The sequence below is a fragment of the Macrosteles quadrilineatus genome, unplaced genomic scaffold, assembly GCF_028750875.1.
Source record: "Macrosteles quadrilineatus isolate MER2022 unplaced genomic scaffold, UCM_ALF_1.0 Scaffold_1__1_contigs__length_201487025, whole genome shotgun sequence".
Classification (NCBI taxonomy): domain Eukaryota; kingdom Metazoa; phylum Arthropoda; class Insecta; order Hemiptera; family Cicadellidae; genus Macrosteles; species Macrosteles quadrilineatus.
Window position 1 is genome coordinate 60,288,391 of NW_026542594.1, and position 102,709 is coordinate 60,391,099.

Here is a 102,709-nt window from a genome sequence, read left to right on the forward strand (position 1 = left end):
CTGTTTTCCCTGGGCGTCATAATGGGAGTCCTTGAGTGTTAGGCAGATTCGTTTTACAGTCTGGTAGTTGAATCCGTCGGTATTTTCAACAGGGTTTCCCATATTTATTAATCTTTTACTTCTAAGATTATAGGAGTGTCTATCACCTGGTATTATTCTTTTATCGACATATTCCTTCGAAGCCGCGTCATTACCGTTTTTGGGTTTACCTATATTGGTTAGGGTTTTACTCTGTAGATCGTAGTTCCCCTCGGCTGTAAGGACATATCCCTCGCCTTTGGGTCCTTTAATAGGATCCTTACCCGATTTGCTACTACGTCCAAACTTATCGATGGTCATTATATTAATGATTTGAACCTAGAGTTTCCACCACCTCTTATATACCCAGCTTCACGTAGCTCTTCTATGACACTGATGATCTCATTGGAATGTACTCTGTTTCCTGTCTCTGTAGACATGATTATATGCCCGAGTCGGTTTACAAGCTCGTTTACATCATCCCAATAGATAATGTCTCGAGAATGTATGTTTTTCCATAGCAAGCCTCTCCCCTGTGTAGCCTTTAATGGCTGTATGATTTTAAGATATTTACGACCTTTGCTCGCTTTAACTCGACCTGTAGGTTCATAGTTCTCTCTATGTGCGTTTGTAGCGTACAATATACTTTTGTATGTATTCAAATCGTTTTGCGTGTAAGTACCTTTATCGGGCAATCGTTTAAATAATAGTTCGTAAAGACCTTCGGACGCTCCATAGTTGACACCGCCGATACGTATATTACCTTTATCGTCAAAGTCCAAGTTTTCACTACCAACCATTAACACGCTGCCATCTTCATAACGTGGGCCGAATGTGTAGTCTATCACCTTTTTATTACCACCCATATCCTTAATGAACCATGTCATATATTGTCGTGTCACTGGGTTGTCAAAGTATTCGTCGACAAATTGAGTAGTAGATGCTAAATTAGTAGGTGTTGATACAAGTTCGGTAAATTCCGATCCTTTAGGCGTAGCCCTCATAGGGGTAGCTGGTGGCTCAACTACCCTCATAGGGGTAGATGAAGCTGGTGGCTCCTCATTTTCTGAATCTGTTTCATAGTCCATAGGCTCTTCCTTTACTTCACTTTTAATTATTGGCTGCGGGGTAGTTTTCCTTAATTCCTGTATAATAGGTCTGTACTGTTTCTCCAGCTGTAAATCCGTATCATCTGAACCCTCTTTGAAAATTTTGTACTTGCGTTTAATAGCCTTTCTAAGCTCAATAAGTCGAGCAGTAAGCTGTTTATCCTTGGAACTCATGTTTGCGAATGAAGTATGACGGCTTGTATGTGTAGTTTTATGGGTTTCAAATTGTCAAAAAAAAAACACTGCACGCCTTTTATCATTTTTCAAATACCATGTCCACGGTTATAGCTCTGTTACAAAACTGTCGAGTCCTACCCTATATCTTCCATTATTAAGGTCCGATGTTTTATCAATAACCAGGAAGCCAAAGTTATCTTTCCATGAAACTGCACAGATTTCCTTAAACTTGTCAAAGGACATATCGGTTGTCACGTGATCATTATATACATGTCTCAGGTTCCTTTCGTCTTGTTAAAATAGTATGAGAAAGTTACAGTTATCTCTAATTAACTGTTTTGGAATACTACTGTAGGTTTGTCCCAAGTAGAATATATCTAGATTTTTATGTCTACCCATGGCAAAGTAACTTCTAATCATATTGTGCTTCTCACAGCTTATATCGTCAAATATAATTATAGAGTTTTTCCTCGTGTCGTTAGGATTTATGACCATCGTGTTATCATCAAACTCGCGATAACCTATTTCTTTGGGCAACACTTGTTTGAGCAGCTTGTATTTGTCTTGATATAAAGACTTTGAAAAAACATAAATGTTTTCAAATCTTAAACCGTTTGAATCAAAAATCATATTAAATAGTACGTTGGTTTTACCACAGGAACTAGGCCCACAAATTACAGGCCGGATAGAGCATGGTAATAATCGGCCATTTTTATAATTTTTATCTGACCCCGTGCCACTAAAGATATCGAAGTTTGTGACGGGGAACTGTACATCATGCTGTACTAATCTCATCGTTAATGAATTACACGTGTAAGCGGAAGTGCTTTTATATAGCAGATACTAATCGTGATTACAACGCGAGTTTCTTTTATACTTTAGATAGCGAATACTTATAACACAGCGATTTTGTTTTTATACTTTAGATAGCGAATACTTATTACTCAACGGAATTATTTTCATATAATGACTACTTGGTAATATCGGTATAGTTTATCCAGCTATTATGTGATTCATCAAAACCTTTCCACTTGACTAGTAATTTAGATCCCTTACGTTGCAAAACCTTCTCAACCATAAACACATCACCGGTTTTAGACTTGCTAATTTCCTCCGCATAAAAACCGCCTTTAAGGATTTCCCCTGTTGAGTCTTCTAATATATACGTGACGGGTCTTGTAGGTTTGATTGCGTGTACTTTAAAGACTCCATTAGTCCAGTTGGGTAAGTACCCTTTTTTGAATGTCCTTCTAGCTTTACTGATTCTAACATTATCTCCCAATTGGAATTTAATTTTACCTTTAGGGGTTTTTAGTTTGTTTAGCCCTTTTAGTATCATCTTAACATGTTTTTGTTTAACATCTTTAGGTTTCATACCGATAGTCCTATGTTTACTGTTGTTATATGACTTTACAATACTCGGCAAGATACTTAACCACTCGTAGCTTCCGCGGGCAGTGAATAACTTATACATTTTATTCTTAATCGTTTTATTATACCTCTCACATATTGACGCTTTCATTTCTGAGAACGTATGATAATGATTTATGTTATGCTCTTTCATCAATCTATTAATGTGAATATTAAAAAACTCTTTCCCTTGATCGGTTTGAAAATTTTTCATTTTATATTTAACTAGTATAGGTTCAAGTGAGTAGTTATGAAAGGAGATGGTTTTATGGAGAATTGAAATGAAATTGAAAATTTTCATGTATGTGTGATTGGAGGGGTACATGTGATTGAAAGTTGAGGGGTGGGGTTTTGTTATTGTAAAAGAATGAGAGAATGAAAGAGAAAGAGAGAATGGATGATGATGAGGGTAATGAAAGAGAAAGGGATAGAGAATGTTTGGGGTTGTGAGTGAGTGAGAGAGAGAGTGAAAGAGAAAATGGGGGAGGAAGAGGGGTATTGAAAAGAGAGAGAGAGAATGTGAGATGGGAGTGAGAGAGAGAGAGAGAGTGAGAGAGAAAATGGGGTAGGAAGAGGGGTATTGAGAGAGTGAGAGAGAGGGGAGATAGAGGAGTGATAATGAGTGAGAGAGAGAGAGTGAGAGAGAGAGGGTGATGATGGAGAGTGTTTATGATGACGTCATTGTGTTATGTGTGTGTGTGTGTGTGTGTGTGTGTGTGTGTGTGTGTGTATTGGTGTGTGTTTATTTTTTATTACTGCTTTATTCTGTATTATTTGGTATCGTTTATTATCAATTACTCTGTTATAGGTGTTGTACATTTTAATGGACAGTAGTATGTTTTTATAGTTTGTAAAATTAAAAGATTTGGGTAAATTCTTTAGTCGTGGTATGGTATCTTTCAATGTCCTGTACCCGTATGTTTTACTTCTTACTGTAACGAATTCTAGAATGGGATTATTAGGAGATGTATCTTTGAATTTACCTAAGAGAGTATTAGAAATGAAATGTTAAATAAAAAAGAGTAACATTAAATTACCTAAGGCAAGAGAAATCCACTCTCTGCATTCCTCTCTCCATACTTCGCTTCTGTACTTAGGAAAACTTAGCTTTATATGAAGGCTATATATTTTTTTTTGATTACAATAATGTCAGTTGACAAGTTATAATTAAAAAAAAAAACTATATTAACTGCGAGTTAGTTATAATTCCTATAGATTAAAAGTAATAAAATATTTTTATTGAAGATCAGAATTATTGGTTAATTTGTATTATGAATGAATAATATGAAAATAATATTAGCTGTTGACAAGTAATTATATATAAACATTTTAATGTTATATCATAATTATAATAATATTATAAATGTTAAAGTTTGTGTGTTTGTTTACTTGTATATTTGAAGTTCAATTACACATTAACTATTTGTTGGATTGGGTTGAAATTTAGTATGATAATAGCTCTACATTCCCAATTAACATATAGATATATTATTTTTTCAAAAATCCTTTTGAGCTCAACCCTAGTGGCTCTGAAGTTTTCCATGTTAACCCTATGAGTTTTTATATTTAAAAAGAATTAAAGCATTTAAACGAAACAAGTTAGTTCTATGATATTCAATAGCATAAAAAAAGTTATAAGATTTATCAACTGGGTGCAACCCTATTAATTATCTTTTGTATTTACCACAACAACTAATTTGAACCAAGTAGTAACAAAAAGCTGTGATATATAAAGAAAACTTTACTTTTTTATTGTTTAGGTGTAGTAGTAGAACATTATAACTATGGTATATGTGTTATACTATGGTATATTGTAAAATAATCAAATTTTTTAAACAAATTCTTCTCCAATTGCAAACACAAAGCACAGGGATAACTGTAATAAACATTTTATACTAAAACCAACCCTATACAAAGGACAGGTACTCAGCTAGTTTTAATTATAAATCTATGATTATTTTATTATAGACTAATATATTAGAACCTAATGGTACATCCAGAGTGCATACTGAATTGGATTTGGTTTCTCTTCTTTTTCTTCTTCTTATAGTTTGAACAATAAGAAGAGGAACTAAATTTAATTTAGTTTTTCAGCAGCAGGAATAGCACTTGCATTTAAATAGAAGTAGCTGTAGTAACTAATTTTAATATAAATCTATGATTTTTTATTCTAGACTAATATATTGGAGCTTAATGGTACATCTAGAGTGTATACTGAATTGAATTTAGATCCTTCTTTTTCTACTTCATTTTATAGTTTGAAGTACAGAAGAAAAATTTAAATCTGATTTAGTTTTTCAGCAGTAGGAATGGCATTTGTATTCAAATAGAAATGGTTATAGTGGCTACTTTTGTTATAAATCTATGTTATTTTTAAATTCTAGACTAATATATTAGAGCATAATGAGATATCCAGAGTATATACTGAATTGAATTTAGATTCTTCTCCTACTTCAAGTTCTTCTTATAGTTTGTTGTAGAAGAAGAATTTAAATCTGATTTGGTTTTCAGCAGTAGGAATGGTACATGCATTTAAATAAAAGTGGCTGTAGTAGCAACTTTTATTATAACTCCATGATTTTTTGATACTAGACTAGTTTATTGGAGCTTAATGGTACATCTAAAGTGCACACTGATTAGGATTTAGTTGTTTCTTCTTATGCTCTTATTTTATACTAGAAGCATTAGAAGAAAAATCTAAATCTTATCAGATTTTCAGCAACAGAAATAGCACTTGCATTCATCAAGATTTTCAGCAGTAGAAATGGCACTTGCATTCATCAAGATTTTCGGCAACAGGAATGGCAATTGTATTTATAAGATTTTTAGTAGCAGGAATAGAACTTATATTTAAATGAAAGTTGTTGTAGTGGTTACTAGTTTCTGAGCCAGTGTGTAGTCATCTACTTACTGGAATGAATTCTTCATCATGTCAGATTTTGATTTATTTTTTGTTAGTAGACATACTATTTGGTTAAATAAATTTGATTTTTATAGTAAAATATTTAATTTTGTTCATCCTTAGACTTACTTTTGAATTTATACTAAACACTCTCCATGAAAATTGTTTTGTGTGTGTAGGTTATACCAGTTTACTACAATAAAATGTCCAAGTTTAATAATAAGTTTTGGTGGTTTTAGGCTCCATTCAACACAATATAATTCAACTGAAAAAATATTAACTAGTTAATTGGTTGTTTTTTAAACCAGTTTAGTCAAATAAAAAACTGAGTTGATTCTAATACAACAACTGGTGGTATTCGATTAAGATATTGTTTTTAGTAATTTTAGTCATTACAATAAATTTCTTTGTGAACTTTTGTGGTTGATTCCTATTGTTATCATTTACATTAATATTTTATACTTTGGTAAAAAACATAATAGAATGAAAATTTTACAATTCATTTTTAAATTTATAGTTTATTACATGACTAACAAGTTTTAAATTATTCAGTAGACCTAATGTATTAAAGTTAGTAAATCAAATATTGAAAACCATTTTATAGAAGTTGAATCAGCTGCTAAATGTAGACTTGTTACTCTAAAAGCTGGTAATCCAAATGGTTTCGTTTGTATCAAAACTTATATGGAGTGGTTGAGAGATAATGTAATTTATCAACTAAAACATTACCAACAAATACATGGAAGTATAAAATATAACATGTTGTTAGAATGTAAGTTTTCAAAATCTGAAGATGAGTTACAAACAAAAAGTTTTAAAACTCAAAACATAACAGTTTTTAATTTAACTGATTTAAATCAACAATATACAGGTAATATAGAAAAGTTATTACTGGAAAAATCTAATTTAGAAATGCGTGGATCAGGTTGGGCAATTTACACGATAGTCAAACTTGAACTTCGCATAAACAGATATGAACCAGTTTGGGGATCATCACACTGTTACAGAAGAATCAAACTACCCTCTTTCATAAATGGTAAAAAATCTCTTGTAAACCCCTTTCGTACAAGTAGTATGAAAACTAAATGTTGTAGTAATAACAACATATGTTTCAAAATAGCTATAATGGGTAAACTATTAGCAGATGCTAAAAAAGATTACCATAACATTTTAAATTACTTTAAATATGTATCTATAAGTAATCGTTATAACTGGTGTATTTCCTTTCCTGTTAAACTTGACGAGATACAAGTATTTGAAACCATAAACAATATATCAATTAACGTCTACACACTAGACAGTAAGAATAAAAAAATAATTCCCCTTAAAGTGACACCACAAAGAAAACATGATCATCGAGATATACTATTGTACAGTAACCATTACATGTGGATAAGAAATTTTGAAGCATTCATAGGTAAACAATTAGTAAAAACATCATCTAGACTGTACATTTGTAGACAGTGTTTCAAACATTTCTATAAGAAACTCCATCTTCTGAATCATGAAACCGTCTGTGCAACAACTCCCTCAGATCCAATTGTCACACTACCAAAAACTGGTACTAAACTGTTCTTTAAAAATTACCACAAACAGTTGAAGATACCCTTTGTCATTTACTGTGACATAAAAAGTAAGTTAGTCAAAGAGGATACCTGTGAACCAAATCCAAATATATCATTCACTCATCGTATAGGTACATACTCAATAGAAAGTCTCACATACAATATCATAGATGAATCAAGTAAAATAATACGTACACTTACCTTTCCAGACATATCCACATTTATGATATCATTAGAAAGTGAATGTGAATCAATAGGAAGGATATATAAAAGAAATATCCCTCCTAACTGTTATCCTCCCAAACCACAAATCAATGACACCTGTCACATATGTGGTCATATTCTTGACGACGACTACGTCCTTGACCATAATCATGTAAATGGACAAGTAAGAGGTTATGCCCATTCAACATGTAACTTTAACTATCGTCTACCACATTTTGTTCCTATAATAATTAAGGATTTCGGAATAGAACTGTTAAACTACTTCACCAGTGTCAATGCAAACATAAAATTCATCCCATTCAAGGGACAGATAGAGAAGTTCTTGTGCATATCAAAAAGAATCAAGAACACGACAATGAAGTTTTTAGATTTCTTCCAATTCATCCCCGATGATATACCATTCCATCAACTAGAATCTATACGATCAATCTGTATAGAGAACTATAACCTCGACATATTCCACTACCTGACAATAGGTTCTTACTGTTTCGACGTCATGCTCAAAGTCACTAAAGTCCAAATAGAACTTTTAAACGACATAGACATGTACAACATGATAATGAAAGGAATAAGAGGTGGATATACATCTGCAATTAAAAGCTATGCAAAATCAAATCACCACACTCTTCCAAACTATAATGCCTCAGAACCAGATTCATTTATATACTTTTACGATATAATAGGTCTATACGCCACTATAATGTCAACAGAACCACTTCCACTTGACAATTTCAAATGGATTTCACCATCAACATTTGACCTATACAACATCAATAATAATAATGGTACAGGTTACATTCTAGAAGTAGATTTAAAATACCCTTTCAATACCGATCACATAGACTATCCACTATGCCCTTACCACGATGAAAGTACAGGAGGTAGGACATTAATATCTTCTTTCAAAGATAGAAAGCATTATGTGATCCATTACAAGACCTTAGAACAAGCTCTGTCAATGGGCATGATACTAGAGAAAGTCCATAGAGTCATTTCATTTAACCAATCATGTTGGTTAAAACCCTACATAGACATAAACACCCAATTACGAACAACCTACTCACACGACAAAACCCTCTCAAATTTCTTTAAACTGCAATCAAACTTAATCTATGGCAAGTCAATAGAAAAAGTAACTGAAAACCTAAACAAATACTTCCTGTACAACAACACTAAGAAACTCATGTACTTAATAAAACAACCCACGTTCATAGACAGACTAATTCTAAATGAAAACAATTATATAATATTCATGAAAAAGAAAAGGGTCCAGTGCAAGAAACCCATACCTGTAGGATTTTCAATACTAGATCTAAGTAAGAGATACATGTACCACATGTATTACAATAACTTGAAAAAGTACTTCCCACCGTTCAATTTAATATACACAGACAACGATTCATTTGCAATACAAGTATTCACTACTGATACTACTTCATTTACAAAAGATCAACATTTCATTTCTAATACTCTCTTAGGTAAATTCAAAGATACATCTCCTAATAATCCCATTCTAGAATTCGTTACAGTAAGAAGTAAAACATACGGGTACAGGACATTGAAAGATACCATACCACGACTAAAGAATTTACCCAAATCTTTTAATTTTACAAACTATAAAAACATACTACTGTCCATTAAAATGTACAACACCTATAACAGAGTAATTGATAATAAACGATACCAAATAATACAGAATAAAGCAGTAATAAAAAATAAACACACACCAATACACACACACACACACACACACACACACACACACACACATAACACAATGACGTCATCATAAACACTCTCCATCATCACCCTCTCTCTCTCACTCTCTCTCTCTCACTCATTATCACTCCTCTATCTCCCCTCTCTCTCACTCTCTCTCACTCTCTCAATACCCCTCTTCCTACCCCATTTTCTCTCTCACTCTCTCTCTCTCTCTCTCACTCCCATCTCACATTCTCTCTCTCTCTTTTCAATACCCCTCTTCCTCCCCCATTTTCTCTTTCACTCTCTCTCTCACTCACTCACAACCCCAAACATTCTCTATCCCTTTCTCTTTCATTACCCTCATCATCATCCATTCTCTCTTTCTCTTTCATTCTCTCATTCTTTTACAATAACAAAACCCCACCCCTCAACTTTCAATCACATGTACCCCTCCAATCACACATACATGAAAATTTTCAATTTCATTTCAATTCTCCATAAAACCATCTCCTTTCATAACTACTCAAGTGCTTTGGCAACTTCGGGGCCTGACTTGTCCTTTAAAGGTATAGCAAAACCTAATTTAGAGAAACAATTTATTATTGTCATTATGTAACGGTACCCTTTGTTTAACTTTGCATACGGTTGCATCTCTACTATATCGGCTTGGTACAAATAATTTATTCCCTTAAGAGTTACATTACGTCTGGTATAGTTCTTTCTCGCGGGTTTGTGTAGTTCATCCGCTATGCCTTCCATTGTGGAAATGATTTATCTTAACACCGGTTACGTCTAATATAGCTTTGCTTGGATAGGGTTTGAGACTATCCCCTCATTAAGTGAGGCCAGGTTAAGCGTTTATAGCCAGTCCAGATTACCTGGTAGTCGCTATAAACGCCCTCTCCCTTACTTTTACAAAGCTTTTTTTTGTCAAGTCTATGGATTTAGTTATGTAATCCTGCCAAAAGTTGCCATCCATGGTTTACAGACCTTTTAGTCAGCCATGCCAGTGACCTTTATTTGCAGCCTGCAGTGACCGATGAATCTCAAGGATTTAGCTCATTTTTCCTACAAGGTCTTACTCAATCAGCCTTAGTAGGTGGCGACCATATGGTGACCGAGTACCTTGAGATTACATCATTCTTACTAGGACTTACTATATTGCGGCCTTGGTAAGTGGCGACTGCAGCTGAGCTACAAGGAGTAGTCCAGGTTCTTTCCAATCTGAACGCCTCAATGTAGACTCACATTTACACAAGTACAAGGAGTAGCACAGGTTATTTCCAATCTGAACTGCTCAATGTACACACACTCACACTTTGGTCGGGTTACATAAGTATTTATCTATAGACTTGATTTTTATTAGGAGAGTTATTTACATTAATATACAGTGAAAGATTACAAAGTTATTTACAATGAAAAGTTAAAATAATATATACAAATCTATTTACAATTAGTCTCTTTTGAACTTTACCGTATCCAAAAGGTAGAGTGTCGTACTCTCCTTCAAACTTTCTCTTAGGCCCCGTGATTTTAAACACTTTGCTCTCAGTGATGGTAACGATGTCTCTATCTCTAGTTCTTCTGATTCTGTTCTCTTCAATTTCAATTGACTGTTTTACTTCACTTAGGACCATTTCTCTCAGTTTTTCAAAGTTTACTACTTTTGATGTTTTAAAGTTGAGGGTGAGGCCCTTGATTTTACATACAGGGATCAATTTCTGTTGATTGGTTGACCAGACAAGGTACGCGTAAGTTTTAGGCCCCCCAGAGACAAGTTCAGTGATGTAAGAGCCGGGTCCGTAATCTGTCAATTCGTCAGTCATTTCACCGAGGTAATCTCCCGTAGGAACTCTGTACAGGCCTTGGCGGTGATAGAAAATGACGCTGTCTGTGTCATAATATAATACTTGAACTCCTAGGGCCTCAAGATGTTCGTAGAGTTTGAGTCTCGCCTGTGATGTGGTGTAGGCCGCGATACAAACGTTTACGTTGCTTAGAGGTTCTCCTACTTCCTCAATATATTCCTAACAGACGACCACAACCTCGTCATTAACAGTCTGGATTCTATTTACTTTAGTTTCAGGACTTGATAGCATTAAGAAAAGTGTTTTAGGGTCTCTAACGATTGAAGCTTTAGTCTGGTTTTCTCGTTGGCCAAATTTTCCCCAGAAACTGTTGAGCATTAGCTTAGCCAATGACCTCAAGCCACCATTTTTGATAATTTTGTCTTTTTCTAGTTGGACACCCTCTTTTTTTAAATAATCGTTAATGTACTTGTTTTTGTCCTCATCAGTTTCACACCAACTAGGGAACCCAGATGCTTCCTGTTTCATTTTTAAAAATTTATTTATCAAGTCGGGGAATAGTCCTCCTTTCTCATATGTGGCCATCTCATATTCCCACAACTCGTACATGTCAAGCACAACATAACCCTTTTCTACAGCCTTCCTGATCTCATCCATTGTCCAAGTCCCAACAAGTGCCCTATTATCACTGTCGTGATTACACTCTCCCTGGTACATCATCTCCCCACACATTCTACACAACACAAACATCAATTTGTCGTTCATTTTTGTTGGGAGTACAAGGTGATAGAGATCGCGAGGTGGTAGGACTTTACATTTTAACAACCCCTCTACTTCCATACCTCTCTCACGACACTCCCTATCTCCTACATAGATAGTTGGATGACCTACAGGGTACTTCCCATATTTACAAACGTACGGATACAGGGAGCAAACGTCGACGTATTGGATAGTTTCCCCCTCAACACATTTGTGGTAGGTTTTAGCGTTTCCTGTCCTACCTCCAAAGAATGCATTACGAGGTTCAAGGGGAAGATTGTTCAAGATGGGCAGACTGTCCAGATGATTAAGTTTTTGATTCTTTTTAAGCTTTCGGAAATCGCATTCCCACATCTCTACCAATGCGTGTTCAGTAAACTTTGCGTTTTTGGCTTTAGTTCGCTCGTAGCGAAGATGTAAGCTATCGGAGGGATCCTCCTTCAAAGGGGCATGACGGTCGTAAGGAAAACATTTGGGACAGCCGTGCCAGTAACACCCTTGAAATTCATAGATGTTTCTACCATCAAAACCGTCTACTTTCAGCCCATTAACCTTGACTTCTTTGCCTCGACCTGCGTGGTCAATCCTAATACCGTTTGTTTCCTCGACCCAAGAAAGCCATTGGAGTGCTATGGCCGATTGGTTGTCTGATAATCTATAACCGTTCTTAGGGATGATACCGATAGTGTTAGGTTTCAGGAAGTTACGGCGGAAGGCTAGATTGCAGGCACTAGCGATGGTAACAGCCTCGAGAAACGGGTCAACTTTACACTCTTGCAGAAATATTGCGCGGAACTTTAGACAGGCTTGGGCCAAGATATCGACATCTGACATACAGTAAGCTAGGATCTCGTTTTTGAAGTTGAACTCATACATGTTTGCAACCTGCTCACTATACCATTTGTCAAAGTCATTGTGGGATTTTTCAAACATAGATTCGGGACAGTAGTACTCTTTGGGTGGCATAGGACCCACGTAGTTTTGGTTTGCAAGAGTGTTGAAGAGATGGGGAAAGTAGCCTTTCTTTTTCTCTGGAGGTAAGTCGAAGGCTTTAGGCAGAGCGGATAGAGCCATGGGGAAGTAACTTAACGAGTCCACAAACCTCACATTGTCAATTTCCATCAAGATAATCTTAGTTCCCCGCATTACAAGTTCCGGTGTGAATTTAGTTTCTTCCAACAAGTACTTTAGCAGAAATTGAAAGTCAAAACCCTGCCCATTGTGTGCGATTACACAGACATTTTTAAACTGTTTCCTCACTGACATTACATAGTCCATAAACTGTTTAATAGGGTCAGAGTCAAACACCCGTGTACGATTTTTACACGCAATACAATATTTCGCCTCGATACACTGATAACAAAACTGTTGAGAGAGACACACAGGTTTACTTTATGTACTTTACTTTCTGGGTCAGAGGGTGGGGATTCATCCTGGCGAGTTTCCAAGTCAAAGAAAATAAAAAGGTAGTCTTTAGATTTAGATTTAGGTCTGCCCTCGTTGTCAGGCCTCGCAGTAGAACACACAAGCAAAAGCGGCTGTCAAACTAGTAATTACATTGTAGTGCCGGTTATGAAACAACAAGTTAATTTTGAACTTGGGGTTCTCTACATTTCCCTCAAAGTATACATCGCGGCCTTTAGTGTTGTAGTTGTACACAGTGATTTTGTACTCTTTAAGCAAGTCCTGAAAATTTTCAAGTTCGGCAATGCCTGCACCACCCTCGGGCATCTCAACTCTTGCTCGACGAACAAGTTCTTGAGCCCTAACAGTCTGTCTTTTTGCCCTATCTTGTCTCACAGCTTTGTATTCTGGGTCTTTAGTTACATTAGCTACAGCTACCACCAAGGCACGAGGAAGACACAAATTATCTTTATTGTTAATCACTACGATTCCTGTTCTAGCCTTGCATTCTTCATCAAAGGTATTATACAGACCAGGTCTAACCCTACCTTTACCTTTACCTACAGGAAGATTAACTCGGGTACATTCGACTTGAAATGTGTCTGTGGACTTGATAGACTCAGCATTTGATTGTACAATTCCTCCAAAGATTTGTCACAAGACATCATCGTTAACTTCATTTGCCGGGCGAAAATCAATAAACCCCGGCTCTTTACTTTTCAGGTTAAGTGAACGCAAAGTGAAACCCAATTGATCGCCCTCCTGACAAACTTCTTTCATCTCATTTACAATTTGACCAAACCCTTGTCTTAGCCAATCAATCTCACTAGTTTCAGGCGGGGGGTTAGAAAACTTGAAAACAGTGTTAATACCGTGAATTCTGAATTTCTTAACATAATTTTCATGTTTATCTAATACATTTACGGGGACAGCTACTTGAACAGAATCATCAACTATATTTACAGGTTCGTTACCGTCAATAGGTTCAACTACTTGAGCAGCTAAGTTACTTACGTCCATCTTCGCCAATCGCTGAGAGCAAAGTAGATGAGAGAGGCACAGAGCAGTATATATACGGTAGGGAAGGGGGTGGGGTAACCACAAAGGATAGTTTTCAAGCTATAACATGCTTACTAAGCAGGAAGTGATATCAATTATAATTTCGTATACTAAGTAGTTTTCATGTTGTAACATGCTTATTACACCGGAAGTGATGCCAATTATTAATTATTTCCTGTACTAGTTGTGATTAATGTCTTTTTCCAGACACTAATTATAGTTATTATCTGTTTCAGATGATGCAATACCATACAGGATGTAGATAAGGTATGAGACAGGCTGTAAATAATGTAAGTAAAAGCAATTTTATCTTTCAACGTTGTTTCCTTATTAATACACAAATTTTATCATTTGGTGGGGAGCGGTCTGATGGGTGGAACAGCCGGCGGAAAAGCAGATGACAACGTACACAATACGTAAAGTGAGGTCATGGTGGGAAAGCAGATGACATAAAAGTGAGGTTATGTCATTTAGCAAGAGTTGGCGGGAAAAGTATACACTACGTAGTGTGAGGCCATGGCGGGAAGGATTTCACCTTGAAATTATGTTTAACAGCTGCGTATGTGGTCGCATGATCGGTTGGTAACACAATTAAGGTTGTTGAACAGTTGACGACTACAATATATGTTACAACTGCTTCCGTGGCTGGATAGCTAAGGCAATAATCCATCACCTTGGAGGTCCGGGGTCGATACCCGTTTAAGGCATTCATTTTTATCCTATGATTAGTTTAGTATGTTAAATACCTACATATAATTACGAAAAATTTCCTTAACTACCCCTAACAGCTAAGAGTTATGTTTACAACCCCCTATAGATTAAACTACCACTCTAGGGGTGGTTTTGGGCCCGATCACCGCCCCTCCTACTGACGCAAAATTCTACAAAACGACAGTACAAGGACGTGAGACCGAGGAAGCTCAGTCCCTGTTCGGGCGCCAGAGATGTGACGCAAAATTCTAGGGGGGAATAAACTAGTATTCACCTAAGTCAGGCTAGGCCTACCCCTAGAACCAGCCACACTCAAATTTCTTCCCCGGAGCGCTCAGAAGGAGCCGAGAAAAATCCAGGGGTCGATACGAAGTTGTCACGGCTTTGACTGATCAACTTATTTAAATTTAAACGAAGGCTCAGAGCTCAGGAAATGTTCAGGAAATCCTGCAGACGCTCAGTTGGAGCTATATATCATCCTTACATTCGTTAAAGTGTTTTGTTAAATTTTGCCTAATCTTTGGAATGACTCTGTAGGGCCGACGAGTATTCAATCTTAAGCCAATGTGATATAAATACTCGTATTAAACTGTAAACTATCTGGCTAAGGACGTTGGTAAATAATATAATATCAAATAAAAGGTAAAAAGCAATTCCTACAGAGTCGTCGGGCCTAATTAATATGATCCAATGAAGAATTTATTGTGGGATGATTTAAAATAGATTTAATATTAATATTCGTGACTGTTTGATTGTTCAAATCAGCCTACTCCCAAGACTAGGTTCTCTCGCCCACCAAAGACGGGGTTTAGAACGCAGACGACAAGTCTCGGGGCATTAAAACGGCGAACTAATTAGAATAAACGTACGTAATAATCATTCGTAGAAATCGTAATTTTGAAACTAATTGGTTTAAATCAAACCAAACTATAATCACCGCTAGTCACTGGCAATCAGGAACTGGCGGGTCAAGACTCGAGTTAGCGGAAACTAAGTTATTAAAATTTAGTTATTTAATATCGAATTTTGGAACTAAAATAGTCGTAAAACGAGAATGCGTGCGTTAAACGTAGAAATGGTCTAACTATTAGAATAGCTAACCTTCGTAATATCGGCGATCGGCGGGAATGCGTAAGTAGTCTTGTAACGACGAAGTTACTTCGAAGACGGCGTACGAACGAATAATCCTGTCTTTCTTGGAGTAAAATCCTTCGTTCCTGCCCGCTCGAGGCTTACGCGCTCAAGCGGCGAACTCAAGTACTACTAGACAACAGCTGATCGCAAATTCACTTGTTGAGCTGGTCTCTAGTTTCGTCTGTCGTCTGTCAACAAATAAACACCAGTTTGGGGTTATGTCGTCGGCTGCGTTAAATATCTGTAAAATCGGCCGGTTTAACTTTATTATGTGAATCGAAGTGCTATTATGAATATATATGTAGTTGTGGATGTGTTTATGTGTACTTCACTGTGAATAAAAATAGGCCTACGTTCTTTGGCCCATAGCCCAAGCTATGGCCAACACATAGGCCTAGGAGTAGGCTATTGTGGTTAAAAATCGGGTAAGTTCTGGTGTTCATTTATTCGTAGAACGTTTTTACCCCCCTTAAAATTTGGTACTTTACAGATTAATACCTAGATAACATTGCCCGTGTGCCCCCTCCCCTATTCCAATACGGCATCATAACATCATAGTAACTTCAACGCGTCTCTTTGTTCTTACACTTGCATTGAAATCACGTGATTCGCCGTTAGATAAGCCTAAAAAGCCGAAAAGAACTAAGGAAACTGTTACAAATTTCCCTAAATACAAAAGCAAAAAATGTTACACTTGATTTAGGGACGGGGACACGCTAAATTTCTATGATTAAAAATCAATAGCTCCAGTATTGTTCATGATTTTTATATATGTTTTGGACTCAAACTAATCAGTAACGTACAGGCTTTAATTTTATTTATTGATAGTTTGAATCAGTTAAGCTCAAGATACTGTGTTACTCAATCAGAAATCATAAATTTGAATTTTTTGGATTAGTATATTTCATTACTAGGACCGAAAGTGGCATTTTCCACAGGGAACCCCAATTTCACGTGCGAAGCGAAGCCGAGTATGTGAGAGCTAGTTTCACGTACGAGGCGGAGCCAAGGACGGGAATAATGGAGCAAGTGCCGGATAATTACTTTCGGTACGACCAGTCTTATCTTATATAAATCGATAAGTATATGAGACTGGGACGGGTGGCGTCGTCCTGTAATCCAGCTACTAGGAGGTCACGAATTGTGGATACTTATAGGGATGCACTGTGGATGCGATGCTCCCTGGTGTGGATTAACGTCCGCACTAGTGAGTACTACACGACTATCCGCAGTCCAGTACTATCCTAATAATTAGACCAATTCGTTAATTACGAGGAAAAAATGTCGTTCGGATTCCACAATAAACTGTCTCTTCCCTTAGTTACCATTAGCTGTATGGGCTATTAATTAACAGCTGTGTTTAAGGAACATGTCGGCCTTAGTCACTAACAAGACTACAAGATCGCGCCACTCATCCTACACTCATCCTTCACTCATATTTGGGTTAAAATACGCACATAGTGGCGTCCCCATCTTAAATAATTTATAATTGATAATTAATTGATTGATAATTGATATGAACGATACTTTTCATTACGACGCAAAATACAAAAACTCAGTAATAATACAACTTTTTTATTTGTCAATTCATTTGATTGAACATCAATATAAAATAAAATCTTCTAAAAGAAAACCTACGTATATTTCTCAATAAATTTTGTTTAAACATGAAACTAAAAGAATAAAATATCTTTTACCTACAGTCACCCGACAAAGTTGGCTTCCTTGTACTGTTTATAGTACAGAAAGCTGCTAATTGCTGCATATTTATACTTTGCCGTACGGTATACTTTGTCGTACGGTTTATACTTTGCCGCACATCAGGATTCCAACGAAACAACACAAAACAGCGTGGTTCTATTACGCACGTAATCCGTGTACGCTTGGAAATAGGTTGGCAACACTTAAAGATAATAATACTATGAGCAGCTGATTGACTATTATAACTACGATTTAACCTGTCATTTCGTGTTTATAGTTTCGGTATTTCTGGACTTTCTGGACTTTTCTTTTAAACGTTTTTAAAACATTCCTACGATCTTAATAATCAAGAAAATACCTTTAAAGCATTTTTTTTAGGCGCGGAAACCACTTCAAATTACAAGAACATACGGAACTATATTCTCAAAACGCGGAGCACATTTCTTGCCGAGGAAAAATAGCGGAGTGATACGGACCGCGGGTACTACTTTCTCTAGGGCACCATTTGTGTTGCCAGCTGAACCTAAAAACGTGTTGTATAGTGTTTGAAAGACTAATTATTTATATGCTTTATAGTGACTGTAGGAAAAATATAATGTGTAACACGAGTGAAAAAGGCCTTTGCTGCACTCGAGATCATTCCGCACTCGCCTGCGGCTCGTGCGTAAACATTGCTCTCGTGTGCAGCAAAGTGCCACTTTCACCACTAGTTACACAAATAACTATTACGAATGCATACAGCTGATTCAAATCATTAAATTAAATCATAACAAAACACTAGCGCGCGTAGAGAATAAATGGAGAACTAGTTGAGAGCGAGGGAAAGTAAGTTTAGAGTGAGGGAAAATCAGCTGATCGATTTTCCCTCGCCCTAAATTAGAGCTTGGGAAACGACTACTTTCATTGATGTCAGCTGTTATCGAAAATAGCTACTTTCGTTACGGAGTGATGAAAAATATATTTATTTTAAAGCTGCTGATCAGCATGGGTCCTCTCCTACACGTTAAATGCATAAAAAACATAAGATTAAATTTAAAAACATGAGTGTGTATGCTAAATTAAGTTGATTAATCATTAGCATTGATAACAGTTTTATAATTAATTTAAAAAGTGGCAATAACAAACCGTATTTAGTAGATTTAAGAATTAATATAATCTAAAAAAGAGTTATTTTTAATATAAAACATATACAATAACCTCCGCAATTTAATGCAGATTACAACTGTGTAAACAAATTGACAATCGAGCCACTATGAACAGAGATATAGCGTATTTTGTGAGCGCAAACGCGGAAACGCTATAAGACGTAATGAGTAAGAGAGAGACAGTATAACAACCTTACGTGGTGGAGGGACCGGCGGACCGAACGCCTTGATACGTGTGTTTCTCTGAGCTGAGCAGTACAGCGCGCGATCCAGCACCTAGGTGGCGTCCCCATCTCAATGATTGATAATTTATTGATAAACAACCCTGATTCAACGTTGCCAATTCTACCAGGCCGCGGCCTGGAGTTAAAGGTGGCTGTGATTATGCTATGCCACATTTAACATTTCATAAAGGTTGCCACAAATTCCTGAGTATAAGCTATGGCAATATAAGATGAAATCCCACGGATATGATTCAGGTATATTCAGGCATAGTAGACTTAACCAACAACAGTTTTCCATCGATATCTATTACTTCAATCGATAATCGATGCAGTTTTCTCAGGTTATTGGCGTTATTGTATTCGACCACACTCGACTTACCCTAATAAACAAAGCTAGAGAGAGACTAGAGAGTAAAGTGAGCTCAAGTTCAGTTCAGTTCATTGCATGCATGGGTCCTAAAGTAAGACAGACAGCAATTTGGCGTTCAGGAGAAAAATATAAGCCGGGAGTGCGGGAACCGGGAAGATCATTTCGTAATTTACTTTTACTTTACTTTTACCATTTATTATTACTTCGACTTCGATTTCGATGGTTTTCCAGCCAATCCAGCCTTCATTGCTTCATTCTCATCTCATTCCTTCACTTTCATACACAACACAATTACACATTTCATTTGACAGGCATTCCGTTGTCTCGTCAAACAAAATTAATTTTCTTTCTTTGTATTTTGCATTATAGTGACAGGATAGGAGGTTTGTCAAATTAATTGTTAAAGATTGGTATGTTATTAATATTTTACATCCTTCCAAAAATAATTGAACTAAACAGTCAACACTCAACAGTCCCTCCCTGTGCTTGTTTGTGCTAGTTGGTCCTGCCCTGTGGTACAGTAACTTACCTGTCACCTTTGCGGATTTGAAAGGTGTAAGTAAGTAACTTAAGTCTTAGTCTTCGTAGTTCTTTAATTGCAAGTCTTAACTTAAGTTTTTTTTTTTTTTTTTTAAATAAGGCCTATTTGCTAAGAATATTCTTGATTTTCTGGTTTTCACATACGCAGAGGATACGCATCCGGTAACCGGAGGCGTCTGGCAGTTACTGTCATAACGCAACCTAACCAACCAAACTTGTTGATCATGAAAAAATCGAATGAAGGTTAAATTCTGTTCATAAAATAAAATTATAAATGCCAAAAATTCTAACAAAAGATGTACAGTTAAGAAGAAATGTCATGTAAAGCAAAATCTTTGACAAAAAGTTAAAGTTACCCAGGGATTCGAACCCAGGACCTCTTGCATACTAGCCGAGCACTATCCACTACACCATGCATGAACATCGATGGCTATATAACGTATCGTTGTTGTAATGGCGTTCCGGGCCCCCACAACCCGGTGACGTCACTACCGGATGCCTAATCCACGTCTGGTTACCGGACGTGTATCATCTATGTTTCACATATGCCTTGGCCTTAGGGAAGTTTTAACAGTCTTCTTGTGGATTTCTTAGCCTATGTTGGGAATAAATTAACCTATGTAGGCTACTGTATGTCGCACGATAAGACTTATGTAGGTCCGGGACTGACAGTGAGTCTTGTTTTCGTTTTTATATCCTTAGATGCCAATAACACCATCCATTCAAATTCATATGGACAGTCTACCATAACTTAATATCCAAAGTTAGTTAACTTATGTAGGCTAGGGTAGGCCTATATCTTAAAGCTAATAATATCCTTGAGAAAACCGTAAGCCGCACACCTATCAACCACATAAGATAAATGACAACACTTACACTTACAGGTAGCCTAACTTGAATCACAGGTCTTATAGGTAATATATTATATTACCCCGAAAGTAAGTTAGGATTTTACCGAACGAGTAACTTATGGTTGTTCCCGGGTGAGACAAAGTCGAGTGCGGGACTACGGTTAGGCCTACCATACAAGTATGGTAGGCGTAATCATATTTTGGACGAGTTAGGTAACTTATGATAGTTATCGCCATACCACTCTAAACTGACCTAGGCTAACAATAAAAAAACAAACTTAAGAATCGGTTATATATTCCCACCGACAAAAGGACTTGACAATCACTAGGCCTACGCATAACTTCTAAGTTAAGAGAAGCTATTTTTTTGTTTATTTATTCGTTGACTTATTGCCGATAATTATAATCAGCTGGTGTCCAGTATAAATTGATTACAGTTATAGTAGTACGCAGTGCTTGATTGGTAAAAAATGAGGTTCGGTTCTGGAACTGTAATCTATTTAAAAATGTAATCACATCTCTTTCGGAAAGGTAAAAATATTGTCACAAATCTGTGACAATATTTCCACCTCATTCCCCCACAAATCAAGCACTGGTGGTACCTACGTAATGAAACTCCATTTGATTAATCAGGCGGCAAACAGCTGTTTTCCGTAGGCCTACTAATTTCATGCGTGGTGACTCTATTAAAACAGTGTAAGTTAGTGAGGCAAAAAATATAGTTTTTCAATAAGCCGTCTCCTAAGGGCACGGACCTCAATTAAAGGGGTGTATTTAATCACATTTAAAATATTGAAGATGCATCAGCTGTCGCATTTGTTTTATTTAGTTTGTGTAGGTAGGCCTATTGTTTACTTTTTCCCTGAGTTAATCTTTTGATTCTCTTAGGCCTATAGATTGTTTACATCATGACAAAGTTATTGACTTAGTTTAGGTTTACACAATAGATTTTCATTAAAATAAGCAATAAATCTACAATAATAATCTGTCTACAATTGAGATTTGCCTGTATAGTATAATTCATGATAAGTGTGTGTATAAACTGTGTTTTTAAAGTATGTTTGGTTAAACAAATTGTTCTTTTAAGAATATCTTGCCCCGTTGCGTAGCACGGGCAGAACAACTAGGCTAGTTTAAATATATCCATGTGTCAGCTCAATAACTTGATTGAAAAATCATCCGATCTTTATGAAATTTGGTACAAATATATAAACTTACGTTTTAGAAAAAGTTTACGAACTAGCTTGATTAGAACAGGTGTTTTGGGGGGATTTTAAGAATCAAATTTGGTTTCTACTGACACCCTGCAGCTTATTGGACAGTTTTCTAGAGACCTAACACACCAATCTTCATTTGCTTCACCAACCAAAAGATTGGTATGCCAACATTGAACGTTCTGACATTATTAAATAAATTTTCCATACTTATCCTTTAAATATAAATTTCACTGCATTAACTGTAAACAAGTAAACAAAGAAACAAATACAGATAGTTTGTTTTGAAACAGCAGTTAAGTTAAAATAACATTCATTTGGAAAAAGAACTTGTCACCTGTAGAAGGAATTCAAAAGTAAACACACTAGAAAGCTAGTGACGTAATCTTTTTATTTACCCATGTACTGTTATCCGTGATAAATACCCACCCTCATTGAATCTATATCCATCCTAATTTCCCATATTAATTTATTCAAACTATAGTCTAAGATCAGGGCCTGATTACCCATTAGGCTAATTAGGCTGGAGCCTAGGGCGCCAGTCAGCCAAGTGTTTTAGGGGGGGGGGGCGCCAGACAGCTAAGTTGGGACCGGGGGCGTGAAAAATGTTTTATTCCAAAAAAGGATTCGCGCAGATAGGGAATGAGGCGGGGAAGGGTGGTTCAGCAGATTTTCATAATCATCTATATATTTAATACGCGACATGAAACTTTGTGAACAATAAGGCTTTTTTGTTTTAAGATTTAACCCCACATATTATATACCAAAATGTTCGTCTATGTGTGTAGATGTGCAAACTGGCTTTAGATTTTCGAAATATATCTTTTGAAGGGCGTGGGCTACCCTCAAAGTTCCTTCCATAAGGATAACATTGTGATTGATTTGAATGTTATTATATTCTGAAACATATGTCAATAAATTAGTAAAAGAAATCCCAGCTGTTTTGTTTGGTTTTGAAATGAAACAGTTTGCATGTTTTTAAAAAATAATTAGAAACCCGGCAAAGAAATGTTACCTATAGGACACGACGGGAGAAAAGTTTTACATTTTATTTTAGTTTAAACATGCCAAATACCCGACGATAAAGAAATATTGCCGGTCAGACACGGCAAGTCAACATACGGCAAGCAATGCAAAACGTAATGAGCCCAGACGAGGAGCTGGAACAGTTAGTGGCAACGTGTACTTACAAAATTACACTGACAAATACAAGAACTCATCAGCAGCATTCACTCGGCGAGATGGCATTAAAATGTCAAAAATGTGGTGTGCTACATTTGAAAGAAGAACAAAGAGGACAAGGCGAAGGATTTTCATCATGCTGCAATAAAGGAAAAGTGAATCTACCACCATACCGAGAAAGCTATTATATCCAGAGCCTACCAAATGGAGCAAATCATTTGATCAGAAACTACAAAGAGAACATAAGATTGTACAACTCTGCGCTCGCAATGGTCAGCACTCGAGCTAAAATTGAAGAACATAACGGTGGAGGGCCTTTCATTTATAAGGTGCACGACACAATTCATCACTCTATTGGCACCTTTCAACTGTCAGAAGGGGAGCATCCCACATATGCCAAAATTTATATCTACGACGTCAAAACCGCTGTTCGAGAAAGAATGCTAAACAAAGCTAATGGCTCTTGCAGCACTGAACTCATGCACATTTTGACTAAACATTTGGTTGATATTAATCCATTCGCGCAAGTTTTCAGCATGATAAGCTCCGTCCTGCAAAATACTCCTACTGAACAGCAAAAAGAACTTAGAATGTATCAGTTTATAGCCAACGATCGAGCTCAAGACCAACGCCGATACAACGACGTAACTTCTACGTTGCTACAATATATCCTAATTTATTCGTGCGAATTCGCACGGGTTCACCTAGTTATATTTATAGTAATAATTGAATGTAAAAACATTTTACGATACTTTTTGTTGCAGATAAATATAGATAAATGATGTAAAACTAAGTAATTCTATCTAAAGACCCTAATAAAATTGTATTAGGCCTAGGTGATTAACAGAGTTGACAGACATCCCTGTAGACCAATGCAGAGAATTCAGGACCTTCAAATAGACCGTTGCGAAGATATAAGCTTTTTAATAACATTGGAACACCGAAGCAAATATGCGACGTCAGTCTATTTTAATGTGATCAGCTGTTGTATAATACGACAGCAGTCTATGGGTAGAAACCGGTCGTCGCATATATGAGTCGCTGGTCCAAAGGAATGAAAAATTTAGTATTATAGCCGTAGCGAACGTGTTAAAAATGTTAATATTCTGGATAACTTGCAACCCCCAAACTCAACAACCTCTGGGTCTAAAAATTGTCAAGTCAGTGAGGTTTTACTGTACAGTATATTCATATTTATATATTACATTTTATGATTTTTTTCATAGCACATTATTTAAATCTGTTTGAGTGCAATTTAAAGCTGGTGTATTATTGTATTAAGTGTCCAAAAATCAATAATGTATGATTTATGAAGCAAAACACAATAGTCTAGTAGGTTTTGTTGTGGCTCTCCTAAGTTAACACTGTCAATCAAACAACGTCATTCAATGGCGGAGAACTAGGTAGGCCTATCAAGAATGGTATTAAGCTTGATTATTCAATTTCCTACCTATTTTTATGAGTCTAAGAATGATCTAAGTTTACTAATTTCATTATATCTTTTCATTTTGTACAACTGTAATATATTTGTTTCAGCATAATGGAGAGTGATATGACAATTTTTAAAGACTTAAAAGGATTATCTTCTGAAATAGAAAGCAATTTAAAGATTTTAGAATTTGAAGTCAGTGATGCAACAAAGTTACTCTATGATTCGGATAACAAACTACAGTCAGACTCCAAAGGCATCGTTGTTCTGCAAGAAATTTTGAAACAACATACAAAAATATGTGTAAGTTAATTTTACCATGACATTTTTCAATCAATTGTCAAACACTTTTTAAATCTGCTAAACCATTAGTAGGAAATTAGTTAGTAAGCCTATCTGCCAAATAATATTTTAGACTTACACATTTTTCAAATTTATGTTAGAGAAAAGTTTGTCATCTGATGAGTCAGTTGATCATTTCCTTTTAGCGAATTTCCCATATAGGGAATAAGCTATTACCATAGTACTCATGGTAAGACCTGGACCCGGGACCGATTTACTTTTTCGTTTTGAGGTTCCTAAAGGCCAAAAAAACCATGCGTTCAAATTCATATACATATATATATACAGGGTGGGGCAATGAAATCGCCCCAATTTATAAGTAGTACAAACTCAATAATATTCCCCCTATGGATATAAATAGCACATCAAAACACAGCTTATCTTTTGCCATTTAAACTCAACAAAGTCATTTTTCAATTTCTTAAAAACAAAATCCTGCAAGTGACATCCTTGTCCTACTTGACATTCATTTTTAGTCACTTGAAAACTCCATTAAATACTCCTCCAGCATTTCTTCTGGAATCACTTTAGTTTTGGACAATTCTTAGCTTCGGTTCAAGTAAATCTGTGGGGTGACTTTGAAAAACCTCGAACATCAAGTAGGTAGCTTATTAAAATAACCCCCCCCCCCCCAAAGAAAAAGGAGCCAACGTAAAGCTTTCAACAACAAAAGCTTCCTGGCAAATCTCTTTGGACTTTGAGTTACTGCGACTCACACTCTTTCCATGTTTGCTGGTGTACAAAAAGTTTCGCGGCAACCACTGATTAAACGTTTAAACGTTTATCCTAAATAATTTTACCCAGTTCACCATGGTTTTCCAATCTGGAACAGCGCCATTTTGACCAAGGATGGAATTTGGTCCAAACAATCTCTGGGTTTTTGCACAAGAATCACTATTTTAACATGTTGACTGCGGCCTACTGCTTTAGCAGTAGCGCGGCACTGACACTGCTCGCAGCCTACTGCTATATCAGTAGTGTGATGGCCTGCCAAACATTGTGTCAGTATGAGCCCAGCACACGGCCGAGAATGTTGTGATTGTTGCCAGGCTGTAGCTTAGAATGCGAGCTTTATTTTGGTGTAGGTTGGTATTAAACATTCCTGTAAAATCCCGTCTGGCAATGCTTTTGTCCTGTTTTCGGGGATTTTCTCTATTTGAGCCATATTACAAAGACTCTGGTTATTGATCCTGGCAGTGCTGCTCCCTTTGGGTGTTTCAGTGAACTAAGTCTACTTTCGGGTAACGCAGAACATATCACCACTGCTCTTTTGTGATTCCAGGGTGTCTACCAACCGGGAAATCCGGGAAAACCGGGAATTGTACTTAAATTTTTACTGGCCATGAAATGTACGGGAATTGTCCTTAAATGCCAGACAATGTCCTTAAATTTTTAATGGGCCATAATTTTATTGATCACTAGTTGGTTAGGAGCACATAAAAGGTTTATCAGATGTTTGTTTACATTTTCATAATTTATTACTAGAGTAATTATGCAATAAAAATCTCATTAACAATCTCAAACCCATTAATATTTTATCACGACAATCAAGTGTCGAGTCAAGTACTTCCAAGAACTGTTGACTCAGCAGCTAGCTCATAAAAGTTGTATCACTTTTATTCCCTTACAACTTCTTTTAGCGAATTTCCCTTTAGGGAAGTAGCTATTACCGTAGGTCTCATGGTAAGACTTAGGCCCGGGACCGGTTTACTTTTTCATTTTGATGTCCCCAGAGGCCAAAAACACCATTCGTTAAAATTTTTATATATGTATATACAGGGTGGGGCAGAGTGGACTCCCTAGTTTCAATCAGTCGCTGAAGAGCGTGCGCGCGAGTTAGCGGAGTGGGAGAGGTTTCATGTGGTGGGGGGAAAGATGCCATTGTTAGTAGTCACCATGCCATAAACTGGCGAGCATCATGGTTTTGTAGTCAAAACGTTCTTTAAAAATAAGGATAGTGTGGTGGCGACCCAGCGTGCATTTCGTAGACGGTTTGGTTTGAATTGTCATGATAGTGTTCCCAATGCTAAAACCTTAAGGAAATGGATTACAAGTGTACGGGCGACCGAATCTGCAACTGAGGTTTACAAAGTTCGACCAAGGACCTTGGAAGCCCTTAAGGAAGCAATTGTTGATGTTATCACTGGAATAATGCCAGATATGCTGCGTAGAGTTTTTGAAAACTTCATTGAACGGCTGAATATGTGCATCCCTCGTCAAGGTCTTCACCTGGACGATATCATTTTTAAAACTTAATGAAAAATAAATGGCATTGTATTTAGATTTCAGAAATAAAAAGCTTTTGTAATAATCTTGTATGGTTTTTATACAGTTAACCGATCAAATCAGGGAGTCCACTCTGCCCCACCCTATATATATAGATATATATATATATATATATATATGTGTCCGTGAACACGATAACTTGAGTAATTTTTATCCGATTTTGATGAAATTTGGTTTAAAGGTGTAAGGCGGGATTAACTTGAATGAGTTCGCGAGCCAGCATGATCGGACCATGGGAACAGGGTTTTATGGGGTAAAAATTGGTTTTTCTCACTTTTGACCCTCAAAACACAAAATTTCCCAATTTTTCTCTAAACCTTCTTAAAGAGCTTAAAAAAACAAACAATTCAGTATATCAAAGTGTTTTTGTACGGTTATTGGTTACGGAGAAAACTAAAAAAATTGTAAATTTAAAATTCCCATGTTATTCTTATGGAGAATATTGTAAAATGTTGTAGTTTGCTTGTTTATGGATATCTTTTAATCAAACTTGGCAAATATATTCATTTTCTACTAAGCAATAATTATTTTACTTAAAATACACACTTTATTAGTTTCCTTGTAGCAGCAAACCTAGGTACCCGTTAAACCTAATGTTATCTACAATCAATTCAGCCAAATGGAAATTCGCTTAGACGGCAGGTTTGCTGCGGCGGGGGTATTTTTTATTACTAGGGTAATTATTATTAGATCCCAAACCTATTTTATCGTGAAAATAATAGCTTTATAATGGCTGTTAAATTTCACTTCTTACTTACTTTCGGCTTGAAGATTCAATTTGCCGCGGCCAGTGCCTAGTGCCATAAAACTGTTTATGGTTTCATATTAAACATGTAAATAATCTACAGTCTTATTTTGTAAGTTAACCACTTTTTTATGGACATTTTATCTTTCAATTGACAAAACCACAAGCATTGTTGTTTGCATTAATGTTTTATCACTATGTAGGGCTGCTTGGTTTCAAATTATGTCATTGCATTTTCTGTATCTTTGTCTTATGTTGTTGGCTATTCAGGTTTCAATGTTTTTTGTTTCCCATATATTTATTTATTGAGTTGTATGCTTTAAGCAATCAAAATCTTATGTGAACTAGAATGATGATAGTAACTTTGCTGCTATTATAACCTCATTGTTTGTTACTCAGTTTATATAGGCCCTCCTAAATAATTAGGTTTAGGCCTGGGTATTTTGATTCTTGAAAGAGCTGTAAAATATATTAAGAAAATGTAATTGAGTAAACAACTAATGATTGCTATGTGTCGATATTAACTTTACAAATGAAAGTACAATAATCTTACTCTGTGCTTATTGCTTATTAATAGCCGCTTACCATACCTTGATTTTGTATTAAGAATTGAGTTACAATATGCATTAAAGATTTTTTTTCAAAAGTAGTCGAGAACCTAACGTTGTGCCAGGGCGAATCATGACAAATTAATCCGCCTGGATCGGATAAGCTATGTTATGAAGTTTACTTGACGGATGGAGATATTTGTCGCTATCGCAGGAGACAATGATTGCGTTTCTCTGTTACACTATAAAAGCTTTACCTAAAGTATAGGTAGGCCTATGTTTGTTTACTTTCAATAAATTTCTATTTTGTAATTTTTAACTCTTATCTATTATTATTTACTTTTCTCTCTGGTACAACTACAGTGAATAACAAGATTAATACAGTTTGACAAATCAGGAAAATTATTCGGTAGGCCTAATGACACCGACAAAGGTTACGGCAAAGTGTCCTTAAATGTACGGGAATTGTCCATGAATTTTTTATCCAGAATGTAGTAGACACCCTGGATTCGTTTTACTGAGATATTTCAATGCCAATAGCGATCGCTGATTCAGTAGCGCGCCGGGGCTCCGTCCGCAGTTTAGGAAGCGCCATTGTAAAGGTTTTCAGTAGTAAACAAGTTAAAAATAGATTTCCACATCAAAATCTCGATCAGTGTTAATAGTAAATAGGAATGAATGAATGAATGAATGAATGAATGAATTCTTTATTATTTCAATACAGAACATCAGATTGAATGGTACAAAAAAACGATTTATGAAATATGAATCCCCAAATGGGCTATATGCCTGTGGTTGGGGATTAAGTCAATCATCCGCACAAAAAAACAATAATTTAGGCTACATTCAAAAAGGAAAAAATATATATATATATTGTACACAGAATTTGTATACAAGAAAAGGATAAATAAGAAAAAACTAGTTTACAAGATAAAAATATACAAAACGATACAGTGTATGAAAAATTAATGCACGCATATATCACACGTTCAGTTTGCACGTTAAAAATGTAGGAAATTATCCCATTAGAAATACACATAATTAGAATTGCCCGAGACTTGGCACATGCATTCCACACACAATGCCCTTACACATTCACACAGACCACTCATACCTCACAAACTCACAAAGAACCTACACTCACCACAAACATACATTCACAGCCACTACCTTCCATAGTACCCGCCCCGGGACCCACAGGCAGCTGGTAGCTCTTATTAAAAAAAACGTCACTGCACTGTCCCTGTGGTCCAGCCTAGCGGGGTACCCATGGCACACCCACCCCCCCCCCCACACACACACACACGCACACACACACAAAACACACAACATACACGCACGCAACGGCATAGATTACTGCAGTTGTTCATGAAATGATAGTAGTATCTATATGTACATGGAGGTGAAATAGTTTCTTATTCTATGACGGCCAACTTCTAGTAGCCATTTGTCAATAATTTTTTTGTATGTACGTAGACTGCAAGGAGGGGGATTTTACAATTAGTGGAAGTTGGGAATAAATTATGTTTGCAAGATAAAAAGACGAAGTGCTGTTTATTGACTTCGTTAATCTAGGGGGAAAATACATTCATTTCTTACTAAACTGCAGTATTAACATTTTACAACAAAACCACTTTTTTTACCCTCCCTGTTGCAGCAAACCTAAATATTCGTTAAACTAATTCTATTTAAATAGGGAACACATGTGATATTTATAAGGAGACACTTAAGTGTAAATCCAATCAGGCAAATGGAAATTCGCTAAGTCTGCAGGTTTGCTGCGGTGGGGGTATTTGTATGTATTTTGAAGAGTCTTCTGAATCTTTCTATTTTGTAGATCTTACGAAGTAGATTAAGTATACTGAATGTTAACTCTTTCATTAATGACGTGTTGACTTAAATTTAGTAATTTTATGCATTCGTTTTGATCTTAAGTTTTGTTCATAGCACTGTATTTGACAATTTCACCTGTTACGTCAGCTTTGCTGAATTTTATGTAACGTAATGTGAAAATAAATGATTAGTCCAAGCAAACTACAAAAACAGACACAGGGATCGTTAAAAAAATTTCAACTTTTAGTATGTCACTCTGCACACCCAACACTACAAAATAAAACCATAAAACGTTTACTTGCAATTTGTTTAAGGTTATATCCTATATTTCTCTGACTAGATTGACTATTGTCTATTGGTTGTATGCCTGAGGGTTAAGGAGAAAATTCTTATGTAGAATAATAAACTATTGAAGTTTGCTTGTTTATGGATGTAAATTCATTTTTGTTGTTTTTGCCTCTTGATCACAATATATATACTAGAGGTTAAAATACCTTATAATCCGTCAGTGTGATAAAAAAGTCACCGATGAAAGGCGACCGGTTTCAACCCATCAAAGGGGTCATCATCAGGCGTTGAATGGACACATAATTACTCCAAAGAGGTTGTCATAAAGTCAATAAATACAAAACGAAGAACAGTTAAAACACTAAACACATTTTTACAAAAACACGTGTGGCCACAAATTGACTGCGCGGCGGACGGTATGTGCACATTGAGTTACCTCCTTTGATGGGTTATGTCACCCCCTTTGATGGGTTGAAACCGGTCGCCTTTCATCGGTGACTTTTTGATCACACTGACGGATTATAAGGTATTTTAACCTCTTGTAATAATGGATATATATTGATTGAATTTGGTAAATCTATTCATTTCATACTAAGCTGGCAACATTTCAATAAAAAGACACACCTTATTACATAATTACCTTTCCTGTAGTAGCAAATACAAGTAGGCATACTCATTAAAATTAATGTTATTTAAATAGAAAATTAATCTAAAATTTTTAAGAGAATATTTTTGTGGAAATCTAGCCAAGTAAATGTAAATTCGCTTAGTCTGCAGGTTTACTGCGGTGTGTGAATAAGAATAAGAATGTATTGTTAACTTTGTGTAAGTACGTTAGTACGTTGTGTACATGGCCATATTTAGGAAAAAGCTGCACTTTTTTATTGGAATGTGTCACGTTCTGTGGTCATAGCTGATGCAATGGCGTACCCAGGATCAAAACTAGGGGGGGGGGGGGGGCAAGAGTGTACTTGAAACAGGGGTCGCTAGAGGTGGCCCACCGGGGGGGCTTGGGGGGTACGGAAAACCCCCCAGTTTGGAGGGAAAATTTTAAAAACAATATGCTGAAATTAGCGTTTTTACGCTATTTTGAGACATTAATATAACAAACCTAGCTCGATAATCCAGTGTTTATAAATTCTTAGTTTATAAAGTGGCTTTATGTCCGTCAATGGGGTCAGGTCAGGTTGCTTAGCTTTACAATACACAAAAAATAGGTTTATATTAATTCATTATACTACACAAAGTTGTTAGTTTATATATATTGCAAGAAACTGGTCTGTTTACAGTATTACTACTTTTTGATTTTTTTTTATTCAAGAAATAACTCAGAAACTAATGAAATTTGATAACATGTGTCAAAAAATGTCATAACAAATCTGTAAACTATCTTACTCATATTTTCACATACTAATAACATTTTTCTTGGATCTCAATTTTTTTATACCTTATCTGGCTTCTAGGGAGGGGGGCAGCCCTTTCTGGGTACGCCCATGATAAGATAAGATAAGATCTTTATTTCCATTAGATATTCTTTTGAATACATTGGATATGTCAGGTTACAATATATAATCTATACAATAATAAATTGAACAAAGGGCTTACCCATCTTACACAAAATCATTGCAAGTCAATTTTTTTGTCAAATATTCATCAATTGAGTAGAATGTATTTGCAAGTAAGAACCTAATTACAACAGTTTTAAATTTAATAATGTTCATGTCCCTAATAGCAAGGGGTAGCTTATTAAATAACCTTATGGATAGTACAGATGGCTTTTTCATTGATTTACTTAATCTAACATAAGGCAATTGTAAGTCATGTCTTATTCTAGTGTTGTAAGAGTGCACGTCATTATTATGCACCAAATCTGGTTGATATTTAATGAATAGCAAGTTTTGCAGAATAAAGAGTTAAAATTTTAATGAACAAACCATGGTTTACCGTGAGTTTTATAATGAACTCCTGCAATGATTCGAACGGCACGTTTTTGTAGGATAAAAACATCTTTTGATGCTGAGGCACTGCCCCAGACAATCAAACCATAGGTAATCTTAGCATGAAATAAACCAAAGTAAGCTGTTCCAACTACATTTTGCGAGACAACACCACAGAGTCTTCTTAGAGCAAAAATGTCACAAGCCAATCTCATGCACAGTTCCGATGAGTGATCCAACCAAGAAAGAGTAGGATCCAGCCGGACACCAAGGAACTTGGCCGAAATGCCCCCCTCCGCCTTGGTAAGATCCCTCAGGCCAAAAAACATAGTGGTGGTTTTTTCTCTATTCAAAATTAAATTGTTGGCATCCAGCCAGCCACTAACCTTATTTAAATTTTCCTGAATGTCAACTTCAGCCAATTCTTTGATTTTGTTTCTAGCGATCAATGTAGTGTCGTCTGCGTACATGAAAACTCCAGATGACACATTAACTTCTAGATCAATAATTAATACTAAAAAAAGCAGGGGCCCCAGTACGGAGCCCTGCTGCACGCCCTGTGTAACATTTAACATCTTTGAACATTTACCATTGGCAAAAACATATTGGCTTCTATTCTCTAAATAACTTTAAAAAAATGACAACTTCCTGCCTCTAACATTATAAAAACTGAGCTTATCTAACAAGTAGTTGTGGCTGACTCTGTCGAAAGCCTTGCTGAGGTCGCAAAATGCGGCCCCAGCAAGCTCTCTCGACTCAAAAGAGTCCATAATTTCCTCAACCAGATCTGTCAAGGCTATAATTGTCGAAACACCCTTCCTGTAACCATACTGCCTTGTGCTTAGAATGTTGTGCATGTTAAAATAATCTATAAGCTGTTTACTTACAACAAGTTCAATTATTTTTGAAAATACAGGTACTATAGCAATTGGACGGTAGCTATTTACATCTTGCTTGGTACCTTTGTTTTTATAAATAGGATGTACCTTACTGATTTTCAACACACTTGGGAAAGTCCCTTCATACAAGCACTGATTAACCATGGTGACAAGAATATCCATAAAATAGGTTGCAGTTTCTTTGACAAGGTTATTAGAGAAACCAAAATAATCTTTACTAGTTTTACAAGACAAGGAAGACACAATTTTAGACATATCAGCAACATTAATACATTTAAACTTAAAACTATTAGAAACATCTGCCACAAAACTATGATTCTTTAATAATGACATTGAGTTAGGTACTGAAGCTTCAGCAGTAAAAGATTCAACATGAGCATCCGAGCCTGTCTCATGTTTATGGCCCTTTTCACTTAAATTACTAAAAAAAAAATCATTGAAATGATCAGGTGATATAACTACTTCATCTTTACTTACACTAGGCTTAGTCGTTTCCTTTACGACTTGCCACATACACTTGACAGTATTTTTTGAATTAATTATTAAATTATCATTTAATTTTTTCTTTGCCGATTTAATCTTGGATCTATATTCCTTTTTTAACTCTCTATAGGCATTTTTAATTCTATCATTTGAGCCTACAGTGTTACACAATGAATAAAGAAAATCTAACATATTTTTAATTAAAGCTAACTCGTTTGTGAACCAACCTTTAGTTTCATTAACATTCAAATCAAGTCTAGGCTTAAATTTCTTAAGAGGGAAACATATCTTAAAGTGATGTACTAGAGTATCTAGAAAGGCCTTGAAGTTCTCATCAATATCACTGTGAGGAAGTTCAAGCTCCCAGTCAATTTTGCTTATCATAACCTTGAAAATGCGGATGTTGTCTTCACTTATGTGATGATACAAAAGTTGTGGTTTATTTGACTCGCAACTCTTAAATTTCTCCCCATGGATGCAAAATTCTAATGTTTGTCCTAGATGGTCACTGAGATGCAGATTTATAACTCCAGTGCTAAAAACGGAGGTGCCAAACACCAAAATGTTGTCCAAACAATTGTTTTCACGAGTAGGCTGATTTACAGTAACTTCAAATCCATACATTGAGCACAAATTTAGAAACTGATTTGTTGTATTGTCGGGAATGTTGATTTTAATATTAAAATCCCCCAAACAATGGAAACTAGACCTAATTTGTCTAAGAACTCAAAAACCAAAGTGAGAGTGTCAAAAAAGATATCTACGTCAGCACTCGGAGGTCTGTAGAGCAAAACCAAAGCCAAATTATTATTTATCTGTAAGCCTATCAGTTCACACATAAAAGGTTGAGAAAGTTTAGAACATTTGTCAATTACCTTAAAGTTGATATTGTTCTTCAAATAAATGGCTAGCCCACCATGCTTGCGTGGACCCCGGCACTGACTAGCTGCCAACTGAAAACTAGTTATGGAGAAGTATTGCAGTTTTTCCGAAGTTTGCCAATGTTTGGAGATGGCAATAAAGTCTGTACCCAATACTGACACAACCCGTACTAATTCCTGCAGCTTTGGATAATCAATATTTGCAATATTTTGATGTAGCAATTTAAGCTTAACTAGGCCTAGGCCTTGGTCACAATATTTATCATGAGCTGATGCCAAAAAGTTACCTTTCAGATAGGGAGCCACTTCAAATTCCGTGTAGGACATCAAAATTGGTCATATGCCCACGTAATGTTGCACCATATTCGTTGTATCTCAGCTTCTAAGGTTCTGCTTTCAATCATTCCTTTTAGCGAATTTCCCTATAGGGAAGTAGCTATTACCGTAGGTGGCACGGTAAGACCTAGGCCCGGGACCAATTTACTTTTTCATTTTGATGTCCCTAGAGGCCAAAAACACTATTCGTTCAGTTTTAGCGAATTTCCCCTATAGGAAATAAGCTATTACCGTAGTACTCATAGTAAGACCTGGACCCGGGACCGATTTACTTTTTGTTTTGAGGTCCTTAGAGACCAAAAACACTATCCGTTCAAATTCATATATAGGCTAGGCATATTAGGAATATAAGTGGCAGTTAGCGGAAAGTTCAGTTCAGGTACAGTCCTAATCACCATTGTTCTTTATGTTTTTTGGGTCGCTGAACACGAATATGAGGTTTGCTGACAGATATTATGCCCGGAACATTGTTTTTTTGACGAAAAAAGTCAAAATTCAGGTATTTTTTTTAGGTTTTTGGGCTAAATCTTGGTGTAAATGGGTTTTCTGAAAATACCTGGGTTTGTAAAATTGAAGAGCATAAAATTTACCACAAGTTTCATAAATAACACTTGTTTCTACGACAAACCGTTACGTCACTAGAGCACACTGAAAATAGGTAAAAATACCAAAAATGTAAATAAACGCTAAATTGTGCCGTTTTACATTTAGTCAGAGAAATATAGGATATGACCTTAAAAAAATTGCAAGAAAACGTTTTATGGTTTTCTTTTGTAGTGTTGGGTCTGCAGAGTGACATACTAAAAGTTGCCAAAAATCGGTCCACAGGAAACCACCTAAAATCACGGTAAAAAATTGCGGCTTTTCCCAACATTGGTCAAGTTTGAAAAAAAGATACCACATGCATTCTTTGTTTAAAATTCTTTGAGATATTGAATTGGGACGGCCACCGATGTTTATTGGGTGGTTAGTACTTCATTTCAATAGCAAACTCATTTTTGGCCGCCATCTTGGATCCGCCATATTGGATATAAATAAAAATATGTAAAAGTAATGATAACGTTGTGACACATCATTACAAACGAGATTTTCACGCTGATGTCAATGCCGAAATCCGTTTTTAAATATCTTTTTACGTTTTGAAGATATATTCAAACGAAAACTCTTCCCCATACATTTCTTATGGACGTTTCGTACTTCCGTAGATTTTTTAAGATAATTTTTCTTACATCTCCAGTTCTGATCAAAGCTTGCAGTTCAGTCTAGCCTTTAAATATTCTGTGATGTAAGGGCTTTCATTTGACCTATTGATCATTCAAATTGAACGAGTTAGAGACGAGCTACGATCCTCAAAACAATATTAAATTCAACTTTTTATAAATCTTTTTTTATTCAAAGATTTATATCTCGGATTGTTACGTCACCAAGTTATTTGTGGTCTCAAATTACTCATTTAATGATTGGCTTTAATTTGATTAATCATTTAATAAAATCTGACAACTTTAAAATTTGTCTTTAGTTAAATACATATATCCCCAATTATAAATAACTTCCAAAACTCTTTATGATCTTAAATAATTCGTCAAAGTATTGAGTTTTATTTTATAGTCCCCTGTCAAATGTACATATACAGGCTCCCGTGTGCTCCTTAATGAGGCAGGTGTGGGAGTAGTCTTAATCTCTTCGTTTGACCTTGGAGAAATACAATTTCGATGGTGGCACTCTTGAAAATAGTGCGTTTGAACGCTGTGGGTAAAAAACAAAATGGCCGCCATCGCAAACTTGTTTTCTTACTTATATCAGTAACCGTTAGAGTTATGAAAATTGTTGATACCAAAATGTAGCTATTTTAAATCTGCACAAAAAAGATTATTACAGTTTTTATGTAGGATCAACCATTCTTTCATAAAACATAATTTTATATTTTTCATAAATAAAATTAATCAGGGTGGATGTAATGTCCCAGGACAGTTAAATATTTCAAAAAGTAATAAAGGGTGTTTCAGTAAAGCGTGATGGGCTATGCAGATTCAGATTCTATGTGCAAAAATAAGAAGAAAATGTTGTATAACATTGTTTCGATTTCGGCTTAGTTAAGCCGAATTCCGCCATTTTGTATTTTTTGAAAATAATTCATAACTCAAAAGCCCTTAGAGATATTTTTATGAAACTTGGTATAAACTTTAAGTCTACAACTATAAACATTCTCCGAAAAAATCTTTGATCAGGCTCTTGGAATTTCAAAATGGCGGCCATTAAAATTCTTTATAGTCAAATTCCATGAAAACCAGCAATTGAAACAAGACTTTGAAACACAATATGTTAAGTCCTTTTTATTACAAATCGAACGACACTTTATTTGCGAAAATCGGATTATAAATAAAAAAGTTATGTTACTTTTATTATGTTTTTGTCACTAGTTTCTATGGAATTTAACTTTGTGATTTCAAAATGACTGCCATTTTGATAACTACTATTTATAATAAAAGTTACATAACTTTTTTATTTATTATCCGATTTTCGCAAATAAAGTGTCATTCGATTTGTAATAAAAAGGACTTTAAATAATGTGTTGCAAAATTTTGTTTTAATACCTGGTTTTCATGGAATTTGACTTTAAACATTTTAAATGGCGGCCATTTTGTTTTTACCCACAGCGTCCAAACGCACCATTTCCAAGAGTGCCACCATCGAAATTGTATTTCTCAAAGGTCAAACGAAGAGATTAAGACTACTTCCACACCTGCCTCATCAAGGAGCACACGGGTGTACATTTGACAGTGGACTATTAGCTAAAGATTACTTATTGATTGTTATTTATAATTGGGTACATATGTCTTAAACTAAAGACAAATTTATAAATAAAAATAATTTAATGTTAAATGAAAGTCCACACGACTCATTTTAGATTTGTAAGATTTTATATAGTGAATAATAAAATTAAAGCCAAACATTTACTAAGTAATTCAAAATCAACTCAAGATATAAATCTTTTAATAAAAAAAGTTAAATTTAATATTGTTTTGAGGATTGTAGCTCGTCTCTAACTCGTTCAATTTGAATGATCAATAGGTCAAATGAAACCCTTACTTCACAGAATATTTAAAGGCTAGACTGAACTGCAAGCGTTGATCAGAACTGGAGATGTACGAAAAATTATCTTAAAAAATCTACGGAAGTACGAAACGTCCATAAGAAATGTATGGGGAAGAGTTTTCGTTTGAATATATCTTCAAAACGTAAAAAGATATTTAAAAACGGATTTCGGCATTGATACCAGCGTGAAACTCTCGTTTGTAATGATGTGTCACAACGTTATCATTACTTTTACATATTTTTATTTATATCCAATATGGCGGATCCAAGATGGCGGCCAAAAATGAGTTTGCTATTGAAATGAAGTACTAACCACCCAATAAACATCGGTGACCGTCCCAATTCAATATCTCAAAGAATTTTAAACAAAGAATGCATGTGGTATCTTTTTTTCAAACTTGACCAATGTTGGGAAAATCCGCCATTTTTTATTGTGATTTTAGGTGGTTTCCTGTGGACCGATTTTTGGCAACTTTAAGTATGTCACTCTGCAGACCCAACACTACAAAAGAAAACCATAAAACGTTTTCTTGCAATTTTTTTAAGGTCATATCCTATATTTCTCTGACTAGTAAAACGGCACATTTTAGCGTTTATTTACATTTTTGGTATTTTTACCTATTTTTAGTGTGCTCTAGTGACGTAACGGTTTGTCGTAGAAACAAGTGTTATATATGAAACTTGTAGTAAATTTAATGCTCTTTAATTTTACAAACCCGGGTATTTTCAGAAAACCCATTTACACCAAGATTTAGCCCAAAAACCTAAAAAAATACCCGAATTTAGACTTTTTTCATAAAAAAACAATGTTCCGGGCATAATATCTGTCAGCAAACCTCATATTCGTGTTCAGCGACCCAAAAAATATAAAGAAAAGGTGTGATTAGGACTGTACCTAAACTTTCCGTTAATTTTCCTAAGATGCCTAGCCTAATATATATATATATATATATATATATATATTAATAATTGGAAACATTAAAACAACATTAAGTACCCTTTTAAATTCATTTTAATTAAGAAACGACATGTTTTTGGAAACATTAAAACAACATTAAGTACCCTTTTAAATTCATTTTAATTAAGAAACGACATGTTTCGACACTTAGGTCACAGTCATGTTTTTTTACAAATACAATAACAGATTAATGAAAAGAATAAATATAGTCATATGTTAAGTTAACTAAAAATTTTTGAGGATCTTGATCTATTCTTTGTTTAATTTTGCGTATATTATATAACTATATATATATATATATTTATTTATTTATTTATTTATATATGTGTCCGTTAGCGCGATAACTCGAGCAAAAATCATCAGATTTTGATGAAATTTGGTACAAACGTGTAAACCTACGTTTATTTGAACGAGTTCGTGAACCAGCATGATCAGACTATGGGAACAGGGGTTTATGGGGGGTTTTATGGGGTAAAAATTGGTTTTTCCCATTTTTTCCCCCTAAAAACTTAAAATTTAGCAATATCTTTCCAAACCATTTTGTAGAGCTTAAAAAAAACAAATAATTTAGTATATTGAAGCGTTCATATGCGCCTAATGGTTACGGAGAAAATTCTAAAAATCTGTAAATTAAAAATTCCCATGTTATTCTTATGGAGAATAAGTAAACTGTTGTTGTTTGCTTGTTTATGAACATATTTTGATCAATTTTGGAAAATGCATTAATTTCATACTAAACTATTACATTTTACAAAAAAACACCTTTTTACCCTCCCTGTTGCAGCAAACCTAAGTACTCGTTAAACTAATGTTACAGTAGAGTCCCGCAAACTCGGCGTAATGTGGACTGGAAGGGTGCCGAGTTTGTTAAATGCCAGGTTATCGGGAACTAGGGTTAAAAATAAGGACAATAAAATTTTTAAGCCTTTTAACCTTCCTTTTTTTATATTACAAGTCAGTATTAAGTCATCATATATAGTACAAAAAATCCTTGGTACGAGTTGTGAATGATTTTACTTGAGCTGGCTTGAGTCCATGTTTAACTTGGACTCAAAATATTACTAATTTTCTGAGCCAGGTGATGGTCGAGTTATCCAGACTGCCGGGTTATCGAGTGCCGAGTTTGCGGGACTCTACTGTATTTAAATAGGGAATAAACGTGATATTTTTAAGGAGACATTTTAGTGTAAATCCAGTCAGGCAAATGGAAATTCGCTTAGTGTGCAGGTTTGCTACGGCGGGGTTATTTATATATGTACTAGTGCACCTTTTGCTCGAATTCGAGCAATTGCAAAGTATAACAGGCAATATTTCAAAACGAATAATAAAAGTCATAATGTCCGATTACTTAAAAGAGTCAACCCAAAGATAATGTAGTCAATCACTCCACTCCAGTTATCGAAACTGAAAACAAACTCACTCTGAAAATGAACACTCACTCCACTCCAGTTATTGAAACTGAAAACCAACGCTCTTGTGGTATCATGTGTTTACTGAACAGCTTTTATTAATACAAATTATTCGTCTGTTTAAGTAAACAAAATCTTTTTGTCATAAGAAATACATTGGGATTTTAATGGCCTGTGGGGCAAGGCCAGGGAACTTTCATTACAGGAATTGGTGAAAGGGGGAGTCTACACAAAAAATACTTAATTTTGACACATTGTTTGTAAAAATCCGTCCATTATTAATGGAGGAGTAGTGTTTCGTAGAAATCGCCTTCACGTATTATGTATAAGGATATACAGGGTGACAAAAAAGTCTGGAAACGGCTTAATATCTTTTTAACTAAATCCGTTATAAAATTCAAACCTTTCACATCAACTTATATGTATAAAAACAACTTTTTCCAAGCATTACCATTTTTTGACCTCCACCAGGGGATGACCCATGAGGAGTAAGAACATAATCTTTAATGTAAGCATAGGTTGATATGCACATCATTTTAAAGGGTTAGTCAAGCTCATTGGCGGAAACTGCGTCTCATAAGGTTCATCCGATACAAAATGGCGGCTGTCCAAAGTTCTTGTGGAATATACCTGCACAGGCCTTAAGAAAGGTATTTAACAAAAATAATGTCGTCTGTTGGTATTAGAAGTGATGTTTTGTCTATGATCAGCCATCATAGGAGTAAAAGAGTGCAAGGGAAAAAATGTTAATGTATTTAAAGTTTAAACACTATAATTTTGTATCGACTACGTGCATGCAAATTAACAAATAAAAATAGATAAGTTGTGGTAGGCCTAACAAAAGTTCTTTATCTTTTATCAACCCAAAAAAACATTCATTTAGTTAATATAGGTGAGTTGTAGCAAGCGTAACAACGAGAAAATTATGGCAATGCATGAACAAATTTCAAAACATGATGAAAGTTTAAATTCAATCTTTATTAGTTTAAATGTATTAAATTAATTTTTCTTATTGCGAGAACTAGCAGGATACTATCAGACGGAGCTGGAATGGTGCTAGATACCACAGTTGGGTGGTCACATGACCTGCTAGTGACTCTTTAAGCGCTTGTAATATTAAACTGTTAAAAACCTCCAGCGGCTTGAGATACCAACTCGTGCAAGTGTTTATAGCAGCTGGAGAATCAGTCACTCGATGCTGATTTTATGCTAGTTGTAGCGGCTAGTTACTAGCCGTGAAAAACCAGCTCCGTGTGACAGGGGCTTTAGTATTGGTAAATACTTGTATTCAACATTGGCTTGACAGCTGAAATTGTATTTCAAAGTCAACTTTTTTTCTCTCATGGGGCTGGGGTATCATTAATCTTTGCTACCTCGACCTACAAGGTCTTTTGTAGCACCCTTTTTGCTTAGTCACCCAACCGAAGTCTTCTTGCGAAGCCAATTAGTTGGTGCACACCCATTTCTCGTATTTCAGTAGGCATCGGGAATGCCTTTCCCGGGATCCATGTAAGTTGGACTCTGTTGTGTTCGCTCAGGGCCTTGAAGGTGTTCCTGCAGCTCTGCACAACTTTAGATTCCACCACACAGGCGTCGATTGCTTTGAGAGCAGCTTGGCTGTCAGAGGATAAGCACCCCTCTCCTCTTCTGGCCTTTATACAGCTGCAGTCTCCCACAATGCTCTATTGTTCCGCCTGGAAGACAGTCGGCGTTTCGCCGAGGGCCTTTGAGAGGTGGGTTCCAATCCCATACACTCCAAGTCCCCACCTGCCCTCCCTCCGCGATCCGTCTGTGTAAAACACCATTGCCGACTTTCCTGTTTTATCCCTTACCTTCTGCCATTCTCCTATGTCTCCTATGGCCACTTGGTAGGGTTTATCAAAGTCGTACTTCCTAATCATAAGATCTGAGACCGTCATCTCCATGTCTAAACTTGGGAGTTCCCTTAGAATTGACATGTGACCCGTCCTTCTCGAAGGAGATATTTCTCCTTTACTGCAAGTCTTCAGGACTGTTAATGCTGCCCTTTTCTTTATATCCAGCCCGAGTGGGAGTGCGCCTAAAATTGATTCCATCACCACTGTCGGGCATGATCTTGTTGTGCCACATACCCCTGTGCAGGCAAGTCTTTGCAGTTGTTGCAGCTTTGCAGCTGCCCCAGTTTGCTCTGCCTTCTGCCACCACACCAGGGCTGTGTATTCCACCATAGGCTTTACTATGGTTTCATATATCCACCATAGGCTTTACTATGGTTTCATATATCCACCAGATCAGTCTAGGGTTGAGTCCCCATTTTTTGTCAAATGTTCTTCTGCAGGCGCCCATGGTTCCTGCTCCCTTGGCAATGACATGATCTATGTGCCCGTTCCAAGTCAACTTCTGATCTAGGTATACACCCAAATATTTAGTCTCCTTGACTTACTTGACCCTCACTCCCCTAATTTGGGCTGGGGAGATTTTGGTTATCCTTTTTCTCGTGAAGGTTTCAGTTTTTGTGGGGTTGATTGTCAAACCCTTTGTGTTACACCAATTTTCGATGAAATCTACCGCCTGCTGGGTAAGGTCCTCAATGGTACCTTTGTGTTTCCCTCTCACGGTCAGCACTAGATCATCTGCAAATGCCTGTAAGTCAATGCCTTTTTGTTCAGCTTCTCTCAGCAAGCCGTCAACCACAAGTGACCATAGTAGGGGAGATAAAACTCCTCCTTGCGGAAACACCCTCTTCTGGCCTCGACTGTAACCGACGAGTCTCCGACCGTGGCTGATATTTCTCTGCTTTGGAGCAGAGCCATTATCCAACACACTATTTGAGGAATTTCTCTGTCTATCAGTGCTTCCTCTATTGACTGATAGGACACATTATCAAAGGCTCCTTGGATGTCCATGAAGACTCCTGCTAGGATCTCCTTGTGATCTAATGTGTCTTCAATTTTCACTACCAGGCTATGAAGCGCTGTTGTAGTCGATTTGCCCATCATAAAGGCATGTTGGTTCACATTCAGGCTTGAGTTCATGAGAATCTCATCCCTCACATGCCTGTTAATGATCTTCTCCATAGCCTTTACCATGAATGAGGTTAGACATATTGGTCTGTAGGATTTAGGCTGAGTTGGTTCTTTTCCTTTCTTTTGTAGGAACACCACTCTAGCTCTTCTCCATCTAGTTGGGATATATCCCAGTGCATAACTGCCCCTATACAATGCAACAAGGAGATCCACTACGACCTCCATGCCTTCTTGCAAGAGAGCAGGGAATATGCCATCTCTCCTAGGAGATTTGAAAGGGCAGAATGCCCATTTCACAACCTCTGGTTTGAATATCTTTCCCAACACCCTTCTGGGTAGCGCCACTTCCCTAGGAGACTTCCCTGGGCGGGGCCAATTGCCTCCTTCCCCTATGGGACAGCTCTCCGGGAAGTGTACTCTTAGCATCTCCTTTAGGGTGTCGCCCATGTTGGTCGTGAGATGGCCATCTTCCACCATTACTGCGCCCAAAGGGTTGGACTTTGTAGTGCTTTCTGGAGTCTGGCCGTTTCTGGTAGGCTGGACACTGGACAGCCTTTCACAGAAAAGCCTCCAAGTTCTTCTTTTGGACTTTTTGATTTCCAGATTGTACTCCAAGGCCCTCGGGTAGGCGTCACGGTCGCCTGTCCTCCGTGTGACATTGAAGAGTTAGCTGAGTTTTAATCTCATTCTGCTCAGCTTCTCATTCCACCAAGGTAGGTCTCTCGACACCATTTTGGATCTGAGGGGGCAGTTTTCTTCAAAGGCTTTTTGTATTGCGGTTTCAACAGACTCCTCTAACTCTTCCAAGCCTTAACTGTTCTGGTATGTACCATTGTTCCTTTCAGTTCCATTTGTAGGGATTCTCTATATCCCTTCCAATTGGTTTGTTTGGGGACTCTGTAGGATAAACACCTCTCCAGGTTAGCCTCTACTTCGAATTGAATGTGTGTGTGGTCCGACAGCGAGGCCTCCTCAGAGACATGCCATCCTCTAATTTCATGGTTCCTGAGGTAGATTGATAGTGTTAAATCTAAAACTTCCTGTCTTATCCTATTGATAAAGATAGGTTTGTTCTCCCGATTCTCTATTTCTAAGTCAACCTTAAATATATACTCTAGGAGATCCTTACCTCTTTTGTTGGTGTCGGTGCTCCCCCAGATGATGTGATGAGCGTTGGCGTCACAGCCTAGGATTAGTGGCATCCCTTTGCTGCGCGCATATTGCACCAAGTGTTCCACTGCCTTTAGGGGGCAGGTGTCTCCAGGATTCGGGAAATAAGCTGAGGCTACTAAGGCCCTTTGGCACCCGTTGGCGGTGAGCAGGTCCACCGAGACAGCGACTAGGTAGGTCTCTATTGATGAACTCAGGGACTGTAAAACATCTTACATTTGGAGATATCAGTATGCAGGCTCTAGGCCTTTTTTTTTTTTTTTTTTTTTTTTTAGGGTGAGGAGGGAAAATGCTTTTACGCACACAGGTAGCCAGCCTGTAGTGTGAGACTCCTGAGTTTATCACAGACTACTCACTAAAAAACCCCCTCTACTCTGTTGGACACAGACCTGGAATTGTTTGTCACATTACTTCAAGTCAGGCCAACATGTGACCTAAGCCCACAGGGCTCGCACCGTTTCTGGCAATATTTATTTTTTGACCTACACCGCATCCCGGTCGAGGTCAAGCTTCTTGGTGCGGAGAACACCCTGGATGTAAAGTGACACACAGGTCCAATTGTCCTCACCCTCCATCATCATCGGTATGACCGTGTCCACCGACAGCAGTCCTACGAACTGTTGAGCCTCTAGGCGGGGCCTTTCCCAATGCTGGCAGTGGAAGAAAGTGTGTTCCACGTCATCGGGAATGCCTGGGCAGTATATGCAATCGGGTGACACGGCTTTGCCCATCCTGAACAAGTACGACCGGAAAAAGCCGTGACCCGTCAGAAATTGGGTGAGGTAGAAGTTCACCTCTCCGCACCGCCGATTAACCCAAGGTTGGACCTGTTGTATCAGTCGCCTGGTCCAGAGCCCCCTTGTCTCCTGTTCCCAGCTCTCCTGCCACAGCTGGAAGGTCCGGGTGCGTTCCTCAATTCTTGCCTGGTCCTCCCCACGGCGCTGATAAATTGCCTTCCTCTCCGCCGCCAAAAGTTTGACGGGGATGACTCCAGCAACCACCAGGACGGTGGGTTCGGACACTGTTCGATAGGCAGATGCTACCCTTAGTGCTGCCTGACGCTGCACTCGGGCGAGCCGCATCCTATATACCTCCTTATTGAGAGCGTCTGCCCAGACTTCCGCACCGTACAGGAGCACGGACTGGACCGCAGACATCAACAGCCTTCTGCGGCTGGACCGTGGACCTCCGACATTGGCCATTAACCGACTAACGGAAGAAACCATTTTAGCGGCCTTGTCCGCCGTACGGGTGATCTGGTCTCGCCAGCTGAGCTTGCTGTCCACCATGACCCCAAGGTACTTTGCGGCACGAGTGGTTTGGACTTCAACGTTCCCCACCATCAAAGGCACGATGGTGTCAATCCTCTTTTTAGTCAGAATCACAATCTCAGTTTTGCTCAGAGCGAGCGAGAGACCATGTTCTGCCATCCATGCGTTAATGGTTCGCATGACTCGATTTAGTTTCAGCTGGGCAAGCTCAATGCTACGTGCAGCTATTAAAGCCGCAACGTCATCTGCATACCCAACTAGGACAGTTTCCTCAGGCATCTCGGATCTCAAGAGGCTGTCGTAGGCGACGTTCCAGAGGTCCGGGCCCAGTATGGATCCTTGAGCAGCACCAGAAGTTACATCCATCGTCCTGGAGCCTTCTGTAGTGTCGTAAATGATGAGGCGGTACCGGAGGTAGTCCTCTATCATGCGCATGAGGTATGCCGGGACGTGGAAAGTGTTCTCCAGTGCGTCGAGCATATCGCACCACCTCGCGGAATTAAATGCGTTTCGCACATCAAGTGTTACAAGCAGCACAACCCGACGAGAATAGTTGTTAAACTCCTCAGCTCTCATTACGGCTCGCTTTACCTCCTCAATAGCGTCAACCGTTGACCGTCCCTTCCTGAAGCCGTACTGACGAGGGGATAGATTCCCTGCAGCAACCACGGCTGAATTCAGTCGGGAACGGATCAACTTTTCCAAGACTTTCCCAGCAGTGTCCAACATACAGAGAGGTCTGTAAGAGGAGGGTAGGTCTGGGTTTCCTTTTCCCTTCCCCACGAGCACAAGCCTAGCTGTTTTCCAGCAGAAGGGAAACTTCCCCTCGGCCAGACAGGCATTGTACGTGCTCAAAAGGATTTGTGGGTTTATTGAAAAGACTTTCTTCTCTTCAGGGCCTCACCAGGTACCCCATCCGGTCCAGGAGCCTTGTTGTTCTTCAGGGACAGAACGGCCGCCTCCAACTCCTCGAGACTGAAAAGCGGTACGTCGTCCACCCTTCCAAACTCCCGCAAGGCTCTAGGCCTTACATCTGACCTCTTATATATTAATTTACCCACCTGAGTTGGGAGTCCTCGGATCGATCCCCTTGCGACCCAGGGTTCTTGGATGAGGGCGATGTCCAGCCCTTGTATGGCAAATCTCCGACTCAGGAGTGCTGTGGCTCCTTTATTGTGCTGGAGATTTGCTTGTAGGAATTTAATCCCTGTGGTCTCTCCTCCTCCCCCTCTCAGGGGAGTGATGTCCTCTTCTCCCACCTCGAGGACGGAATCCCTTTTTCCTGGTCTTCTCAGGCTTCTCTCAGACCTTACTGAGGGGCCCCTCCACCTCTCCTCCCTCTTCTCTGGTCTGGTTTTCCGGAAAATGGAGAAGTGATGAGAGCTGCCCGCTCTTGCATTATCACTTCCTCTATTTGTCTCCATCTGCTTCTCACTTTCTTTGGCCTCAGTGGAGTTGGGTGGTGTGGTACCAACTGGTCCCTTCACCTCCTCCTCCTTTGATGATGAAGCCTCTGTTTCCAAAATTCCTTGGTCTGGAGGTGCTGCACCTAGGGCAGCTGCAGGTGGATCTTTGGCTGTGGGGGTTTTTCCTCAGTCCCTCCTGTTCTTCTGACCTTCAGCTTCAGCGTCACCATGCCCATCCTGAAGTAGGCCGTTATCGGTCCTTCCTTCTCGAGTTTGATCCTGTGAGTGGATCCACAGCCAAGAAGAGTTGGACTGTAGTCCCGTCCACAATTCTGTTGAGGGCTCCCCAGCTTGTGGCTTTTAGCCCTTTGTTTTGTTTTTCCAGCCACAGCAGGATGTCCTCTGTTTGAGCTGGTCGCAGTTCGGAAAGAAAGCCGTTGCCACCTTGGTCTTCGGTATATCTCCTTAGGGAATGACACGGAGAAAGTCCCCTAAAGTCAACTAGCTCATAGACTAATATTATTCAATCTTCAAAACAAATGTAACCGGGTTTCAGCTTTCCCGGCTAATGTTGACTATTAGTATTTACCAATACTAAAACCTGTGCAGGTATTTTCCGCAAGAATTTTGGACTGCCGCCATTTTGTAACGGATGAATCTTTTGAGACGCAGTTTCCAGCAATGAACTCCACTTGACCAGCCCTTTAAAATTATGTGCATATCAACCTATGCTTACATTAAAGATTATGTACCTACTCCTCATGGGCCGTCCCCTGGTGAAGGTCAAAAAATGGTAATGCTTGGAAAAAGTAGTTTTCATACATATAAGTTGACATGAAAGGTTTGAATTTCCCAACGAATTCAGTTCAAAAGATATTAAGCCGTTTCCAGACTTTTTTGTCACCCTTTATATATTTATAGATTTATATATACGTCCAAGAACGCGATAACTTGAGTAATTTTTGTCCGATTTTGATGAAATTTTGTTTGAAGGTGTAAGGTGGGATAAAGTTTAATGAGATCGCAAACCAGCATGATCGGAACATGGGAACAGGATTTTACGGGGGGTTTTTATGGGGTAAAAATTTGTTTATCAAACTTTCGACCCTAAAAACACAACCTTTCCCAATTTCTCTACTGACCATTTTAAAGAGCTTAAAGAAACTAATATTTTAGTATACCAAAGTGTTTTTGTACGGTTAGTTAAGGAGAAAATTAAAAAAATTGCAAATTTCAAATTCCCATGTTATTCTTATGGAGAATATTGTAAAATGTTGTAGTTAGCTTATTATGGAAATATTTTTATCAAACTTGGCAAATTTATTTATTTTATACTAAACTACTAATATTTTACAAAAAAAACACACTTTTTAGCCTCCCTGTAGCAGAAACCTAGGTACTCGTTAAACCTAATGTTATTCAAATCAGGCAAATGGAAATTCGCTTAGTCCGCAGGTTTGCTGTGGCAGGGGTATTTAGTATATTATTATAGCTTAGTATAAAATAAAATAAAATTGCCAAGTTTGATCAAAGTATATCCATAATCGAGGAAATTACAACAGATATACAATATCCTCCTTGAGAATGACATTGGAATTTTAACTTTACATTTTTCTTAATTTTCTCCGTAGCTAATAACCATACAAAACCATTTTTATATGCTATATATTCGTTTTTAAGCTCTTTCTAGAGAGAAATTGAGAAATGTTGTGTTTTGTATGTTAAAAATTTAAAAAAAAACCCGTTCCCATGGCCCTATCATGCTGGTTCGCGGACTCAATCATGTTTATTCCGCCTCACACCTTTAAGCCATATTTCATCAAAATTGGACAAAAATTATTCAAGTTATCACGTTTAGGGACACCTATATATACATATATAACATTTTGAATGGATGGTGTTTTTGGCCTCTAAGGACATCAAATCCAAAAAGTAAATCGGTCCCCGATCCAGGTCTTACCATGAGGCCTACGGTAATTGCTTATTCCCTATATTCGTGCACATGTTGAAAGACAGCGCCTCGGATGCTAGCAGCCTAGTATAATGCACCACATTTGAACCAATGCCCGACAACCGATTTTGTGCATCCCAGGAGGCAAAAAGTCACCGGACGCTCAAATTTCAGCGTCTCAGCTAGGACGCACAAAATCGAACGTCCGGTCCGGTGGCTTGTTTGGCATCCCTAGTCTAATCGCTCCCATTTGATTTAATGCCCCGCTAGCGTCCCAGATGCTTGCATCCTAGTATAATTGTAGCCTTAGATCTTAAAAAACGTCAGTATGGTAGCTTTTTGATGGTTCGAAACTGGACCCAGCTGTTCCTGATCATTGGGCTTTATATAAATGATGCTGGTTAATGAAAAAGCTGATCTTAGTCAGTAACAAGGTTAAACATATCATCTCACTTCATTCTACACTCATCCTTTACTCATATTTGTTTTAAAATATGCACCTAGGTGGCATCCCCATCTTAATTGGTATAACTACTATAATAATATTTTTATTTCTAGATATGTTTTTTTATTATATTTTTTATGATTTTAAAATTTGTTATGGCTATAGAAATACAGTAATACTTAAAAAGTTTGGTAGAGAGTTACAAAATACCGATAAAATCTGGCAAAATTTTTTTTGTTTACCAACTTTGAATAGTCAATGGTACCAAGCTATTAAAACATCAATAAAAACCACTGTATTACCTTCCCTCTAGCAGCAAATCTTAGGTAGTACTCAACAGAATTTATGTTTAAATGGGTAATACAGTCCATTTTAATCAAACATTGATTAATCAATGAGTATGTATTTGTTTTGATTTGAATGTTATTGTTTTTATAATAATAAAAACAATAACAACCAAATCATATATACTAATTTGACAGTTACAATCAGGTGATCTTTTGTTTGCAATCCGAGTGAAGTCAGAATATGTGGGAATAGCACACCTATGTTTTTTCCTTCCACCATGGAAGCTGCCATGTCCAAAAAGAGAAGGAGAATTTTTTTTTATTTCATACAAAATGTTCAAAGTTCATTGTTGAAGCCAGCTGTCTTCTTTCTTCATCACTTGCACGTATGCACTAATAATCAGGCTTTTGGATAATAATTCAATGTTGGGGTTTTAGAATTAATTCATACTATAATATTAATAATTTTTGATACAAGTGTTATTGAAACTATGGGCTTAATTACAGGTTACAGGTTTTTATTAACAATAATATTTGTTGAATATATACAATATATTTTAAAAAGTGATTATGGTTTCTGAGGGGTGATTAAAGGATAATATAATTTAAATTTACTATACATTTTCTGAAAATTTATTTAAATAAGACTATGGCAAATTTTGGTACAATCAAAGGAGTAATATTATATTTAACTAAAAGAATGAATGTAGTGAATGGGCTATAAATGACATGTAACATCGCAATTTACGTTGATTTTGCAATAATTGTATAAGCATGGTGGCAACCCCGATGAGCATAACAGTAGCTTCCTTAAATAGCATATGCTATCATCTGGCCGCAGGGTTGTTAGTCTTGACCAAGTCATTGACCTGTTATCACAGCCGTTGGTCTGGAAGACAACTCGCGTGCTTGTGTTACCAGTAAACAGTGTTCATTAGGGGATCCAGTGTAGGTAGTAGCACAGACAAGGGAAACAAAGTTTTATTTCCTTAGTCAATGGTAGTAGTGTCTCAGATTTATTATCATGATTAGTATTAATAACTTTATCATTATAATTTCGAGAGTATAGAAAGTTTGCCAAAAAACTTATTATCTGTAAACCAATTGGATGGAAATGTCTAACCATAGAGTCCACTGATCTAGCCTCAAACTGCAAAGGCACGTCTGCCTTGGACAAAAAGATGCCAAGACCAAATTTAAGTGTAAAACCTAAAAAATCAATATTCCAGGGGAAAATTTAAAATATTTGTGAAGTGTGTTTAAAAGTACTTCTAAACCAACCACTGGACGAGGATGTTTGAAAAAAACATACATTAAAGTTTTTTTTTTCAATATTTTGTATAAATCTTTTGTATCTTTTCTACAAACCGGGAAATGTATTAATTCATGAAATATTTACTGTTTCCATGGTTTAATACAAATATTATAGTTTTGTAAAATTAAAAATATCATTTGTTTGCAATAAAAACTTGTTTAACTACAATTTTCCCCTCTTTAACACCATTATCACATTTCATGATGAAAATATTAAGGGTTCAAACTATTAGTTTCAAATCAATTAAAGGATTTGGTATTACCATAAAATTTACATAACAATATGAGAAAATGAATATAAATACGTCTAAATAAATAAATTACGTCTAAAGTTTGAAGAGCTAAATATCAAAAAATCCTTTTTTATTGCCATTTTTATTTGGGGGTCAATAGATATAGTGGACAGTAGGACATTACGCGCGCTTCAGCGTAAAAAAAACAAGTGCACGTGCTTAAGGATTAAGTTTTTGTTTATGGTTATTGGTTTGGAGAAAATTCAAACAAATTGTTAATTTTAAATTCTTATGTTATTCTTATGGAGAGTAAGTAAGTGAACTGTTGTATTTTGCTTGTTTAAATATTTTGATAAAACTTGGCAAATATATTAATTTTATATTACCGGTAAGCTATTAACATTTTACTAAAAAAATACACTTTATTACCTTCTCTGTAGCAGCAAACCTGTGTACCCGTTAAACCTAATTTTATTTAAATGGGGAATACATTTGGTAGGTTTCAGGACTAATTTTAATGAAAATTTAATCAGGCAAATGGAAATTGGCTTAGTCTACAGGCTTGCTGCGGCGGATGATTTTTAAGAATGTTAACTTATATCGTTTGATTTTCTACAGACAACATGACGTATTCTTGTTTCAGGAAAAACTTGATAAACTGTACCAAAATGAGGAATCTGATCTTGAAACATTAAGCGAAGAGTTGGATACTTTCAAAAAAATAATCAACGAGCGTGAAAAAGAACAGGAAGGACTGGAACAAATCCTTATAGATCACAACTTGATCCAACCAGAGGAGTCTCTACTCTCGCTGTATCCTTTATTGTGGCAACTCAATATTTGAAACACTCATGTTCTCATGTTCAGATGGGTGTATGCTAATTATTGTAAGGTATGTATGGTAGACGATGAGATAAAACATGAATGTATTTAAATGTGAATTGTAACTAAATTACTTTTAATATTTATTAATTACTGTATTTTCAAAAAATATATTTAAATTTAATTAAATATAAATTAGTGAAGAAGAAAAACTGTATTCAAAAATGATATTCTAAAATTAAATGGTGTCTTGGTAGGAAATGTACTGTCCAGTGTCCAGGTGTGAAGTAGCATTGTTGGAAAAAAAGCTGAAAACAAAGGGAGAAAATGTGCTAGTGGGGAAAAAAGATATAGATAGAAATGGATGTGGGAGCCAAGTCTACAGTGATTAAACATTCAAAAGTCTATAAAATTAACATTCAAATCATATAGAAATATCGATTAGCCTATAAAGAAAAATCAAGAAATAAGATAAGTATTCAACAAAAATTGGTAGTATCAAATTCAATAAACATTTAAAAATCATCATCAATTTCCAACCACCATAACACCATTGTGAATAGACTAAATTCAAGTGACTGTTTCAAACTAAGAATTTCTAGCCTAAATTTTTTTACTCTCATTATTATTCCATATTATTTAGCCTACCTACATTAAGTTACTATAAATTAAGTTAATAAGCCTATCAGAATTTCATACCCGGCACGAACCAACCCCTAGATTAAGATCATTGCTCTCCAAATTGTTAACTAGCCCATCTATAAAACCTAGACCAAAATCATAACCCATGAGATTGTCGTAATATAAGTTATAGAATCGAAATATATCCTGTTGTAACTTTATTGGAATTTTGATGATATATCTTAAGTAAATTTATATTTATGAAATCCATTAATAAAGAGGAGTAGGCTGCAAAATGGCGTCCCAACGAGTGGGCTATTGAAAATTCTGATCTAGGCCTAACCTCATACTTGGGAATAACGAATAGCGCTATTCGTTAGTTTTTTTGGCTATCTTCTATTTTATTCGTTAGTTTTTAAAAAGAGCTGGAAATAACTTCTACTCAGTTAGTTTAATAGACAACGAATAGATAATATATTCGCTAGTTTTAAATTGTTAGCTTTTCTGGTCAGGCGAAAGTATTTCCAGTACGGGTTATTTATTTTACGTGTTCAGTGAGGGTTGCGTGCGTACGTGAGAGGTCAGCACCCTTGTGTCAAACAACGCGGGGGGTGGGGAAAGAGAAAGTCAAAGTCCAGTCGCTTTGGTATGCAGCGGACCCGGGGGGCGAGCCAATGGCAGCCAATAACAATACCCCAAGCACCGAAGGGTGGGAAGGGGGAATGTTTGTTTGGCGATTGATATGTACTGTAATCTCAAGTGTCAAAATAAATGTCTTCACTTCAGTCGGTGTTCAATATCTGACCGTGACAGGTGTTAATTTTTTGTTAGTTTCTTAGTTGTCTTGTCGTTTAGTCGTTATATATATTTTATTTACTTACTGGAGTGGCCACTGGTACCCTAAGAGGTACTTGGCCTCGCCCACACACTGCCTCCAGATGTCTCTGTCTTTGGTGTCATTTTCACTCCTTCCCAGTCTTCTTACATCTTTTTGTACTTGATCCTTCCATCTAAGTTTGGGACGGCCTCTTGGTCTCCTGCCTTCGGGGTTTCTATCAAGTACATTTCTCGTAGTGGAGTCTTCCTCTCTTCTCGAAATATGACCAAACCATCTCAATCTTCTGCTCTTGACTTCCGCTATGATGTCAGGGTCTTTTTAGCGCTCTCTAATCTCGATGTTGTGTCTCATTCTCCATATTCCATCTTCGAGCGTCGGGCCATATATTTTCCTGAAAACCTTGTTTTCAAATGTTATAATTTTCTTTTCTATTTTTTTGCTCATTGCCCATGTTTCTGAGCCATACAGTAAAACCGGTCTTATTATTGTTTTATATATATATATATTTTATTTTATATATATATATAATTATATATTATATATATTATATATAAATTATATATATTTTAGTGATAGTTAAATATTTTAAAAACATAAGTTATTAAGGTGAACAGTTTTAATTAAGTAGGAGTAGATTAATAATATTTGTTTGCAATGGCGGGCGAGTGTGATATCAAGTGACCAATCTTAAGTGACATATTTCAACAAGTTGAAAAAATGAAAAGGTTGGAAACGCGTTAAAATGTTTATTGGGTTTGTACCCAAAACAAAAATAATTAAAGCATCTGTCACAATTGCTTCGAGGTAAGTGGAGAAAAAGTATGATGGTATCGTTTTTAACTTGAAGTGGATTGCCTATATATATTTTTTAATTAATATAATTTTTATTTTTTAGTACAGTTATAGTGTATTTCTCAATGTGTTTCCCATGCTCTTTTAAACTTTATCTCGCCACAAATAGGTCACTTTTAAATTTAGTAGTAAACTATACTTTTATCACACTGGAAAAACTACTTCATCAGACTTTAAAATATTATCTGATATTTCGTAATCCATTAATTGCTGTCCATTAATTGTTGTACAATAAATTTTAGTGTAAAATTCAGCTAATTGAACATCAACAAACTGTGTTTTTACCTAACCGGGAACTTCAGTTGTAACTCATGTTTGTGTATCGAAAGTAATGTTTATGTCAGGAAAGGTGAGATGATCACTATTTGTTTTTGTCTTTTAAACTATTGAAAACAGAGTGATGACAAGTTTTTGTATCACCTTTGTCGGGGAAATAAATATGTGCACTCGAGTTTGAGCCTAAATATATCTGAGATGAATTATCCGATTTTGTTGAAACAAAAATTAAATATAAGCTGGTTTAAATACATTTTACGTGGTGTCAATTAAAAAAATTTCCGTTTACCAGAAAAACTTATATAGTTGAAAGATCCTAAAATGTACCGGTTTTTAAGAAACTCGGCACTAACACTGAAGTTTAAAATTTATTTGTAAACAAACCACTGAGCCGATCTTTCTGAAATTTTTATGGCTTATTGGTAGGTTCATTGTTAGCATTTCCATGCATTTTAAAAATTGTATTCACCATAGTTTTTATGCTGCTGTTAATTTTTAAAACGTATGCTAACATCGTTAATAAGACAGTGAAAATTTCGTTCAAAATACCATCGTGTTTGCTGTGTCACAAGAAATAACGCCATTATGACAGATTTTATAATGCGAACAAAGGTGGTTTTTAAACAGATTTATATTTGTAGACAAAAATTTCTCTCGTGACTGGTAGCGGGCCGCCTTGTGTTTGTACGATATTTCCCAGCCGGGCGGGAGCGCGTGCGACTCTGCGACGTTGCCGATGTGTACCTGGCCACCACACTGACATTGCTTCAGTATTCACTCACGTCAAACTAATGTGTAAATCATTATTTAGTTATAAATTTACTAACAAAATATTCACTAGTCATGAAACAAATACATTATAATAAGACAACTACAAATATAAATCTGCAAATTAAAAAACACCTTTGTTCACTGCGAACGCCTGTTCAGAGCGGCAAGCCTAGTCATCACTAACAGAGTAATAGACGAGGAAGAATCAGCGACACCAATTTTGAAAAACAACTTCTTTTAAAGTTTAATAGGCATTGTAACCCAACTAGCTCAGGAAAAATCCCAAGTTGTTTGTCTCCTAAATTATCAAAGTATGTCTTGATGCAGTCTTGAAGTTTCATCTTTTGGTCTTCTGTTAGGTTTTCTCCATCTTGCAATCCTCCTGAATGAATTTCGCTGACATATTGAATCTTCTTTGGGAATTCCCAAGTTTTATTCTTAACATCAGGGACAAATTCCATCACCTCCCAAAAGTTCATCCCCAAAATCAAAACCTGATCAAGTGTTGGCACTATTAACACATCAATTTCTTTTGTTCTGTTTTCTAAAGTAATCGGCAATTTAATAACACCTTCTACACAATGTCTTTTGGCATCAGCAGTTTCTACACAGCCATTATAATCATTAATAAGGTTAGGAAATTTCTTAACAATCCATAAACCCTTCCTTCCTAGCACTGAATGGGATGCACCTGAATCAAACAATGTAAAAAAGAATGTAATCAACAATAATCAATAATAATCAAGATTGTAATCCACAATAATAAATTCCTCTCATAATCCAAAAAATATTATTTACAAATTCCTTAATTGGTCCACTAAATCAACAGGAATATAGTGCCAACAAAATAATCACATAATCAATCAATTGGTATATTTTCTCAAATTGAAATTGTTTAGTCAAATAGGCAGTACTGATATAAATTTGACTTCAAGAATAAAATATTTGCACATTGGATATGGCTTGAATAAATATTTAAACTAACAGAAAGATAAAATAAAATTTGAATACTCACAGTTACATATTGACAGACAGGTACATGAAACTTTACATAACTCTGACACAAATTAAATTATAACACAAAAATATTTTAAATTGAGCTTTACACAAAATTCAATAATTATTATCAATGACAAAGAAACATCTGGTTGGCTTTATATTATCTCATCAAATAATATTTTACATATTTCTTCAAAGTTAAAAATCGGACAGAGTTAAATTTACTAGTCACATGGTAGCTAAACAAGTTTTAACACAAATTTGAGGGTCAATGTTACAACATGATCTAACACAGTTAAATTCAGACATAAAAGAAAATCTACACAATTTTACCTTTAACCAATCTATGAAATCGAATTAGGATATGATTTTTAAAATATTTTGCAAAGGGAAATTTAATCATACAAACAATAATTATTTTCCATGACAAAATTACTAACTACTATTCATGAATATTCTTAAGCTGTTCTTGACCTTTTGAATAAAATTAATTGAAGGATAAAATTTGTATTTATTCATTTTTGTTAAAAGAGGAAATCATTTTGGAAAAACTAGGTTTACTATTTCAAAAATATAAAATTAACTAATAATCCATCACACAGCTTACCATGCCTCCTAAAATCCGTTGCTTAAAGAAGGATGGGTTATTGAAGTGTAGTACATTCTTCTGTGGTCAACTTCCTTCTAACCAAGTACGTGGACAGAGAAATCAATAGGGTAATGAAACAATCCCAAACAGGTATGAGTCAAGGTCCAGCTGATAAAGGTTGGAGCGCGCTTCCAACAATAGATAAGGAATTAAGTTGTCCGGTGGCCAGCCAAAACAACTAACTATTGGCCTTGAGTAAATAATATCTGTCTGTATGACTGTTACAGCATTTAAATTAAATTTTGTTGTAGTAATGAATGTTTTTACATTACATGTAATGTAAATGTGACGATGTTTAATTAATATTTAATTAAAACACAATAATTAGTAACCAAGATGTGTCATTATTTCATTACATATTATGAAATCCTTTAAAACAACCGTCCAACAAAAAGTCTATCTTCTACAAATGTCGAAAACTAACTTTATTTTCTATCAGTTAGTTTTTCAACTAACTAATAACTTCTATCAGTTACTTTTTAAACTAACTAACTAGTAACTTCTATCAGTTACTTTTTATGGGACTAACTTCTAACTTCTAACTAGTTAGAAATTTTGACTAACTTTCCCAACTATGCAACCTACGATTAAAACTTAACCTACAAAATTTAAGATAGGCCCTAATACTCAAATTAACATACAACTAACAAACCTGCAAATACACAAATAAAAAATATATACAACAACACAGGGAATAATCATTTATTTAAATCAATATGGAAGACGACAAGAGGTATAATTTGCGATGAAACCGAAAGTTATCGTGGAAATTAACCGAGAGTGGAGAACAAAACGACAGTGAATCAGACCCAGACGATAATTGGGGCGAATTAGCAAATGCTAATAAGCAATGTGCGGTATATTTATAATAAAAAGAGGAAAAGTCGAGGTTTTGGTTTAAAGAGGTTGATTTATTACGATAAAAAATGAGTATGTTGTTATGAGCGGTGATTCGAGACGAATGAATGCAACAATGAAAATTGACATATGGTAATGTGATGGGAATTACAGACGGACTGTTAAAAACAAAGACATATAAAATTGATACAAAAAACAAAGGCAACTTGACTGAACATACCGACCTCCATAAAACAATAGTTTTATAACAATGAGCACAAAATTGTACAAAAAACGGAGCACTGAAGAATATTTTGGATATTATTTACAACTATTTACAAGTCCTTCTAAGTTTTATGGCTTAGTTTTGAGGGAGAGGGAACACTTTAACAAAACACAGATGTAGGTTTTGATATGACGCATTCCGCGAAGATTGACAACTTTCAAGTCAAAGGGGCCACAATAGTCAACGCCACTGGTAGGGAATGGTTGAGCTGGCGTTACTCTTGCGGTAGAAAGATTTCCCATGAGTGGAGTGATGTTCTTTGGTTTCACTTTGAAACATTTTACACATTTATGAATACGTGTCGGTATGACTCGACGAGCCGAAAGAATCCAATAGTTTTGGCAAAGGATTGCTTGAGTCAGTTGTGGTCCGGAATGTAAGTGAGTAGTGTGGACAAAGTCTATGAGAAGATAAACGATATGGTGCTTCTTTGGAAGTACTATTGGGTGTTTGACGTTGAATTTCAACGATAGCTTCTTAAGCCGGCCTCCCACACGAATTATGCCGGAAGCATCCAGAAAAGGGTCTAAACGTTGAAGATTGAAGGTACTAGGTTTGTTTTTGTGAAGTAGAGTCAAATCATTCGTAAAACATGTAGCTTGTACACACTTGATGATGGTACGCTCTGAGTTCTTAAGTTCAGAGACGGTGAGATGCCCATGTCTTCGGTCAGAGCTACGTGTATTGTGGATAAACCGCAAGACGTAGCTTGTTACTCTAAGTAGTTTGGACCACGATGAGTACTTGGAGAGAAGATCCCATTCTGGAGGTTGGGTTGAAACTAGGACATTTAGAGGAATTGTTTTACATTCTTGAGTGTCTTCCAAGTTTATGGGAACGAAGCGATTAGATGGCCAATGATCATCTGAAAGAGTTAACCATGGAGGGCCATTCCACCATAGAGGATGATCAATGAGTTGAGCGGGAAGCAAACCACGTGACGCACAATCAGCGGGGTTGTCCGTTGAGGGAACGTAGCGCCAGGAGTGAGAGGGGATCAATTCTTGGACTTGAGCAACTCTGTTGGCAACATACGTTTTTAGTCGATATGAAGGGGTGTGTAACCATGTGAGGGTTACTGATGAATCATATTCAGCCATAAACTGTGTATACAATTCCTTGAAATTAGAGTTGGATTCAAACTTTCGTTCAATTGAGTGAAGTCTATGTTCAGCAGCAGATTTTGAAGTGCCCAGAGGTTGATGTTGGTCCTTGAAAGGGAGTCGAACCACATATGTTCCATCTGGAGAGCGGGAGTGAGTTGATTTGAAGTGATCTTCAGCGATGCGATCGTCTTCAGAGATAAGATTGCACTGCGGTACCTCTTCTTGTTGCCAAAAGCGAAGTAGAGTATTATGTAGCTCGTCCGTAGTGGAGAGTAGAGATGAATGGCATGAGGTGGGAGAAGAGTTAGACAAAGTTGTTGCATTGCCCATTAACACAAATCCCAATCATGTTCCAATAACGAATGGAAGGTTTGAGCCCAATGGGTAGGATTGATGAGTAAGAAGTTCTGGAAACAAAGCACCTCCTATGAGAATGTCAATATTCTGAGGAATATGAAAGGTCGGATCTGCGAGGACAAAAGGTTTTACCAGTTTGTAAACCTCAAAAGAGAGTTGAGTACGAGGTAAAGGAGCGGAAATTCTATCTAAAATATGGAAAGGTTGATTTGAAGCAATTACTTCACTGCCTAGTGTGGATAGTTCGAGGAGTGCATGTCCCTTTGTTGAGGATTGCGATGCAGAGATTCCCACGATTGTGTGAGTAGAGCGGTGACGAGAGACGTTTAATAGCTGTGCTGCCCTCTCTGTCATGAAGTTGAGTTGACTTCCACTGTCGAGCAGACATCGAAAGACATGAGAGATTCCATTAGTAGCGGTAATTTTAATGAGAGCGGTGCCTAGAAGTACCTTAGTTGCAGGCTGAGAAATCGAGAGCGACATTTCTGGTTGAGCAGAAGCGACTACAGAAGGTGTAGCAGTTGAAGGTTTTGAGGGTTTGGCTACAGGAGGAAGCTGCACCGACTTTACAACATTTTCGAAATGTAACAAGGTGTGGTGTTTTTGTTTACATTTAAGACATGTGCCTGTTGAGCGACAATATTTGAGTGTGTGATTGCCAAGACATGAAATACATTTATTTTGCTCCTTAACAAGTTTGTAACGCTCATTTGGAGATTTCTTAGCAAAAACCTTACACATGTAGATTTTGTGATCGGTTTGTTGACAGGCAAAGCATGATGGAAATGTCTTTACAGAAGTGGAGTGATCACCCGAGCTTACAAGTGCAGTATAGCGGGTGCTTGGTTTGGAGTAATTTTTACTAGATGTGAGGGCAGGCTTTGAATTAGCCTTGTGACAAAAAGTTGAAGAGTGTAGGTTCAGGTTGGCATCTTCACTGTTTGAGCATTCTTCATTGAGAAATTTAATAATTTCGTCCACAGATGGTAACGAATGAGTTTCACATGATTTAAATGAGCGGTAATGTTCAAGTTTTTGCCGTAAATTTCTATCAAGTCTACGGAGCAAATGAGCTGACAGCAAAGGATTGTCATTTGTAGTGATGTCACTTTCTAAAGCAATAAGTGATTGTGTATGTTCCAGAAAATGATTTAGAAATTCACGTATTGATTTTGTATTTTCAGATGTGGCAATGGGAAGATCCAATATAGCATTTAAATGTAAAGAAGTTAAGCGTCTGTGATTGTGGTATCGATCGCGCAACAAATTGTATGCGATTTCGTAGTTAGATGCACTGATGTTTAAGTTTTTAGTTAAATTTAGAGGTTCTTCAGTTAGACAGCTTAGTAGGTATTGAAATTTTGATACTGGAGACAGAGATGTGTTGAGGTGTACAGCGCTATCAAAAAGATTGATGAAATTAATCCACTCGGCTGAGTTTCCCGAGAAGGTTTTCAAGTCAAGTTGCGGTAGGCGGACAGGTTGCATGAAAGCAGTACAGTTGGAATCATTCACCATTTCTTGAGGGGGAGATTGAGGTTCGTCAACAGAGATTAGTGACTCTATAGTACTACAAAGATGGATACATAGTTCACCAACAGTGTTTTCATCATCATTTAGAATAATACCATCGAGTTCTTCGTCAGAACGATGTTCTAAAACGCGCCTGAAATTTAGTTCAAAGTCGTCTCGCTTTTTCCTGATTTCATCTAAATAGTTATGAAGTGATTTCATTTGCACAGAGGAAAGGTTGTTTGCTTTAGCACTTTCATTAATAGAATCTATATTTTCTTGAATTTTTCCAAGCCTAACTTTGAATTGTTTGGTTAGTCTTTTATAAGTACAAACCTTAATCGGGGCTAGGTTCACAGGAGCCATAATTGAACAAAAATACATTCAAAATACACAAGACACCAAAGTTATTTCACTTCGTTACATAAAACAAAATGAATTAGGCTAGTTCAATTAAACAGTTTGTGGGCCTAAACTCGGAACCAATCAACAAAAAATATAAACACTGAAGGATTGGTATAATGTTTAAAAAATTTATATAAATGTCACAGTCTTTCAGTTATTGGAGTAGGCCTAGATCGTTCAATGAGTTAACAAGTAGGTAGTCTAGATATTGTAAATGGATGGAGTAATTTGAGGATAAGGACGACTAAGGAATAAAATCAGGGTTTATTTATTATTTCCAGGTTGATATTGATTTACTTTGATAACTTACGATGAGTTGTCTTCATTGTCTTCGAAGAAGTACAAACATAACCTTACTTTCATTTTCATTCATGACGTTTGAAGCTGAAGTTGTAGACGAAATGAAGTGTCGAAGTGATGAATGTGGAGCGGAACGATGACGATGTTGAACACTTGGAATGAGAGGAGTGTGGACTGTATCGTGACGTAGACGAAAAGTTCAAAATGGCGATGCGGTATTGTCTTTGGCGGCTTCACGTTGGATGAAATACGTTCAACCGAGACATTTAAAATAGCTTGAGAAAAAGTCGCACTAATGTTCGTAGATGTAATCCGGCTCGAAGGACCAAAAATGTGCGGTATATTTATAATAAAAAGAGGAAAAAGTCGAGGTTTTGGTTTAAAGAGGTTGATTTATTACGATAAAAAATGAGTATGTTGTTATGAGCGGTGATTCGAGACGAATGAATGCAACAATGAAAATTGACATATGGTAATGTGATGGGAATTACAGACGGACTGTTAAAAACAAAGACATATAAAATTAATACAAAAAACAAAGGCAACTTGACTGAACAAGCAAGATAATTTTGTGAACACCGTAAACAACATACAATCAAACGACACGAACACACAGCACAACGAAGGACACGATCTACAAGACAACATTCATACACAAAGCATCACTAGAACAGACAACACAGCAGACGCACAAGACAACGCCGCCATGACATCCGCACCGTATTCACAACAGCCAATAGGAGTACACGGAATGGTGGAACGAGAACTAGACACAGCAGAAGGATTTGACATAGGGGAGAAGAAGAACGGCAGGGATGAAGATTCGACGTCACAACAACAGACCGACAAATCAGCTGATGTGAGTGACGTCACTATCAGAGCAACGACAACGAATGAACATATGATTGCAATCACAGACATCGCATTCATTGCCTTCAACCGATGCGAGTGAAATAAACATGAATGATTCTATTCTCCAATTAATGCAAATGATTTAACAGAATAATGTGTTAATAGTTTCACAAAACGATACATTAAAACTAGAAATAAAATCTGAAATGTCAGAAATAAAATTACAAAATAATAATTTAAAATCAGAAATTCAGCGTGAGATTCAACAATGCCAGATTTCCCTTGAAGAAAAAATCGCATCCATTAAAACTAACCAAGAAAACATGCGTAAGGAAATGGATCAGATACATATAACTCAAATTCAACATTCGAAAGGGATCCTTGCAATGAAAGAAACGTTTAAATCAGAAATATATGAACGTGATACCAAAATGCGTGAAGATTTAATCCAAGACCTAGAAGAACAAAAATCCGAAATGAAGTCCATGATAATCCAAAATAATACTCAAACTTTTGAAAAAGTGAATATTGAAATACAAAAACAAAAGTATGATACTCATACACAGATAAACCAATTCAGGTTGGAACATGAACAACTAATAACAGCAAAATCAGAACAAAATGCCTATGAAATACAAAAGTCAATGATCGTTATTAAAAATCAAGGTCAAGAAATATCAACTATCCAACAGAATTTACAAATACCCCCGCCGCAGCAAACCTGCAGACTAAGCGAATTTCCATTTGACTGATTTGATTTACACTGAAATGTCTACTTAAAAATATAACATTTATTCCCAATTTAAATAGAATTAGTTTAACAAGTACTTATGTTTGCTGCATCAGGGAGGGTAAAACTGTTTTTTTGTAAAATGTTAATAGTTAGTAAGAAATAAAAACGTTTTCCAAATTTGATCAAAATATGTTCATAAACAAGCAAACTTCAACAGTTTACTTATTCTCCATAAGAATAACATGGGAATTTTAAATTTACAATTTTTTTGAATTTTCACCGTAACCATTAGGCGCATAATAACGCTTCAATATACTATTATTTGTTTTTTTAAGCTCTACAAAATGGTTTGGAAAGAAATTGTTAAATTTTATGTTTTTTTGGTCAAAAATGGGAAAAACCTATTTTTACCCCATAAAACCCCCCGTAAACCCCCGTTCCCATGGTCCGATCATGCTGGATCGCGAACTCGTTCGAATAAACGTAGGTTTACACGTTTGTACCAAATTTCATCAAAATCGGATCATTTTTGCTCGAGTTATCATGCTAACGGACACATATATATATATATATATATACTAGCTGACCCCGCGAACTTCGTATCGCCTAAGTTATAGGTTTCCCCTAAGACAGACCGATGGAAAGAAAGTACCGTTACGTTTAATTTTCAAGATGATCTCGTTCGCATCGCTCAATCACGTCCTGGTTGAAGTTCGTTCGCTACGCTCACTCACCTTTGGGTTGGAGCTCGTTCGCTACGCTCACTCACCTTTAGGTTGGAGCTCGTTCGCTGCGCTCACTTGCCTTCAGGTTACATATATATATATATATATATATATATATATGAATTTGAACGGATGGTGTTTTTGGCCTCTAGGGACCTCAAAACGAAAAAAAAAATCGGTCCCGCGTCCTGGTCTTACCATGAGTACTACGGTAATAGCTTATTCCCTATATGGGAAATTCGCTAAAACAAAGTGAACAGATTAATGAACTAAAACAAAATATCCCTAAACATGGACAGGCAGTATTAACAACGTCCCCTCAACATATCTATGTTACATGTAACGGAAACTCCGGAATCGTGTCAGATATGACATTACCAAAATTCAATGGTAGAGGACATAACCCTAAAGAGTTCATTTCCAAATTATATAAATATTACATGAAAAGTTTACAGTAGAACCCCTCATATCCGGCCTTGGTTTTACCGGTCCTCTGTTTATCCGGCCCCTTCCAGGAAGCCAATATCAAAATGTTTTTCTCACAGCTTACGGACGTTTAGATGCAAGCACTAGTCTTTGTGACTGCTCAAGTCATCAAATAAATTGTTCTCACTATTTAGGCCTATCTGTTGGTTTATACATTTTTTGCTGTGTCACTATACTAAGTTGAGCTAGTAGGCCTAACCTTTGATCAGTTGGTTGATTATTTCCAAAGTAGGGTTAGTACAGTATATTATTAATTTTTGTATTTTACAAAATGGATAAAAATGTTGAGTTGAAATCACATTCTGTAGTTGAAATGCAAATGCATGTACCATTTAAGTCCTAATGATTTTCAAGTTTAATTTATAGTCATTTTTACCTTCATTAATAGTTTTTGTTGCCTGGAATCATAATATTTGTACGTTCTTCATTACTTAACCATTTTAACCTACAAATATTTTTTTTTTATTACAAACATGTTTATTTTTTTTAAATAATCCTTGAACAGACTGGAATGAGACTTGTCACTGGATATATTGATTACCTATTGTTATATCTGGTATGAATTATCATTTTCATTGTAGGTTGGTTTATCCAGCCAAATCATTATCCGGCCAGGGGCTTGGTCCCGTGGTGGCCGGTTATGAGGGGTTCTACTGTACAGTAGACCCTCTCTAATCCGGCACTGCACCACTCCGGCACTCCAGTAATCCGGCGACTTTTGACGGGAGGTCTTCCCCGATCGCGGCAAAATTCTGATTATCTCCCGCGGCAGTGTAGACATCATAATTCTCTCACGTGGTCATGAAAACGTCATCGTCGTCTTGCGCGATCGCGGCAAATTCATGAACATCGCCAGCAGACCTATAGACGTTATCATCGCCTGCCGCGGTCACGGAAACGTCATCGTCGTCAAGCACGATCGCGGCAAAATCACGAACATCGCCATCGCCTCCCGCGGTCACGGAAACGTCATCGTCGTCAAGCACGATCGCGGCAAAATCACGAACATCGCCAGCGGAGGTATAGACGTTATCATCGCCTCCCGCGGTCACGGAAACGTCATCGTCGTCAAGCACGATCGCGGCAAAATCACGAACATCGCCAGCGGAGGTATAGACGTTATCATCGCCTCCCGCGGTCACGGAAACGTCATCGTCGTCAAGCACGATCGCGGCAAAATCAAGAAAATCTCCCGCGGACGTATAGACGTTATCATCGCCTCCCGCGGTCACGGAAACATCATCGTCGTCAAGCACGATCGCGGCAAAATCATGAACATCTCCCGCGGTCATGTAGACATAATTGTTGCCTTCCACGGCCGCAGCAAAAATTTTATCATCTCCCGCGGCCGTGTAAACATCATTGTCTACTCCCGCGGTCACGGAAACGTCATCGTCGTTTTGCGCGATCGCGGCAAAATCATTAACATCTCCCGCGGTCATGTAGACATTAATCGTTGTCTTCCGCGGTCGCGGCAAAGATTTTATCATGTCCCGCGGCCGTGTAAACATCATTGTCTACTCCCGCAGTCCCGGAAATGTTATCGTCGTCATGCGCGATGGCGGCAATTTTACGATTATCTCCCGCGGACGTGTAGACGTTATCATTGCCTCCCGCGAATACGTAATTGTCATGCCCGATCGCGGCAATAGCGGTTTCCGATCACGCGAACTTCGGAGACGTGTTTTAATTGCATTTAAGTATTTTTAATGATAACATTCCAGTAATCCGGCATTTTCACTAATCCGGCAGTATGGCGGTCCTATATCTGCCGGATTACTGAGAGTCTACTGTACTTAAAAAGAATCCAAACGATGACGATGTTGAATTTTTAACTGACCTTATTGGAAATAGCCTAGAAAATTACGCTGGTTTAACCTAGTGAAACGTGACGTAAGTAATTGGGAATGTTTCCAAAACATGTTCGAGAACAAATACTGGAGTCGAGACACACAGCGAGGGATAAAACAACGTTTTGAATCTGAAAAATATCGAAACAATGGTAATCTTTCACGATCTGAATATTTTGTCGAACGTGTAATCACGTTACAATCATTGACACCACCCCTCAACGAAGAAGAAATTGTAGACTGTCTGAGTGAACACTTTGAAGAATTAATCCAGAATGCACGACGAGTACAAAATATAACTACTATCCAAGGGTTTGAAGCCTTACTTTTACGGGAAGACATCAAAGATCAACAGAATAAAAATCAACAAAAACCATCCATCTCAAATTTACATCAAAATCCGCAAAACAAATTCAACAAGCAACCACGAAGAAATGAAGATTACAATGATCCAAATTTGAAAGAATGGAGGGGATCAGATTCAAATCAGAACCGTTACGATAATAGAGCCCATGCTCCAAAGAACCAATACTACCGGCCAACACCTCAACCAAATGATCGCTCTTACAATACATATAACGACCGTAGGACAAATAATTATCAACCAACAGTGAATAACCAACAAAGTTTCAAACCCAATTACCACGTTGATCAAAAGGAAGGAAGGCGATATCCTACCCATGAACAAAAACAAATACGCCACATGACGATCGAACGAAGTCCAAATCAACCAAATATTTCCCCAACAACTCCTAACTAATATAAGGAGCCTTTAAACTGTTAGGCACTGTCGATAATAGTTGTCTACACTCGACATCAGAATCTAAGTTAAATGAACAAAGATCTTCTGTGCCAAATGTTAACAAAATCGGATTAATTAAGTAGGCAAATTAATAATTATAAATCAAATGACCAAGACGTTCAAACTATATGTATTATCTATTTATTGTGACAGAGAATTCCTACTTACAGAAGAATCAAGTCCTAATGAACAATGCCCATTAAAACAAATTCTAATTCATTATCCAGAAATCAAAATTAAAATCTATATATATAATTCTGTAAGACAAAATTTTTACCAGAAAATTATGGACGTCTGGTAAGTTGCAGAAAAGTGGGAGAGGTCTTAAACCATTCTTATTTGGTTGGAATATTGATTATATATCTTAAGTAAATTTATATTTATGAAATCCATTAATAAAGAGGAGTAGGTTGCAACGAGCAGATCTATTTGGTTTGAACTTATGATGGATTAGACACATGGGCGGACATCTATATGGGCAAGAGGGATCTTGAGCCTCTGCTTTGAGACCCTACCAGGCTGACCATACAGACTACGAATCCCGGGATGTTCGCGTAAATTTTTTAAATCAGGAACTATGCAGGAATGTTGAACATGCACTGGGAAAACCAGTTTCAGTCTGTGGTCACAGTGAAATTGCAATCGACATCCGTCAAAACAAAACAACTAACTGTTATGTTTATGGAACAGACAATAAAACCATTGAAGATAGTCAATGTTTTACTTATACAAACGAAACAAAATATGAATCATCACTAATGTCCCAATTAATAATTTATCTTATCGTAGAGACAAAAAAGACTCGCATTACTCTTTTAATTTAATGATTGACAGAATTGATTGATTGGAGCGAGCAAAGCTCTTTGAGATCGGAACTTATGCAAACTATGTAATCAGATAACTAAGGCTGAACATATTAAAGCCAAACTTTCCAGGGTTATTTTGACAAACAGTGAGCATGTTATTACACAAACAAATTTCAATTTGATATTGTCTGTACAAATTAAAACTAATCTAAAATGCTTAACATTGGACTTATGGGTTGTTATGATGGTTACCAATTAACAAAACAACGTAAATGTAAATAAAGAAAGACTAATGACATTTGGTTATGAAAAACCATCTACAGTAAGCTAGCAAATTACAAAATACAGTACATAAGAGAACAGTCCGATTAATACAATTGATCATTTACTACTCTTAGGTTGTACTAGCTGTGAACCTGTTCTTTGTACGGGTTGAATACAATATACAGTAAAATTAAATACAATCAGGACTCTTATTAAGTCAAGTATAAATCCAAGCATTTAATTTAAAGTAATAACAAAAATAAAGAGTTATAACAATAAGGAACGTAAGTATAAGTAAGGCGTATTAAAAACAAACACAATATAAAATGTTAGACTTATGTTAGTGCCTCCTCATACATTATGTTTTCAGTCTTGCCGCCCGGAGCATGAGTAAATAGGCTTCTGCTCAATCTCACTCTGGAACACGCCACTTACAACCCGTGAGAATCTCTGCTTCAATGATGTTTTGATGAAAAATGCGAATACGGAGACGCATTCCATTACACAGTTTAGGTGGACGTAAGTTTCTCAGCAGCATCACTGGAGCTTCAACCTTCAGAGTGAGTTCATGGTCAGTCAAGCCGGGTGCTAAAACTGAGTCGAGAAACTCTGCCGGGTAGTTTACAGCATCATCTTCTCTCAGGACGGTGTTCACAGATGTATACGTGCGTTCTTCGCTGTGGAAGTTTTGGGAGTGAGAATCGCACGATCACAGAGCCATGCACTCTCCATCTTAAGTAAGTCATGAACTCCTGGAAAGACATTGGTTATCAGTTCATCTTGTGAGCTGACAACAACACCAAGTGAAGGGGGGATCGTTATTATACCATTTATATTATCTAAAGTTCCGTCTCCAAGCCTCATTAGAATTTCTGAGAATTCCTCATCTCGTTGTTGATCAATAGAAACAGCTCTCATATTCAATGTCAGTGAGAGGCGTTCAATGGTTGGCCACAATGTGGATCGCTTCAGAAATGCATTGATCTCATCAGCCCTCGTTCCCCGCACCACAACAGGCAGAGTTTGTCTGAAGTCGCCAGAAAACATCACAGTTACTCCCCCCATGGTAGTTGGGCTGTTTCTAATGTCTTTCAATGTACGGTCCAATGCTTCAATGGCAGCTTTGTGGGCCATGGTGCATTCGTCCCATACAATTAGGGAACAATCTTGAAGTACTCGAGCCATTGGGGAGTTCCTTGAAACAGAGCAAACTGGAAATTAGGGATGGTCAAGTCTCGAAATTTCGGGAAATTTTCGGGAAATTTTAAATCTCGTTACACGAGACGAGATTTCTTTTTGGCCGAGATTTTTATCAAGACAAGAATAATAATAAAAAAAAAATTAAAAACGCCTGCAGAAAGTCAATGCAATACCCGCAATACAGGAGCGTGTTGTAGTTGCGTTTCCTTTGCGAAGGCGTTCTTATTTAATTAATTCTTTAATTGTAAATATTACTTTAATTATTTTAATAATATTACTTTAATAACATTTGAGAAGTTTTGTTAAGTGTAAGCAGTGTGAGAAATGTTTTATTACTATAAAAAGTCAAAACAAGTAACTATTTTATAAAAATTAATATTGCTTTTATTTTATGATTTATTTTATTTTAGGATAAGTTGAACTCTATCCTAACTGATATCACTTTGTTTCCTAATCGTAGGCATTTTTAATAAGTTAGGCGTGATTAATAAAAAAAATTTATGCTGATGTTTTTAACAAAAGATTGTAAATATTCTTGCCTATTATCATTATTTTTGTATTTAAACAATCATCTAACAATGTTACAAAATCAGGTAAAAATTTTGAACGTGCATTTCCCGTTGTGTATGAGAAGGGATATCCCGTCTCGATCTCGTCTCGAAATTTTATGAGAAATAAAAAATCTCGTCTCGTCTCGTCTCGAACTAAAAATCCAATCTCGTCCATCCCTACTGGAAATTCAGTGTGATTGACATTAAGAGGGATTTTAAACATTGAATGAGCAGTCCTCCCACCTGGTAGTTGTGTAGCTGCAATCCCTGATGAGGCTACAGCAATGGCTATTTTTTGTTCACTTCTTACTTGTGCCAGAATTATGTTGGTAAGGAATGTTTTCCCTGTTCCTCCAGAAGCGTCAAGGAAAAGTATCTTAAGCCTATTGAGCTAAAGAACAGTGTGATAGACGTCTCGCTGTTCGTTTGTTAGTTTCTGGTAGTTCTCCTCTACGAAAGCGCGAAGCTGTAGAGGGTTGTAATTGGTTTCCCTAACTTATTCAATATTTAAATCGTTAACAGCCATAATAGGCATTGGTAAATTGTAACTGTTTAGTTGCAGTCCACCAATTTGAGTAATCGTATCTTGCAGGTTAGTTAGGCACAAATCATAAAGGTTGAGATTGTTTTCGTATGTTGCATTTTGATCCACCTGTTGAGCCGATCTTAAGAAGTCCTCAGCAAAAAAGTCTCTAAATCTCATCCACAGATCAAGGGGATTGCTCAAGTTACAAAACACCAACATGACACTAAAGAGATCTCTCAATTTCTGAGGGCTGTGAGAAACAGATGCTTCTCTTAGTGTATCCTCATAACAGGAGTCGTCCTCCAGGAGGCCAAGTGCCTGCATGCAGACTGAAAAGTAGGATGGTATTCACCGTTAACCGTCTTTAGATAGTCAAATGAGGTCGGACCCCGAACAGAGTGTAGGAGAAGGCGGAGGTAGAAGGCGGGTTCATTGCAGCTAGGATGAACGGTGTAAACTCTTCCTATGCAAGAGTCTTGTCGTATATCTGGATGGCCTGCCACTGATTGCCCTCTCAGTCTCCTTGTCCAGCCTCTTTGTCTGGAGTAAGTATAGTAGGAAGGCACTTCATTTTAGAGAAGAGTCCGGGAAAACGCATCTGTTTGGCAGAGGTCAAAGAATGCCATTGGTGTGGTTTTTCTCTCCATTTGCTCTCTGACATTATCTGGCTGAAAGTATATTCGCTGTTCATCTGGTAGGTGGACTTCAAGATGACAGACAGCAGGGAACCTCTCATGTATAGGGAAAGAGAGTATTCGCCAAACCGTCTCTGACGTGCAAACGTATCGCCCACTCTGGTACGTTTGGATTTCATCAGCGTTGTTATTCACAATAAAAGTTGCCTGGTCTGTTCCCTTATTTATATTCTTACATATATACTTTATTGACTTCACGCTGCTGCAGTACTCTAAGTTAACATGGGTCTTGAAAGTTCTAGATAAAACAGGAGAATAGGGTACAACTCATCGGTTGTCTACAGGAACCTGCTCGCTACCGACTTTAATAAGCACTTGATGGCCACCGTCTTGTGGTGCACGCCTCCTGTACGTGGGATAGCCATTATCTCCTGTTATAGTTTCATTTACAAAAGGTCTAGGGTACCTTTTACTACAATGTCCATTCTTCATACATGGAAATTGGCGACGCCTTACGTTGAAAACACCGCAATGGCCGTGCAACATGTGATTTTTAACTATGCTGAAAAGCTCAGGATCACCTTCAGCGTCAGGTATATCTGCACAAATGGTTTCGTTTATTCTGTTTGGGGGAATGGACTCTTCCAACCAAATTAAAATATGTGCATGAGGCAACCCACGCTTCTGCCATTCCACCGAGTACATAAAGCAGCGAACTGCGCCATAAATTTGACCTTTGGTGAGAAGCTCCTTGAGACACTTTAGTTTAAGGTAAAAAACCCGAGACACTATGTCATGGCGATCCAAAGCAGATTGTCGTTCTCCAATAACACTTGTGATTTCTTGCCATTTTGGGTTGGTTGTTATCGTTAAGAAGAGATCAGGACATCCAAACTTTTGAACGTAGCAGAAAGCATCCTGGGTTCGGGAATGCATATATCTAGGTCCCCCAGTGAAGGTGGAGGGTAAAATAATCTTTTGACCCATCTGTTCTACGCTGTCTTCTCTTCCTAAAGCGTCTTGAAGATGTACATAGTTTTCCGATCTTAGTTCTTTCTGATGAGTTCTCAAGTACAATAATCTCTCACTTCACCTTCGCATACATATCTACCAAGAATTGGTTCAAAAGCTGCTTGAAGTGATGGATGTGGTTTGCATCACCTTCTCTGACCATTATACGGAAGGCGTAAAACTCCCGGCAGCTGGTCTTCTTAGTAGTTGCCTGCCCAGTAGTGGGGTTTACATGGTTTATGTTAAAGTGATACCCATCCTCGCCTCTACAAAACATGAGGGGCTATTGGAGGGCATCATACGATTGGTGGGTCTCATAAATTCGCTTCAGACCATCTTGTCTGGAATTTAAAATAATGTCTCGTCGGTCACTGGGTTCTCCGACCATCAACACTGCAATCTCATTGACCGTGGGTTCGTTAAATCTTCCTGGGTGTTCTCCGGCTGGGCGTTTATCAGCCCTAATTACAATTTGATAGTCAGGAGTGTCAGGAGGCAAAGTTTCCATTGCAGTATTGAAGTTCTGTAAATAGGTGTTGTTGTGATGTAGCATTGTCTGTAGGGAGGACAAAATGTTAGCATCAAGGTCGTTAAACAAATTAGACCTAATTTCAAGCTGGGTCTGACTATCTCCAGAAAAATAAATCTGAAGAAAGGATGCAGGTTGTCCAGCAGGTGGCAAAATAGATCCAATAAGATGATAAACTTGGCCTTGAACCTTAAATGTCGGCATGTACGGTCCTTCGCGTATTTCATTTCCTCCAAATGAAGTAATCTGAAATGCACTGTTGTATGCTCTGATGTTACTGAGCACATTGCAAGACTGGGGGGTGTCCTCCATTAACCACGACCGAAGAGGCTCTGGTGCCTCTAAGATTGTTGGAAGCGATACTTTACCGGACGCACAACAAATTCCGGTTGGTTCTTTCGCCCATCTCAAAGCATGACAGTACCTACAAACGATGTCAAAGTTTCAGATGTTGGCACCTTCACTGTAGTTTATTAGTGGATCATACATGAACCCACTGTTGTGTTTCTGTTGCCACTGTATGGCGTTTCTGTGTATATGCCGGGTCCTTTCTAGTTGTAGTCTGTCGAGCCTGTCTTGGGCAGTCTCGATTTGCCTTGTCACATTGTGTCTTTCGGCGTCTGCAGTAGTTCTGGCATTTATTTCTTCTTGGCTTTGTTCAGCTCTAAGAATCTCAATACGGATGGATTCAGTTTGCAACATTAGATTGTATTGTTGAACAGTGCGATGGCACCTTTGGTTGTCAATAAAGAGGCGGGCTTCACGTGTAGTGAGCTGACAGATTTATCAGCTGACAGATGTTTTAAATAGTTTTATTGAATGTTGGTTGCTATGAAAAGAAAAATAAACAAAAACAATAGACAATAGACAATAGACAAAAGACAAAATCTTTATTGAAATATTCCTAGAGAACATTCATGCGTCAGGTACATAAAATGTACAGTATGTACGTAAACTATTACAGTAATTTGCAATTACAATTAGAATTTTTTTCTTCTTTTTCTTCTTTTTTTCATGGTAGCTTATTGTTTAAGAATTCATCCTCAGAGTAGAACGGCCGGTCCAAAAGCCATGTTGTCAGGTGCTTCTTGAGCAGATTGGGTTGATCTCTCTTGAGGTGCTCTGGTAGGTTGTTAAAGTACAGAGCACCTTTGTAGGATGGTTTCTTCTCGTACAGACTCAGATGGTGTTGTGGGAGGGAAAAATTGGCGGCATGTCGTGTGTTGTGCTGGTGTATGTCTCTGTGTCTTGGCTGGGCTGTTTTAGTGGTGTGGATAATGACTTCTCTTATGTAGAGTGAAATTGATGTGAGAATTTTAAGGTTCTTGAAGGCTTCTCGGCAACTGTCTCTGTAGTTCAGGTCGGCAAGGCATCTAATTGCTCTTTTTTGCTTTAGGAGTACCCTTTCCAGGTTGCCTTTTGATGTTCCACCCCAAGTCGCAATGCCATATCTGAGGTGGGACTCGAATAGAGCAAAATATGCAACTTTGGCTACTTCTGGGCTGCAAGCTTGCTTGATCCTACGTATAACGTAGAGACTTGAACTTAGCTTTTTGCAGAGCTGGTCTATGTGGGGTTTCCATGATAGCTTGGAGTCAATTATGATGCCTAGGTATTTTGTGGTATTTTGTGTTTGTAGTCCCGGTATTGTAATGTCTGTGTTGTTGCGTTTGGTGGTGAAAGTCATTTGAACGGTTTTGCTTTCGTTTAGAACTAGGTCGTTGGAGGTACAGTATTGCTTTGTTCTCTGGAGTTGTGTGTTGGTTTTCTCTTCCAGATTTTCCATTGTTTTGTCCGCAAATGTGAGAACCGTGTCATCTGCGTACATGGTGGTGTGTCCATCTTCCCCAATCCAACTAGGTAGGTCATTCGTGAGAAGGAGGAAAAGGACTGGGCCAAGTACTGATCCTTGGGGTACTCCTCTTTGCACGTCTACAGCTTTGGATTGGGCCTTATACTTTGTGTTTTTCTTTATGTAGGCTATTTCCACAAGCAGTTTCCGGTTACTAATGTAGCTTTTAAACCATTCTGCTGCTCTTCCTCTCACGCCTAGTGTTTCCAGCTTGAGTAGAAGAAGTTCGTGGTTTAGGCAGTCGAAAGCTTTACTAAAATCTAGGAAGAGGCTTGTTGAAGTGCTGCCTTCTTCTAGTTGGTCTAGTATGTGCTCCGTCAGTTGTATTAAGGCTGTGGCTGTCGATCTGCCTTTGATAAATCCATGCTGTTGACTATTGAGAAGGTTGTGTTCTTGAAGATGGTGTAGGAGTTGGGCTAGTACTATCTTTTCGATTATTTTTGAAAATGTTGATATTAGGGAGATTGGCCTGTAGCTGTTTCTTTCTATCGTTGGTCCATTTTTGTATTTTGGGTAGACTTTAGCTATTTTTAATTTATCTGGGAATTTTCCTTGTGAGAGTGATTTATTTATGAGGTCTGTCAGGGGTATTACTATTTCATTTTTACAGTTTTTTAGAAGTTTAGCTGATACCTCATCAGTTCCGGATGAATTTTTCATCTTTAGAGATTGAATGGCCTTTTGCACTTCTTCTTGTGTGACCCGTCTGAACTGGAGTGTGTGATGTGTTGCTGGTAAGTGGTCTGTTAAGGCATTGGTTCTAGAGTTATTGTTATTTTGGAGTGTTCGGTCGGCTATTGATGAGAAAAAATCATTAAAACAGTTTGAAACTTCTATTGGGTCGTCTATTGTTTTATTGTTGACTTGAAGATGGATTTGGTTTTCAGTATTTGATCTCGCTTCCCTTTCTCGGTTTATTGTTTGCCACAGTGCTTTAGACTTGTTTTCAGCCTGGTTTATGTGAGCTGTGTTGTTTTCTTTCCGAAGCATTTTCAAATGCTGGTAGTACTCCCTTTTTTTAATAGTTGTTCTGGCTTTGTCTTCCATAAGTCCGGTTGTTTGCTCCTTTTCTAAGGCCTTTATATATTCATTTTTAAGTCTAGCCGATTCTTGATTCCAACACTGTCTCCTTTTATGTTGTTTAACTCTTGACGTTTTAAGAGGGCAGGCGTGGTTTAGTGTTGTCTGGAAGATGTTGCTGAAATTGTTGTAGGCTTCATCTACGTCATGAGTTTGTATTATAGTTTCCCAGTCTTGTTCTTGTAGCTGTGTCTTAAAATTATCTATTGTTGTTCTGTTGAAGATTCGTTTATTTTCTTTGATGTTGTTGATGATCGGTTTTCTAGTGATGATTTTTGCGATTTGTGCGGTATGGTCAGATAGTCCTGATGTTATAACTGAGGTTTCTATTTGTTGATTATCAATGTTTGAGCATATCCAGTCTATTGATGTTTCTGAGTCACTTGTAATTCGAGTGGGAGGTAGCCTCAGTCTTGAGATATTGAAGGAGGTTAGGAGTTCTTCAATTTTTTCGTTTTCATTGTCATCAACTAGGTTGTTTACATTGATGTCTCCCATTATTAATATTTGCTTATCCGTAGTGAGCACTGTTTCCAGTTGTTCAGAGAGTATATCGATGGCTTGGTCTAGGTTTGCACTTGGTGGCCTGTATACTCCGAGGACCAGCAGTGGATTCCTGTTTAGCTTCAGTTCAAAGAGCACAGTTTCGCAAATTAGTTCTGTTTCCTCGCTACTTGTGCATATGAGTGATACATGCTTTTCCCAGCCACTTCTTACATAAGCGACCACTCCTCCTTTGACATGGGATTTCCTTGAGAAGCCTCCAATAAGTGAGTAATTTTCTACCCACGTGTTTTGCAAGTTTTGTTGTGCTACGCCGTGCTCTGTTATTATGATCAGGTCCGGGTCTTCATCTTGGAGGAAGTGTGCTAGTCTATCAGTTTTTTTAGATAACCAATTTATGTTTTGGTGTAGAATTTTAAGTCCTTGTTGGCTATTAGGTGTTTGGAATTTTACTGTACGGAGTGTCGGAGGGGATGTGTTACATCTTTGAGCTGGTTTTTGTGCTTTTCTCTGGGATGAGGGTGTTCTTCTAAAAATGATGTTGGAAGGTGGGAGTGTTTAGGGGTTCTTGTGTGCAACTTTGGTTTTTGTTAGTTTGTAGTGTGTTTTTATACTTTGGGAGGGGTGGTTCTGCGATTTTCTCAATGTTGATGTGGTATTTGGAAAGTTCCTGGGAGCTAAGCAAGTTTGCTTGTTGTATCCAACGGCCTAGTTTATCATTACTGCTGGGTGTTATGTAAAGGAATGAGTGTGTGTGCCTTGAGATAGCAACGATGCAGTGGTGCTGCGATTCATAAATTTCTTCTCTCTTAGCAGATGTTCGTATGACAGCTATGTTTTCTGCTTGCCGTCCTTGAAATTCATGTATCGTAGATGCGTTGAAACCTAGCTTGTTTAGTTCTCTTTTCTCAGCTTGTTTGAAGACCAAGCATTTGTATTTATTTTTGTTGAGAGTGAGGTTCAGGCTTTCTAGTCCCTGATACTGCTGTGTCGCCAGTTCTTTCTCTGTCTGGTTGGTGATTTGCATTCCTTGGCTGTAGAATTTTGAGAGGATGGCTGTGGTGCTCTTTGTGCATCTGTATGTGGTGTTTAGTATTTTTGTTGTTGTGGCTATTTCTGTAATGTTGTGGTATTTAACTTCTAGGTTCTCTGCTCTGTTTATATATGGTATTTGGTTCATGTCGCCAATAAGCAATACTTCTTTAGCAGTTGATAAAATGGCTGCAAAGAGTATTTCTCCGGCATGCGTCATTAGGGCTTCGTCGATGAAGAGCCTGTTATATGTGTTTCCTCTCTTAAGATGTTGGGTGGAGTTTATTATGAATGAATGCACGGTTCGGAAGGTGTCATTGCATTTTGCCTGGCTATGGTCTGGGTGGTTGGTTTTGTATCTCTGTCGGAAGTCCATTGCCGCATCTCTTGTAGGAAACAGGATGAGGTCCCCTGTAGCATAGTTGTTGAGTAGGAAAGTTGTTTTCCCACATCCTGGCACACCTTGGACTAAGTTCAGTTTAGTGTTGTAAGAGTTTTTAATGTCAATGTGTTTTGTGCTATTATAGAGATGTAGTTCGTTTAGGAGTATTGTCTCGTCTGATACTAAGATGTTTTGATTAATTGCTATGTTGTTTGGAGCAGTTGCATAATTTCCATTACCTTTCCTCAGTAGTTGCACTAGACGTGCTCCATCGAAACCGAATTGGTAAGGTGTTGGGTGTGTTGTTTCTTGTTGGGTGAGGAAGTTTCCAGTGTTCAGGTTTATGATGGCGTATTTGTTTTTGGTTCTATTGCAGAAGTCTTGGAGTTTAGGGTCGTCTTTTTGGAGGCTGCTTATATTGTACTCCTTGTATATGGTGTTAAGGTGGTGTAGCAACATCGATTCTTTTGACTTCCAAAGTTCTCTTTGCTCAAGCATCGCTGCTTGAGCAAAGCTTTCCTCACTGTTGGATGGTAGACATGGAGGTTGATAGGTGTTAATTCCTGTGTACGTTCCCCGAGTTGTTCTCCAAGTACTGTAGTACGAGGTTTTTTCTTTTCCTGGGAATATTTTTGCTATTTTCCTTTGTACCCTGTCTGTAGTGTGGTCAATGAGATCATCAATAATTTTTTTGTTGTCTTTTGTTTGTGTATAAATCCGGAAACGATGTAGGTAGGCATTACATGAATATTGTAGTAGTATTTGTATTATTTCTCTGATGTGTAGTTTGCTGAGGCTGGCAGTTTCTATGAATTCTTCGAGTCTGATAGAGAAAAGTACTGGGAATTTTATACAATCGTTTGCCAATTCAAGGAACCGGAACAGTTTCCTCTTCCAATTGCCATTTATTCCTGTTGAGCATATGACAATGTGAGTGTTGTCCTCGTTGTCTTGAGCTGTAATAAAGTTGTTAAAGGATAGGTTTCTATTTTGTAGTCTCCTGATTATAGTAGGTCTAGCTTCGGGTGGCAGTGTTTTGTATTCACATGATGTTGGGTGTTGTGTGTCAATAAGGTGGATGCGGCATGTGTGCTGTAGATCCTCATCTGTCATTAATTGTGTGCTTATCAGCGGGGTATCTTCTGGTGGAAATGCAAAAATCTTTTGTCCTTCGAGGCTACGATGGTCTTCCTCTGTAATCATAGATACTCTGCCGCTGTTTGTGTTCACAGATTTACTCCTAATGAATTTCCCTGGATGTGCTCTTTAATACAACACCTGCAATATTAAACCAGATGCGAATCTCAAGGTCTGTATATGTGCCATGAGACAGAAAGAGACATTCTTTTAGGCTTTTCAACCAAAGTGGTTCATTTTTATTTGCTCTAAACAATTAATTGTTAATTACTTGTAAAATAAATAAATTAATAAATAAATTAAACAATAATATTTAGTGGAAACCTCTAGTCTTTTATTTAAGGTATTTCTCCTATTTAAATGAGGTTCTTTTCACTAAAATTGGTGACCCCGATTTGAACACATCAAGAACACATAATGGAAATCAATGAAGAAGTATTGGCAAGACTAAAACTGATGGAAGAGGAAAACCAAGATCTCAGAAAACAACTTAATGATATCATTGGAGTTGACTCTGAATATTCAAGACAAAATCATGATTCAGAAGAAGATTTTGTGGTTAATCCAATGAATCAGAAAACTCAAGAAAGAAACAATTCAGTAAATCCAAGACCGTCTCACAACACAACTTCAATGCAATCTCCACAATTAAAATTTCCCCATTTTTGGCGTGAGAAACCAGCACTTTGGTTCATACAGATTGAGGCGATTTTCTCTTTATGGCACATTTTCGATGAGAGCCTTCGTTTCACACACGTTGTGACACACTTAGATGAGATGACTGCTTCCGAAATAGAGGATTTACTCTCAAAACCAAATCTGGAAAACCCTTACACGAGCCTGAAAGAAGAACTGATAAGATTATCAGTCTCAGAACATAAGAGGATTAAGCAGTTACTCGTAGAAGAAGAACTCGGGACAGATACACCATCCCACTTTCTCAGAAGACTGAAATCGTTAGCTGGCAGCAGCGTTCAAGATGACTTGCTGAGGATCATCTGGATGCAGCGACTTCCTGCGCATATTCAAGGCATCCTGCAAACCCAGTTAGGCGCTGGGGTCAGTACCGAATCATTGGCAGTTACAGCGGACAAGATTCAGGAGGTTCAACCTTTGAGTTCACCTGCAATAAGCTGTGACGCTATTTTGTCAAACCGAGGTAAGCCAACGAATACCTTTTCTCAGACCCCACATAGTCACAACAATCTCAATCAAGGAGGAGGTTTTGAGGCAATTTTGGAGAAACTTTCAATGCTGGAGGAGAAAGTTAACTGTCTTTCAGATGACTTGATGACATATAAAAATAGTAAGTTCAGATCACAAAGTCAAAGCCAGTCCAGTAAACAGCATAGTAACTCACCCCACAATGACATCTACTGCTGGTATCATAACCGTTATGGATCACGTGCCACCAAATGCAAGACCCCTTGCTCTTACCCTTCTACAAAAAACGAACTAGGCAACTAGATGCGGTGTCGACTAGTTGTCATGTGCATAGACGCCAAACTCATGAATCACCCGGAGTTGACAGCAACCACAGCAACAGGTTACAAGTAATTGATAACAATTCTGGCTATAAGTTTCTGATAGACACAGGTTCAGACGTAAGTTGTATACCACTAAATTTAGTCAAAAGACCCTTAAAACCATCTGGGATAGAACTCAGAGCTGCAAATAACTCTGAAATATACACTTATGGTAGTTTATGTCTCAACTTAAATATTGGTCTACGAAGAACTCTAGTCTGGAATTTCATAATAGCTAAAGTAAGCACTCCAATTATTGGTTCTGACTTCCTAGCTCACTATTCTTTATTACCTGATTGTAGTAACGGTTTCTTAATTGACAACATTACACAATTAAAAAGTAAATGTCAGTTCATGAATACTCAGCAATTTAGTATTAAATTAATTACTTCCGACCCATCAAACTATCCACTGTTATTGGAATTTCCAGAAATCACAAAACCTTTAGGAGTACCAAGACTTATTCCTCATAACACAGTGCATTACATAAATACGACTCCTGGCCCACCAGTCTCATCAAGACCAAGAAGGTTAGCTCCAGATAAATATAAAATTGCCAAATTAGAGTTTGAATCCATGGTAGCAAATGGAACTTTGTGTCGTTCCAAAAGCCCATGGTCATCACCACTTCATATGGTACCTAAAAAGAATGATGAGTGGCGACCATGTGGCGATTACCGAGCATTGAATGCCCGCACTATTCCAGATTCTTACCCTGTTCGACATATCCATGATTTCTCAAATTGTGAATGCCCGCACTATTCCAGATTCTTACCCTGTTCGACATATCCATGATTTCTCAAATTGTTTATACGGTAGTAAAGTTTTCACTGTGATAGATCTTGTAAAGGCATATACACAAATCCCGGTTAATAAAGAAGACGTGCCCAAGACTGCAATAACGACCCCATTCGGTCTCTTTGAGTTCCCGTTCATGTCTTCCGGTTTGAGGAATGCTGGTCAAACTTTTCAAAGGTTTATTGATGAAGTCGTAGAGGGACTAAGTTTTTGTTTCCCCTACATTGACGATATCCTTGTTTTCTCAAAAGATCCGGTCGAGCACGAAGAACACCTCCGTATTCTGTTCAAGAGGTTAGTCAAATATGGTGTCCTTATAAATGTAAAGAAATCTGTATTTAACACGGACTCGGTAGTTTTTTTGGGATATCAAGTCACCGCTGACGGAACCAGGCCTGTGCCTGATCGCATTGACGCCCTTCAGAATTATCCTTTGCCACAAACTGCCAAAGGTCTTAGGCGATTTTTGGGAATGTTGAACTTTTACCGCAGGTTTATTCCTCACGCTGCAGAATTTCAAGCCCCTCTCCACACTGTCCTTTTGTCATTAAAAGGGAATCAGAAAGTCCCTTGGACCGATGTATTGACTGAAAAATTCAGTAAATGTAAGGATCATTTAGCCGAAGCTACATTACTTTGTCACCCCAACGCTAATAGTAAATTAGCACTTTTTTGTGATGCATCGAATACTGCAGTAGGATCAGTACTACAACAATTGAATCAAGATGGAATATGGGAACCTCTGTCCTTCTTTTCCCAAAAACTAACACCTAAGCAAGCCAGTTGGCCTGCTTATTATAGGGAATTGTTTGCCATCTATTCGTCTGTTAAACATTTCAGACATATATTAGAAGCTAACTCCTGTACTGTGTATACTGATCACAAGCCCATCACTTTCGTTTTTCAACAAAAGAAGGACAAACTACCTCCTGTTCAAACTAACCATCTTTCATTTATCTCACAGTTCACGACTGACATTCAACATGTTTCTGGTGCTTCAAACATAGTAGCAGACAGTTTTTCTAGGATAAAATCTATTTCTGCCAACAAGACTAGTAAAATTGATCTGCATCTCTTGGCAGATTCTCAATCTAATGATGAGGAACTTAAGTCTATTCTCGAAAACAGTACTTCACTTTGTCTTCAACCAGTTCCAGTTCCTGGCTCTGATGTTTTCGTCTACTGCGATACAAAGAACGGTAGAGAACGATTGTATATTCCCAAATGTTTACGCAGAGAAGCGTTTAATTCAATCCATAACTTAAGTCACCCTGGGATAAAATCCATGAATAAAATGTTAACTTCAAGATATGTTTGGCCTTCAATAAATCGTGATTGTAAAGAGTGGACCTTGTCCTGTCGAGAGTGTCAACGTTCAAAAATTACTCGTCATGTACAAACACCTATCAACGATTTCCCTTTGCCAAATTGTAGATTTGAACATATTCATGTGGATATCATCGGCCCATTACCCCAAGTTGGAAATCTTCGTTACTGTCTTACAGTAGTAGATAGGTTCACCAGATGGCCGGAAGCACACCCCTTGCAAGGTATTTCTGCCGAAGAAGTCTCGTCAGCTCTTTTCAATTGTTGGATATCAAGGTATGGTGTTCCCTTGCGAATAACAACAGACCAGGGTAAACAATTCGAATCTGCACTCTTTGCTGAGTTAGGAAAATTGTGTGGATTTTCAAGATTAAGGACAACAAGTTACCACCCGTGCGCAAATGGCATGGTGGAACGTTTCCACAGACAACTCAAGGCGGCCATCATGTGCCACTCCGCCTCCACGTGGGTCGAATCCTTACCCACAGTGCTTCTAGGAATAAGAAATGCTTTCCGTGTGGATCTGAACACCTCGTCTGCTGAAATGGTTTTTGGAGAGGTTTTACGCCTCCCTGGCGAGTATTTTATGCCAACAACCCAGCTAGCACCCTTAGAGGATCCGACTAATTTTGTGTCTCGATTACGACTCAAGATTTCATCAATAAAACCAACAAATATCAAGAGACACGGCATTAACCGAAGCTTCATTTTTCGTGATTTGGACACATGTTCGCACGTTTTTCTGAGAGTGGATGCTGTGAGAAAATCTTTACAACATCCATACACCGGACCTCATCCAGTGATCAAGAAAGACAGTAAAACTATCACAATAAAAGTGAATGGTTCTAATGTTAAAGTTAGTCTTGACAGAGTTAAACCCGGCCTATGTCCTTCAGAATGATGAAGTTACCCTTGGAGCACCCTTAGAGGATCCGACTAATTTTGTGTCTCGATTACGACTCAAGATTTCATCAATAAAACCAACATATATCAAGAGACACAGCATTAACCGAAGCTTCATTTTTCGTGATTTGGACACATGTTCGCACGTTTTTCTGAGAGTGGATGCTGTGAGAAAATCTTTACAACATCCATACACCGGACCTCATCCAGTGATCAAGAAAGACAGTAAAACTATCACAATAAAAGTGAATGGTTCTAATGTTAAAGTTAGTCTTGACAGAGTTAAACCGGCCTATGTCCTTCAGAATGATGAAGTTAAGCCCTCAACTGTATCTCAAACTTCAAAAGATGTGGATTTTCAAAAGTCATATACGACAAAGTCTGGAAGAAAAGTGACATTCAAGAATCCAATTTCAGTTTGATGGAAATCGCCTTTGTCCTTGCTGTTATTATTATTATTTTTTTGTCATTTGTTATTTTTTTGTGACTTTTTGGAACCCTCCAAAACTCCATGGACTTCCAGTCTTCGTAGGGGGTTCCTGTAGTGAGCTGACAGATTTATCAGCTGACGGATGTTTTAAATAGTTTTATTGAGTGTTGGTTGCTATGAAAAGAAAAATAAACAAAGAGACATTCTTTTAGGCTTTTCAACCAAAGTGGTTTATTTTTATTTGCTCTAAACAATTAATTGTTAATTACTTGTAAAATAAATAAATTAATAAATAAATGATTATTAAACAATAATATTTAGTGGAAACCTCTAGTCTTTTATTTAAGGTATTTCTCCTATTTAAATGAGGTTCTTTTCACTAAACACGCTCTTCAAAGGTCTCAACATATCGCCTTACCTCATGTCGCACTCTGTCATCCTCTCGCCTCTCCTCAAGCTCGTCCTCTGTCTCAGCTTGTCGTCTTAGATCATGCTGCACTCTGTCATTCTCTCGCCTTACCTCACGTTCGTCCTCTGTTTCAGTTTGTCGTCGTAGGTCATGTCACACTCTATCTTCTTCTTGTCTCGTCCTTCGCTCATCCTGCGTCTCAGCTTGTCTCAATCATTCGCTCCCGATTGGTTGAAGGGTGAGAACTAACTATTTGCATTTGTAGTCATCTAATGATGTTTCATTTCCTCCTAGCTCGTTTGCAGAATCATGGCTCGTACCACCACCATCAGATTCATATTCTTCACTAACTTCTTGAACAGTCCGTGACATTCTCCTTCTCTTAGCATATTGAGATAATCACCCTAAATTACTTCTTTTCTTGCGTGGCATATTAATGAAACCTAATAAACTATTTATGTTGATAAATAAAAAAACTATGTCAACATTAAAAACCAGCTGGGGGTTTCACGCATAAAAATTTCAACAGTTTTGTGTTACGTGTAAAATATTCCAGGAACAGCTGATATACAGTACCTATCTGACAGTTTCAAGCAAAAACAAATGCTTTGCCATTAAATGTCACCCGGTTCGTATTGGTCTATATGTTAAATCCAATGATTAAATTAAAAAATGCTTTATAGATGTATGAGGCATAGCCCTAAGGTAGGCATATAATTGAAAGTTACTTTCCACAGTGGTTAACCCTTTCAGTGCTAGGCCAATAATTCATATTTTGTAAGACTTTTTTGTTTGCCTTTTAATTCCATTACCCGTTGTTGAATTTTAACTGTCATGTTGTCACTATTTTATTAATTAGGCTACTTTTGAATAATAACACAATAAGAAAATATATAAGAAAGATAAATCCCGGTATTTGTAGTAAACTTCAAATAAAACTTAGTTTTTGTTGTAATTTTCCTGGTTTTCCTATAAATTTTTATGTTCTGATAGCATTATTTGAAACCGAAATCTCACAAAATCAAAAGACATATAGTTTACAATGTAATATTGAATTTAACCCTGATTTAGTTGGATGAGGTTATTGTAATATAGCAATTTTAGGGAAACTAATGTTTTGCACACACACACACAACACACGGAACACTAAACGGATATTGTAAGGTAACAATAATAATTTAATTAATATAAAGCAATATCCAGAAGTAGGACAATGAATTCTGATAACAAAGTACATATAAAATTAGTATTTGAAATCTTTGTCATCAAAATTTATCATAGCAATTTATATTCGCTTTGACCGAAGATTACTAAAATAGGCCACGAACTATTAATACATAAACAACGTAAGGAGTTTAAACAATGATGGTTTGCTGAATAAACGTTTTACTGAAATGTGTTATCGTTTTCTTAGCATAAACTAAAATTTTGGAATCCAGACAGAAAAAGCAAAACTTATACAGTTAAGACATCAATTAAATTGAATACGCCTGTAATAAATAAGGTGCAACACCAACGATAACTAATTTGTAAATTACAGTGATGTGTTGGTACGTAAAAATGATTCTTGCTGCTACCAACGGTCCTAAGGAAAAGAACCAGTACCAAAAACCAACGTTTACAGTTAAGAACTATAGTACATGCGACCAATTATATGAGTTAATCAAGTCCCGAGGTTATTGATTTCTTGGTTTTGGATTTTCTCGTAAAAGGTTATCGGCAATTAAAGTTATTTCCCATTAATTACTTTATTCGTAAACATCTTTTAATGTAAACTTATTGGTGTCAGTTTGAAAAAAAAAACAACCTTATACTAACAACTTTTTGTTATTTAATAGATTACGTATTCTCTAAACAATGATTGGTATATCTTTTAACATTAGAAGGAAATGTGACAAAAATCACACAATGCTGGGTTTTTGGACGTTTGTAATTTTATTTCTTAAGTAGGGAGGCCGTGTATTCTAGAGAAAAGTACCGGTATCAAGGATCGTCGTCGAAAAGGTTGTTATGAATAATTTGGTGGTCGTAAGTACCCAAGAGATGGGCTATGGGCCTATTGGCTGTATGGTCCAACGATTGCATCACACGGTGAGGAGGAACATAAAGTGACACATTGGAAAAGCGAGTTTAGCATCATCCATAAACCGTAAACCTCTGTTACAATCACTCATTGCAGTTGTGATTTTTTACTTTACACTTTACACAACCGCCATTGAAGCGCCGTCAATGAGTGGAAACCTTGTTTGTAGGCTATTAACGACGATCATTAATAAATTGAAGTTTCCCAGCCGTATACAACACTGATTCAATGTATTCTCTCTGGTTATCAAAACTCCAGAACAATTTTATAATCAAAGAATCACTGGTTCCTGACCTGGATGATGCCTAGTTATTTAATTTCATTTACGGTTACACAATATTATTCCACTTGCAATTAATTAAATCCTTTATGTAAGAAAAACTTTTTTAATTTCACTTGGTTGGGATTTGCCTTCAAAACGTGATCGGAAATGGTTGTGGTATTTGTAAACAACATTTGTAAACATATAAGTGACAGCTAGAAAAAATAATCTTGATCCGAACAGCTGTTCGTTATTTCATAGATGATTATGTGATAAAAATTGAAAGAAAACTTGACAAAAATCGCTCAAAACTGCATTTTTGAACGTCCGTAATTTTATTTACAAAGTATTGAGGCCATATTTTAATGGCTAAAGACACTCTCGCCAATCCAGTGAATACATTAAAATGACTTGGATCTTGATAGGTACTCTCGTTTTCCTGGAGAAGATTGCGTAAAATGCCATCTTGAGTGTTACAGACAGACAGACAGACAGAAATTTAGATGAGACTTGTTTCGGCTTCTTTAATATATAAAACTTAAAAATAACCTAAAAATTTATGATTCTGAGCAATGTACAGACAAAACTCTAATTTTATTTATATAGATTACTAAGCAATGGTATATACAGGGTGACAAAAAAGTCTGGAAACGGCTTGATATCTTTTTAACTAAATTTGTTAGAAAATTCAAACCTCATATCAATTTATTCATATCAACTTATATGTATAAAAACTTCTTTTTGCAAGCATTACCATTTTTTTTACCTTCACCAGGGGCCGGCCCATGAGGAGTAGGTTCATAATCTTTAATGTGAGCATAGGTTGATATGCACATCATTTTAAAGGTCTGGTCAAGTGGAGTTTAATGTCGGAAACCGCGTCTCAAAAGGTTCATCCGTTACAAAATGGCGGCTGTTCAAAGTTCTTGTGGAATATACCTGCACAGGCCTTAGTTTTGGTAAATACTCATAGTCAACATTAGCCAGGAAATCTGAAACCCGGTTAAATTTGTTTTGAAGATTGAATAAACTTAGCCTATGAGCTAAGTTGACTTTAAAATACAATTTCAGCTCTCAAGCTAATGTTAATACGACATTAGTATTTACCAAAACTAAGGCCTGTGCAGGTATATTCCACAAGAACTTTGAACAGCCGTCATTTTGTAACGGATGAACCTTTTGAGACGCGGTTTCTGTCCATCTGTCTGTCTGTCTGTCTGTCTGTAACACTCAAGATGGCATTTTACGCTATCTTCTCCAGGAAAACAGGAGTTCCTATCAAGATACAAGTCATTTTAATGTTTTCACTGGATTGGCGAGAGTGTCTTTAGCCATTAAAAAATGGCCTTACTACTTTGTAAATAAAATTACGGACGTTCAAAAATGCAGTTTTGTGCGATTTTTGACAAGTTTTCGGCCAATTTTCATCACATAATCATCTATGAAATAACAAACGGCTGTTTGGATCAAGGTAATTTTTTCTGGCTGTCACTGATATGTTTACAAATGTTGTTTACAAATACCGCAACCATTTCCTATCACGTTTTGAAGGCAAATCTCAACCAAGTGAGATTAAAAACGTTTTTCTTACATAACGGATTTAATTCATCGCAAGTGGAATAATATAGTGTAAGCGTAAATGAAATTAAATAACTAGGCATCATCCAGGTCAGGAACCAGAGATTCTTTGTGTATAAAATTGTTCTTGAGTTTTGATAACCAGAACGAAGACCTTGAATCAGTATTGTATAGGGCTGCGAAACTTAAATTTATTAATGATCGTTGCCAATGGCTTACAAACAAGGTTTCCACTCATTGACGGCGCTTCAATGGCGGTTGTGTAAAGTGTAAAGTAAAAAATCACAACTGCAGTGGGTTTACAGAGGTTTACGGTTTATGGATGATGCTAAACTCGCTTTTCCAATGTGTCACTTTCTGTTCCTACTCACGGTGTGATGCAATCGCTGGACCATTCATATAGTAAGCCGTAATTTCGGCAGCTTTTCGGGTCATCTTCGGTCCAAGCAAATATAAATTGTTATGATAAACTTTGATGATATTAACAAATATTTCAAATACTAATTTTATATGTACTTTGTTATGCTTTAAACGTAGCAAATTCGCTATTAGAGTTCTGTATTTTTGTGTGTATGTCTGTTGGTAACGCATGAATGTCCTTATTTCTCAGTGTCACGAAAAGGACAAGAGCACCTTTGAAAATAAAAATGTCAACCTGAATAAAGTCTTAAATGGTGAGGTTGAGGTAGTACATTAAATACTTTTACCTAACCCGCCATGTTAAACTTCCCTATCCCAAGCGTGATGTATACAACTTCCTCACTTCACGAGTGATGTAAAGTTGAAAAAAAACTCACTCGGTGGGGTAATGAAACCCATTTAAATAACATTGAGTGGATAACTTAAAAAAATATATCTCTATGGAGCCAACGACGTTCAACGCTAGAAATCAGCTGTTTGCTTGAATTTTATTGTTATGCTTTGAAGAATTTTCCTAACCTAGCTTTTGTTTGTAAATGAATGTTACTGTTAGAAGATGAGTGAAATGGATAATGAAGCATAATGCTCGTAGCCTCCTGTATATTGTCGGGTCAGGTAAAATCTTATACGTTACACATTACGCAAGAGCGTGTTTACATCACTTCGGTGAATTATGCAACTCGCTTTTGCTCGTTGCACAACATTCACCTGCGTGATGTAAAAACGCTCTTACTACACTTGTAATGTAAATAGCTATTAACCATTGTGGAAAGTAACTTTCAACTTCAGGCCTACCTTAGGGCTATGCCTCATAGATCTAGGCCTATAAAGCGTTTTTTAGTTTAATCATTGAATTTAACATATTGACCAACACGATCCGGGTGACATTTAATTGAGAAGCATTTGTTTTGGCTTGAAACTGTCAGATACTGTTTTTGCAAAGGTTTATAGTTTTGCCAGCATATCTGAAAATATGCAAACCAACTGCTGTTCTTAATATAAGAAGGTGTATCACGACCGTCTATAGTTTTCATGACAATAATAATTATAATTAGGAATGAACTATATTGATAACATTTTATTTGAACATGTCTTTTGTAAGAAGTCTATAACACTATTAACAATATTTGTTTACATCTGATCATAATATAATACTAGTGGAACCCCGTCGAAATCGACGGTTAATCTTGAGGTTTTATGTAAATTCAGCTAACTGCGATGGATAGAGTAAAGCATTAAAATCTTAGTTAAATGAAGGGAGGATAAGCAATAATAAGGATGACGATTGTGTTCCCTAAAAACGTGATTGATGAATTCGTTTAATACAATATTTCCCACCTTTTTATCGGCTTTAGGTTGCCCAAAAGGTTTTTTAGGAGTCTTATAATTGTTTGTTCATGAGTTTGTTTCATGCCAAAGCCACTTTCACTATATGGGAGAATGAGTTCATATAATTAGTCTATCATGTTACGGAAAGAGTCAATATTTATTACTAACCACTAATTCCATCTGCTTTAGGAAAATCATTCAGATTGTATCCGGATTTATAAGTAAATCTTCATCTTTGGTCATAAAAATACAGAATTCTATCAGCATATTAAATCAGTTTTTTTTGTATTTGATAAAAATATCTGATTCTCCAGAAAGCACTCCAAAGCAGTAACATTCTTACTTCGATCTCAGCAATTTTAATTCCTTCTCTTGCCACATCGACCCATGTATTTAATCATCCTGTTCTTACTTGATAATTCATTAGCTTATGGGGTAGTTTTGCCTTGGCCATATCGATCACATAAAGCTGTGCATGTATTTCGTGGATGGAATGAACCATATTTGTAGGAAATTCGATCACAAATCTTGAACATTTGCGGAACCAAATCCATAACCTAGTCCAGCCTTGGTAACAAATTATGCAAATGCTATGAGATGTGATGACACTGTTGTGTTTCCAAATGTTTTGTATGTAGTGAGGTTTAGATGCGTTGTTCGACCTAGCTACATGTGTACATCAAAGTAAAAACCGTGAACACATTTTTTTTTAATACCTGAATTGACATTAGTTCACCTACTTCACCAAAACCATAGATGAAACATACTCCGTAGTTAGTCTATTCCAAAACTTGACACACAGCTCTCATCCTCAACGGACTCATCTATGACACAATTTTCAACCCGATTATCAAAAACTTTTATACCAATAAATGAATCTCTGATGTTCTTTCTTGAATTTAAAAATAAATGGAGATTGAAAGTAGGAAAAAAAGGCAAGTGCCAACCTTACAATATATATAAGCTAACCTGATAAGGAATAATTATATGTTCCTTTGAAATTGATATATCACACTTATTTCATAATTTGAAATTTTCTAAGAGCAATAAAGCATAGATTTTGGAACAAAACATTTAAAACGTATCATAAATTCATCATTTTGTTGAAACTATAAAAAACTTGCCATGCAGTGGAGAATCCATTTAAAATCATAAATAATAATGTAAACATTTAATTTTGACAGTTTCAGTAGACCTTTGAATACAATTTTAATATTAACAGCTGGTTCATTAAAAGTAGTGTAAAATTATCCATATGGTCGTAATGTAAACAAAATTGCAGAGAGAACTTTAAAGGCCTCTGGGACAGAGCCCCAAGGAAATTTACATCGTTTCTCTTTTGAGGGCTCACCTACAGACCAAGACCTTTCTTTGGATACCCCTACCAAGTTTCTACGCCCAGCCGTTCTCTCAAATTAGCTGTGACAAAAACCCCGTTTTCCTCCATAAGAATAACATGGGGTGGGAATTCAAAGGCCACTGGGGCAAAGCCCCAAGGGAATTCACCATGTTTCTCTTTTGATGGCTCATCTACAGACCAAGACCTTTCTTTAGACACCTTTACCGAGTTTCTACGCCCAGCCGTTCTCTCAAAATAGCTGTGACAAAGAAAAACAGTTTCAAATTAATATATAGATCCCAAATAAAACACATGTTTTATTTCCAGTCTTGAAACATCCCCCTCCTTAAAGATCGAGTCTCCTTGGGGGATGTACTTGACGCCCGTGTCTAGTCTTGTAACTTGAGTTGTCCTCTCGTGGTTTTGGACTTCTGGTACAGACACTTGTTGAATTTTGTTCTGTCACATTGTCTCTTGTTGGTGTACTTTTCAAGTCATTGGGAAATGGTAGAAGATGGAAACGGTTTTTTCTTAGGTCTCTTGTATCAGTCCTGACGATATATGATCGTGGCTCAGTTGCTGTTTTTACAACCGTTCCAGGTTTTCCCAAGTCAGATATCCAAACACTGTCTCCAGATTTCAAACTTCCAAGGGATTTGGCAGCATGCCTGGAGTCATTATTTCTCTTGTACTTTTCTGTGTAGTTCTTCGAAGTCGAAGGCACACTTCGGACAACTTGTAGAAGGTTAAGTTTTTCAATGGCTGTTTTACCTATGAGCGGTGTTTCACATTTTTCTGCTACATAGAAACGCTCGAAACAAGATTTGTTCTTATAGTCTAACTTTACATTTAGGTACCATCCCTTTTACAGCTAACTGAGTCCCATCCGGTCCTGAAAGTCTTTTACACGTATGTTGCAATGGAACTTTTTTGTTTAGCTTTATATTAGCTGGCAAAACTGAAACGTCTGCTCCGGTATCGATTTTAAACTTAATAATGTCAGAATCATTAAACCTGAGGTCAATTTCCCAAGATTCAGGGTTTAGAGCACTGTTTTCGGTAATTTGACCTATGAATTCTTCAGAATTTGATGAATTTGTACAATAATGATTAACAAACTGAGGTTCACTACTGACTTCATTTACCTTTTGCTTATAACAAACTTTAGCAAAGTGACCGTTTGCTTTACAGTTGTTACACCGAACATTTTTGGCAGGACACAAGCCTCGGCGATGGGATGGAGTATTCCCACACCATTTACATAGGTTCCCTGGATTGTATTTTCCATGGTTATTAGGAACAGTTTTCTTACAAAAATATTTTTTGGAAGTGGTGTTTAATTTTACCCGATCAACGGAGGGATCAGCTAGATCAAGTTTTTGCCTAACTAATGCCTCTGAACTACGAAGAGCATCAACTGCAGTTTCTAATTTTAGTGAGCTTTGTAACTGTAAGCGATCACTAAGGTTTTGATCATTCATTCCAACGATAAGCTGCATGAGAATCATTTCATCCCTTAAATCTCCCCAGTTGCATGGTTTTGCAAGAGCATGTAAGACTGTGATGAAGTTTTCAGCAGACTCTGAGGATCCCTGTTTTCGTCTAAGAAATTTAGCACGCTGATAAATTATGTTTGTTTTGGGAACGAAATTGTTTTAGAATTTTCCCATAATCAATTCATAATTTTCCAACTCATCAGGGCTTAGATTAAAGGAATCAAATATTTCCTCAGCCTTATCCCCCATACAGTAGCAAAGAATGTCAACTTGCCTTTTCCCAGGTGCTTTATGTAGATCGCTGACTGACCTGTACCTTTCAAAGTGTTTCTTCCACGAACTCCAATCATAGGGGTTGAAGGAAAAATTGTCTGGAGGCTTGACATGGATTTGATTTCTTTGAAGTCTTATCTCTTCAATTTCCTGTTGGATCTGTAGGTTTGCATCACGCTGCGCCATGTATCACGACCGTCTATAGTTTTCGTGACAATAATAATTATAATTAGGAATGAACTAAATTGATAACATTTTATTTGAACATGTCTTTTGTAAGAAGTCTATAACACTATTAACAATATTTGTTTACATCTGATCATAATATAATATCCTAAATAAAACACATGTTTTATTTCCAGTCTTGAAACTGACTATACTATAAGACCCCCGTGCGTAGAACGGGCACACAGCTAGTAACAAATAATATTGATCCATGCAAATAGGAATAAAAAAAACATTTTAATCAGCTGCTTTAACCAGCGAATACAGAATAATAACTTAATTCAATACTATAGAACGGGCATGAAAATTAAACAAGCTATACAAAATGTTGTGCTAATCTTTGGTTTGTCATAGAAGCGATGCAAGAATGGTGTAACGCCTCGGAATCGGCAAAAATTAGTAGTGTAGACGTTTTAAATTTACTCTGTATTTTGTCAACCTTAAAATATTGAGATCAAATAAATTTCGAAAATAGGTTGAGTGCTTGGAAATAACCCCTTCATACAAAGAGTATAGTAGGTAATTAATATTTGGTTGGTTATGTTTATTAATATTTAACTGGTGCACTGGCACTCACCATATTGCTGTAATTACTTTTAGTTCTATTTAACCCAGGTATAATTTACTATTTAAATTACATATTTCTTAACAGTTTAGTAGCCACGAAGGAGCAGAAAACAACAGTGGCACTGCAGCATCTCAAAGTCCAAAACCTCCTGCGTCTTGTGACAGTACCTTCCTTATACCCCGTCTAAAGCCAGTTTACACTTCCTACACCCCAGATTCTGCAAACAATGATTTTCAAAGCACAATGTGTGAATATTAAGTTTGTATTAAGCTAATATTGCAATTGAAACTTAAACACATCAATATTTTCCACTTCAATAAATAATTTTTAATGGAGACTTGCCCAATGAAAGTGCATAACAGGATTCTTATAGCTAAGATCAAAGGATTAAAGTACAATTAATTTTATCTCCATATCAGTAACCATAAACAACTATTTATTTTGTGTCTTGGGTTTTCTGATTAAAATTTGTTTGAGGTAGATATTGTAAAAATCTGTATAAGATGTATTATAAGATAAAATATTTATAGTAATTTCATTGAGTTGCAGTTAATTTCAACCTATCTTCTTATCTTACAGAAGGGGAGATGCCCACTTTTTAGATTTAATGCATTTTATATGGGTAAACATCGTGTTGCTTAGGTACCATTTAAGAAAGAACCCTTTTAGCTATGCATATCAAATTTTAACTACTTATTTGTATTGACATTTAAAACAAACTGTACTAATTTAAATATGTTCTACCAAAAAAATCATATTTTATCAAAATTTTTAAAATATATAATTTTTTTCACTATTTTACAAATATTAATTAATTTTATTGTTAATGTTTTTTTAAACATAGAAGCAAACTTTTAGTACACTTTGTGGGCCATGATGTCCTAAGTAACAGAAAAAAATTTGAAGTCAGTGGTATTTATAGTAGTCTGGAAAATGGTACCTAAACATTAAAAAACACAGTTTCGGAAAAACTCATTTAAAGTCAAGCCTAGGCCTACCCTATGCCACATTATTCCTCATCACAAACAGCACTATTATTATATACACATATGTTATGAAGAAAGAAAAACAAACAGAAAAAGATTTTTGTTGACTATTTAACCTAGCAACAACATTTATTCAGTGCAACCATTCAAAAAAATTAAATTTCTAACATTAAATTTAATTGACGCTAATTCAGCCCATTGTGACTAAAACCGAGTGTGTAGTACTATTTATATTATTTTTTATGATTGTTAGACTGTAGTAAATATATTAAAATTATATATTTTCTGAATCAGGAAAAGATGACGAATTTTTCAATGCAATAAACAAAAAATTAATTTTTTGACCGAAAAACTGGGCATCTCCCCGGAGAGAACATCAAGACTCAAAGTCCCTGGGTCTAATTAACAATGGTTAATTTTATGGTCTCTGAATTATCCATGAGTGGTGGGTATTACCATTGACTACCAGGGACGTATTTAAGTATCTGCCGCCTCTAGGCAACAAAGTTTGCCGCCGCCCCTCCCGCTCCCACTTTTCAACGCACTCCCCGACCTCACTAATATCATCACCCCAATGGCCAATACATGCCCTGTCAGCTGGTTTTGTGGAAAAAAATCGGTAATATTTCATGCTGCATCAACAAATTTAATAACTTTTCACCACACTTTGATGTTTTTAGCTGTTTTACATGCGTTAATTGGTGGCTGAAAGTTACGTTTTGCTGGCCATGCCAGCTGTCATCGTCATTTGGGGACCGAGCAGGTTCTTACATCCCTAGGGCCGCAAAATCAGCTGATCGCTTACTTTTTTTAAACATGAATGCATATTAAATACACAATCAGTATCCATAGCATACTGATTGATTGGTACAGTGGTAAGTATTTAGTTCACACTTTCCTTCTTGATTTTAACATAGCAAAAGAATCTTTCAGCTATAGTGCTGCCACTGCGTAGTGGTGTATGAAGTAAACAGAAGGGAGTGTTTTCTACGTTTGTCACTAGACATAGCGGCCGGCACGGCGACCCGCTCCCGCGGCGAGCGTGTCCGCCAGACCAATAGGGCAGCACGGACAACTCTACACAACTGTGTAATAAACTATTGTCGTTTGTTTGACTTGGATGCGTTCTGAAATAGTTGTATACTTAATCAAAATATTTGAAATGGCTATTTTGCCGTTCCCAAAATTATTTGTTAAAATTTTTTTAGATTAAAACTTCGTTTTTTTATTTTTTTACCCTCAAAATTTTGCCGCCCCTAAAATTTGCCGCCAGTCCGCCTATTCGGAAATATGTCCCTGTTGACTACAGTCAATGGTATGACTGTACCCTATTGTTTGTCTTATTTTCTGCCTGTCCAACAGGAATGTGTCCAATACAAGCTAATAATAGTCAGCGAACAGTGTTGAGGATTTAATCTATCTATTATCTATAAAAGAGGAACTATGCATGTACTAGCAGTTACCCACGAGCTTCATCCCGTTAGACTTCATAAGTATTAATAAAACTATTGATCGGTTAAGTTAAGCTGAAATAAACAAAACAGAATACAGTAATACAAACAAATAATCACACCTGATTTTAATAAGGTAGTAAATTGAAAGAATAACAAACAAATAAGTACAGCTGAGGTATTTTTAACATTACAGTAGACTCACTCTTATCCGGACTCCTCGGGACCGAGGCCAGTCCGGATAACGGGTTTTCCTGTTAAACCGACGTCCCCAAAATCTCATTAAAACGGACCGTTTAAATGCATACTCTATACAGTATTTGACTTAAAGTTAGGAGAACATTGTATTTAGACACGTAAAAACTGATCTCAAATCTTTCCCACGAGAGAACAGTCATTTCAGTACCACCCACTTCCTGCCGATCTAGTCTGGTTAAACCGATGTGCTGATAAAAATTATCCGGATAAAGAGATGTCACTTCTACCGAGTGTGGTCCGGTTAAACCAATGTCCGGTTAAAAGGTACTAACAGGTACTAAGAGGTAATACAACTGTGGTATTTTTAACATTAGGTATATGAAAAGTTCCCTTTAGAAAGAAATTACGACCTCAAAGTTAAATTTATGAAATAATGGATAGTTTTGCGCAAGGTTTCTCCTCATGACGAAAATTTTAAGTACATGGTTTATGGGGATGTGACTTGTAGTTTTCTCAAAAGTTGGGTACTTTGGGATTTATATATTGATGTATGTATTGTATAAATGTATGTACCTTATGGACTCCAAAACCGCTCAACAGATTGTAATGAAACTTCCAGGCATTATTAAGCATTATTCAAGGATGGTTTGCGTGAAGCTTGGTGCAGATCCGTAGGGCTCCGCCCCAGAGGGTTTTAAGGGGTCCAATGTCAAACTTTTGGAACTACAATGTTTACGAATAAATATAATTTAAAAGCAGATGTTTACTTTCATTAATAACTGTTGGTTTGAATAATCACAACATTCTGTATTAGTCATGATTTGGAATAGTGCCACAATGTTTCCACAGAATGCAGCACAGAAAACTATTTTAATTTTAGATAAGTCCATGGTGGAAGGAAAAAACATAGATGTGCTATTCCCACATATTCTGGCGTCACTCGGATTGCAAACAAAAGATCACCTGATTGTAACAGTCAAATTAGTACCTATATGTATTTGTTATGATTTGGTTGTTATTGTTTTTATTATTATTATATAAAAACAATATTTATTTTTATTATTATAAAAACAATAACAATCAAATCAAAACAAATACATACTAATTTGACAGTTATTTTATCCTAATACTTAACCTACTTCTGGGCTATCTAGGCCAACATAGGCCTACCGATATTAGGCCCTACCTTTTATAGGCCTAGCCTTTGATTGGTAAAGGTAAAGTAGGCTAACATCAGGCCTAGGCTTAAGTTTTTTTACGATTCCTATATTGAATCTTTAAATGTGTATTTCTAATAAACATCTTATTATTGGCCAGCACCTATATCTTTGATTGCTTATAACCTCTTTGGCTCCTGTTCAACTCTTTGCCTAAAGGCGGCCGTGCCCTTGGTCGCCATTAGCTGTATGGGCTATTAATTAACAGCTGTGTCTAAGGAAATATGTCGGCCTTAGTCACTAACAAGACTAAAAGATCGCGCCACGCATCGTACACTCATCATCATTCATACTTGACTTAAAATACCTACTTTGTAAGGTCGCCATTTCAAAGAAAAGTAAATAAGTATAAAAAAGTACCGTTACCGTTCCTAATACTAGGATATCTCAGTGGCGGCGATAAGAACTCGCGGGCCCCCCGCAAGTTTGTTCGCCGGGCCCCCCTCTCCCAATGATCTTTAAAAACATTTTCCCATGTATAACCGCCTAAACTTGCAATTTTGCAATAGACTTGACAAGGCATCTCCCCAGGCGTCATCATCGTATTCCATGATCGCGGCAAAATCGTAAATACTTCCCGTGGTCATAAGTCATGGAAGAAACATTATCATAGTTTACCGTGATTGCAAATGCAACCAAACCTATGACATCCATTAAATAGCAGCATCATCGTCTCCCGCGTTTACGGCCCAATCTAATATCACGGCCTAATAACTCCCCGCGACCCGTCGGTGGTGACCTAGGAGGATTAAACATTAAGGAGAGGGCACGCGAATAGGAATACACATGTTGCGGTGAAGCCAGCTTTAGCAGAACACTAGAGGGGCACGCGGAGCCGTAGAGTGGCAAAAAGCCTCGGCTATAACATGGGAGAGATAGGGAAAAACGCGACGCGCGCTATTTCGAATTAAAATTGCCGCTAAACTAAAACACCTGTGTTATTCACCGATGGCATTCTTAAAGTAAATTAAATTTCCTATCGAATGGTGTCAACAATTCCTATAAAAACTATTATTTATTATTTATTATTGAAGATCAAAGTTGAAAGAATTGGCCTGGACTTTGAACATAGGATTACTTTAATTACGTTTTTGAAAAAAATATGATGTATCTATACAAACTAACAATTTATTCGTGTTCCTTAATAGTTTCTCGAAATAAAAAATATATATTTACCTATATTTAAAAGTGGTATTTAGAAAAATAATTACAATAAAGTTTTTTTTTATTTTTCAGTTTATAAAACAATCTTACTAATTATAGGTTAAAATGAAAAATTTAATTCGGGTGGTGAAATACATTTTAAATTTGCATTTTTCATAGTTTTCTCGATTTGTTAATATAATTTTTACTAGTTTTAAGGCATTTATGTGCTAGGCAGGTGATTTTAAATAGCCAAAGTTAAGAAATAACGCAAAGCTGCTCTAACTTTTTTACACCAACAGCTGTTACAATTAAATTACAAACATAAAAAGTAAAAAAATTTCTTGGCAATCAAGTTCTTGATTTTTAAATATCATATTGAACTATATTTGATCTGTTTGCCCAAAGAAACTTCAAGTAAAAAGTGTAAATGTTCAACAATCATCGCGTCTTCTGACCGCCAAAGTGCGTTTATCATTCTTTTAAAGGATTAAAACTTATTTTATTTCTCTTTAAGAAAATGTTCAAATACACATACGAGTACTACTCATGATTTGAGTTTTAATTTATGAACAGTACAAGCCATTGGTGGTATGGCGGGATTTGAACCCGGGACCCCAGGAACCGGAGTCCCGCGCTCTGGTTAGAGTATTGTAAATAATACACAATATAAGTATGACAAAAAATAAAAACAAGGACAACGAATTCTAAAAAGCAAGTCATCCTTGTGTAAATTACTCACCTTTGAACGTACTATTGGTTCATAAATATGACTTTCCTCTTAATAGGTTCCTAATATTACGGTTAGAATTTAAATTTTTAATTTTCGTAGCATGATGAAGTCTAATTTTTAAATAGATAATTGATATTTCTGTTGCCAAATCTTCCAGTAACGCATACAACGCAGTGTGAGAGGGGTGCGGGAGAGTAGCGCTGCCTCCCCCCCACCCCACCAGTACGCTGGCTTCAACGAAACTACAGCGTGTCCTCTCCTTAATGTTTAATCCTCCTAGGTGGTGACGGGTAAATCATTTTTTCGTAATCGTGGCTAAATCCAAGATATATATCTCGCTAAAAAAGAAACTTCATTATCGTCTTCCACAATCGTGGTAAAATATTGAACATCTGCGGCCGCGGAGACATATAATGATCTCCCGGACAGTACCAATCTACAAAAAGGGTGACCCACAACTACAACTTTTAAATAGCTACAGGCCTATATCTATCACTCCCATTCTGAGCAAAGTAGTCGAAACCGTAATCAAGATCCCACTAACAGACTTTTTTGAACAAAATTTTATTTTCTCAGACAAACAACATGGTTTCAGATCAGGAAGATCTACTTCAACAGTTGTTAAAGATGTGGTGAGCTGCGTCTATGAGGCTTTTGAAAGTGTTGAAGCGGTTGCACTCACCCTGTGCGACTTGAGTAAAGCATTTGACTGTGTTTCTCACAAAATCCTGCTAGATAAACTCCATCATTATGGCATAAGAGGCACAGTCTTTGCTACACTCAGGTCTTACCTTGAGAACAGGCAACAATTTGTCACAGTGAAGGGAGTTAGCTCTAGTAAAAAGCTCATTGAGCATGGTGTCCCACAGGGCTCAGTACTTGGCCCCCTGTTCTTTCTTGTCATGATAAACGACCTTGGAAATGATATTAACTGCCTTTTATTTGCTGATGACACAACAATAATTTCTCGCAACAATGACATTCAGATGCTGCTCCAGGAGGCTGAAATCGACCTCAGTAAAGCCAGCACATGGTTGAGCGTAACAAACTAAGTCTAAACAAAGACAAGACTCAACAGCTCATCTGCTCCCTCGCGGGAGTTGAATTAGGAAATCAGCCAGTGAAACTGCTTGGATTCTATCTAGACAGCAAGCTCTCTTGGAATGATCATGTCAGCGTGGTGTGCAAGAAACTGTCAAGAGTAATCTTCCTGATCAGAAAACTGAAAAATTTGGTCACTTTGCAGTATCTTTTCGTCATCTATCACTTCCTGTTCCATACACACATCTCCTATGGACTGCTTTTGTGGGGGCACTCTGCAGCATGTGAGAGAGTCCTCCTGTACCAGAAGATGGTTTTGATGATTATGACAGGGGCTGAGTATAGGCAACACTGCAAACCTTTATTTCAAGAGCTTGGCATCCTGACAGTCTATGGGAACGTGTTGAGCTCCCTCCTCTACGTAAAAGAGAATTTAGCTGATTTTCAAATAAGAGGGCAGCTTCACGGTCACAATCTGAGAAACAACAACCTGATCTCTATTCCCAGATGCCGCACTTCTAAAGTGAAGGACAGTTTCCCACTACTGGCTTGTAAAATGTTTAATAGACTGCCTGAGAACATTAAGAACCTGGAGCCGAAACTGTTCAAAAAGAAGTTAATGTCGTGGTGTTGCCAACAGAGCTTTTATTCCTTGGAGGATTACTTCAAAGCCCAGTTAGTTTTTTAATATTTTTTATGCCGCCTGACACTCAAGTTAATTGATAATAATTATATGTCGAAGTATTTTTTAATTTTGTAAGTTTTATGATATTTGTATCATTACTGACGCGACCCATCCAGAAATGGTCAACGGTCAAGAGGATGGTAATTATATGGTAATTATAGTCATCGTCACCCACGGGGAAATGTTCTTGTCGATATCTGCGATCGCGGCAAAAGCGTATCCTAATCTTTCAATTTCATGAGCGTGATCCTGACGGATATAAAAGCTTTTTACCTTTAATTGTGCATTATTGTATTGAGTACTGAGAAAATCGGCTCGAGCTTGATTTTCTGACTTTGTGCTTGATCTCTCAAGCTTGTAGTCCAGGCTCTGCTCGGCTCGTAAATTGACATTATAGGCCTATTATAAAAATCAACCGTTTCCAAAACAACCCGATATTGAACCGATCTGATTTGGCCTGAGGCCCTTAGAAACATTTTTAGTGCGTTCAAGATCGGTTTGCTTTGGAAACGGTTGATTTTTATAATAGGCCTAGTCAATTTTCGAGCCGATCAGAGCTTGGACTACAAGTTTGAGAGATCAAGCACAAAGTCAGAAAATCAAGCTCGAGACGATTTTCTCAATATTCAATACATTAATGCACAATTAAAAGTAAAAGCTTTTATATCCGTGAGGATCACGCTCACAAAATTGAAAGATTAGGGCTACGCTTTTGCCGCGATCGCGGATATCGACGAGAACATTTCCCCGCGGGTGACGATGACAGAGGCCACATTATAATGTTATAATACGGCCCTATTATTATGCAACCAATTTTGACTGCGCCTTCACACAATCCACGAGGACAGATGCAACCCGCATGACTGATGACAATTCTTTTACTTAGGTTGGTAGATAATTTATATCGATCGGTCAAGTAATAGTGTTAGTTTAGTTTA

At 37.0% G+C, this 102,709-nt stretch overlaps 2 protein-coding genes across 2 annotated transcripts; one reads left to right on the forward strand and one right to left on the reverse strand.

The window, feature by feature from the left end:
* Positions 1 to 1,409: 1,409 nt before the first annotated feature.
* LOC128997416 (uncharacterized) lies at positions 1,410 to 14,101 on the reverse strand. Its single transcript, XM_054423056.1, has 5 exons — positions 14,056 to 14,101; positions 13,235 to 13,641; positions 11,237 to 13,042; positions 10,585 to 11,137; positions 1,410 to 1,513 (listed from the first exon to the last, which is right to left on the reverse strand). Exons 1-5 carry the CDS (start codon positions 14,099 to 14,101, stop codon positions 1,410 to 1,412), a joined length of 2,916 nt encoding a protein of 971 aa, XP_054279031.1.
* A 6,910-nt stretch (positions 14,102 to 21,011) lies between these two features.
* LOC128983243 (uncharacterized) lies at positions 21,012 to 94,855 on the forward strand. Its single transcript, XM_054402477.1, has 4 exons — positions 21,012 to 21,029; positions 24,749 to 24,944; positions 52,408 to 52,577; positions 94,407 to 94,855. Exons 2-4 carry the CDS (start codon positions 24,753 to 24,755, stop codon positions 94,573 to 94,575), a joined length of 531 nt encoding a protein of 176 aa, XP_054258452.1. The 5' UTR covers positions 21,012 to 21,029; positions 24,749 to 24,752; the 3' UTR covers positions 94,576 to 94,855.
* The last annotated feature ends 7,854 nt before the right edge of the window (positions 94,856 to 102,709 follow it).

Coding starts and splice junctions, on each gene's coding strand:
- LOC128997416 (XM_054423056.1), bottom strand. CDS start 14,101: ATGGACGTAAGTAACTTAGCTGCTCAAGTAGTTGAACCTATTGACG. Junction 13,043..13,234: donor TTCATAACCGGCACTACAAT/GTAATTACTAGT, acceptor CTCTCTCAACAG/TTTTGTTATCAGTGTATCGA. Junction 1,514..10,584: donor CACTCTACCTTTTGGATACG/GTAAAGTTCAAA, acceptor AAATCTGTGCAG/TTTCATGGAAAGATAACTTT.
- LOC128983243 (XM_054402477.1), top strand. CDS start 24,753: ATGGAGAGTGATATGACAATTTTTAAAGACTTAAAAGGATTATCTTCT. Junction 24,945..52,407: donor AACAACATACAAAAATATGT/GTAAGTTAATTT, acceptor TTCTTGTTTCAG/GAAAAACTTGATAAACTGTA. Junction 52,578..94,406: donor GAGGAGTCTCTACTCTCGCT/GTATCCTTTATT, acceptor TTAACAGTTTAG/TAGCCACGAAGGAGCAGAAA.